The sequence below is a fragment of the Mercenaria mercenaria genome, chromosome 15, assembly GCF_021730395.1.
Source record: "Mercenaria mercenaria strain notata chromosome 15, MADL_Memer_1, whole genome shotgun sequence".
Classification (NCBI taxonomy): Eukaryota; Metazoa; Mollusca; class Bivalvia; order Venerida; family Veneridae; genus Mercenaria; species Mercenaria mercenaria.
The window spans coordinates 57,516,526-57,660,704 of NC_069375.1; the positions used below are offsets into that span (position 1 = coordinate 57,516,526).

The following is a 144,179-nucleotide window of genomic DNA, read 5'->3' on the forward strand; positions in this document are numbered from 1 at the left end:
GTAATGCGTTTTGTTTGTCTAGTAATGAACCGGTTGGTTGATCAACCGAGGAGGCCGTGGGTCCGGCACACACTGACGACCTCTTCATAAAACAACAGTACTGTACTAGAAGGTAATTACAATAAGGGTCAATCTTTCCTCACAATCTAGCTAACTAGTACAATTCAAATATTCATAAATTGTTCAAGATGGACCACTTTCATCGCCTTACACATAACATAGCGATGTTTTACCGCTTTTGAATTAAATAAAACAACGATATACAGAAAATATGTTTTAATTTCATATGTCATGTCACTATGAAAATACTGATGGTAAAATGTACAGAACTATCCCCAATTACCCACGAAAAGTTCATGCAAATAATGCGCACATCACGAAAATGGCATTATTCGTCAGATATCTAGATTATAAAATTTTATCGCATTTTCTCGGAATATTTTTCTCTGGTGCGCTTCTTCTAACTTCGACAGTAAACTTCCGTATCAAAGAGAGATTTTCTGTGTACGTTGCATCTGCCATCTCGAAAACTGGCCAGTCGGAACCAAAAATACACCTGTCCGGTCCAAATATCGTCAAAACGTGCTGCAATTAATAAATCTTCACACATTATAATGAACAGTAAATTATATGTTACCTAAACAAAATATACGGAAGCTCCGAGGTGACAAGTGTGCGATATTTTTTATCTCGTGGCCACCATGCAGAGAACTCCCACTCATTTCCATCGCACAAGATAAGTATCTCGTGGCCAAGAAGTGCTGAAAGGCCAACCAGCGATGTCACACAGCAGGTACCAACAAAGTGCTGTTAATGAATTCAATATGCTCTTAAAGTTGACAGTTTCTCTGGAAACTACATATTATTTCTACACATTGGCGGTCATCTTGGAAGTCATATTGGAAAACTTGATATGATTCAAAAGTGCTTGTAACACTTTTCATAATAAATATACATAAGCTTATTTGATAAAAAAAAAAAAGAATCTGAATAAACGGTGTGCAAGTTCTTTGCTCTTTTTCATTGATGCATTGTGGCACCTTAAAACCGTAAAAATGTTAAAGATCATTATATCGAACAAAACTTTCTATATGTACATAATATGATAAATATACATACGTCTATGAACGGCTGAAAGTCAATTTGTTTCCATGTTTCTGGCTGTTGTTCTGAAATCAATCCAGATCTGTGAAAATAAAAACATTCACATGTATTTTGTTTGGTAAAATGAAATATAGTTAAAAAGAAAGATGTGAAACCAATGATTGCTGTAGGATAGCTGTAGGATTGTCCATTATTTAAGTAAATTGACCTTTCATTATACTACGATACTAAGACACCCTACCTTTGTTTTTACTTAGGGGGCGTCCGGGTAAATTCGGACGATTTTTAACAGTTCGAGTTTGACAGGTTGCTGTGTAGGTAATTTTGATTCGCTGCTTAACAAACCCAAGCAGTAAGGAGAAAGAATATCTACAGATGCGATATCCAATCATATTTAGCTTTGTAATCTGAAAATATTGTCAAACAATCGATTTCATTGGCCCTGCCCTCAGTCGGCATAACTCGGACGAGGTAGGAAAATTCGGACACATTGTAGGAATAATTCGGACACTAAAATTGTTTTTAAAAAGTAAAATTCAAACATCTGAAAAATATAGATATTCATTATTATTGATATGCAGTCAAACCTGTCTATAAAGACCACCCTCGGGAGAATCTTTATTAGGAGGTGGCCTATATTCACAGGTTAAAATACTCTGTTAATGTTAAAAATGGGAAACAAAGTATGCAGTCTTTAGAGCCAGGTGGTCTCTGTTCAGAGGTGGTTTTTAACACAGGTTTGACTGTAACTGTTTTGGTCAAAAGTCGAAAACAACGTAGTACAGGGAGTCTGCACTGTCCCTTAAAATTGCATGTTCGAATTTTTCCTACTACAAGAAAACTAGTGTTTTAACTCGGACACTTGAACTTTTGCCTTATTTTAGACAATCCTTGATTTTTGGGGAAGCAACAGATATCATTGAGTTTTTAACATATTTATCTTCCATTCTGAATACATATTTAAAAGCAATAGTATGATATCATGCCTGATACATGAATTGAATCCTCTTCGAAAACTTCCGCCTTCAAAGATATCTTTTGTTGTTCGCAGAAAGTATGAGTACTACGTCATTACTTCAGTTGTTACTTTCTATCCGATATTAAAACGTTTTGTGACTTGATTGTATTTTAACAGAGACATATCAATTTCACAAAAGAGACATAAATTAGCCTTATCGGATGTGAGAACATATAATTATAGATTTGACTTCAAAACTGTACGAATTTTGCCGATGTCCGAATTTACCCGGACACCCCCTAGATATTACTTGAACATGTCCCTAATATTGGACACGAACGCGTACTAGAAGTACGCAGCCAAGAATCATAAAAGCAGACTCGTTTGTTGCGTCTGTTTTGTGAGGTACACTCCTCACACTCCCCAGCACCGACTTAAGCAGAATAATACTACAGTAAAAATGAATGTTCTCCATAAATCACAGTGGTTTAGAAAATACAGTAACACTGGACCCAAGAACGGGAATGGTTCTTTACTCTTAAAGACCGGTCCAGTGATAGTTAACGGAATCTTTGGAAAACTATGTCAAATACAGTACAACCGTGAAGTCAAATAAAATTCAAAGGAAGTGATCAGCAATAATACTAATGATACTTACTAGGGCACCATATAGACATAAATAACATTAATAAACGGCATTTTATAGACAATGATAGGTCTATCTGTTTTAAAGTTTTTAACTTTATGATAATCTTCTAGAGGCATGCACGTTCAGACCAAGCCCTTCATTGTTAAGCATACTGACTTTAAAACTATTGCCTCCTCCTCCCTCCTCTGCTGGTTCAAAAACTAGCAAAACAAGTTAGTGTCAAAATACTTTAGTGACAGCACAATTGCACCCGCCCGTACTTGAAGTAATTCAAGCCCAGAAGTTTTCCCTTAACAACATAGCAGAAGCCGTAAAATTTTGAATTTGAGTTCAGTGCAAGAAGTACCATCTGAATATAACAGAAAAAAAAGTCAAATAATGCACAACTTTGTACGAAACTAAAGCCGACTTCGTTTGCTCAAATTCAGATTATTTGAACACCACCCTTCGCTCGAACACATCATCTGGTCCCAGTAGAATGCCTGTATATTATATACTGTTCAATGACTCGAGCTGTAGATACCTCGATCAAATGTCAACAGTCCCGTTGAATTCGAGCGACTGAAGTTTGCATAGGAAACTAACATACATGCTCTCTTCTGCTATTATCGTAGACGCTTACATTTTACAAGAAACGTTTGGAGACTTTGCTATTTCCGCCATATCCTCTTTCCAGCCGTCCAGTTTCCCTGTCATGACTGGTGGTTTTGCTATATGGTTGATGATGAACTTCGTACTGAAAAGTTTTGCTTAAAAAATTATCAACTTCTTTCTTGCATTAAGTCAAACAAAAATGAACCTAACAATTACAAATACACAAACATCGAGTAATGCATTTTTAATTATGAAATCCAATTTCAATATGACCAGCAACGAAAAAACTACAAGGATTTAAGCAATATATACTGAAATAAAAAAATATTTAATTTCTTACTTTTGGTGCTTGGAGACAACGTCCGGAATATATTTCAAATGGTGAGGTCTGAAAAGAAAAAAAAAACAGTGATTTAATTTTGCTCAAATCAGTTACCGGGTAACTTCAAACAGATTTAAATTTCGGTCAACATTATACAATTATCGAATGGCTTCCCGATCAATAGTCAATGCTAATACCCGAGATCCGAACGAACAAGGGGCAAAAGTTTTCACTATTGACCGGCAAGCAACCCAGAAAGTGTTTTATTGTAAGACAACACAAAATAATTTTCACAATTTTATTTTTTAGATTTTCGCCTCGTTAGTCCAGTAAACATTGATTGACTATAGACCGGCCATACAGCACAAACTATGAACCGCTGTTTAATATATTTAGGAGTCTTGTAATAATTAGTTTTTGTAATGAAGGTCAACATAAGTATATATTGACTTAAACGTGACTGTTTATTGTATAGTATAATGCATATTCAGTCAAAGGCCTTCTATGACAAGTTTAACTATTTCAAAAAGTCAGTCAAAGGCCTTCTATGACAAGTTTAACTATTTCAAAAAGTCAGTCAAAGGCCATATATGACAAGTTTAACCTTTTGAAAAAAAAGTCCGTTTATTACTGTTAAACAAACAGAATGGTCATTACATGTTGTCCTTTTGTTTTGTTTGTAATCAAAAAGAAAATATGTTTCAATTTGAAAATATTTTCGAGACTTCCGTTTTTGCTTATTCTCTAAGAGGCAAATCAAGCGCGCTATTTTTTTCCACCATCCTAAATTAATGCCGGCGATTAGCTGCTTCCTAACTTTCTACAGGTTTCCAAGCTTGCCATTGGCGTCTCCGCACCATTTGAAAACTGCAGTCCTTTTCGTTTTAAAACACAATTTCTATTGTTATACCGAACACTCGTGCAGAGGCCGGGAAATGTAACCATGTATACACCATATAACATGCAGTGTCGTAGCTATGCCATCTCGGCGATGTTTATAAGGAAGCAAGATATTATTTTTGAAAGAGACATACCACGGACACCCGAATTTCTGCCTTGATGTCTTTCAGCTATTTACTATATCCCTAGGAAATGAAAGAAAACACACTTATGTTACCTGACAAGTACATCATATGATATGTCATGTTTGCCGAGGATATCTAGCCCCTGACTGACGTCATCGCGTGCTATCCAATCATCTTTTTCCATATCCAGAATATGTCTGACTCCTTTCAACAGTCCCTTAGGCTTCAATGTCTGTATCACCTCCTCTAACTGCCAATTTTTAAAATGAATGAAGATTAGATTTAAACAAAGTAAGCGTTACCTACTGCATCCTACATCTGTTTTATAAGTATATTTTATTACATGACTACCTGAGCCGTGTCATGGGAAAACCAACATAGTGGGTATGCGACCAGCAAGGATCCATGCTGTTCGCTAATAGTTTCTCCAATTCCAATAGGCTTTAAAAGCGAACAGCATGGATCCTGACCAGACTGCGCGGATGCGCAGGCTGGTCTGGATCCATGCTGGTCGCATACCCACTATGTTGGTTTTCCCATGGCGCGGCTCACCTATAAATACTAATAATTCTATGCTGTTATCGTATTGCTTTATGCATTATCACATTATCATAACGGGCCCCAAGCGCCATCATCGACAATGCTCCTAGCATTAGTGCGAGATTTACTTCCGTTGAAAGAAATGACGTCATGACGTTTCACAGAGGCAAAAACAGATAATAGTTCAGTTTAAGCTCGAAGCGTAACGTATATTCAAATGTACTAGCTAAAGAAGGTTGAAAGTATTGCCCGTAGATGTTAGTTACTGTAACCCATAAAAATGTTAATATAATATATTATAACAAAAAAAAAGCATTTTCTCCTCTGTGGCCGATAATACCTTCAGTAAGTCAAACGACTCGGTTTAGCAAAACACAGCTTGACCAAATTCACTTTTAGTTTTATTCCACTTAAGTTCATTATGGTTATCTAACTCTAAATGTTGAAGATTTAAAGTTAAAAGGAAAATTTGTTGTACAGTCAGAGGTATATGGATGTAAAGTAGAGGTGAATTCATTGTGATACATAGTTGTCACAAATCTTACTCAGCCAAACTAACAAAAAGTGCATCATTTATGTTATAAAAAAGACTTTATCCTACTGAACAAACTAAAGAATATGCAACAATTCGAAAAGTACAAAAAACCCGAGTTGAAATTATTGTAAAATATACTTATTATCTCCCATGTACGCATGCATGACATTTCCCTCGAACGCGTAACATACTATTTCTCGAAAGCGCAAAATATACCAAAACCTAGACATATGTGCAAGACACACTATTTTGTGTGTAGGCATAGCCATTGGAAATTACTAGTTTAAAGTGACGTCTAAAGAATAAACATTAATTAAGACATATGATGATATATTGTGCAATACATACGGTCACATATAAAATAACATAAACAATTCTATCTGAAATTAACTTTTTTTCTGGAAATGGAAATATTTTTTGTGTGAAAATAAATTTGTTTTATCACGTTACCTTTGGGCTTGTTATGTCGAGACCAGCTACGACACCTTTAATAATGCTGTGACGTGTTGCCATGTCCATAACCCATTCTTTTAAATGATACATAGAATTTACATGTAAACGGAAAGCAGAAGTATGGAACGCCAACACTGTCTTATAATTAATAATAATATAGAGATAAAATAGTGAATATCGATTTTTAGATATTAGTACTTTTTGTGCGGTACTATTTGTTTTATATATTTTCAAATATGGTTTAACATCAAAATAACTGCTAAAATATGTTCTATATCTATATATACATGTGTGCTTTAATTGTTCTGTTATGTGTAAGTATCATAAAACTTAAATACAACCAGACCTACCAGCCTCTTCCACGCTGCCGTTAAGACATTGCACGAAAATTGCGTGTTTTACCGGTGTCCCTTCCACAGCGTTCTCTAGCCCACAAGGATAGTAGTCCTTGTATATCTTCCTATCTGGCGTAGGCCACGGATAGGAAAACTTCTGCAGCGCCCATACATCTGCAAGATGGAAAAGGTTGAAAATAACATTTGAAAAGTACGATATACAGAAAAAAACATGATGAAATCTGAAATTTTTGTTAAAAGTGTATATATATCCAAATTTTCGCGAAAGTTTCCTTTTGCAATTCGTATGTTTGCGTAAAAGATAAGATTAATTTTAGTATAAACAGTATTTATTTCAGTATGGATTTGCAAATGAACAAACACATATAATCATAAATGTATTTCTAAGGATATGAAAACAAGCTTTTACAAGAAAGCTTATATACGTATATTCATCTGCTATGAGTCTTTTTTTCAGGCATGGTGTAAAATTATTCAAGGTATCTTCAAAATCCAGAGAGATGACCGAACGTTCGCAGAATAAAAATACTATCAATTTCTTTTTGTAGTGTACTTCTGTCTGATTAAAGTATGTTTAAATTGAAAAGTATGACTCTTAATTTATAGGTTCCTCCATGCACGGCGACAGATAGACAGAACGGGCTCTCACTGCAAAAGATCATTTATAACATTATGAAAAGAAGGAATCTTGGCAATATCACAAACATATAGCACGCATGCTTTCATTTCCCTGTATTATAGCATACTCAAATAAATCATTTTTAAGAACTTTTACCAATTCTTATCAGAACTCAGCAGGATGTGTTAATCTGTTCGGTCTTTTTTTTCTTTCTATATGTCTCTCTGTCTGTCCGTCTCTCTTTCTCTCAGTCTTTTCTTCTTGGAAGAAAAAAATGGCATCTTTAAGCGGACGCTAATGTATAGGTAGCAGGGTACACTTTCGAATTTTGGCCCCCGTCAATATTTGTTATAAAGAGAACATCGTGATTTTGGATGTCTGTAAATTAAGGTGAGAGATAATGATTATTAATTCTTTAGAAAATTTATACAGCCGATACATGTAAAATTCTGATGTCAGTTGGAAAACTAACTGCTGGTAGCTTTGTATGATCAATGAGACACCATTTCGCGGAAAAATTCAATTCACGGAAGGGTTCTGTGCTTGTTGATTGATACTCAGGAACATTTTCGTTATTTTCCGAAAAAACGAGCTGGATGGGCCCCCATTCCGTTTATGTCCTGACGTTCAGTAAGGACTATTAAATTAAGAAATGCAATAAAATTGGACAGTGTTCTTGCAGCGGGATCATTGTAGACTGTTCAAAAGGTGCAAAATTGATGATTTTGGCACGCTATTTTTCATGGATGATGTAAACCTTTCGCTTTGATAACTTTCTTTATTCTTGTATGAGAATCCCGATCTTGCCATTAATTAAACGCACAAAACATGCACGCAATTTATAAAATAGCCACCCAAATTTTGCTCATAGGGGAAGTGCAATATTGCGACGCGCTACATGTAAGACCGTCCGTGCCCAAAATTTTCGCATCTAAGTGTACCTTGCTACCTTAAGGAAAATCTGCCAAAATTAAATTTTGAAAGAACTCTTAAATTTGTGCGGTTTCAAATAGTTTAGAACCTCTTCTTCGATATTCTAAACTTACTGGGCACTTAAAACGCTACCTGACGGCACAGCAGCTCAAAAATGTTACGGTGAGGACACATAAAAGCATAAAAGTCAATATACACGCATACGATTTTTTTGGATTCTAGCTCCAGTAACAAGGTTCTGGTACAGTAAAAACATCATTTTTATCGTTATTAACCCACACAGCGCATATCTGGCCCACCAGCTATGCAGTTCGTCAATCAGGGGGAAAGTCGGACGGTGGGGACCCCATGAAATAAGAAAATAAGGGGTGGAGACATTTTATTTCGCAAAATGGTGCAGAATTGCCCTTATATCATTCCTAATGACAAAATACGTTAAATCATGTCAGAAAATGGTAAAAACGGATGTATTGTACGTTCTTTGTCTCGTAGCGACGATTTGTAAATTTGGCTAAATTTGTGCATTAGGGTGGGCAAGTTTAGAGTCTCTCATACAGACTTCTTTTCATGCTATTGAAAACATTTTTATTTGGTTGAATTGGCGAAAGACATATAAAAGTTCAGAACAAGTAAAACCCTCTGTTGTTCATTAACTGAAAAATCTTAAGGTAGAAGGGTACACTTTCGAATTTTGGCCCCCGTCAATATTTGTTATAAAGAGAACATCGTGATTTTGGATGTCTGTAAATTAAGGTGAGAGATAATGATTATTAATTCTTTAGAAAATTTATACAGCCGATACATGTAAAATTCTGATGTCAGTTGGAAAACTAACTGCTGGTAGCTTTGTATGATCAATGAGACACCATTTCGCGGAAAAATTCAATTCACGGAAGGGTTCTGTGCTTGTTGATTGATACTCAGGAACATTTTCGTTATTTTCCGAAAAAAACGAGCTGGATGGGCCCCCATTCCGTTTATGTCCTGACGTTCAGTAAGGACTATTAAATTAAGAAATGCAATAAAATTGGACAGTGTTCTTGCAGCGGGATCATTGTAGACTGTTCAAAAGGTGCAAAATTGATGATTTTGGCACGCTATTTTTCATGGATAAGTGTACCTTGCTACCTTAAAACCCTACTATGGCTAATATCTTTACGAATAGCACAGGCAGTTTCTCTCAATAGATACGACGGAATTTTAGTCTATATACATGTACAATTGAACTAAACTTGCAGATATCTAATCAGTTCATTGTATGCTATTGTAATGCATCATGACGCATACTAAATAGTATACGTCCACCATTTATTCATAAACTGTAATTAAAATATGCATTTTTGTTTGTTTCTTATTTCTCTAAAATCCGTTCTCTCATTACACGATGGATGTTTATCGAAAGCAAACTGTCCGCTCTAAATCCCAGCCTTATTTCTAAGACAGTGATTTATTTTACATAAAATTATCTGAAAGAAACTAGATCTAGAACGTGCAATTTTATCGAATGCGTACACATTTATTTATATATATTATTTTCAAATGTGAGTGTATGTCGGCAAAAAAAGATGATATATACACTTGCAAATGATAATATTCAGAGTGCAAATTGTATCAATTTCAAGCGTCTTTGCGATTCACAAGTTAACCTTCTTCATATCATTTTCCTATCTAAAACGAATCTTTTGAAGTAGGCTATATGAAAGGTATGGTGGCTGATTTCTGCCATTTCGCGTTTTCGCCTCGCGACCCCGCCGAGCGAAAACACGAAAATTAAGAAGTTAAAATGGCGGGGGCGCGGGGCGAAAACTCGCTATTTAGCGGGGTCGCGGAGCGAAAACACGATAATTAGCAGGGTTGCCGGACGAGAATTAGTAACTTGTATGTCGGGGACACGTGGCGAAAACACGATAATTAGCGCTGCTTAAACGCCGAGTTTTCGCACCGCGCCCCCGACATTCCAGTTCCTAAATCTCTCCTCTCGACCCCGCTGATTATCGTGTTTTCGCTTCGCGCCCCTGCTATATAGCGAGTTTTCGCCCCGCGACCCCGCCGAGCGAAAACACGAAAATTAAAAAGATAAAATGGCGGGGGCGCCAGGCGAAAACTCGCTATTTAGCGGGGGCGCGAAGCGAAAACACGATAATTAGCGGGGGCGTTTAAGCAGCGCTAATTATCGTGTTTTCGTCTCGCGCCCCCGACATACAAGTTACTAAATCTCGCCCCGCGACCCCGCTAAACAGCGTCTTTTAGCTCCGCACCCCCGCTAAATAGCGAGTTTTCGCCCCGCGCCCCCGCCATTTTAACTTGTTGATTCTCGTGTTTTCGCTCGGCGGGGTCGCGGGGCGAAAACGCGAAATGGCAGAAATCAGCCACCATAGAAAGGAGTATAAACCTTAAACGGCCTTGATGATAAAGAATACAGATGCATTTGAACATTAAATACAAACAAAGTGACGGTATATTTTTTTACTTCTTCTAAACTTATAACAAAACCAGTTGCTTGTTAAGCAGATATTCATCAATCTTGACCAGTGAATGACCTAGATATTACTGTTATAATTACATTAAACTTATCATCTGATGATATCCATTTATAATGCATTACATATATATAGTAAGGATCATTTGTTGAAATTGTTCTAATTGTTCAGTTACTAAGTAATCAAAACTTACTATATTTACTCGGTTGTTGTCAAGGTTTAGAAGTATGTTACGCACTCTGAACAAACATAACTTATAATATATGCAAATTCAACCTGAAATCATTAAATTCGCACTCTTCTGTTTGCTAAATGGATATGAATTTCATCTTAATGCGTGTGTAGTACTTTTATCGGTTACGGTCGTCTCGAAACAGTGCATGTATATTGTTTGTATATTGTGTGCGTGTGTGTATTTTAGCTTACTTATAGTTAACCAGACAATGTTAAATAAATATTGAGATGGACATTCAAAGCCATACATCACAAGTAGGACTGTAAAACTATAAAATAAAGACATACAAATATATAATTATTTAAAGACAATACAAACTGGGAAAACAACATAACAACGCATAAGAAAAAATAAATGTTGATATGGTGAAACACATGCTCAACAACATATAGTGACTATAACCGCAACCCTTAACCCATATATCGCTACCTTAGCGAAAAAACAAACAGAAAAAGTGCATTTTATGTCAATGCAGTTATCCACTTTTGCCCCTAGACGACGGATATAAAAGCATAGCCATAAACGCAAGCAGACACTCCGCTTTCAGAATGTCCACCGTTCTTTCAGATCACCCGTACATTAGATAAATTATATATCGCCTGACTGTTAATAATCAAGTTGGTGGATTTGGGATTCTTGTACTCCACTATATAACCGTGACTGATTGCGTGCAGGGTACCACGTGTAGTCTAGATGAGAGAGGGTGTTCAAACAGTGAAACACTAATCCTGCATTAATGTAACTTAAACATAACGACTTATGGTAGTAACAATCCTGTATCTATAATTAAGCTTCCAGAAAGATGACTTTATTCATTACCAAACTGCAGATGTTTGCCATGACCTTAACAACACAGGCACAAGTAGGCCTATCGTACCTGGGACGAAAAAAAATGACCAGATTGATATAAATCCTGTATTTATCTTAAATGTGTCCAAAAAGAAAAAATACACAGTGAAATATCAGCCCCCTTCAAAAGATACATTTTTGATTGAATATACTGCATTTATTAGGCCTAATATGTTTTGCAGGGGGGCTCATATTTCACTATGTATTTTTCTTTTTGGACACATTTAAGATGAAAACAGGGTTTTATATGAGTCTGGTTATATTTCGTCCCAGATCCGGTACTCGTGCCTGTGCATAACAAGTGACAAATAAAATAAATCAAACTTACGAAAATGTGTGTCGACAAATTCCATATTCGTTTGTTTACCACCGAACCGAATATATCACATGACCATCACGTGACCAAAGCAAGGGAGGCGGCATTGTAGATTAAATACAATATCATAGTGTCTTCGGTTTTATGATTATTAATCTGGCAATTTTGCAAATTAAAGAATATTTGTGTTTTCATACTTATATTATAGTCATTTATTCTAAGTTAATGATTTGTAGTGAGGGACCAGTTCTTATCAATCGGAAATGGAAACAAAATGGCGATCACTTGACAGAAACAACACTGGGTCAGAAACTTAGCCAAAAGAACTCGTAAAGATGAGTTCAGTGGCCCAGATGTTAAGGTATTTCGAACAAGGAAATGTTAAACTTATTCTTTCGATCAGGTTTTTGCTGATAAAATCATTTGATCAAATGTATCGGCATGTTATTTTAAAGCAAACAACAGACATGAAAACTCTATGACAACTCAGAGTAACTAACTGTAATTTCGGGTGAAAAAGTTTTCGGATATTTGTTTTAGTTTCAGTAGAATTTGAAATAATTGAGTGTGTACAATTCATCCTAATCAGGATAGTAGGCCGTGAAATAACATAAAGCATACTTTTTCCAAACCATTGTTTTTGTTTAGAAATTACAAAAGATTTAAGACACACCCTTTGATTGCTGACTCAACAGACAACACATGCGGGTTGAGTCAGTTCAATGAAATTGGTGTGAACTATTAGGCTTCAAATATTTTTTGTTTGAAATTGCCTTAAAATTATATTCCCCTCATATGTCTACTGATAAAATGCAGGTTTTATTGCTGCAGATAGTCCTTGTTTCTGCTGTTACAACTTACATAACTGAAATAGAATGTGTCACTTTATGTACCAGACACTTTATGTACCAGCACTTTATGTACCACTTTGGACACCTTATGTACCACATATATGATATATATTGGATGATCATTTTTGTTTTGATTTGATGAAAATGATATATTTTATGTTACTTGAAATGTTTTTTTTACTAAATTTAAATTTATGTTAATTGTCATAATTAATAAGGTAAAATTATATGCACATAGAAATGTTAACAACATTCTATGGACTTAAGCTAATTAAATCAAAGTTGTTTTCACAGGTAATTATCACATATTGACAGTGCTACACAATGAGAAACAATTACTATATAATATATTGGTGGTACACTAAGTGTCAAAGTGGTACATAAAGTGTCTGGTACATAAAGTGACTGGTACATAAGGTGTCGCACCCACTGAAATACTGTTGTTGTCGTTGTTAATCATCTTTGGTCCTGAAGTTCATTACGATAACTGACTCCAATGAATACGTGTACTGTTGTGCTCAACTCAATACTGTATTCGCTAGATACTTTTACCACACAATGAAGTAGATTGTATTGAAAGTTTAACTAAATAATACACCTCAAGATCACTTTTGATAGGTGAAATATTCAACAAAATGCATCCACAGACGTATGTTTCTGTTGTATGCACAAAAGAAAGGCTATGTGGTCATCAAGATATTGGGGTTTCTGCTTGAAGAGCTGATTTTACAAATATGACTGACATTTTATTAAAAAAACTTTAACTGTAAAATGAAGTCCTGACCATGTTGGATCTAAACACTAAATGTCAGAGCAAGCCCGAGGGAAAAGCTTGACAGCATCTGTATTTCTATAAAGAAAATTTCATATACTGCCTCTGTAGCTTAGTAGCAGAGTACCCGCTTAAAGTGTAGGAAGTCATTGGTACACTCTTTGTCCAAGTCATGCCGAAGATGCAAAAAAATGGTACTACTAGTAGCTTCCCAGCTTGGCATTCAGAATTAAGAGGGTAGTTCTTGGATTGGTCAGCCTGATGTCGGTATAACAGGGGTTCCATTTGACCCGGGACCCCGCGTCCAGACCCGGGAGATTTTCAAAAGACTCTCAAAGGACCCGGCATGATAATTGCCTGTGCATCACTTGGACCCGGAGACATTTTCCTTTGATAATCCTTCCTCTTATCAGTCATTTCCTACAGTAAAACTATGTCCACGATAAACACGTGTATTCAAAAACAAACACTCGCGGTCATGCCCTCCTGCGTTTGATCTTCTGCTAAATCCCGCCCTTTATCATGTGGACATGCCACGCTGATTTTTCTTTATCAGCAAGTTGGGGCAGGACTCTTGTATTTTGAAAAAGGACCCTTCAAAATTTGGACCCAAGGGTCCTGGGACTCTCGGGTTTTCAGGTCTAGTGGAACCCCTGTATAATGTGGCTGAGTGGAATTTCATGTCTTTGACATGATTTCCAGTAAGGCATGACTATGAAGTTTAGCATTGTACTCACTGCTACAAATAAACACTGAAAAATAGATAAAAAATAGATACAGTGTGTCCATGTGTGAATTAAGTGTGCAGGCTTTTTTCCCCGTTCTATATTAATGGCTGTTAATAGGCCCTTTCCCCTCAGAAAATTTCTTTTAAATCATGCAGTTTCCCCCCAAAATTGACTTTGTGTCAGGTTTTTTATTCCCCTTTGCCCAAATACCAAGCCATATTTTTCTCCAAAGCACAGGCCTGGGCCCCTTCCACTCCTCGTAAAAAAAAATCTGGTGTAACATTGGTCTGTTAAAACTGTGTCATATCATTTCTATTCTGAAACATCTTTTATATAAAGAAAAAGATCAACTGTAGCAGCACTCTTTGCCAGCATCTCTGTGGCACCAAATAATATATCAATGTGATATCAAATTTCTATGTTTTAAAGGAAATGTGTATGAATTTTCCATGTTAGAATTGAAATTCCACTGTACTTGCAAGTTCCAATTCACAACATATCATTATTCATTGTTTATTTATTTCAGACAAGCAGAGGCCCTCAAGGCAAGTGTATCTGGTATGTATAAAAGTTTGAGGTTCTTTTTTAATTCTGTAAAAATTGTTATCTATACGATATTGGTGTATTTATGAATATACAAGCTATAGACAATGAAATTTATTTTTCCATGAGGCTTTAAACTGCTCAATTGTTTTGTGTCACAAAAATATAATAATTTAGCATGTTACGGTTGTACATTGTAACAATTTTATAATTTTTAACTTTTAAACATTACAAATTATTTCTCTGTAAACAACTGAAAATATCAAGCATAAACCAGACCATGGAATGGTTACTGTGTAGTTATCACATAAGCTAAAATGCAAGGGGTACATACTACATGGACAATTGTAGATTATCATGTCAGATTTCTGTTTATTCCTTAAGTTGCCAGCAAAAAAAAAGACTTTCTTTCTCACAGAATTCTTGTATAAAATATTCTTTTTAATTTTAGTGGTATTTTCTTGTTGATAAGGTTTTAATATAATTCTGAAAAAGTCAAAGTTCTTTAAAATGCAACAGTTAAGAAACTTTCATTAGAGAGAAAACTCCCGCTAAAAATATCGTGTTAAACAATTGAGATCTATTTCATCAATGAAGATGATTTTGCTAAATGTAATTGTAATTAATCAGAGTAAAATGCAGTTACTATAATGCTGTTCATTTGTTTGTTCTTTTTAGCTCACCTGTCACATAGTGACAAGGTGAGCTTTTGTGATCACCCTTTGTCCGTCGTCTGTGCGTCCGTCCGTCCGTCAACAATTTCTTGTCTGCACGATAGTGGTTTCATTTATGATTTTATTTTAACCAAACTTGCACACAACTTGTATCACCATAAGATCTCAGTTCCTTTCTTGAACTGGCCAGATTCCGTAATGGGTTCCAGAGTTATGGCCCCTGAAAGGGCCAAAATTAGCTATTTTGACCTTGTCTGCAAAATAGCAGCTTTATTTTTGATTTTATTTTTACCAAACTTGCACACAACTTGTATCACCGTAAGATCTTGGTTCCTTTCTTGAACTGGCCAGATCCTGTTATGGGTTCCAGAGTTATGGCCCCTGAAAGGGCCAGAATTAGCTATTTTGACCTTGTCTGCACAATAGTAGCTTCATTTATAATTTTATTTTAACCAAACTTGCACACAACTTGTATCACCATAAGATCTTGGTTCCTTTCATGAACTGGCCAGATTCCAGTATGAGTTCCATTGTTATGGCCCCTGAAAGGGCTAGAATTAGCTATTTTGACCTTGTCTGCACAATAGCAGCTTCATTTATGATTTGAATTCAACCAAACTTGCACAAAACTTGTGTCACCATAAGATCTTGGTTCCTTTCTTGAACTGGCCAGATCCCATTATGGGTTCCAGAGTTATGGCCCCTGAAAGGGTCAAAATTAGCTATTTTGACATTGTTTGCATAATAGCAGCTTTATTTATGATTTGATTTTAACCAAACTTGCACACAACTTGTATCACCACAAGATCTTTGTTCCTTTCTTGAACTGGCCAGATTCCATCATGGATTCCAGAGTTATAGAGTTATAACCCCTTAAATGTCCAAAATTGGCTGTTTTTGGCTTTTGCAGCCATATAGAGACTTCATTTATGGTTTGATTTGATACAAACTTCCAAAATATCTTCAACAACAATAAATTTTGGGTTCCATGATGAACCTGTCAGATTCAATCGTAGTTCCAGAATTATTTTATATCTTATTGCCTCCCCTGGTTGTAATCAAAATGGATTTATATCAGTAAGTACTTATAGGACTTATTTGAAATTTCATTATTGTCATTAGTTGGACTGAGACAATCAGGGTAGATAACTATGGACTGATTTTATGTCAAATTACCTCCCTTTATTTCAAATTAAAATGAGTATATCTCCGTAACTAATGAAGATACTGATCTGAAATTTCATTTATGTCAACAGATGGACTTGGACAATCAGTGAAGATACATATTGACTGAATTGATGACAGATTACCTCCTTTGTTATTTATCTAAATGATACACCTTAGCAGCTTCTAATGAGATTGGTTTGAAACGATCATATCATTTTGAGCAATAGTACTCAGGTGAGCGACACAGGGCCATCATGGCCCTCTTGTTACAGATACTGGTAACCAGAGTTTTGTTATCTTACGGGTAAAATGTGTTTATATAATATTTATTTGTTTTCACAGATACCAGTAAAACCATATCCGAAACGTGGGTAATGAGACAAAAACTTGAAGATGTTTACAAGAAAATTCTCCTTACAGACCTGGAGTATGCTCTTGACAAGAAAGTGGAACAAGAACTGTAAGTTAACAAGGATATATGAGCCGTGCCATGGGAAAACCAACATAGTGGCTTTGCGACCAGCATGGATCCAGACCAGCCTGCGCATCTGCGCAGTCTGGTCAGGATCCATGCTGTTCGCTAACAGTTTCTCTAATTGCAATAGGCTTTGAAAGCGAACAGCATGGATCCTGACCAGACTGCGTGGATGCGCAGGCTGGTCTGGATCCATGCTGGTCGCAAAGCCACTATGTTGGTTTTCCCATTGCACGTCTCATATTAAGTATAAATATATGTACTGATATTTTTCATTGATTATAAAAAAAGGTTCTAACAACATGTTAACTATGTTTGATGGCTGCTTTCTGGATGCTTGGTCAGATACGGTGCCTTGGTAAGAGATTAAAGAGACTGCAGTTGAATTCCAGTTAGGTTTGGATTCAAACTTTAGATTGCAGATCAACATGCCACTTTTGTCCCACTTTGCCCGAGAAAATATGGAGTAGATATAAATTGGTGTCAGCTTAAAAGAGTTTTTCAATCTTCAAACTTTATTCTAGGATTATTCTAAGATTTTCATTATAGTTGATTTTTTTGTTGCTACTGAGGTAGAACAAGTGTCACTCCCATTGTGTTGTTCTTGGAAAAGGCATTTTATCATGATTGATGCAGGTGACCCAACTGTAAATTGGTACCACAGGGCTTTTCATCAGGAAATTGGGAAAAGGCCTTGGCCTTTCAAATTTAAAGTTCTATGCCTTTTTAGATTACCAGTGCTAGGGCAAATATTGTAAGCTTTCAGTACACAGGATATGGCTAATTTACATCTTAAACATTATTTCCTTTAAGGTATTGGACCCCTAATAGTAATGTTTAAAAAATGGCTTTTGCTTGGTATATTCTTAAAGTTGACCATGTTTCACACTGTGTTGCAAATTTTAAACAACTTTTACTGTACCGTTTTTTGTAGATTTTGTATAATTTATGGTATTTCCTCACGCTCAAGAAATTCCTATCTAAAACGTTTGCAGAGAATTCATTACAGCATTAATTTTGCTAAAAGAAACAACAACTTAGGTAAACCAGTAAAGATGTGTTCTTATACATCACAGTATTAATTTGCAGTATTGGTGCCGTGACCAGGACATAATCATTGATCATTGTATTTACTCTTGTAGATGGAACCATGCTTTCAAGAATCAGATAAACAACTTACAGTCTCAGGCTAAAGATAAACAGGTAAGGCTGAAAACACTCTGAATATAGGCATCAGCAACATTAAATAGCTGACAATTTAAGTGCATATGAGAACCTTAAATGAAAGGTCATAGAATGACAGATGATTTCTAACGTTTTAGGGGTCAGAAGGTTAAAGACAGAGAGGTTGAAAAAGGTTCTGATCAGTAACTGGAGTATGCTTGAATCTGCAGGAGCTAATTTTCATTAGGATGATACCCTGTTGTCATTACATTGTAGGTGACCCCTAAGATAATAAACATAAAGTCAAAGGGCATTATGTACATGAGACTGAAAATTACACATCAAAGTTAAAAGGCTATAATAGTGGGCATATATGTTGCACAGACAGCTGTTTTCAGTCCCCTACCGTTGGAACACTGAAGGGCACTATGAAGAATGTCCTCCGTCCATCTGTCCTTTCGCAAATCTGGATCCTGTAATTACTCAAAATTATTCAAGCTAGATTCATAAAACTTGGTATATGAGTAGAGGGCAGTATGTAGATAATGCACATACATGACTTACGCTTATGTCAAAAGTCAAGGTCACTTTTGAAGATAAAGTAAAAATTGTTCTTGTTCCATAACTTTTAAATGGATCGATGGATTATCTTAGTACTACACACAAATGTTTCCCATGATGAGACTTCAAGGTTCTCTAGTGTATTTTTAAACACTCGATTATTACTGTTTTATGGTTTTAAAATATTAATTACATGTATGTTTTCAGAATGTCAAGAGAGCAGAAATTCAGGCCACACTTAACTTATTTTTGGAGACAGCCAGTGGTTTTTATCTTCAGGTAAGATTTTAAGGGGATACAAAATTCATCTTTGAAAGGATCTGTACAGTCATTTTAAATGAGGTTTATGATAAAACTTGCATTGTTCATGAGACAAACATTTTAGAGTCAAAGCCCCCGTGGCCGAGTGGTTAAGGTCGCTGACTTCAAATCACTTGCCCCTCATCGATGTGGGTTCGAGCCTCACTCGGGGCGTTGAATTTTTCATGTGAGGAAGCCATCCAGCTGGCTTACGGAAGTTCGGTGGTTCTACCCAGGTGCCCGCTCATGATGAAATAATGCATGGAGGGGCACCTAGGGTCTTCCTCCACCATTAAAGCAGGAAAGCTGCCATATGACATATCATGTGTCGGTGCAACGTTAAATCCAACAACAACAAAATATATATATATATATTTGCATTGTTAATGCCTGGCAGGGTTATAAGTAACATTAAAACATGATACCAGTAGCTTCCTTGCTTGAGACTCTGCATTAAGATGATAGTTCTAGATCTGATCAGCCCAGTGTCAGTATAATGTGACTTGGTGGTATATCATGTCCCGTGTCCGTGACATGATATTCCAATGAGGCAGCACTATAAAGATGGGCATTGTCCTCACTGCTATATGTAGACACCATCTTTTATATGACTAAAAAATTGTTGAAGAAGACTGTTTACCCAAACACACTCCCAAGACAAAGTTGTTTCACTGTACATATGAAGCAAATTTTTCATTTTTAATTGTTCTTTGACATTCCATATTCATTTGAGAGTTAAAACTTCAGTCTGTTTTTGTCCTACAGTTGCTTATAAGATAAAAAGGTTGTCCCTTGTTCTTTTTCAGTATCATCAACTATTGTATAACTATACATTGTAAGTTTATAACATTTTGTTTACTTATTTTTCAGTTTCTTCAGCTTCTGTGTACCACGTTCAAACTGGATCTGCCCTTCAGGAGAAAATCAGCTTTCTATGGTGTCATGAAAGGTTTGATATTTACAGTAGTTTTCATCCATGTCATATGTCCCGAGATAGCTAGTTAACCTAGTGTGATAATTTGACCTAATTATCCAAAAATAGGTATAGCGATAATTCTCAATAGATTTTGATGATCAGAGTGAATTTGGTTTTATTTGTGTGTAATATTAGTTTGCTGGACATAATGTCATTTTAAATCTAAAGATATAAGAAAAAAATTTAAAAATCTGTCATAGAAAAAAGTTCTTTTTCAGAAATAGAGAATACAGCAAAGGAAGGCAGTTATGGGCACTTTCAGGATAATTATTGCAATCTTGAACAAAGGATGTATAACGAAAAGTTTGAGATTTATTACAAAACGAGTTATCACAAAAAAAGAGAAAATTATTGCTGTATGATATCAAGCTACCTTCAGGCAGAAATAAGCCACCATTACATCCAAATTTGTAGGCATATGTCCTATCAGTATACAGAAATACAAGACTTGCATAATGACCATTGTAGAATTTAAATAGGCTTTACAATTTGTGTTTAAAATCATACCTGTTTTTGAAGAAAAGTCTGCCTTAGCAACCACTTTTACCAGCATTCTGAGTCAATTGTCATAAGCCGCCTGTCGGTTTTGACTTTACATAGTTGAATAATTGATGATAAAACCCCATAATTTCTATATTTTCTTTACTGAATTATTCTCTTCCTAAAAGGGCCTGAGTATTAAAATAAATCATATGGATTTGATGATAATGCATCCAACACATACGCTCCATGCTTTATCAGCTAAAACTCTGTCTAAATATTTGCAATATTTTATCGTTATTTGATGAATATTATATTTATTTGTAGAGAGAACACCTATGAAGCTAAAAGTAACTCCACCGAAGAAGAGCTCCTGTTTATATGTCTGTCAGCACTGTTTGGTACATCTTGGGGATATAGGTATGTTTTCTGTTGTATAGTTTATCTTAGAGTAGTTATAGCTTTCTTTGTTTTATGACATCTTGAGGACTATGATAAGTCTATTCTGTAGAGTGGCAAAACTTTTAACATATATGGTTATATGACGTTCCATTTGCTCTTTGGAGTTACATAGTTGGTAATATAGTGTTGTAGGCTATGCATTGTTGTTGATTATATTTTTGGAGATTCTGCCACGTAATATAGGCCATTGTTTTATGTCAGTATTGTTTGCAAACAAAGAAAGCAACATTATTGGCAATCACAGCAACATTATTGGCAACGTTATGGACAAACACTGCAACTTAATTGATGAACATGGGCCATGCCAATTCTAAACACTTTGAATATTAAGAAGCAATATCAACATCTTTTTGCAATCAAATTGCAAAATAGAATTATATATGCAGTCTGACGTCAGTTATTTTTCTGTCAACCCTTAACACAAAGTTTTCTTTATCATACATATGTCTTTTGATTTTAATAGAAGAAAAATATTTATGTATTGCAGCGAGGTATCGACAACAGATTGATCAAGCTCAAACATATTACTGGCATGCTGCATATCTAGTACCATTTAATGGTAAGTTCAGAAAACATGTAAATTTATATTAATTTGAAAATAATGGTGTATCATTCATCTTTCCTTACATTGTTATCCTATATTTTATGTTTTATTTCATTTATAACTTGATATGGAGTTTTAGAGTGAGCCTTTTGAACATTGTTCAATATTATTGTAGAAGTGGATATTTGGCTATGTCAGAAAGTTTACAAATTGCAGATTCCATATGTTTTGAGAGTGGAAATATTTGCGAATCACAGTAAACTGAAGTGCCAAAGCTATATTTGTTTTATCTTTACTTGATTGCAATGGCATGCATTGGTGAATATGGAAATTTAAGCTGGCTGATATTTTTGACATTTTCTTGATTTCCTGAACATTTTGACATTTCTCTGTTGTGAAGTTTTCCACTTAACACTAATAACAGTACTTAAGGAGTAAAATAAATGTTAAGTAATTTTTTTTGTCACTCACTTATTTTATAATCATACATGCATCAGAGTTACAGAACAGCTGCATGCATGAAATAAAAGGATATTTTGAGCTGTTTATGAAATATACTCCAGTAATTTTTACTTGAAGTGATACAGTCTAGCTCTTTGATTAAAAGAAATTAGCCTTAGATGTTGTCACAAGCATACCCTCTTATTGATTAAGATCTGCTTATGAAATACAAAAGTGGAAACTTACTTACTTATGCATAAGGAAAAAATTCCACTTTTCATTAATTATTAATATGACAAATCTTCTTTGGTTATTTTTCAGGTCAACCATACAATCAGTTAGCGATTCTAGAGGCTGCCAAGGGGAACAAACTCTCAACCGTGTTTTACTATATCCGCAGTCTTGCTGTTAAAGTGCCATTTCCTGTTGCGGCTACCAATCTTGAAAAACTCTATGCAAAACTTACAAAAGAAACGTATGTTGTGTTTAGAAAGTCTTACTTATTTAAATGTTTAAAATTTCACCTGTCAGCTTTGTAATAGTAAAAAATATCCCATTGTTTTTCGCAGAACAGTTGATATTGTCAGCATGAGGTGAATATTGTACTCCATGGTGGAGACAAGGCTGACAGCATTTCTCCTAATTTTAACAGGATTACTGTCATGAAAAGCAATGTGATATTTTTTTGTTTTTTAAAAATGGAACAAATTTTTAAGGCACACATTTTGAGAAAGTGTTTTAGAATAGAAAATAAAATTGTTGAGAGTCTGCTAAAGGAATATATACATCCTTACTGAGCCACTCGGCATTAAACAAAATTGGCAGATCTTAAAGGACTCCCTGTATCCTCTTGGTGGTGAAAACTATTAGTTCTGTGAGAATGTTATATGTTTAAAATAGTACAGTGGGAAAGTGAATTCATGGGTTTTGTATTTGAAAGATAAAATATGAATTCATTTATACTGTCTTATTAATTTTTTGCATGTCTCTAGTGTGCGGTGTTAAAATGCAGGTGATATGATTTTGCAGGGATTTTAGAGCGCGACTTACCATGGCATAAACAGAATTTTAGAAAATCCATATACATCAAATTAAAATCCTGAAATGATATGATAAAATCAATGATAAGCATTTCATACATTTAGCAGAATGAAGGAGAGTAGTTTTGCCTTTATCACATTTTATGTATATTGCAGTCCAGATTTCAAAGGGAAGTTATCTGCCAGTGAGATGATTACAGGTTTTCTACAGTTCCATGCCTTAGTTCATCTTTGTACAGGTGGGTATCAGCTTTGTTTGTAGTTATACAGGTTTAAACAGCCAATATATGGCAAGTTTTCTTTGTTTATTTTAATTGAGAAAATGCTTCCTTTAGTAATTGTTATGGAAAGAAACTTCAGTGGTTTTGTGCCATGTAGAAGTTTCATTTATGTACAGTAAAACATGTTTAGTCAATGAAATATATACAAAACTCCCAAAAACATTGACACAATATTGGAAGTTGGTATAAAAATGAAGAAATTTAGCTGTATTTTGTAACATAGACATTGAAATAATGCTCGTTTTTAGCTCACCTGTCACAAAGTGACAAGGTGAGCTTTTGTGATTGCGCGGTGTCCGTCGTCCGTCCGTGCGTGCGTCCGTAAACTTTTGCTTGTGACCACTCTAGAGGTCACATTTTTTCATGGGATCTTTATGAAAGTTGGTCAGAATGTTCATCTTGATGATATCTAGGTCAAGTTCGAAACTGGGTCACGTGCCGTCAAAAACTAGGTCAGTAGGTCTAAAAATAGAAAAACCTTGTGACCTCTCTAGAGGCCATATATTTCACAAGATCTTCATGAAAATTGGTCAGAATGTTCACCTTGATGATATCTAGGTCTAGTTCGAAACTGGGTCACTTGCCATCAAAAACTAGGTCAGTAGGTCTAAAAATAGAAAAACCTTGTGACCTCTTTAGAGGCCATATATTTCACAAGATCTTCATGAAAATTGGTCAGAATGTTCACCTTGATGATATCTAGGTCAAGTTCGAAACTGGGTCACGTGCCATCAAAAACTAGGTCAGTAGGTCTAAAAATAGAAAAACCTTGTGACCTCTCTAGAGGCCATATATTTCACAAGATCTTCATGAAAATTGGTCAGAATGTTCACCTTGATGATATCTAGGTCAAGTTCGAAACTGGGTCACGTGTTGTCAAAAACTAGGTCAGTAGGTCAAATAATAGAAAAACCTTGTGACCTCTCTAGAGGCCATATTTTTCATGGGATCTGTATGAAAGTTGGTCTGAATGTTCATCTTGATGATATCTAGGTCAAGTTTGAAACTGGGTCACGTGCGGTCAAAAACTAGGACAGTAGGTCTAAAAATAGAAAAACCCTGTGACATCACTAGAGGCCATATATTTCATGAGATCTTCATGAAAATTGGTCAGAATGTTCATCTTGATGATATCTAGGTCAAGTTTGAAAGTGGGTCACGTGCCTACAAAAACTAGGTCAGTAGGTCAAATAATAGAAAAACCTTGTGACCTCTCTAGAGGCCATATTTTTCATGGGATCTGTATGAAAGTTGGTCTGAATGTTCATCTTGATGATATCTAGGTCAAGTTCAAAAGTGGGTCACGTGCCGTCAAAAACTAGGTCATTAGGTCAAATAATAGAAAAACCTTGTGACCTCTCTAAAGACCATATTTTTCATGGGATCTGTATGAAAACTGTTCTGAATGTTCATCTTGATGATATCTAGGTCAAGTTCGAAACAGGGTCATGTGCGGTCAAAAACTAGGTCAGTAGGTCTAAAAATAGAAAAACCTTGTGACCTCTCTAGAGGCTATACTTGTGAATGGATCTCCATAAAAATTGGTCAGAATGTTCACCTTGGTGATATCTAGGTCAAGTTTGAAACTGGGTCATGTGCCATCAAAAACTAGGTCAGTAGGTCAAATAATAAAAAAACCTTGTAACCTCTCTAGAGGCCATACTTTTCATGGGATCTGTATGAAAGTTGGTCTGAATGTTCATCTTGATGATATCTAGGTTAAATTTGAAACTAGCCCGCCCGCTTAGCTCAGTAGGTAAGAGCGTTGGTCTACGGATCGCGGGGTCGCGAGTTCGATCCTCGGGCGGGGCGCATGTTCTCCGTGACTATTTGATAAACGACATTGTGTCTGAAATCATTAGTCCTCCACCTCTGATAATTCATGTGGGGAAGTTGGCAGTTACTTGCAGAGAACAGGTTTGTACTGGTGCAGAATCCAGGAACACTGGTTAGGTTAACTGCTCGCCGTTACATGACTGAAATACTGTTAAAAAACGGCGTTAAACCCAAAACAAACAAAACAAACAAAATTTGAAACTGGGTCAGCTGCGATCAAAAACTAAGTCAGTAGGTCTAAAATTATTAAAATCTTTTGACCTCTCTAGAGGCCATATTTTTCAATGGCTCTTCATGAAATTGATCTGAATGTTCACCTTGATGATATCTAGGTCAGTTTCGAAACTGGGTCACGTGCTGTCAAAAACTAGGCCAGTAGGTATAAAAATAGAAAAACCTTGTGACCTCTCTAGAGGCCATATTTTTCATGAGATCTTCATGAAAATTAGTGAGAATATTCACCTTGATGATATCTAGGTAAAGTTCAAAAGAGGGTCACGTATCTTCGAAAATTAGGTCAATAGGTCAAATAATAGAAAAACCTTGTGACCTCTCTAGAGACCATATTTTTCAATGGATCTTCATGAAAACTGGTCAGAATTTTTATCGTGATAATATCTAGGTCAGGTTCAAAACTGGGTCACATGAGCTCAAAAACTAGGTCACTATGTCAAATAATAGAAAAAACGACGTCATACTCAAAACTGGGTCATGTGAGAAGAGGTGAGCGATTCAGGACCATCATGGTCCTCTTGTTTTTCTTCTGATATCTAAAATTAATTCCTGTTTGTTTTAAATATGTCCCTTTCATTTTTTGTTTACTGTATTTCAGATCTGATAAAAGCAGAAGAACTCTCTGAAAAATTGGCGGCAGGTCTTCCAGCACATGTGACCTCACAAAGTTTTCCGTGGCAAGTGCTGGTGCACATTGTGGCAATAAACATCTTTGCCATGAATCACGTGCATCACATGTCAGATGGTCATGAAGATTCGGGAATGACGAATGGGGACTCAGATCTTACTGATGACGAGGAAAAATGTTTCAATCTTGTGTTTACATTGACTGGTAAGAAGCCCAAGTCAAACCATTAAAGCTGAATCTAGTTTGAATTCAATACAAACATCTCCTGTTTTAATCAGAATAGAATTTCTTCAGTATGCCCAATAAAAGGGTTAAAAAAAATTTGAACAGCTCTTGAAACTGCAATAAGTTAAGTCCATACAATAATATCTTAAAGCTTTCTTGAATTAATTTTAAGCTCTCAATGTTGAAAATACTTAGTATGTCTTATGTGGTGTTTGAGTCGTGAGTAAGACTAGCTGCATCCAGGTTTAAATGGATATACATTCAGAAAAGTGGACAATATTAGTTACACTGCTTGTTTGTGACAGGATATGGGATATACGCTGTCGAGGAAATCCATATCTTACCAACTACCTTTTACATCCTCGCTGTAATTGACATAATTTTTAGCTTGACTATTGGAAGAATAGGGGAGCTATCCTACTCACCCCAGCGTCAGCATGAGCATGAGCGTCACACAAATGTTAAAGTTTGTGTAACACCCCAAATATTTTCAAGGTCCTTTGAGATATTGCTTTCATATTTTGCATACTTGTTTACCATCAAGACCCCAGTCTGTAAAAAAGAGGAGGCAACTCTATCAAGCATTTTGATTGAATTATGGCCCCTTTTCGACTTAGAATATGCTTATTGTAATGTTAGAGTTTGCGTACCACCCCAAATATTTTCAAAGTCCATTGAGATATTGCTTTGATATTTTGCATACTTGTTAACCATCATGACCCCAGTCTGTAAAAAGGAGGAGGCAACTCTGTCAAGCATTTTGACTGAATTATGGCCCCTTTTCGACTTAGAATATGCTTATTGTAATGTTAAAGTTTTACTCATAGCTTATATTATACTATCAAGCACTGAGAATAGTCGAGCGTGCTGTCAACTGACAGCTCTTGTTATAATAATAAAGCTACTTACAGTTACAGTGCAGACTGGAATCTTGCAATCTTCTCTGGTCATCATGCTTTGATTATAGTTGAATGAGTTGATTAACACCAGCCATAAAATGTAAAATGAACTATTTTGACTGAATCTCAAAACACAGAAGCTCATTTATACAGGTTATGAACTGGTTTTGAAAAACTTTTATGTTCCATCCTTTCGTTTTGAAAAATCATCAGATTACACGATGTCAGAAATGTCTTAAGACTTCGGCTTTCATCCCGTTTCCTGTTAATTCCTTTATCTTGCAGGTAGATTAAATAATTCAACAGCAAACTGCTGTCTTACAAATGTGTTAATTCCTTTGCTTTACAATTATTTAACTAAAACAACATTTCAACCTGGCAATCGCGGCCGTCCCATACAGAGTTACTGTCTTCTATTGCCACTAACTTCATGAACATAATTTAGATGGGAAAAAATAGAATGGCAAAAAAACACTAAATTTTTTATCTCAGAAACGATATCTATAGCTGGAGCTTATAATCTGACTTGATTCAATTACGCTAGCGATGCGGAAGCCATTTTGGTTTTAATCAAGTTCATATCTGAAATTTACTAGCAGGATATGGAATATATCCTGTCTCCACGTGACGTCTATTGACCAATAGAAATGCAAGAATCTTGTAGGAGGCAAGATAAAATGATATTTCCTTTAATTGACTGTCAGAGTAAAGTAGTATAAATAAAACATGGATTGTTTTCATTTAGAAAATACCTATATATCCCTATAAAATGACAAACAGGTTACCTCCAGATTCAGCAGCCAACACTTGATAAAAAAGATTAACAATTTTCTCAGCAGATTTTTTTCTGATGCTTACTTTGACAACATTGCAATTATTTGATTATAAACATTTCAGTGAATATGATGGACATCTTGCTACAGTACACACCAAAACAGGAGCACAAAGTCTGTGACTATTTCACTCTTCCAGCGGTCAAACTGCTCCTCGATTGGCTCAAACTGAACCCTCAAAACTTTGAACGACCTGTCCTCAGGAACTCTCCGTACGTATAACAATTTAATTTAATGATAAAGAATGAATTATATACCGTGATTTCAATTAATTTTGAAGGCTTTTGGCTCAAACAACTATTTGGTAGGGATTTAAATCTTTGTTGTTTGATGTAAACCCATGAACACGAGGCCCCCCATGCATGGTTATGATGCCATAGTTTTGGTTTACATGGTAAAGCAGTAACGCAAGATATTTGTTAGTATGTTTGTTTTCATCCATATTGATTATTATGCCCCCTTTCAAAGAAGGAGGGGTATATTGTTTTGCAGATGGTAGGTCAGTCTGTCGGTATGTAGACCAATCCTTTTCCAGATGATAACTCAAGAGCACTTGGGCATAGGGTCATGAAAGTTGATAGGGAGGTTGGTCATGACCAGCAGATGACCCCTATTGATTTCGAGATCAGTAGGTCAAGGTCTAGATGACCCGAATCAGTTAAACAATTTCCGGATGATAGCTCAAGAACACTTGGGTCTAGGATCACGAAACTTAATAGGGAAGTTGATCGTGGCCAGCAGATGTCCCCTACTAAATTTGAAGTAAATAGGTCAAAGGTCAAGATCACATTGACCCAGACCTTTTGTGTACAATGACCAGATAATTTCTGTTCCTTGTGCAATTACTAAAGTGGAACATTTCATGTTCTATGAGCTCTTGTTCAACTGGGGCTTTTTTACTCACCCCCACAAGTGGTGGGGGGGTTATAGGAAATGGTCAAATAAAATATATAAAATATGTTATACATAGATTTTATTGAGACCTGACAGAGAGTTCGAACGAATTGTGTACGAGTTATCCCAGTTCGAGCGAAAAGAGTTTGACTGTAGTCGGAAATTAAAAGATTTTCTTGTCAGAAACTGCTAGCCTGATTTAGAAATAATTTCAGACGAGTGTTTAAGTTGTTCTGATTTGTCAGAAACATGGCGGACAGTTTCAATATGATTGTTATATATAATGTTGGAACTTAAAAAAATGTTCTTGTCAAAAGCTGCTAGTTCCATTATAAATTTTTCAAACAGAAATGTTCCTTGGGTGGTCAACTACTAGGAATGTTTATAAAATTTTGATTTGTCAAAATAGTATGGCTGCCTGGAGCTAAGACTAAAAAATAATGTTGAGCTGCCTGCTGTTTCTAAAGCACTGGTCTGATTTTGAAATAATTTCCAAGAAACGTTCCTTTGGTAAACCTCTACTGAAGGGACTAGTTTATCTTGAAATGGCTCTTTTGAAGACTTTTAAAATCTCTGAATCTGCTGGCCAGTTTTCAGAATTATATAGCAGAAATGTTTCTTTAAGTGAAACTGGTGAGCGATATAGGGTCATTATTGCCCTCTTGTTTGTTAAGTGTATGCATTTGCCCACCTTCCCAAATTCTCCCCAAACATTTTAATTTTGTTTGTTTATTTTGTTGTAAATTTTGTTTTTACTTCATTGTTTTTCTCAGTATTGTTTATTACTCAGCCCCATCCACCAATCATTACACCCCCCAAAAATAGCCCCCACCCTCTTTTCAGAAGATGCTCTTATTAAACTTTTCATTGTTTGCAGCAGGCTTTATTAGTTGCTGACAACTCGTGTTATACATATTATTATCTCGGCAAACATTTTCAGAGGACACACATCATATAATGTTGACATCATTCTTGTCTACCAGTCTGTCCTTTATGAATTCTGGTCAGAGCGCTTGTCCCGATGAAATCTAAGTAACGTTAGAAACTGGGTTATCTTGGTTAAAAAGTTCAGGTGTCAATGGCATTCATGGCCATCGTGTTTGTCCAAAGTTTGGCTACAGTTCTTCTGATACACTACTGACTGGATTAGAAAGAAGCTTCATGGGATAAATCAGTACCATTATAATGTCAAGTGCTGAAATGAGCCGCGCCATGAGAAAACCAACATAGTGGGTTTGCGACCAGCATGGATCCAGACCAGCCTGCGCATCCACGCAGTCTGGTCAGGATCCATGCGGTTCACTTTCAAACCCTATTGGAATTAGAGAAACTGTTAGCGAACAGCATAGATCCTGACCAGACTGGGCAGATGTCCAGGCTGGTCTGGATCCATGCTGGTCGCAAAGCCACTATGTTCGTTTTCCCATGCTCAAGTAATAATTTGATTATTATTATCACCCCACTTTGATTATAAATAAGGGAAGTCAACAAATTATGTAAAATTGAATGAAGACACAAGAGCAGGTCCAGTTTTATAAATCTATTAAATCAAAAGTCCACTCATAACAACTACATACATACTTTTAATGAACTTCTACAGTTAATATATACTGGTTTCCCAGTAGTTTCTGGACCGAAATCGCTAGGTTTTGCCAGTAACTTTCAAACAAAACATAGTAGAAACATAAAATTTTCACAGAAGAAAGCTAGGTTCTTCATAAACACCATGCAGAATTCGTATTACAGTTGCGTTCGTTAACAAAAATATATACGAGGCCTCAAAAGGGTCAATAAAGTCCATTAATATCTCAGTTATTCCGAGTAGTTTTCCGGACCTTTCATTGTTACAGCTGTAACCTTTTTGTAAAATCAAACATTTCCGATTTCGTTATATATATTCAAAATTAAAACATAATTCTAAGGCGTGATGATGATTTGAAAAGTATAAATCAAGAATTTAACAAATACTAGATTTCTAATACGCTCATTACAGTTACGTCTAATTACGTTTGAATAACGTTTGCAACGTCACGCTAAAAATGACGGAACATATTGAGCAGACTGGTAATATTACAAAGAAAGAAATTAAGAACTTTTAATATTATAATTAACAACTTTAAAATATAACATGATCGGTCTCCAAATTGGTAGTCGAACGCCATTACCACCTGGGCATGGACACTGCTGCTTAACATTTGATTGATCTACGGTATCGTAGGTAAATACCTGTCTATTTTGGTTCCTATTTTTAATCGATAATTTAATGCCGTAGTAGTGTCGATTTTTCTAACTGTCTTTGTTTTATTTTATTACTATCTGAATGTTTTTACTGTATCGCCTGCAAATGGGGCATCAGTTGACTGATGTTGGCCTTAATGGGGGTCTCAATTTCAGCGCCTGCGCACTGTAACTGGAATTCCCCTGTAGTTGACACTCTCTTGTGTAAACAATTACAGCGAAGTAAGTTAAAACAACCGGGATATTCAAATAATGGATAAGTTGGTAATGCTAGGTTTTCGCTGCTATGTAAACGCAACAAAGGTCTAGATGATATGATATTGTTACCCAGATGCTTTATGACGGCATAAAGTCTATACAGCATGAAATGTAAAAGGTCCGGAAAACTACTTGGGTCCGGAAACTACTGGGAAACCAGTATACACCAATTCTGAAATTTCCTTCTTTTAAAAATGTATGTCAGTATTATCAAAAAATTCCACAACTGTTCCAAATCAAATGCACATAAATTTCAGTAATTTTTAACAAAACAAATTGAACATAAAACTCTAAAATTCTAATTTATTCTCCAATAAAAATAAAGTTCAAATCTCCTCAAATTGGCTCTAAATTTCCATTCTAAGAAGAAGTCTTTAATCCAAAAGTGTAAAACAGAAAAGAACAGAGAATGAAGCTCCAAAAAATGCTGCAATCTGATCGGTCAGTGGCATTTTCCAAATGCAAGAACTAGAAAGAATGTCATTAAAAATCAAATACATAAACTAGAGAAAACTACACCTAATCAGTATATTTCAAATTACAAGTAATGATTTAAAAGCGCATAAATTAAGTGTCAAAGAATTGAAACAAATAATAAGCCCCAAAAATCCAATATTGCCACCAAAATCACATGTTCTTATCTTAAGTCTTAAGTAATACAAGAGAACAAGGTCTAGATAATCTACAAAATTCAATATAACTAAAATATAACATCCTTGACATGACAATAAAGTTTCTTTCCTGAAGAATATCTCTAAATATTCAGAGCTCCAGATAAGTTTTTGGTGCATTTGAGTATTTACCCATCAATTTTTGTTTTAATTGGGTATTGGAATTTTGAATTCGGTAAAAATAGTATTATTGCCTAGCCTTTTCAGAAGTAATTGTGGGTATTGGGTTAACGTTTAATGTTTTCTGTTGACCAGTATCGGTCACAGTACTATATCATCGCCAACAGATAACTGTCTATTATATTGAACAACAAAATATCCTCTTGCTTGCTTGTGCTGCAACAATGTTTTGTTTTTTTTTCCTGTGACCACTTTTAGTACAGTAGTAGAATTGGCTTATCAGCATAATTATTGTTTACAAAGGTCCATATTACACTTATCAGACTGAATGGTTCTGTGATTTTTCCGATAAAAATTACAACTCTATAATCAGTCTGATGTCTATCGTTAAGTCTCGTACCATTTTATAATACAGAAAATGCGATACTCTAGCAATTTTTAATGAATTGGGTGTAAGGAGTTTAAACTGCGTTTCAGTATGCACACTGCATGAATTAAATTGGGTTTTCTGCAACTTTTATTGTGTGAATACGCAAATACGCAGCTTATCTGGAGGTCTGTTTTTAATAAATCATTTTCATTGGTCAGTCCTAGCCGCACAAGAAATTGACAAGTAAAAATGTAAACAATAGAACATTTTCCCAATATTTCTAAATATTTTTGATAACTCATTTTCATTGGTCAGCCCTAGCTAGGCAATTAAATGTAAACAATGGAACATCTTTCAAGATTACTTTAAAGCTACGTAGTGTCATGTCCTCAAACTTTACAAAAATGTTTAGACATGTATTTACAACATAGAATAAATCATAGAAAGAAGAAATATCATAGCAAAATATACAATATGTATTAAGCAGCATGTTTTGGAATTTACAGCATCTACGTATGGAGTTGGGAAAAGTATGCAAAATGACTTCATCAGTCAGAATATACTTGAAACATACACTAAAGTCCGTTATAAGGTGCTCTGTTTTCTACTGTCCTTTAAACAATGCAACACAGTGAATTCTTAAAATTATACTAAAGAAGTAAAATATTTCTTTGCCAAAAACCAGGTTTACCGAAATGTATTGGCAAATTTTGTAGATTTATTCAAACAGGAAGTTTAAACAAACAATATTTTCTAAGGCTGTTTAATAGTCTAAATGTTCACTCCAACATTTTTGTCAGTATTTTAAAAAAAATATGTTAACATGGGGGTGCAGACTTGGTTGCCATTAAATTGCTGATAATTTATATACCTTTAGCTAATTTTAAATTTGCATTATAAAAACTTTGAACAAACTGCAATGTGAATGAAAGATAAGATGGAAAATATTATTTCAATGAGTCTAAAGAAATATGGGAATCTGTGGCATTAATTTTGTATACTTGTATTGACTTGCTTGATGTAGAACTAATGTAAAGGATACTCTCCCTTTCATTGTAAGTGATAAGGTCTGGGTGATATATACCATGGCTTTCATTCAGAATTTCAAATCCGTATGTCAGGTCTGCTGATACATAGAAAATGTTATGAGAGGAATATCCGCAAACAAAGAGATTCCCCTTGTTATCCATCGTCATTTTTCTAGGATCTTTCAGGCATTCATTTTTGTAGTTGGCTATAACCTTCCCTTCAGTTGTGTAACCTGTTATTGTTTTTTTATTCTTTTCAGAAATATATATAATACTACCATAATGGCTAACAGCCATACCCTCTGCTTTAATACCGGTAACACTCTCTATAAAATAATTGTTCCATTCATTTTTAAAGTCATCAAATATTGTTAATGTATCTTCACGCAAAGCAAATAGTTTTCCTTGTCTGTACTGAATAAATTGGCAGTTTGTACCTATATCAATTAGTTTAACAAATTTCCCCTGGACTTTTTGTTGATTACTGGAAACTTCAAAAAAATTAACATTGTTTGGATGATAATAAAGTGCAATCATATCAGCATTTACTTTTGTGATTTCATTTGGTGTGGCCTTAATTTTTGTTGTATCTGACCAGTTGCTGCCTTTTGGATTGTACACATGCAATTTATCTATTCTGTCAAATATTAATAACCTGCTTCCAGATTGATAATATAGTAGCGCAGGATTGAAATGTAATTCTATACTTGGTAACTTTTGTACTATACTTGATAACTTTTGTACTGGAATCTTTATTTTTCCACTCAGGATAAGAAAACTGAATATTAAAAATGAGAAAGCAAGAACCAGTAGAGCTATACATATTTGAGTTTCACTAAGTTCTACTTCTCTGTGAGGTTTAGCTGTCTCTTTTTCCAAACTGTCAGGCTTTAACCCCCTCCTAGCAGACTTTGGAATCTTATGAACTTCTTCTTCTCTGTGACGTTCAACTGTCACATTTCCTAAACCATTAGGCTCTAACATCCTACTAGCTGGGTTGTATCTGTACTTGCTTATCTGTTGAAGACAAATCTCCAGGCCATCTAGCTTTTCCAGAATGTGTTTTCTTTCCTCTTTCACACTTTTCATTTTTAGAAATACCATGCATTTTTTGGAAGAGTTCTTGAGTCTATCAATTTCAGTCTTTAGATTTTTTATGTCTCTTTTCAGAAGATCTTTTGATTTTTCTTCCGTATCTAGTAAATTTTTATTTGAAGTATGAATCTCCTGTTCAGAGTTATTGAAAATGCTTTCAACTTCCTCTTTTTGTTTTCTTATTGTGTTTTTTGCATCTGCATGATATTGTTCAGTGTTTTGCCTGCCATTGTTGATGATTACTGCAATACCTGCCATTTTCTTTTCCAACAGATCAATAGAATTTTCTATGTCATTGCATTCCTTCTCTTTCTCATATTCAGAAGCTAGTTTTGGTAGATGATGTACTTCTTCACACTGTTTGTGGAAGGTGGTTTTGCAAGTAGAGCAGGCAGTATCTTCACAAGAAAGACAGTAGAATTTAATCAGTTCCTCTGGATGTTGTTTACATTCTTCAAGATAGACATCTGTTGGCATACTGTCTTTGTCCTGTTGTACATGATCTGGTAGAAATGTTTGATGATAATTTAAACATGTAGCACAGAAATATTTGACACAGTCCACACAAAACCCTTCTGCAGGCTGACTCCTGTTTCCATGTTTAAAACAATATTCACAAATCATTTCTTCAACTTCATCCGATTCTCTAGATATGTTAATCTGCGCCATTGCTGTAAATTTCAGTTAAACCATGACAGTGTAAGCCTTTCAAAAAGGTTTGCATGAATCGATCTGCTATTTATTATCTGATCATATTTCCAGAGCAGTGTCATATTACGTAAATAGTACAGTGATATTACTTGAAAAGTGTCAGCTGATATTTCTGGTTTAAACTGGTGTACTCTTAAAACGTTATGTTATAATATACTGTTACAATTTGAATAGCACCACTTCTTATTTAAACAGCATGTTTATATTTCATTGTTATGGTTCTCTTGCATCGTTGAACTCAAAAAAGTTGTCAATAATAGAGTTTAAGTTCATACAAAAGTATGCTCTGTATTGAAACGTTTTAAAGGTCCATTACTAAAACCCGAACGAGTATTATATGAAAACCAGAGTTTGTAGCTGAGACTTCCTATTTACTGAAAATATGGCTCACTGCATCAGATCTGACCAAATAGTCATGAATATGTTCAAGAATAACTAACAAATAAACAAAAAATGTTACCTATGTCAAACCGAAAGTATATTTTCCGACTGCTTACGAACCCGTCGAGCATCTTCGGATTTTTTCGGAAGAATCCTCCGAAACGAGGCTATAATTTATAAATAGATGCAAAATATATTAATATATGCCCAAACGATAACGTGATTTTTACAAACTTAGCACATGGAATTCAACAATTTTGTAACTCACAAAACCTTCATGAAAATCATTCTTATAATACAGGTAATAAACAGCTATACTACAAGTTTGCGGAAGGACAATTCAGGCCCTTCCCAAATAAAAGTGTTTTTACAACTTCGTCTGCAAACGTTTTCAGTTAATCTCTTTTCAGTATAGTTTAAAGAATACAAATGAATAACTGTCTTACACTGCCGAAACAAAATGTGATTGAAATTTACCTAAATACACTGATTTATGTACATATGACTACATTAATTTAATAAGATTTTAGACATTAAACACATTGTCTTGGCCTAATATATCACTGTCAATTTTAAACATAAATTTTGTACATTTCATATTTTTCGTGCAAGTTGTGTATAATTACCATCATGGAAATACAGTTATTTTGTCTCGCGTCTTTAAACGGATATTCGTTTGAAACAATTTTAAAATCACGTGATCCCGAAGAATTTCTGAGGGATTACGGAAAAACGATAAACATGAAAGTAGGACAAAATGACCCCCCATGTCAGTCTTAGAAAATACAGAAACAATCATTTGTTTCTCTGTTCTTGTGTTGATTTCAAGGGAATATTGCATGGCTATCATAATGTTTAGTACTATATTACAAAATGTGTAGGGTTTTTTTAAGATTTATGTCTATTCATTTGTCTTTATTTTGCACCTTTAATGAAGAAAAATCATAATTATCAAGCATGTTATCATTTGAGTTATCTGCCGGATTTACAACAGTATAACACAAGTTAATTTTCATTAAACCAGAAGATCATAGATCTAGGTGGTACATATACACCATAATCCCTTATCTTTTTGAACTGTTATCTGTCATTGTAACATCTGCATTTTAAATGCATTATAATTAATAAAATTGATCTGATATATCATGAAATACAAGTGTATGTCATTAATGTTTAACCCTGTCCTTTCATCAATGTAAATGCTCTTTATATTTATAAATGTGTGTTCTCATCTTTGTAAATATCTATACAAGTGACATTATTAGGCCCAATGGGCCCGGTGCTTTTGTTGATTTGTTTTAGCTCACCTGAGCCAAAGGCTCATGGTGAGCTATTGTGACCGCTCAATGTCCGTCATGCGTCCATCAACATTTTCTAAAAAAATCTTCTTCTTGAAAACCACTGGACAGAATTACACCAAACTTCACAGGAATGATCCTTGGGTGGCCCCCTTTCAAAATTATTCAAAGAATTGAATTCCATGCAGAACTCTGGTTGCCATGGCAACTGAAAGGAAAAACTTAAAAAATCTTCTTGTCCAAAATCACAGGGCCTAGGGCTTTGATATCTGGTGTGTAGCATCATCTAGTGGTCCTCTACCAAAATTATTCAAATTATCCCCCTAGGGTCAAATATGGCCCCGCCCCGGGGGTCACATGGTTTATATAGACTTATATAGGGAAAACTTTGAAAATCTTCTTTTACAGAACCACATGGCTTAGGGTCAAATATGGCCCCGCCCCGGGGGTCCCAAGTTTTACATAGACATATATGAAAAAAAACTTTAAAAATCTTCTTGTCTGAAACCACAACACTTAGACCTTTGATATTTGGTTTGTAGCATTGTCTTATGGTCCTCAACCAAAATTGTTCAAATTGTACCTGACTGGGGTGAAAAGAGGCTCTGCCCTGGGGGTCCGAAGGTTTATAAAGACTTATATAGGAAAAAACTTTAAAAATCTTCTTGTCTGAAACCATACGACCAATGTTTTTGATATTTGGTATGATGCATTGTCTAGTAGTCCTCTACCAAAATTGTTCAAATTATGCCCATGGGGTTAAAAGAGGCCCCGCCCTGGGGTCACTTAGTTACTATGTGAGTTATATAGGAAAAAATACTTAAAAAATCATTTGATCCTACTTCCAAGACTGCTTAATAATAATTACCTGATGACCCCAAATAATATGATGTCACTTGACTGTGACCTTGACCTACTGACCTACTTTCTTGTTTTTTAAGATTCAGCCTTGAAATTTTGATGACATATACAGTTTTGCACACCAATCGTAAAACTGAATACCATTGACCATGAATGTGACCTACTGACTTTCTTAATATTTTATCATCAGTTTGATCTTTAAAACATGTAGCTCATATTACTCAGGAGGGCGTTCCAGGGTCATCATGACCCTCTTGTTGTGTATATGCTTATATGTTTTGTTAATGCACATGTCACAGGGTTCGACACTAACGGTGTCCCGGGGGCCCGAGGATCCCAAATTTTGAGGAGGAACACCAACTTCTAAAAGCTGGGATTCCGGCTGGATACCTATTTTTTGGTCAATGATATCCAAAAAGTAAAAGATAAATACCTGTTTGAAAAATATTTTAACCCTTTCCCACATCGATACGTTTATCACCGTATCTATCGATTACCAAACAGAAACGTATTGACCCGTGTCTATCGGTTACCCGATAGAAACGTTTAATACCGATTAACGGCCATTTAAACAGAATCGTTTTATCCCGTGTCTGGCCGGTTCGCGGGACTTTCCTCGTTCTAAAAATAACAACCATTTAACATCTAAGTATTTTTAAATGTGTTAGGTCATGAAGGTCACGCGTGATACATGCAGATTTCCCCTGAACAACATGGCTTGGAATTTATGGCCTTACACAAAGAAGTATAAAATATATTTATTTTTATAGATCTAGCTCTTTGTCTTACAAAACGGGAAGTGTTAATCAAAACAGAAGGACAGCGGCTTCCAAATATTTTATGACACCCCAAGAGTTAATTACAGCGGAAGTCACCCGCGATGTACGGACGTTTGATCATCAAAATATTACTTAATATTATCTAAAAATATTTTAATTTTTAGTACAAGAATACTGTAGTTGGTTATGAGTCTCGATCTCAGCGATCTTTTTGCACTTTCAGAAATTTTACGATCCGTTATTTTTGTAGTGTTATTCAGTTTGATGGTTGTTTTTTTTTTTATATAAATACTTACCGATTCTGATTCGGAAGGTAAGTCTATTAACTATAAATCAAACTTTCAAACATCAAAATGAAATTGTATATGAATTTCAATGTGAAAGTAGATCTAATCCGAAACAGAATTTTATGCCTAAAAATATAATTCCCTTACTTTAACACTTTATATCTTCAAACCTCAAAGAGAAACTACAATAAATTCTGTATCATCGGAAATATAAATGCAAGTTAATATTAAGATTTTATACTTTAAAGTATATGAAGAGTAGTCAAGAATTTCTTTTTTTGATATTATAATTTTTAGTGGTTGTCACAATAGACTTGACAATCATTGAATGATTATATCTATAAGATACAAGTGTCTCCAAAGTCGAGACCTTGTCTTGACATTGGCAAACATGTAAATTGATATCAGTTTGGATACATTCTTCTGTAGGAGTTAAGGTGTCAGCCACTCAATACAGAGGTTGCGGGTTCGAATCCCACTGGGGTCACGACCGTAACTTCTCATAAGACACCTGTTGTGATTGTTTTTATATATCATATTATGAGGGATCCCAAAGCCTGAGGAGGACCCCCAGATTTAAAAAGTAGAGATTCCTTTGGGAACCTTGTTCAAATAAGTTAGTGTCTAACCCTGTGTCACTATGATAAAATATTTACCTTCTTATAAACTGATATATTATTTCATATTCTAAAACAACCAGCAAATAACCTACATACATGTAGAGCAAAATCCATCTCGGGTTATTCTGCAATAAACCGCTCGCGTGCAATGATGTCATCCAATCCAGGTGCGTAGCGCGGTCATAAAAAGTAGTTACCATTTTTCTAACACTGTTGATACTAGTATGTCATGTTAGAATCGAAGTAATAAGTTCCCAGGTGTGATTTATCATAGAATAACCCGAGTTTTTCATTCTTATGTGAAACAATATATCACTCAGGCCTACGGCCTTCGTGATATATTCTTACGCGTAAGAACTCAAAACTCGGGTTATTCTACGATAAACCATGTATGGGAACTTTTTATTTCTTAATTCATCAAGTTGGTGAACAAATTTATCTATATTTTATGTACAGATCATTGTCAGACTGATAGTGCCATGTTTTCCTTTATATTTAATATGAAAAAATGAACATGTTTATGTAAATCTTCACAACTGAAAACTCAATTGTCTTAGACAAATTCATGTTACGCTGCACTACAGTCATCACTACCCTACCCACTACATTCATATTTTGTACTATATGTTTGTAAATACAGTAATGCAAAGAAATAAAACCATGCTTTAAAATGATTTACAGACCCTTAGTAATCAGGCAATGATGAAATTAAACTAAACACAAAAATCTGTATGTTATATGATATCTAAATCAATGCTAAACTTAGGCTCTTTTGTTACATGCATTCTTGATTTTTAAAGCAGAGAGGACAATGTGGGGAGGGTAACTGATAATAAACAATTGAACTTTGAGAAACGTTTTTCAGATAAAACCACATATAAATTTGCTTCAGAATCTGTTAAAATAAAGTCAGTATTATCAAAAAATTCCACAACTGTTCCAAATACATTGCACATAAATTTCAGGAATTTTTAAGCAAATAAATTGAACATAAAACTCTAAAATTTGAATTTATTCTCCAACAAAAATAAAGTCCAAAGTTCCTAAAATTGGCTCTAGACTAAATTATCATAAATTTCTAATCTAAGAAGAAGTGTAAAATCCAAAAGTGCAAACTAGAAGAATTACTGATAAGCCCATATTTTTTGTAGAGAACAAAGCACAAAAAATGCTACAATCTGATTGGTCAGTGGCATTTGCAAAACTTTTCTCATCAGAGGCAAGAAATAGAAAGAATATCATCAAAAATCAAATACATAAACATAATACCTAATCAGTATATTCAAATTACAAAAAAAAAAAAAAATGATGAGGTAAAAGTACTTAAATTATGTGTCAAAAAATTGACACAAAAATTCTCCCAAATATATCCAATATGACTGGTATAAATCAGGTTTCAAGAGAACAAGGCTTCTAAAATCTGCAGAATTCAATATAACTAAAAAATAACATCTTTGACATGACAGTAAAATTTCTCTCCTGAAAAATATCTCTAAATATTTTTAATAAATCATTTTCATTGGTCAGCCCTAGCCATGCAAGAAATTGATGAGCAAAAATGTAAACAATAGTCTGAACATTTTCAGAATGTGAAAGAAACTGAATAGAAATGATAACTACCGAGCATAATTGTGCATAATTGTATTAGCTTATTTGTTGAATGATATATTTTTCCTATGGGTCTTTGAACATTCTCAAATGAAGCAGGCCCCTACTGTTTGATTTCCTTTCTAGGAAGGTTCATTATCAAGCCTAGTTTTGCATATTGCTTACATTTTAGGTTGAATGTTTTTTATGCCCCCGAAGGGAGGCATATTAGTTTTCAACTGTCCGGTCCATTCGTTAGTTTAAGTTTGTTCGTTAGTTCGTCACAGTGTTAACTTTTTGCATGAAGGCACTTTACTCGCGAACCACTGCTCCCAGGACCTTCAGACTTCACATGCTGATAGTACTTATTGAGTACACAACCCCATCTGACTTTGGGGTCACCAGGTCAAAGGTCAAGGTCACAGGGGCCAACGTTAAATCTTTGTATGAAGGCACTTTACTTGCGAACCACTGCACCCAGGACCTTCAAACTTCACCTGCTGATAGTACTTATTGAGTACACCAACCCTACTGACTTTGGGGTCACCAGGTCAAAGGTCAAGGGCACAGGGGCCAACGTTAACTTTTTGCATGAAGGCACTTTACTCGCAAACCACTTCACCCAGGACCTTCAAACTTCACATGCTGATAGTACTTATTGCGTACACCACCCCTACTGACTTTGGGGTCACCTGGTCAAAGGTCAAGGTGCTGCGGGGGCATTTGTCACCATTAGTGACAACTCTTGTTTTATGCTTTTTTGGTCTCTTAAATCTTGATTATTTAAATATTGTCCTAGCTGCAGTTCTCAAACTTATGAACAGATTTCAACAGAACTTCGTATATTGATTCAGTTCAGTTTCAATAATAGTTTCCTAGCTAGTCTGTCTTTTTGTTACAAAATCTTAGCCAGACTTATCATCTGAACTTTCTATCAAATGTTAGGTTTGTAAAACATAGAATAAAAAAATAAAGGCCTTATATTACTTTTAATGAGCTTGTCGGATGTTCACCAAACTTAATCAGAAGCAAGGTCAAAGTCCTCCACAGGAGTGTGACTTAGGCTCATTTGGGCCTCCTATAATTTGGCCTCTTGATTGGACTTTATAATTTTATCCTTTAAAGCATTTTAATGGAACATTATTAATATTATTCCAACAAGATATTTTCTTTATACACATTCACATAAATTATATGCAAGGATTTCTGATATGCCATTTGTCATATAAGTTTGCTTGCAATATTAAAAATACACTTCATAGAACACTAATTTTTGTCACAACCTTTCAATTATTGGCAGATTTTGTAGATACATTCAAAGAGGAAGTTTAAACAAACAATATTTTTAAAGACAGTTTAATAGTCTAAATGTTCACTCTGACATTTTTTGTCAGTATTTTAATCGATATTTCAACATGGGGTGCAGACTTGGTCTGCATTAAGTTGCTGACAATATGTATATAACTAGCCAATTTGCTTTATAAAAAAACCCCTAAACAAACAGCAATGTAAATGAAAGATTAGATAGAACATATTTCAATAACTTCTTAAGAAAGAAGGAAATCTGTGTTCATTAATTTTATATACTTGTATTGACTTGCGTAATGTAAAACTAATATATAGGATACTTTCTCTTTCATTGTAAGTGATAATTCCTGGGTGCTGTATACCATGGCTTTTATTCAGAATTTCATATCCGTATGTCAGATCTGCTGATATGTAGAAAATGTTATGGGAGGAAAAACCGCACACAAAGAGATTCCCCTTGTTATCCACTGTCATTCTTCTAGGATATTTTAGGCGTTCATTTGTGTAGTTGGCTATAACCTTTCCTTCGGTTGTGAAACTTGTTAATTTATTTTCATTCTTTTCAGAAATATATATAATTTTACCATCAGGGCTAACAGCCATGCCCTCTGCTTTAAAACGCCCCTGAATAACACTTCCTATGAAATAATTGTTACGTTCATTTTTATGGTCATCAAATATTGTTAATGTATTTTCATACATTACAAACAGTTTTCCTTGCTTGTACTGAATAAATTGGAAGTCTCCACCAAAATGAATTTGTTTAACAATTTCCCAATGGACTTTTGATTGATGGCTGGAAACTTTAATAAATCCAGCTTTCTTCGAACCCTTTAGAGCTATTACCAGTATATCATCATTTACCTTTGTAATTTGGGTTAGTGTTTGCTTCAGTTCTGTTTTATGTGTCAAGTTGTTGCCTTTCGGATTGTATACATGCATATAATTTTTTCTGTCAAATATTAATAACCTGCTTTCAGAGTGGTAACATATTAACATAGGGTTGGAATGTAATAGTATACTTGGTAACATTTCTACTGAAATCTTTGTATTTCCTGTCAGGATTGGAAAACTGAATATAAATGAGAAAGCAAGAAATAGTAGAACTGTACACCATTGAATCTTATTAACTTCTACTTCTCTTTGAGGTTCAGCTATCACTTTTCCTAAACTGTCAGGCTTTAACTTCCTACTAGCAAGTTTATATCTGTACTTGCGTATCTGTTCAAGACGAATCTCCAGGCCATCTAGCTTTTCCAGAATATGTTTTCTTTCCTCTTTCACTCTTTTCATTTTTAAAAATATCATGCATTTTTTTGAAGAGTTTTTGAGCCTATCAATTTCAGTCTTCAGATTTTTTATATCTTCTTTCAGAAGATCTTTTGATTTTTCTTCCATATCTAGTAGATTTTCATTTGAAGTATGAATCTTTCCTATCTCTTGTTCAGAGTTATTAAAAATACTTTCAGCTTCCTCTTTTTGTTTTCTTATTGTGTTTTTTGCATCTGCATAATATTGTCCATTATTTTGCTTGTTCTTGTTGATAATTACTTCAATACCTGCCATTTTCTTTTCAAGCATATCAATAGAATTTTCTGTGTCATTGCATTCCGTCTCTTTCTCAGAATCAGAAGCTAGTTTTGGTAGATGATGTACTTTTTCACAATGCATGTGGAAGGTGGTTTTGCAAGTAGAACAGGCAGTATCTTCACAAGAAAGACAGTAGAATTTAATCAGTTCTTGTGGATGTTGTTTACATTCTTCAAGATAGACATCTGTTGGCATACTATCTTTGTCCTGTTGTACATGATCTGGTAGAAATGTTTGATGATAATTTAAACATGTAGCACAGAAATATTTGACACAGTCCACACAAAACCCTTCTGCAGGCTGGCTCTTATTTCCACGTTTATAACAATATTCACAAAACATTTCTTCAGCTTCATCCGATTCTCTAGATATGTTAATCTGCGCCATTATAATGTTATGTTGTAAATGTTCAGTTTAACCTTGACCTGGAAAGGTCTTGCATGAATCTTATCTGCCCTTATCTTTAATAATTATGGTATTTAAGCAGTGTCACATAAACAGAACAGTGCAAATACTTGAAAAGTGTCAGCTGATACAAACTGATGTATTATTTCTTAATCATCAAGTTGTTGGACAAATTTATATACATTTCATGTAACAGATCATTGTCAGACTGATAGCCATGTTTTCCTATATGTAATAAGAAAAAAATGAACCTTTTCAACTGTAAGCTCAGTCGTCTTACACAAATTCATGTCACACTGCACTTCAGTAGTCACTACACTTTCCACCACATTTATAGATTGTACTTTATACTGTGAAATTATTTAATTTCATTGGCACGAATTTTCATGGTTTTGGCCAAAACGGCTGTTTCGTGGGGATGTAAATTTGTGGATTTTCAATTTTTGTGGAAAAAAAAATCATAATTTCCACAGGAATAGATCTATTAGTACTACTGTCCTTACATGTGAAACCTACATGTGTCAAACAGCACTACCATGGTTACCGAATTTGCAGTCTACGCTGCAATCGCCTCGGTAGCCAAGTGGTAGAATGTCTGCTTCCAGTGCGGGAGGTCATGGGTTCGGTCCCCGGCTGCGTCATACCATAGATGTTAAAGAATGGTACTAGCAGCTTCCTCGCTTGGCGCTCAGCATTAACGGGATAGTGCTAGGACTGGTCAGCCCGGTGTCAGTATAATGCTACGTGTCTGCGGCGTGATATTCCAGTGAGGCAGCACTATAAAATTGGGCATTGAGCTCACTGCTACAAATAGACACCGTCGTTTATATGACTGAAAAATTGTTGAAAAAGACATTAAACCGAACACACACACACAGTCTATGCCACGGGAGATTAGCGAGTGGTCATGTGCCAATTAACAACCGCATTATCTATAATTATACGACCCCTAATTTGCAAACTTTTTTTAAACTGTGAAATATTCAATTAGAAAATTTGGCGCCAGTTAAAAAGTGTCAAAACCGTAGCACCTAGTCAAATTAGCATTCATAATCGAAACAAATATAAAGTTGATCATTGATCATTTGATCGTGTTTTGAACAAGAACTAGCCTCCATTATAGATTTAAATAATGTTTTTATTCGGTGGTACTAGTATAACCATAGTTATCCATACATATTAAAGTACTATAAACTGGTCCGATCTTTTTATTTATTTTTTTTTGCAAAAATGAATGGCTTGTCTGCATCTAAAATTACAAGCTGTTGAACTTGTACATGTGTTATTTCCTGCTGAGAAACATGTAATGTGAATTAAATATTAATGCATTGGACGCAAATCTAGCAATTAATTTATAATATTTAATATTTCCAAAGTTGTAGTATTTTACTACATGTCAATAAAAATAAAGGCTATTATATAAACATTGCATAGCGGGGCCGAAACAATTCATATAACAGCCGTATTATAGAGCGGTTGGCATGTGACACTACGTCAAACTTCTATTTTTAGCTCTAGCTTTACTATTCGAAGAATGGTCTAGCTATTCTACTCACCTTGGCATTGGCTTTGGCGTTGGCGTTGGCGCCGGCGCCGGCGTCAACTGCACACTTTGGTTAAGTTTTTGCATGCATGTACATACAGCTATCATTTAAAGGCATATAGCTTTGAAACTTATTTTTTCTTTTTCTATGTCAATTACCAACCTCTTTGTGTCAAGTTCCGTAACTCTGACATGTATTTTGAGCAAATTATGCCCCCTTTTGGACTTAGAAAGTTCTGGTTAAAGAACATACAGCTATTACTAAAAGGCATAATTATAGATTTGAAACTTATTTTTTCTTTTTCTAGATCAATTATCAACCTCACTGGGTCAAGTCCCATAACTCTGACATGTATGTTGGACTTAGAAAATCCTGCTTAAAGTTTACATGCAAGTTACTATCTCCAAAGCTGCTGCAGATATTGAATGAAACTTCACATGTCTTTGGGGTCATAAAACTAGTTGATAGCATCAAGTCCCATAACTCTGACCTTCATTTTAGCCAAATTGTACCCGCTTTGAACTTAGAAAATTCTGGTTAAAGTTTTACATGCAAGTTACATGCAGATATTGAATTGAAACTTCACATGTGCCTTCGGGGTTATAAAACTAGTTGATGGCATCAAGTCCCATAACTCTGTTTTGCATTTTGGTCACATTATGTCCCCTTTTGAACTTAAAACTATTTTGATATTTAACATTTTGGGTAATATTTTCCTGCTTCTGGGACAATGTTTCGAATAGTCGAGCTTGGCTGTCTTATGGACAGCTCTTGTTAGTATCTACTTTTACTTTGACAAACATTTCATAAACAAACCACGGGTAAATTTCTTGATGAAACACTCGGTTTTGTTTCAACGCATACCCGTGTTTATCGTTGATGGAGCCTCCATAACTACACGAAAGCTGCAGGTTAGTACTGCCGCATGCATATTACTGCAGATCAGATCAAATGGCTGTGGTGTCTTTTTTGGCGACTTTGTGTACAATTAAAATTATCATGGGCACAATTTGTTCGTTGGGACTTAAATTCATGGTTGAGCTCAACCACAAAATCCACGAAAATTAATCCCCCATGAATAATAATGATTTCACAGTATTTGTAAAAACAGTAATGTAACCTGAGCCAACTGGATGCTCTCTCGGCAGCTTTTCCTACTGCATGAGCTGTGGCTTTCCTTACTTTCCTTTTGATGCCCAATGCACCAAGCATTCTCCATAGTGACTGAGCAGGACCTCTACCAGGAATACTTGTTTTCCATTTCGCTTTGGTGCAGGCATCTGCCAGGTCTTGCTACTTGACTGACTTGCGTCCATATGCTTCTTCTGTTCTGTCCTCCCAGGGAACAGTCAGTTCCACCAGTATCACCTTCTTTGGAGACTGTGACCACAGCACTATGTCTGGGCATTGGTTCGTTTGGATGATATCCGGAAACAGCATTTCTCAACTTCTGGCTTCATCTAGCAGACCAGATGTGCTAGTGGTTGTGGTCGTCTTCCCTCCTTCCTTAACAAATTGGATGAACTGGGGTCCTTTCTTGGGAGTCTGTTGTGGTTTCTTTCTCTTCCTTTCCAAGGTATCAGCCAGCTTGCACAGCACTTGCTCATGGTGCCAGTGGTAATGCTCCTGCATCAAGCCGATTTACAGGATGAGAGAAAAACCTTGTGTATGCAATAGAGGCTGTATTTTTCAGTTGATCTTCATGAATTTTTGTCAGAATGATTACTTTGATGAAATCTAGGCCGAGTTCGAAAATGGGTCATCTAGGGTCAAAAACTAGGTCACTAGGTCAAATCAAAGAAAAACCTTGTGTATGCGATAGAGGCTGTATTTTTCAACTGATCTTCATGAAATTTGGTCAGAATGATTGTCTTGATAAAATCTAGGACTATTTCGAAAATGGGTCATCTGGGGTCAAAAACTAGGTCACTTGGTCAAATCAAAGAAAAACCTTGTGTATGCGATAGAGGCTGTATTTTTCAATTGAGGTTCATGAATTTTGATCAGAATGATAACCTTGATGAAATCTAGGCCAAGTTCGAAAATGGGTCATCTGGGGTCAAAAACTAGGTCACTTGGTCAAATCAAAGAAAAACCTTGTGTATGCAATAGATGCTGTATTTTTCAGTTGGTCTTCATGAAATTTGGTCAGAATGATTGCCTTGATGAAATCTAGGCCTGTTACGAATATGGGTCATCTTGGGTCAAAAACTAGGACACAAGGTCAAATCAAAGAAAAACCTTGTGTATGCAATAGGGGCTGCGTTTTACACCGGATCTTCATGAAATTTGATCAGAATGTTTTTCTGGATGAAATCTAGGTTGAATTTGAATATGGGTCATCTAGGGTCAAAAACTAGGTCACCCGGTCAAATTAAAGAAAAACCTTGTGTACGCAATAGGGGCTGCATTTTACACTGGATATACATACAATTTAGTCAGAATGATTGCCTTAATGAAATCTAGGTCAAGTTAGAATATGGGTCATTTGTGGTTAAAAACTAGGTCACTAGGTCAAATAAAAAAAAAACCTTGTGTATGCGATAGAGACTGTATTTTTCAATTGATCTTCATGAAATATGGTCAGAATGATAGCCTTGATGAAATTAAGGTCAATTTTGAATACGGGTCATCTGGGATCAAAAACTAGGTCGCTAGGACAAATCGAAGAAAAAGGTTTTGTATGCGATAGAGGCTGTATTTTTCAATTGAGGTTCATGCAATTTAGTCAGAATGATTGCCTTGATCAAATCTAGGCCAAGTTTGAATGTAGGTTACCTTGGCTTAAAAACTAGGTCATTATGTTAAATTGAAGAAAATACTTGATTACACTTCAGGAGACTACATTTTTGGTCCAATCTTAGTTTCCAGAATATTTGTTTCCATGAAATCACTATGTCAAACATGTTAACACTGTTATGGTGTGTTTAGGTGAGCAACCTAGGGCCATTTTGGCCCTCTTGTTTGTATTACTTGCACTTTATTCATGTAACATTTTGTATCTTTTCCCCAAATAGTACAACAATAATCGAGAATGGGAAGGATATATGCATTATAGTACATCAATTTTGCTTCTTCGCTAAGATAAAAGATGATATTTTTCAGAAGTGCAATTTTTGCATTCAATTTTTTACATACTTTATCTATCTGAGCATGCCAATTAAGTGTATTATCTAGATAAATACCTAACATTTTTTGCACTGTAACATTTTCTAGCTCTGTGTCATTTACTTTTAATTTTAGAGCATTACATTTCTTTACTTTCATCGAAGAATCGATTATCATACATTTCGTTTTCTTTGGGTGTAAAGACATGTTGTTTAGAATACACCATTCATTGACGTAGTCGAGGTTTTGTTGGTAAAAGATTGCAGTTAGCCGAGCCACCTCTTGAGATACTTACTAACAGTTTGCTCTAGTGCCTTGATTAGGCTGATTTACTTCATAAACCATAAGTGGCCATACAAATCTTGGAAGCAGATCATACTGGAACATCCAGGCTTTGAATTTCCCAGGAAGCTCAGTCTTGCTTATCTTCTACAGACCATCTTGTACCTGCCCCTAAATCTCTCTTGGCTACCCTTGTCAGTGAGTGTAGAATCAAACCACTTGCCAATGCACTTGATAGGGTTGTTGACCAGGGATGAGATTTCTTACCCCTGTATTTCAAGTTTGAGTCTATCAGTGACTTTACCCTTCTTTATAACCAAGCATCTGGACTTCTTCGGCTTGGATGTCATATGGGCCCATGTCGCAGTCCCATCCAGAGCTCACAGAATCCACCTTGCTTGGACATGAGTCTCGGTGGTGACTGTTATGTCATCCATAAATCCCCTGTTTGAAGGTAGACGAATTCCAGAGCTTGTTATGGGACCCCTCGACTCCCTTTCTGCTGCCTTTATGGTCACATTCATGCCCATCACAAACAAGACAACAGACATTGTGCAGCCTGTGACTATGCCTTTCTCCAACCGGATCCATGAAGTTGTAAAGCTGTCACAGGAGAACCTCATCCATATGTTGCTGAGATAATTGCTGACTAGCTTGTGAACATGTTCCAGGATGTGATAGTGTGTCAGTGACGCATAAATGAGATGGTGGGGTATAGATCCATATGCATTGGTTAAGTCCAGCCATATTAAAGTCGAGTCTTTCTGGTTGATTCTTGCCTCCTGTAGCAGCTGGGTCAGTGCACTTGTGTATTCGACACACCCAGAAAAACCAGGTATGCCTCCCTTTTTGCATTGATGTGTCAGCATAGTTGTTGGCCAGCAGGTGTGTGGTCAGTCTCTTGGCTAGGACAGAAAAGAATATCTTCCAATCAGCACTCAGGAGTGAGATAGTTCGGAACTGTTTGATGTCTGTTGAGTCTTGCTCCTCCAGTGCAGAGTAACCTTTTGCTCTTTGCCAGCACTTGGGTACAATACCTTTCTTCCATACTAGTAGCAGTAAAAAATTATAACCTTCATATAAGCTTTGAACACTTCTTGTAGACCTTGTATGGTAAATTGCTTGGTCCTGGAGATGAGCGGCAAGTTCTTTCTTAACCACATCTGTGATTTCCTTCCATAATGGCTCTTTGATAATTAGAAGGACTGTTGGAGCTTCTGCAGGCTGGATTCTCTCACAATGGCCCAGCTCTTTAGCTGGGAAAGGATCCGAATTAGCATTTGTGAGGTACTCTTCAGCCGGTGTTGGACCATCAAGTTGTTTTCCGGATTTTTTGTGCCACCAAATGAATGATGGGGGCTTACAGATTTGGTCTTGTCCGTGCATCCGTCCCTGCATGCGTGCATCTGTCCGTCCAAAGTAGCTAGCTAAAAAAGTTACGCACCTCCTATTTGTTTTCTGGCTCTGGCCCCTTTTTAACTCACCTGAGCAATGCTTAGGTGATTTATTGTGATTGCTCGATATCCGGCGTCCATCTGTCTGTCATCTGTCAACATTTAGCTTGTGTATGCAAAAGAGGCTGTATTTTTCAATTCATCTTCATGAAATTTGGTCAGAATGATTGCCTTGATGGAATCTAGGTTGAGTTTGAATATGGGTTATCTGGGGTCAAAAACTAGGTCACTAGGTCAAATCAAAGAAAAACCTTGTGTATGCCATAGAGGCTGCATTTACCAATTGATCATTATGAAATTTGGTCAGAATAATTGCCTTGATAAAATTAGGTCAAGATCTTATATGAGTTATCTGGGGTCAAAAACTAGGTCACTAGGTCAAATCAAAGAAAAACCTTGTGAATGCAATAGCGACTGCATTTTTCAATTGATCTTCATGAAATTAGGTCAGAATAATTGCCTTGATGAAATCTTGATCAAGTTGGAATATGGGTCATCTGGGGTTAAAAAGAAGGTCACTAGGTCAAATCAAAGAAAACATTGTATATGCAATAAAGGCTGTATTTTCTGTCCGTCCGTTCGTTCGTTAGTTCCTTAGTTAGTTAGTTAGTTCGTTCATCACAACGTTAACTTTTTGCATGAAGGCACTTTACTCGCGAACCACTGCACCCAGGACCTTCAAACTTCACATGCTGATAGTACTTATTGGTACTTATTGAGTACACCACCCTTACTGACTTTGGGGTCACCAGGTCAAAGGTCAAGGTCACAGGGGCCAACGTTAACTTTTTGCATGAAGGCACTTTACTCGCGAACCACTTCACCCAGGACCTTCAAACTTTACATGCTGATAGTACTTATTGGTACTTATTGAGTACACCACCCTTACTGACTTTGGGGTCACCTGGTCAAAGGTCAAGGTCACAGGGGCCAACGTTAACTTTTTGCATGAAGGCACTTTACTCGCGAACCACTTCACCCAGGACCTTCAAACTTCACATGCTGATAGTACTTATTGAGTACACCACCCCTACTGACTTTGGGGTCACCAGGTCTAAGGTCAAGGTCACAGGGGCCAACGTTAACTTTTGCATGAAGGCACTTTACTCACGAACCACTGCACCCAGGACCTTCAAACTTCACGTGCTGATAGTACTTATTGAGTACATGACCCTACTGACTTTTGGGTCACCAGGTCAAAGGTCAAGGTCACAGGGGCCAACGTTTACTTTTTGCATGAAGGCACTTTACTCGCGAACCACTGCACCCAGGACCTTCGAACTTCACAGGCTGATAGTACTTATTGAGTACATGACCCCTATTGACTTCGGGCACCAGGTCAAAGGTCAAGGCGCTGCGGGGGGCATTTGTCACCATTAGTGACAGCTCTTGTTTTTTCCAAGAAATACCAGTTATCCTTTTGGAATATCAAAGTATCAAGCCTGAGTTCTACACGGTTATTGTATTTCTTTCAACTAACGGTAATAAACCCCAGTCTCTCGGGTAAACTGATCAACAAGGACCTAAATTGTGGTTCCTCGCAAGTGTCTTATTGCTCGGATTTTTGGGGGTAAAATGTTCAGGATGACCGGCACCCTAGGCACAATTATTTCAAGAAAAAGCCAGGATTCCTTATAAAACCACTTTCTGGTTTATTTCAAAGTTATTATTACGTCAAGTGCTGAAATAATAATTTGATTATTATTATTATCCAAGTTTGATTATAAATATTATAAAGAAAGTCGACACATTTTGACTATTTTATGTAAAATTAAATGAAGACACAAGAGTAAGTCCAGTTTTATAATAAGTCTGTTAAGATCTAAATTCCACTCATAAACACACATTCACAACTACTTGTAATAAACTTCTATACAGCAATTCGGAAATGTCCTTCTGTTGAAAATAAATGTCAGTATTATCAGAAAATTCCACAACTGTTCCAAATAAAATGCATATACATTTCAGTATTTTACAAATAAATTGAATATAAAACTCTAAAATTCTAATTTACTCTTCAATAGAAATAATGTCCAAAGATCCTAAAATTGGCTCTAAATTTCCATAAATTTCTAATCTAAGAAGAAGTGTTTAATCCAAAAGTGTAAACTAGAAGAAAAACTGATAAGCCCATATTTTACGAAGCACAAAAAATGCTGCAATCTGATTGGTCAGTAGCATTTGCAAAACTTTTCTCATCAAATGCAAGAAATAGAATGAATTTCATCAAAAACCAATTACACAAACATAAACTAGTAGAAAAACTACATCTTATCCATATATTTCAAATTATAAATACCAAATTGAATGTAAAAGTACTAAATTAGGTGTAAAAGAACTGACACACATATTCTCCCAAAAATATCGGATATGGCCACCAAAATCACATCTAAAGGTCATTTTTAAAGGATTACAAGAGAACATGGCTTCTGGATAATCTACAAAATTCAATATATTAAAATATAACATCTTTGACATGACAATAAAATTTCTATCCTGAGAAATATCTCTAAATATTTCTAATAAATCATTTTCATTGGTCAGCTCTAGCCACACAAAAATGTAAACAGTAGAACATCTTTTTACGCCCGAAGGGATGTATTATGTTATACCACGATGTCCGTCCATCCGTCCGTAAGCAATTTCGTGACCACTCTGTAACTCTTGAACCCTTTGAAGGATTTCAAAGAAACTTGACACAAATGTTCACCACACCAAGACGACATGCAGAGTGCATGTTTTGGATGTCTCACTTCAAGGTCAAGGTAACACTTAGGGGTCAAAAGTCACATCAGTTTGTTTCGTGTCTGCACTGTTACTCTTGAACTGCTTGAAAGATTTCACAGAAACTTGGCACAAATGTTCACCACATTGAGACGATGTGCAGAGTGCATGTTTCGGATGACTCGCTTCATGGTGAAGGTCACACTTAGGGGTCAAATGTCCTATATGACTTTGCTTTGTATATATTGCTCTGCATTGCAGTGTGCTTGTTTTTATTAGCTCACTGGAGCCAAAGGCTCATGGTGAGCTGTTGTGAACGCTCAATGTCCGTCGTGCGTCGTGTGTCATGCGTCCGTCAACATTTTCTAAATAAATCTTCTTCTTGAAAACCACTTGACAGAATTACATCAAACTTCACAAGAATGATCCTTGGATGGTCCCCTTTCAAAATTGTTCAAAAAATTGAATTCATGCAGAACTCTGGTTGCCATGGCAACCGAAAGGAAAAACTTTAAAAATCTTGTCCAAAACCGCAAGGCGTAGAGCCTTGATATTTAACATGTGACATCATCTAATGGTCCACTATGAAGGTTGTTCAAATTATGCCCCTGGGGTGAAAAGAGGCCCTGCCCCAGGGGTCCCATGTTTTACATAGACTTATATAGGAAAAAACTTTAAAAATCTTCTTGTCTAAAACCACAAGACCTAGGCCTTTGATATTTGTTATGTAGCATTACCTTGAGGTCCTCTACCAAAATTTTCAAATTATAACCCCTGGGTGAAAAGAGGCCCTGCCCCGTTGGGTCTCAAGTTTTACATAGACTTATGTAGGAAAAAAAATCATCTTGTCTGAATGTTCAAGGCCTAGGCCTTTGATATTTGGTATGTAGCATTGCCTAGTGGATGTCCAACAAGATTGAATTATTTCCCTGGGGTGAAAAGAGGCCCTGCCTTGGGGGTCACTTGTTTTATGAGTTATAGTGATTAGGAGTCACCTGACTGTGACCTTTACCTACTGACCTACTTTCTTGTTTTTTTAGATACAGCCTTGAAATTTGGATGACATTGTACAGTTTTGCACATCGATCGTAAAACTGAATTTCATTAACCATGAATATGACCTTCTGACTACTAATATTTTAGCATCAGTTTACCTTTTTAAACATGTGGCTCATATTACTCATGTGAGCGATTCAGAGTCATCATGACCATCTTGTTTGGCAGATCCCTATTTTGTTCACTTACAATATTTTTTTTAATTACTTCCCTTTTATGTTACTATAAATAGCTTATTTTGAAACTTTTTTGTTTTTGGCCATAGGGAAAAACCGAGACCATTTTTCTGTTGTACATGTATTCTGCCTCCAATTTTAGGTGTATTTTGACATACCTGTACCTGTTTTTGGACTTAGAATTTTTTTTTTGTGGACTTAGAATTTTTTTTATTTCTTCCCTTTGTTGTTCCTGTCCTTTGGGCTTCAACAATCAAGTTCTTTAAATTTTGCTGCCATCCTCTGATGTAACCCTTCGGGCGTATATTGCCCTGCTTGGCGGCGCTCTTGTTCAAGATTACTTTAAAGCTACATAGTGTCATGTCCTCAATATTTACAAAAATGTTAAGACATATATTTACAACATAAAATAAATTATTGAAAGTAGTAATATCTTGGTAAAATATTGAAAAATATGTATGTTTTTGAAGTTACAGCATTTATGTTTTGAGTTGGGAAATATATGCTATGTTTTTGCCTGTTATATAAACTTTGTCAATACCAATCCGATTAACTTGAAACGTACACGTACGGTAATAAGACGCTCTCTAAGCTTCTGTCCTTCAAGCAAGCAAAACAGTGAATTCATAAAAAATATACACAGAAAGCAACATATTTCTTTGCCAAAACCTAGGTTTACAACAAATTATTGGTCGATTTTGTAGATTTATTCAAACAGGAAGTTTAAACAAACAATAGTTAAAGACTGTTTAATAATGTTAATGTTCACTCCAACATTTTTTGTCAGTATTTTAAAAAGAAAAATCTCATCATGGGGTGCAGACTTGTCTGAATTAAATTGCTGATAATTTATATTATCTCTAGCTAATTTGCATTTCATGGAAAACATGGGAATCTGTGTTCATTAATTTTGTATACTTGTATTGACTTGGTTAATGAAAATCTGATGTGTAGGATACTCTCCCTTTCATTGTAAGTGATAAGGTCTGGGTGATATATTCCATGGCTTTCATTCAGAATTTCATATCCATATGTCAGGTCTGCTGTAGAAATGTTATGAGAGGAATATCTGCACACAAAGAGAGTCACAGCCACACAGAGCAAACAGTTTTCCTTGCTTGTACTGAATGAATTGGCAGTCTGTAACTGTATCCATTTGTTTAACAAATTTCACATAGACTTTTTAGTTGACAACTGAAAACCTTAAAAAAAAATAAACAAATTTTGGATGAAAATAAAGAGCAATTGTATCATCATTTACTTTTGTAATTTCAGTTGGTTTATCCTCAAATTTTGTTTAATATTTGTCAAGTTGCTGCCTTTTGGATCATACACACGTACTTGTATTTATTCTGTCAGATATTAATAACCAGTTTTCAGAGTGGAAACATATTAGTATAGGGTTGAATTGTAATTCTATACTTGATTACTTTTCTACTAAAATCTATGTATTTCTTGTCCGGATCAGAAAAATGAATATAAATGAGACAGCAAGAACCAGTAGAACTGCACACCATTGATTCTTATTAACTCCTACTTCTATGTGAGGTTCAACAATCACTTTTCCTAAACTGTCAGGCTTTAACCTCCTACTAGCAGGGTTATATCTGTACTTGCATATCTGTTCAAGACGAATCTCCAGGCGATCTAGCTTTTCCAAAATGTGTTTTCTTTGCTCTTCCACACTTTTCAATTTGCTCAATATCATGCATTTTCGGGAAGTGTTTTTGAGCCGGCCTATTTCAGTCTTCAGGTTTTTGATGTCTTTTTTTAGAAGATCTTTCGATTTTTCTTCCATAGTTAGTAGATTTTTATTTGAAGTATGAATTTTTCCTATCTCCTGTTCAGAGTTATTGAAAATACTTCCAACTTCCTCTTTTTGTTTCCTCAATGTGTTTTTTGCATCTGCATGATATTTTACATTATTTTGCTTGCTCTTGTTGATAATTACTTCAATACCTGCCATTTTCTTTTCCAGCAGATCAGTAGATTTTTCTATGTCACTGCATTCCTTCTCTGTCTCATATTCAGGAGCCAGTTTTGATAGATGATGTACTCTCATGCACCACTTGTGGAAGGTGGTTTTGCAAGTAGAACAGGCAGTATCTTTACAAGAAAGACAGTAGAATTTAGCCAGTTCTTGTGGATGTTGTTGACATTCCTCATAATAGACTGTTGGCATACTGTCTTTGTCCTGTTGTACATGATCTGGTAGAAATGTTTGATGATAATTCAAACATGTAACACAGAAATATTTGACACAGTCCACACAAAATGCCTCTGCTGGTTTGCTCCTATTTCCATGTTTATAACAACATTCACAAAACATTTCTTCAACTTCAGCTGACTCTCTAGATGTGTTAATTTACACCGTTGCTGTAAATTTTCAGTTGAAACTTGACTGTTTACGCCTTTGCATGGATCTTTATCTTCCTTTATCTGCGCCACACCATGAGAAAACAAACTTAGTGGCTTTGCAACCAGCATGGATCCAGACCAGCCTGCGCATCCATGCAGTCTGGTCAGGATCCATGCTGTTCGCTAACAGTTTCTCTAATTGCAATAGGCTTTGAAAGCGAACAGCATGGATCCTGACCAGACTGCGCGGATGCGCAGGCTGGTCTTGATTCATGCTGGTCGCAAACGCACTATGTTGTTTTTTTTCATGGCGCGGCTCATCTTAATCTTGTCTGCCTATATCTTATGGTATTAAAGCAGTGTCATATCATGATAACAGTACTGTGCAAATACTTGAAAAGTGTCAGCTGATATAAACTGACATATTATTTCCTGCTCATCAGTTCACCAGCTGATATAAATTGATGTATTATTTCCTGGTCATCAGTTAGGTGAACAATTTTTTTTACATTTCATGTACAGTTCATTATCAGACTGATAATCATATTCCTGTATGTAATATGAAAAAATGAACATGTTTATGTAAATGTTCTCAACTGAAAGCTCAGTTGGACTAAATCATGTCACACTACACTTCAGTCGGCGCTACCCTACCCACCACATTTATAGATTATAGATTGTACTATATATTTGTTAATGCAATAGTGTAACTATCTATCTGGAAATGCAGAAATGTAAAGAAATTAAAACGTCGTGCATTAAAATGATATAGTTTTTTGACACTTGTAATTGTAACGTCCCCCCGCCCAAACAACGTCTGTTGTTGTAAGGGGGTTATACCAGTTTCAGGTTGTCTGTCCATAGACACAGTCTTGTGCGCACCAACTCTCCTCATCCCCTTGACACAATTTACTGAAACTTCACGAAAGTGATCAGTAACAACAGTAGTTGTGCATGGTGTATGTTTAAGGTTCTGTCAGAAAATAAATTACAGAGTTAGGGAACTTCGTTTTTTGTTACTTTACTATATACATAGAGTCTGCAATTATGCAATCTAGTGCGCGCCTAATCTCCTGAACCATTGCACACAATTTAATGAACTAAATACAAGTAAGCAGAACCCCAGTGCTCGCGCTGCCAATCGACATTATCGCCAAATGGCGATTATTTTATTAAAGTGTTGATTAAAACGCAATTTTTGGCGATAGAAAATGGCGATTATTTTATAAAAATGCTACAAAAAAAATATTGCAAAAAATTGTCCTTAAACTGTTGGAACATACGTAGTTTTATCGACAAAAAAACGTGTGAAATCGGTAGCAGGAAGTGTATTTGCCCAGAGGCATAATTACCCCTTCTTAACGGTGACACATTTGTTTATCGCTACTTCACTAACTGATCCGCATGTATAGAAGTTTAAAGCAACTGCAATTATCATCACTTTATCCTTGATCATTTAATCGCCATTAATTACCAAAAAACAAATTTATTAAACATAATCCCTTCAGATGTGGAATTCCTATGTCCGACCCGAAATTTTTAGATGGCAGACATATAAATTAGTGCGTTTTTGCATTCCGTTTGTCCGCGGACAGTAGGGATTTACATTACATTAGCTTACACATTCTTTTTTGACCTTTAGAAAGTATCTTACCTTGACTGGCTCAGTAATTTCCTTAAATCCACTTAATTTTACTCCTATTTTTCAAAACCAAGACTTTAGAAACAAAATATTATCACTGACACTTTCTGTGACTTAAATAACGTAACTTAAATTTACCCAAATTTTTGACACCTGCCATCAGAAACTGAGTTTAACCTGTATGACAACTGTTTCTTTTAATGTGTGCCGACACCAGCAGATCAAAGAAGACACCAGCAGATCAAAGAAGACTGTATTCCATGTGATGTCATAGTGATGTCACTGCTATTGACATGTATTTAATTCAGAACCAGCATAAATACACACCTGTTATTTAAAGTGACTGTGACTTTGAGTGCATTATAGCACTGGGAGTTGATTTATTTTTTGCTGATATGGAATTAACTTTTTTAAATTGTATTTATATTCAAAGGGTTTTCTTGGTTTGGGCAATCATTGCAAGAGTGAAAAAAAAACACTTTAATTTGCAGTTTAATCACATTAGATCCACAAGGTTTACAAGGATAAGATAACAGAATCACTGACATTTTGAGTGAATTTGTTATTTACTCTAAATCAATAGACTTAAACAAAGACAGGAAATAATAAAAATAGTAACATTATATTAAGCATTTAGTTCCTTTTTCAACTTGCATGTCATGGTGTTAAAATATTTCCACATTTTCCCTAAAATCTTGTCACTTCTCCCTAACAAGAATTCACAATGGGTCATGTCACATACTAAAATGGTATTTTCAGTGACTTTTGAATACAAACAACTTAAGATATGCATAAATGTATGATTATTCAAAGCCTATGATAAACATGAAAAATGATAACTGAAGAATAAAGTGTGTTTAAAAGTTTCATGAAAACAAATAGTTATAAATACCCTGTTATATGTTTTTCATTGAAATGCGAAAGCGCATGCGAATTACGCGCGCCAAGTTTGTCTATTAATTTTTTCCCTGAAAAAAAAGTGGCTATTAATTTATAATGGCCAGGGCTAGCATTGGAACCCAGTACTTTGTAAAGATTTTATAGGTGAGGGATAGAAGCCTTTTTGGTCTCTTCTTGAGAACTTTCTCCATGCAGTTGATGTTAGTAACAGATACATAGACAAGTTGTTGTCCTCACTAGTTTTAACCCGTACCCTGCTAAATTTCTACAACAAACTTGACCATCATTCACTTTGGACTGTTAAAAGGGTACTTAACAAAAAGATACTGACTGAATGGCAAACAGTGTAGATCTTGATCAGACTGCACAGATACACAGGCTGATCAAGATCTACACAGGTCACAAAGCAGAATAAATGGTGTCCAGCATGATAAGGGTTAAGAATTTATTATATATAGAGATATGATTTTTTTTTCAGGTTGTGGGGTAACTTGTGTAAGGTGTTAAACAGTATTCAAGCATGGCAGATCAAAGATGGTGAACAAGACTTATCTAAATGTAAGCTTTACTTTCTTTGTTGAAGGGTCCTCAATGGCCAGTGGTTAAGGCTGCCGACTTCAAATCACTTCCCCTCATTTTTGTGGGTTTGAGCCTCACTCCAGGTTGTGAATTGTTCACGTGAGGATACCATCCAGCTGGCTTACGGAAGGTCTGTGGTTCTACCAAGGTGCCCGCTAGTAATGAAAAAATGCAGAGAGGGGCACTTGGGGTCTTCCTCCGACATCAAAATTGGAAAGTTACCATATATCCTATTATTGTGTTGATGCGACGTTAAACCTGACAAAATAGAATGAATTATTTGTTGAAAACACATAACTTAGGATTTTCCTGTATTTATACTGTTTTCAAGTACATATGAGTATGAAAATATGCATACATACATCTTCTAAAAGAAACATTTAAAGAAAAATTTCAAATTTTTGTCCAATTGACAAAAAAGCACTTTAAATAGAATAGTTTTTAAAAGTAAAATATTGATTTTGAAACATGTCCCATTTTACTATTTTTTTAAGGTGAATTGTAGAACAGAGAGCAGTTAGAAATTCTGTAATATTTAACAAGAATTTATTTTGAGTGATTCTGTTAAAATGTAGCATATATTTCTTCCAATTTTGTATTTCTTATCAGAATACTTCTTGGTTTAACAGCTAGAAGGCAATGGATAGTATTATTTTCTGTATTCTGTTAGATATCATCAGAGCCCACAGTCATCAAAGTTTTAAGTCTGAACTGTATAGGCATTAAAATGCTAAATTTCATTTTGCACTGTCATTGTTAAAGTAGCACAGCTAGTAATGAAACTTTGCATGAATATTCATTTTGTAGGTACAGACAGCTCTGCAGAATTTCACTAAAATACATTAGTTTTGCAATAAACAAAGTTAAGACAACTTGAATATTTGCCAGACATCAATCTAAGTCTAAATTTTATAGTTCTAACATTGACAAAATGGACCCTGGTTGATGAAACATGATGACCACGTTTTAATATATTGCTTGGAACTTAATTTGTTTTGGCCAAATTTGTTCCAAGACACTGTCTTGAATATAAATGTGATAAAATTCAATCTTTATTTGAGGTAAGAATTGATACATGTCATTCTAGTCCATATGCAGTTTACAGACTCTCCAGTCTAACAAAAATGTAATATGGACCTCAATTCTGTTAACTTTTTGACAGTTCATAGAGTTTATAAACTTTTACATTTTAGATGAAGATTTACCACTTCCAGAAGATGCGGAATTGCGATGTTTTCAGCCAATAGAAAAAGCTCAAAGGTAATATACATGTATTCTCTGTTTTTTGCTTTCCAAAAATAAACCAGTATTCATACCGGTATTTTGATATTATTTAGTTCCTTTATTAACTTAAAGAATGCTGAATACAACAAGCATTCAAAAACAGGTAGTGAGCTACAATATGGCTTGTCACTTGCATCAATAAAGATAAAAGTTTTGTAAACATTTACTTTGATGTCTGATGACAGGTTGCACCATAAGGTATTGTTTTAAGTATAAAAAATGTTGGAAAATTTGGTCATGTGGCTTTAAGTACCTTTCAAGATAGGTATTACTGTTACATACTTTTCTACGAAATAGTCACAAAAAACCTGTTGAAAGTGACAGTGATATCTGCCATGGACAGATGAATAATGTACATTAAAGCATCACAAAGCATAGTCATAATGGCCCGAGTAACCGGAACCTCAACGCCTTCTAATGTTGCTGTCATGTAGCAGTATTATTATGGGGGTTGAGCGGGTGCTGAATCATTTTCAGATAGATTCAAAGGTATTGATGGAATTGTAAATGAAAAAAAAAAAAATTGGTAAGTATAAGCTTTTGGAAAATACGAAAGATGAAAATATAAAGATAAATGAAGAGGAAAGATATAAAATAAAAAGGTCATTAAACGGCTGGTATGTGCCTTCTTTCAAAAAGTAAAAATGGCACAACCATGCCATATATTATTAACCTATGTCTGTGACCCTAAACTAACAGTGTACATTGATATAAGTCTATGTATACATAACATTTGGTTCGAATTTGTGACTGTTGCCCTGGAAAGTCATTCAATTCCTGTTCAGTTGTGGATGTAAGTGTGTTAAGCTAAAATCACACTGCCTGGATGGGCTTGCGGATGAGTACCTGATTCCCATCTCTGCATTGCTCTGGATATGTAAGAAAAAAAGATGGGTTTTGTGAATTATGTTATAAATCTAATGCGATCGTAAAAGAACCTAAATTAACCTTTTTAGAACCGGAATAAAACGTAATAGCTGGTATTTTTTACGACATTGATTGTCCTCCGGACTGTTACGATCTTTTTAGAACTGTTATGGATTTATAACAGATCCCATAAGGATAGATTATTGGTGGCAAAATTTTGAGCATGTTCAAAACTTTGCACCCTTGCCCACGGATGCCCCTTATTTCTGAACGGATACACTGGATGACTTACAGATGTGTTAGGAGTTCTACGGATGTGTTATGGATGCTATCCAGAACTCCTCCTCAAGCCCATCCAGGGCTGTGTGATTCTAGCTTTATGCAGAGTCTTAAAGTATAGACTTTTGATTATTTTCCTTCTGACGGAATGGACTGTTTTACATATCATGCATGGAAAAAGATTGTTCCTGGAAGTGTTTGATATGTATTGTAGCTGTACGTATGTTTGAAATATTTCTAATTTATGTAATAACAGTGGGTGCAGTTACAGTAAACTACCGGCAGAGGGCCTGGCATTGGATGTCGAGGTGCGTCTCCGATGTCATAGATTATTGGAACATGGACATTGGATAAAAGAAGAACAACCTAGGTAAATAAGGGTTATAATTATAAATGTTTTAGTATTTATAAAATGCATTGGCTGTTAAGTAAATTCAAAATCTATTAACTTTTTAAAAAAAAAAAAAAAATTTAATGCCTTGTAGCTTATCTTCTCTTCTGGGAAAATTATTAAATTTTTTGTTGGCATAATATTTCATGGTTTTGTCCATGATCTTGGGTCCATGATTTTTTGGATTCAACAGTTTAACCTTTACCCTGCTAGATGTCTAAAATGGACTGGTCCATCATTCAATTTGGGCAGTACAACTTACTGTTCAAAGGGATGTTCACTGAAAATTTACTAACTGAATAGTGCACAGTGCAGACCATGATCAGTCTGCACAGATGTGCAGGCTGATCTTTGTTTGCACTGGTCGCAAAGGCAGAATCACTTGCCGCCAGCAGGCTAAAAGTTCAGGATAAAGTTGATGGAGAATTTTTTTTATATTCCAATATATAAGATCAACACAATGATGAAATCCATAGAAATAAATCTCTCACCTAAAATATTAATTTCTCAGTATTTTGAAACAAATATGTACGAAATTTACTTGGCAAATGAAAATTGTAGAAGAATAGATCATGGTGACAGTCATGGATATTTATTTTCAGTGAAACCTATTCAGACTGATTCATCACACAATGTACCATATTTGTACCATACCTTTTATATTTTCAGTGTACAGTTGTCCGTCAAGCCGGGCACAACAGGCTGTATGCAGTTCAGTTCTCCTACCCCGCCCCCACAGAACAAGATTACCAAGACTGTTACCCTTTCAGTACCCAGCACCCACACAAATAATACAGCTTTGCTAACAACTACAGCTCCAAGCCCCGAGAGAAAATCTAACAGACAGAATGTTGCAATTCAGGTAGTCCAAAAACAGAAGTGAAATTGATTTAATAGTGTTTGTCTGATCTCTATGTTAAGGGTGTATTTTGAATTTATATAATTATCATCTTTATATTGTATTTAAGAATTACAGAAGCATGTTTAAATTCATTTAAACATGACAAAGTGGTAATATGCTATGAGGCTTTTTACCAGTTTGGCAAGTTAAATGAAATAAAGCACACTTCTTTTATTCACTATCTTGATACTAATATGTCTCACATGAAAAATAGTTGATCAAAATTTCTGGGTCTATTCATGTATGCAGGTTGACATTTGTGTGTACTCCATTTAGTGTATACCTTAATTCTGTAAATCTTCCTTTTCTGTATTATGTACAGAAAATATAATTTAGTGGTGATTAAGTGTAAATGCCATTGAAGCATGCAGCTTAACTCTCTTTATAATGAAGGAAAGTGCCTTACCGAATAATTACTGTGAAATCATTTAAATTCGCTGGCATGAAATTTCGCGCAAACGTGAAAAATGACTGTTTCACGCGGGCTTTAATTCGCGCATTCTCAATTTATAAATGAAAATATAAAATTCAAAAATAATATTAGCGTGGTCTTAAATTCGCGCATCGGTTCTAGCGCGAAATACGTGAAAATTCGTCATACGCGAATAAAAATGATTTCACAGTAACAATTAGGGAATTCCTCTCATAATTTATGAGGCCAGAATTTAGCTTGGTTAATAGAATATTTCAAATAACAAAATAGATAGGTCCAGATATTCTGTATTTCTTTATGTTTTTTTTTGTTTTTTTTTTTCATATTTCTGACAAATTTTATTTGCCAGGCCATAATGCAGAAGCAGGCGGAGAGTACGGGTAAAACTGTAAAAATAAAAGATGAGCCAGCTTCGCCCAAATACCTGCTGGGAGTACCGACATCAGAGCCATTGTTTTTCAAGACAGGCGGACAACGTCAACCAGGGCAGACGACAGGAAGTCAGAGCACACAGTCGTCACCATCACCATCTAAACCTGTTGGTGAGTGTTTCTGAGGATAATTTCAAATTATTTTCCAGTTATTAATCTGTTGCTTCCATGTACAAATGTTTAACATTACCAATGTTAGTTCACTTGTTCCTAATCTACAGAGCTCAGGGCCCCTCTTCGTTGCCATATGAAGAATCCAACCAGCCGGATTTTGTAAGACCACACAAGTCCATTAACCACCTTGTGACTGTGAAATTGTCCAATTTAACGGGCATAAAATTCGCAGTTTGTTATATTTTTGAGATATGAATGTTTGGATTCAATTTTGTGGGTTGATGCAACCATGAAATGAAAAAAAAATGTAGTCTTCTATGAATATTCATGATTTCACAGTTTTTCAGGAAGTTTGACACTACTTTTGTTCAACTTCTTTGGTGAAATGATTGTTTTGCAAGAAAATTTGATAGTGAAGTTTTCAGTTTCTTGCAGACGCTGCATTATTGTGAAGTTTTATTTACTGCCATTACATAACTGACCGCTGTTACAAAACTGACCACCACTGCATAAATGATTACCAGCTGACCACCTTTACAAAACTGACCACCAGCTGACTGGTCCATAACTGACCTCCATTACATAACTGAAAACTACCATGAAACCTGTATCATACAAAACAATCTGATCCTTAAAAAAATTGACTACAGTTGAAATATACACCCTGCAGTCCAGACAAGGCTGCTGAGAAAATCGGATCAGTTTTTAGTCTGAAATTTTAATGTAATAAATGTAGAGTTTTAAAGCATTTTTATTGCAGATTTTAATATAATGATGGGTTTTAAAGCATTTTTGTTGCAAATTTTAATATAATGAATTGGTTTTAAAGTTTTTTTTGTTGCAAAAAATGTACTGATGTTAAGATAACTCAATACCCTTTATAAATTCAGTGGTTTTGGTCTGTCCGTGTATTTGAGTTAGCAGTTCACTGTATGTTGTTAAGGACAAAAGTAAACGTAATAATTCAAGTGTGTGGAGGAGGAGTTTATAATATACAATGTACATGTATATAGATGTGCATATTTGTTAATTTACTGAATTGTAGTAAAAAAACTTTTAATTTTCACAGAAGTATTTTCTTTATTCCAACATATTCTGCGATGCCATTCTAATTAGCAAGATTCAGAATTGAATAAATTGAGTCATTTAGAGCTCCGTATGTGAAGAACACGTGCTTAGTTTAAATATAGATGACAATTTTAGTGCATATTTTCTGACCTGGCGAAGATATTTTTAGTATAGACTTTACCATTAAAAACAATAGGTAACTTGTGCATATCGGATTAATTCGTACGGAATGAAACCAAATCTAACGATGTAGCCGATTACCCTAAACTAAATGATAGAATGGTCCATTTATGACCTTTCTATAAATATCTCCGCCAGGTCAGAAAATATGCACTATACCACCCTTTATAATTGAAAACAAAAGCTATGAAATGGAATGCTGACTAGAGTTTATTTGTAATTTAAAGAAAATGCGTTGGTCAGAATTTTGGTGAAAAAAATGGTATAATAATTAATTTGTACTTTTAAAGAAAAACACAGGTCTGAAGTTTGGAGAGAAAAAGATACATGTATAAAAAACTATAGATTTATATAGATGCTATGCCATTTTTCAGTAGTTTTTTTTTTCAGTTATGTGACAGGGTCAGTTTCATATCCGGTGTTCCCTGATTACCTGCTACTGATCTTTTGACAGCAAGTTTACTGACTACATTCCCTTACTAATCAGTGACTGAGGACAAATGACATCCGATTCAATGTCTTCTGTCAAATTGGAAAATTGAACATTTTGCCTCTTTTTTGCTTCTGAAATTGCAACCCCTTGGATTTACAGCCTTCTGCTGTACCATATAAACTATTAAGATGGCAAAGTCAGTTTTTTACATTAATTTAGTGACTTCTCTACATTTTTAACCAGTAATATGACAGACATTTTCAAAATGTTCCAATATGTATGTGTTCATAAAGAGTAGAAAATCAGCCCCTACACCAAGTAGAGTGACGTAAAAAGGCTGAGGCATTTAGATTTGGAAAGAAGAAGCAGGAAAAATACTAAGTCAGAGGCTGTACTCAATCCCTTCAGGATTCTTAAGAAATGAAAAAAATATATCAAAAACATTAAATCTGGAGGTATACCAGTTTATAAGCCTTTAGAATAATGCAAGGTCGGCAGAAATTGAATTTACTCATATGACTATTAAGGTATGGAGTAAGTTGGTGTTAATGAATGTAAGGCTTCACCTCAGAGTCTATGAGTAACTAGCACAAAGTCACATGTTCTGTAATGTGAACAAAGAATTTTTGCCCCTTACATGGAGAATTGGTTGATTGTTTCGTTATCTGTTTGTGCTATACTCTGAGGTACTAATTGACTGATAATGACCCTTGTATTGTATTGATACCTCATCTGCTTTGCTCAGTAGAGGGAGTGAAGATCTACGGATCATAAGGGTGGTGAGTGCAACCCGGAAAGGGGCATATATGTTCTCTTTATTTGATGGAAGACATTGTGTCTAAAGTCATTCTGCCATCCATCTCTGACTTATTTGGAAAGGCTGTTACTTGGGGAGAATTTATAAGTACAAGAACACTAGTGAGGGTAACTGCCATCCCCTATATAACTGAAATACTTTTTTAAACAGCACTTCACCTAAACAGATGTATTTTTGTATCCTTCTGCAGCCAGTTAAATGTCCTGTCTGAAACAGATTTTAAGCAACTTTGCCAGAGATTTTTTGTAATATTGAAGTGATCACAAGATCTGTTATGGACAAAGTTTAATTAAACTTTAGTTGGTAATAATTTTTTGTAGATATATGTAAAGAAAAGAATTTTAAGGGAGCTATACTTGTGTTTTTTATGCCCCTGGCATCTACTGATGCGGGAGACATAATAGTGATTGTCCTGTCCGTTCGTCCGTCCGTCCATACAAGGTTAACCAAATAGGACCATTTCATCTAGCATCAATACCCCTTACTAGAATGACTTGATACTAATGCAGATGTAACCTGTGACCATTCCTCATCTTCAGACTTCACCTGACCTCAGTTTGACCTTGACCTTGAACTTGACCTCGTTTTGGACTTAGGTTGCTTTGTATCGACATGGATGCCACCGGGGGCATCAAGCATTTATTGAACGCAGCTCCTTGTTTAAATAAGAAACTTAAGATTTAGAGTTATTCATAGGGCATGTCCATGCCCAGCCATAGTTGACCTGTAATGATAATAGCAGTGACTTTTCCCAGTGGTTTGGGAATGGAGCCTGGGCCTTTACAGTTTGGAAAAATGTGTCGTAAACATCTAAATGAGAAATGTAAAAAAAGAAAGTGGTTATTTTTCATTAAAATGTTACATTTAAGAAAACACTGGTCATGAATGCATTAAATTAGAATATTGCCTTGTGTTTCATATGTTTAAGAGTCAGTAAGTACAGTTTTAACTTTGAAAGGAAAAAAAAATGAACTTTGGGAATTTTACCTTTGAAATTTGGAGAAAAAAAAACATACTATCTGCCACTGGGATTGGCCTAAAAGAAGAACACTGAATAGGTAATTTCTGTGTGATTGGGAATTCATACTGTTTCAACATTCTTCAGATGTAAGTGTTCCTCATATTAGCACATGGCTTTTGTTACTACTAGGGGAATGAGAATTATTGCATACAGTGAATGGAAATTTCCATTAACAGTATGGGGTCCACTAGTCCTTAGATTCATACAGAGCTGTGCATTTGCAAAAATACATTTTGAAATTTGCAATAAATGAATTTAAAACAATTGACCTGTGGTTACCAATACTCATTGAAAAAATGGGATCTGTTTTTTTTTACATGATAATAAACGTGCATATTTTGTTTTTAATTTATTAAATTAAGCACATCACTTACCACAATGCAGTCCATCAGAAATAGCCATTGATTTAGAAAGCAAACAAGAACATTATAATTGTCAAAACACATTCTTTTATACATGTAACTTCTGCATCAAATAAATATGAAATGAGGGAGTAAACAAATGTCTCTCACTTTTCACCCATACCATATTATGGTTTGACATATTATTAAACAGTTTGGAGTTATTCCTGAAAAATCTGAAGCAGTGTCATTGACTATGTGGGTTGGGAATGCAAGACCAAAATTTAAAGGGTTGTTGTTGAACCAGTGTTAGTTATAATAGACCATAAAATTAATATGCAATTTTTTTATGCATTATAACACATTCATGAACCGTGTTAAAGGCAAAGACAGTGGTATGTTACTCACATTCATCTGTTGTTAAAGTATTTCAACCGTCTGCAGGTTAAATCGTGATTGAATTTATTAGTTACAGCATAAACAATATAAACAAGCTAGTACCCTTTGAATTAATAGGAAGTCTTCATAATATATACCATTTAGAATTTTAAGATACAATTTGAAAAAAAAAATCAGGGGGTAAAATACCCTTAGAAAAGGAAAATATGGATAAAATGCCCTTTGACCTAAATTATGACCTGGAGTTCTTTTCATACATTTTCTCTCAGCATACCTTTACAGTACACCAGGCCTTTCAGTGCTTTGATTATGCCAAAATACAAAAATCACATGGTAGTCCATGTGACTTTAAAAGGGTAAGGAAAGCCTGAAAATAAGTTAATTTTATATGAAAGCCATCATTAAGCCTTTCATAACGCTGAAAGAATTTTTAAAATCGGACAACTATTGAAAAAGATAATTATGGCCGTTTGAAATTTAAGAAAATGGCTGATAATGGAGGCAGCCATTGTAGTGTGTTTATGACGTCATTTACACACTGCTGAATACTTTATTTAGCAAATAACCTTTTAAAATACTAATTTTCATATGTTTCTTGAGTATAAGGTGTAAAACATAATGCTTTCTTTCATTATAGCTGGAAAAGGTAGAGAAATTATTTTGCAGTAATAAGTAAATGCAGTTCAAATGTGTATATAAAAATTTAATAAATCTGCCATTTTGTTTTTTGTTGCCATGGAAACAAAATCACCACCAATTTGATCAAATATTTAAATGCTCATAACTTTCTCATTTTTACTCCGATTTTGAAAATTCTTTCATTTCTTTAAATAATTTAAGAAATCCCAGCTGACAAAATTAACATCAGAACAACGTTGCCTTTCCCTTTAAAAGTACTAAAACTATGAAACATTGTTACAACAGTAATTTGGATTTTTTTTCTACTTTGCTTTACAAATAAATGTACTTGTTAATTTTCTCAACTTGCTTTGCCATCAAATGCAGTCCAGAAAAAAAAATAACTGGAATTGAAAATTGCACTGAGATGGCCTCTGTACTTGAAATTAAGAAAATAAATGTTGCTTTTGTTTCTTTAAAATGCTGCTCTACTGTTTAAACTTGGCAAACAGTTATTATGAAAATTTGGAATTTTAAAGCTGAAGGCTAAATTTCAGAATCTAAATATTGAGTCTCAAGAAAGTTAATACATTCAACCCAAATTTTCTACTTATTTTTTACTGAACACTGAACCGCCATAGGAACAGCCTTGACCCAGTTTTTCAAACTGGGGTTGTAAGGGTAGATTCTGGTTTTTGAGAATTTCCAGATGCAGCGGTGACTGCTTGAGGTTTTACATTAAGACCTGTCACCACTGCTGGCAGGGTGTGGGAACTAGACAACCCCTTGTCATCCATATTGTAAATGCATTCAGGTCTATTCTTCAGGTTGTACCTGTCTAAGATTGAGCCAAATTCTGCATAGTACTTGTACGCACAGTCTATAACGGCTGCCTTTGCTCTCTGGCTTTCCAGGCCACATGGTTTTAGTACTTGAAGTTTTGGCCAATATGACTCAGTTCACATTTGCCATGATAACTTTTAGGTTGCATGGTATGACAGTTTCAACCCCAGTATTTTGACTAGAAATGAGAGGAATATGTATTATGAAATGTTGTTGTGATATAAAATTGTCTTCTCTGTATTCACTGGTCTCTTTAATCTGGTAACCACATCCACCCCCATCAAAAAGAAATAAATAAACAGTAAAAAAAGAACAACTTATCTAGCTTACTTTCTTGTTTTGATCTACTTCCATGGTAACAAGAACTCTTTAAGCTGATTAAAAAAGCAGTGCACGTTGTTTGTGTTGCAGGATTTCATTGGTTGAGTTATGGTTACATAAAGGAGGACCACCATGTTCTTCAGCAGGAACCATATACTTAGTCATACAGTCTTCCACGGCCTTAAGGTTAAAAATCAAATAATTTATTGTTAATGTAAGATATTGTATCATATTTTACAGGTCATACTGGTGGTGTGTTAGTCATAAAGAACCAGGACGAAAAAAAACAACAACAACAACAAAAGGTTATTGAAGGGCAATGATTCCTTGTAAACCGTTGTGTATGATTTTAATGAATTTAAATAATCTATCGGAAAAAATGTCTGGCCCATTAAAGTAATGCTTATGTGGTCATTCAGATTTTATTTTATACTTGTTTATTTTTCTTTCTTGTTTTGAAAATTTCACATAGCGACATTAAAATGGTTATAAAATTGCAATTTTATGACTGAAAATTCACGGTGAATAGTATAGAAAAAATTCAAGATTTTCGGTGATTTATTTTAATTGCTTTTACGTATTTAAATTTAACTATATACGTGTTGTCATGAAGATTTCTTTAGAATAATGTATACATAACTTGTAAAAATATCAATGCATTGCCTAGTCTGTAAAGAAATCAAGTGGGGCTCTGAATATGAATAACAGGCAGAGTTATTAAAAATATATATTCGCACTCACCTTGTCAAATACCTAACTTGAATTATTTTCTCTAAGAGTTTTTTCAAATACTATCTAACTATTTCTTACCTTGATATAAGTTTGAAATGTTATATTACAAATAAAGCAAGGTTTGAATATGAAACTTTTAACTGCTTGGTCAATATTTTGTTAGGTATGTCAATATTTCAATAACGCCAGCGAATGTAATATAACATATAGCCCGCTTTAGAAAAGTTACATCACCCTAGGTAAATCCCATTTTCCATATCACCTGAGCAAGCTTTGTTATACAGATGAATTTTGCAAACGAGCTATGAAAGGTAGGACTTGGTAAAATCATCTTTTCACTGACCAAAGCATTTAAAACTATCAAAATTGCCAATGGTATAACTTTTAATGATATTGATTGAAATGAACCTAATAACGGTATTTATTATGCTGGTCAAACCGGGCGATCTCCTTAATATTCGATGCAGCAAAATATTAACTACCTTTTTGTAACAACATTTTTTTTCCAAATCGGGTCACACCTTTAACCCTGTAACTAAATAGCCTGTAGAACAAGTAATGTATGATAAAAATGCAACAATATTTTGTAAAATCAAAGTAGTCAGATGGAAGAAAAACGTTGCAAACACGATTTCTTTTAGCCTTAAATGACAATATATATCAGGAAGATTACATTTGTTGACCTTATTTCGATTATGAACATTCGTAAATCTTGGTCTCATGGAATAAGACGAAATGGTAATAATAAACGTAAACCACATATAACTTTGTCTTTTGCAGACTTAAATTAAATACGTTCACATTCTGGTAACAACGCTATGCTATCTCTTCTCACAAACTACTTGATGAGGAAGCCGAGATTGTTTTTCATACTGACACATTATATTGCTGCTTAATTATCCTATTCAAAGTTATACTCATCATGTATTCCGGTCCCATTTTTAAGCAGAATTTGGTCAAAACAGGCCTTTTCTTTAGATTTCTTCTTCTCCTATTGATCGATATACCTAGAATATTTCATGATATACGTGTTAACGAATCTGCCCCATAAAATATTAACCACATATTAAAAATGGTATCTTTAATTATAATTATATTGTTTCGGGCCTGGATATACCATCAAATACGTCTACGGAGTGTCACTGTCAAAACCCTCCGGAAATTTTTATATTATTGAATATAAAAGAATTTGTACTTACTTTTTAAAGGCCCTTCAGATACCGACTTTGATGCCTGTCGTGGTGAGTCTATTGAAGCATTTTATGTCAAACTGAGCTGTCTGAAAAATGCAGATGCTAATAGTATTACAGCTTTGAAGTATGCTATTTTAAATATTATTGATACTCGTATTAAAGTTTAGAATTCTTCAAACTAGATTTACTTTTCGACATTTAAAACAGGGTATCCAGGAATACTGTACAAAATTCGTTTTGGTTCCAGCAGAAAAAGTAGCTAGTACAATTAATCGGGGCGCCTTCAGTTAAATTTAAATATTTCTAAGATGAATAAGTTAATACCTGGTCATACCCTGCGACCCCATCCAATGAGCATTGATACTGTTAAGTACTGGATTCCCAAAAAAATACATAGCTTTACAAGCTCGTTCCATTCCAGTTCTATTTTCCAGTACTCTTATTAATATTTCCAAACTTTAAATATAGTGTCTCATTGCTGTCAAAGAACATATGAGAAAGTACTGTGATAAAGTGTATGAAAATTCTGGGATAAAGTCTATTCTGGTAAGTTAAGAATATCAAAACTACAAAACTGCATCGTTTTGTATATATATTTTTTCCACTACCACATTGTCTTTTTAAAGACAAAGTAATTGCTCGAAAAAAAAATTAAAACAACATTTGCTCTAGAGATATGTTTATTTTTGGCATGTGATTATCACAGAGCTTTTTACAAGTCGTATTGTTAAGCGTTAAATAATTTTGATTTGTGACGTTTTTATAAGACCATTTCTGATAATTATCTTTATAAGACAACAGTTTTGTTTCTGATATTGGTTTTCCCATTGAAACAAACTGTGCGCGGCTTGTCGCAGACTTGTTTTCATGTCGCAGTAAAAAATATTTTATGTTCAGTTTATTGTCATACACATAGGCAGTTGTCAGCAATAGCTGTAACAGCACGCTATCTGGACTGTATATCTAACATTTATTATCCGTCTTTTGGTCAAGCGGTTGCTTATATATATATATATATATATATATATATATATATATATATATATATATATATATATATATATATATATCCTAGACAGCTTCAGTAAAATAAAGCTAACAACGATGATACTGTTGAACACACGTATTTAGATTTATATATCTCGAGTAATAATGTAGTTAAACGTACAAACATACATGATAAGAGAGATGACTTAATTATGATATTGTCGATTTCTCTCTCCTTCACAGTGATATACCCGGGGTACATATGTTACAACTAATAAGATTTTCCAGCGCATGTTAACTTGTTGAAGATCTCAATCTGCGTAAAACTGCTATAATCAGAGAGCTTCTTCAGCAGAGCTACCACTAGCATAAACTTCATAAATCGTTTGCTAAATTTTAACAACGTAATTCGGAAGTAGTGATTTAATTCAAAAGAAATCTTCTGCGACACGGTATTTCAGTCTGATGCTATGGAGATATAGTTTTCAAACTTTGCACAATTATCGGGCATATCCATTTCGATGCAATATCTATTAAACTTATCAAATTTCTATTGTAAGAAGCTATGATCGTATTGTTCTGAGGTACAATGCATGTTAAGTATTCAGCCGTCTTTCAGTTGGTAACCACACTTTATTTTAACCGTGCGATGACGGTCATGTTGGTGACTACATGTGAAATAGTTCCTAAATACCCCTCTTTGCACGGACGGGTTTGATACTTTTCCTCTGCTCAGCTGTTCGTAAAGGTGCTTCGTTTGGTGCGCCAGCTTCTGAAGTCACTGATTACGTATGTTTACAGTTCCATGGGTTTTTATTTCTATAGTTTACATGATCATATTTTGTGTTTTACAATGTGTTCCTATGGTTACTTTTCTTGTGTTAGAGAGATTAATTTCATTTATACTGTTCTATCATATAGGAACATGGTAGAGCTTAAAGTATGTTATTTGGCACCAATAAACTAGTTTCAATTCTCATGTGGTGTTTTCCCACTGACCTTAAATTTTAGTTTTTACATCTTTGTTATTACTGCGTTCGTTTGTGTTGCTGTGTACATGTACCCAGCCATTGCACGTGCATACAGTTACGCATACCCATATTTCCATGTGGAGTGCTGTGTAGGCGGCTATATATAAGTTCCTTTAATGTGGCTTTTTCTGTAGCCTTTTGTCCTTGTCTTTTGTCATTCTTTTTTTTTTGACTGTACGGACACGATTGATATCCGGGTGTTTTTCAAAGAGCCGCCACAATGGAGCACATGTCTGTACGGGAATTTGGAAATGAATACATTTGTTACAGCCCTGTAGTTTTTCAAACCATTCGTAACTTGATATTGTTTGAGATGTAGTTATTAAATTCTAATTGTCCGAAAGTTTTAACTGATTGTTTACCTCAGATTTTATAAAACCAGTCTACACGGTAACCATTTATTAATGTAGTGGTTTACTTGTTAGTAAGTCTGGTGTACGTTTTATTAGCTGGTTACACACAAACGTTACGGCCAGTTACGTGTCGACTTACCAATTGTGCAAAAACAGCAAAAGGCAAATTTTCTTTTATTTTTCGGCATGCCATCTCACTCTCTAATTTCTTTCCATTTAAGATTTGGTAAAGCTCGATTTGAAAACAATTCCAAGGCAAACGAGTCCCTGCCAATCTTATTGGACGAGGTGAAATGTAGTGGGCATGAATCAACGTTGTCTGAATGCAAGCACAATGATTGGGGAAAACATGATTGTGATCACAGCGAAGTTGCAGCAGTAACGTGTTTTGCTAACAGACGTACTAAACATGTTGATGTTCTAAGTAACTAAGACTGTGGTATGTTAAATTATTCTTTGGTCTTTTATCATTATGATATGTTTCATAGTTTTGTAAAGGAGGGGTCTCCGTCACCGAGTGAGTGAGGTCGCTTACAATGAATGAGTTGGTTGCACGTCAACAAAGTGAGTTCAAGCCGTATGGAAGGGTGCTGGTTTTACCCATATGCCTTTGGTGAAATAAATACTATGTCTTCCTCAACCAAAGCTGAGAAGTCGTCATATGGCATATGAATTTAAACTCAACAAAATACAGATTTTTAAACAAATATCATGGTTAATTCAATGGAATATTATTTGCCGCTGACAGTCCCAATGTGGTGCGATTCTTTTGTCCTTGTTGACTCACTGTTATACCTTCTCATTTTTGTGTATGCGTCAATTATTAACACATAAAATAAAACAGCATTTGCTTTTGGAAAAATGCATTATTAAAACGTGGCCATTCCTCCTTGTTTTGATTATATAACAGTGTGTATAAAATGTGCCATTACGCGGGCAAAGGCGATTTCGTTAAACACAAAATGTAAGCAGATACACATTTTAAGTCTTTTTCCTTAACTATACACTGTTCAAGATGTAATACTGAGGTGATATATTAAATTTGTTGTTGGATTTACTGTATTGCCATAGCATAATGATACAAATAAAAAACGAAAATTTTAGTCAGTTTGCATTAATCATATATAAGTTTACGAGTACTGTTAGTCTGTTACACTGATTTATCTGTCTAGCAATATAATATGTAGCATATACGCGTGCAAGAGTCTACCAGTACTGTCAGCGATTGTCACTACCATGTAAATTTCAGACAGACTTTTGCAAAAACTGTGCATGTACATTACTTTCCTGGATGCATACATCGAAGAAATTATTATAGCAGAGCTCCGACACTCCCAATTAGTATTTACTGATAAAGTATGTTTTATGCGATTAAAATCAAAACATAAATAAATTTCTGTATTCAAGTTGGCTGCTGATCAATGTGAAATACTTTACATACTATTAGAGGTCAGTGAAAGGGAGTGCAGTGATAAGGAACAATAACTCTAGGTGACCCCATTTTTTAATTCTCTTCCTTTTTTTTGAAAGCTTTTCCCACACATAATTTGAATACTTTGTAAGGTATTGACTTTAGACTTTACTTAGCGATAGAGGTCAGTTAGAGTGAGTGCAGTGACAAGAAACCGTAACTCCAGCTCGACCCATCATTCCCAATTTTTAACTGTCTCTCTTTTTTTTTAAACCTTGTACAGGGCATAATTTGAATACTCTGTAAGGTATGACTTCATTCTTTAGATATTCGTAGAGGTCAGTAAGAGGGAGTGAAGTGACAAGGAACCATAAATCTAGGTAGTTACAATTTCTAATTAGTTTCCTTTTTTTGAAAACATTGGCTGGGGCATTACTCGAATACTATGTAAGGTATTGACTTGATACTTGCATATTCATAGACATCAATGGGAGGGAATGCACATTGCTTATTAGCAAAACCTCTATGACTGAAAAACCCTTTATGCTATATAATTTCGGGGAGCATCCGTCGCTGTTACCGATCGCCTTGTTTAGATATTGTCCTAGTTAGAATTTGAAAGCTATGTCAATGGAATTGTTTTAAAGGAATATAAAAGTTGGGCAAGATATCTTATACGGTTCTGAGCCACACATTTGACCTATCTGAAACCACAGTGAAAGTGCTTTGAAGTAACAAGATATGAATATTATACGAACACAAGATTTGAATTAATACATTCAGAACGCAGTAGTGGGGACGAATTAACACAAGCTTTATAAGAATTAATCATTTATTACTTGTAATTTGTACCCCATTACAATCCCTTCCATTGCTATGAAGGTGACTCTCAAAAGCACGAGTATTTTAACGATAATCCAACTTTCAGTAGACAAACTTAACAAATAAATTCAAACTAAATTTGATAATTTGCCAATGCATCTTTGAGGGCTTTTGAATTTACAGGCAAAATTCCACAAAAAAGCTCCAAACGAAGAAAACGAGAAGAACGGGTATTTGGGGGAGTTGAGGCAGTCAAGGGAATGTATCCATGGCAAGTTGGAATTCAAAGACGGAAAGGAAAATTGATACACTGGTGTGGTGGAACACTTATAAATAGTCAATGGATACTGAGTGCTGCTCATTGTTATAAGTATATTCGTCCTTCTGTTACGAGTGTAGGATACTAGTTTATTGTGATAAAACATAAATATATGATGGTATTAAAACGCAAAAATGCTTAGTGATTGGCAGGTTAATATGCTTATGTCAAGTGTACAATTGTACATCTGTAAAACAACCTTAAACATGAACGTAGTACCTTAACTTTACAATGATAACTGAAAGGGTAATGGACAAGCTATAAATTATATTTTTAGAGACTTAACAAAAAGACAAGATGGCAGAAATAGAAAAGTGAACTATGAAGACTTTAGAGTACATATTGGTGACCACGACTTAAAGAAACCTGATGAATATGAGAAAATATTTCACATTGAATATTTGGTCAAACACTGGAACTATAGTGGTATGTTTATTTGTAACTAGTCTTTTGATTTTTTTCTATGAACATATTTTTTTTCTCATTTTAATATATTCTATCAATTTATCAATCGTTACTTTTAAGGTGCGTCAACATGTCCGTTTATAGGCTGTACAGTAGTAATAAATATGCTATATGTTCTATATGAAATTAGCAATCGTCTGAGAGCTGTAACACATAGCCTGGCCTATTTTATCAAATAGAAAAGTGAACTATAAAGACTTTAGAGTACTTATTGGTGACCACGACTTAAAGAAACCTGATGAATTTGAGAAAATATTTCACATTGAATAGTTGGTCAAACACTGGCAGTATAGTGGTATGTTTATTGGTAACTAGTCTTTTGATTTTTTTCTATGAACATATTTTTTTCATTTTAATATATTCTATCAATTTATCAATCGTTACTTTTAAGGTGCGTCAACATGTCCGTTTATAGGCTGTACAGTAGTAATAAATATGCTATATGTTCTATATGAAATTAGCAATCGTCTGAGAGCTATAACACACAGCCAGGCCTATTTTATCAAAGAATTAAGTACATATATAAGCCTTATATTTTTAAAAGAATGAGCCATAAAAACACAAAGAAAAGTAAGGGTCATATATCTTCTTAGAGAATTTCTTATCTGACAGGTAAACATTATGGAACATCTTCCAAACTGACAGCTTAAATGTGGGTATGAACTCATGAGTAAGAAGATGTGTTTACATTTCTGTAAATGCAAAAAACGTCCTTTAAAATACTACCAAAATGTCGTTAGGTCCACAATAAATAAAACCTGGAACTGGGTTACGCTACACATGCAAATGATACTGTTACTTTACATGAGAAGAATCGTTCAAGACTTTTTTTCCGCCAATATCCGACCAGCCCGGAAGTACTGCTTGATTACCTATTTAGTACTACTGTTTCTGTATAAAGTATGGACAGAATAAGAATATTTTTGAACTTGGTATTCAAATTTGAGAACCTGGAACTGGAACGAACTATGAATTCATTCTCGTATCAAACTGATATAATGATTTTTCTCACATTTTAATGGTATGCTTAGTTAAGACAGAGGGATTTTTTCTAACTTTGTCGATGTAGACCTGAGCACATTTTGTGTGCTTTTTATGCTCCTGAAGGTGAGCATATTAAAATCGTACTGTTCGTCCATCCGTGAGTGCGTCCGGAAAATTCTTGTCCGGGCTGTACTCTTCCATCTATTACTGAATTTTGTAATAACTTGCAATAAATGTGTAGCAGAATGAGTCGACGTGTCATGCGCAAGACTCAGACCCCTAGCTCCATGGTCAAGGTCACACTTCAATGTTAAATGTTAAGATGGCCTGTTTCTTGTCCGATCCATAACTCATTACTTACCATAAATGTTCCCTGTAACGAGATAGAGTGTCATGCACGAAACCAAAGGTCAAAGGTTAACATGGTCTGTTTCGTGTCCGGTCCATAACTCTGCCATTCATCAAGGGATTTTGAAATAACTTGGCATAAATGTTCATCATAATTAGATGACGTGTCATACACAAAATCCAGACCCCTAGCTCTAAGGTCAAGGTCACACTTCAAGGTTAAATGTTAACATGGTCTGTTTCTTGTCCGGTCCAAAACTCAATACTTAGCATAAACTATATTCACTGTATCTAGATGTGGTGTCATGCACAACACCCAGACCCTAGTTCCAAGGTCATGGTCACAATTAAAAGTCAAAGATGTGTCTTGTCTGGTCAATTAATCTGCCGTTGAAAGTAATTTGACACAAATGTTAACCATATGGAAAAGATGTGTCACGCTTATGACTCTGATCTCTTAGTTCAAGGTCACGAAATGATGTGTGATCTTTTGCGCATACAACTAGAGCATACTTTGGCATACATCAGGAGCATTTGTAACCAATAGTGACAGCTCTTGTTCTAATAAAGTTTACATACAAGGTTACGACAACACCTAAATTGCTAAAAATACAACAATCGACTTACCTTTTCTGATGATTTCCATTTTTACAACTGTAGGTAATAACGTATACATTCAGTACAATTTTAAAACGCACACATATAGTTATGTCTCATTTCCTAGGAACATTAACAAAATTTGCATGTTTGATATTAATTACCTCTTCTTATGCAACTTTTCATGAATATCGCCAGAATATTTCTAATTAAATTTGACGTCCAACCTAACTCTTAAATTAAATTAATCAAAACATGAACAATTAAATCGAGTTATACTTAAGTCTTAAGTAGAAGAGCACATTTCAAAACAATAACCCAGTTTGACAAAAATCCTAATTAGGACCAAGACATTTTAGAAAACATATCAATCTTCAGATTTTTAGAATAATGTCAGTTTACCTGGACTTGTTCCTATCACCAGTGAACTCATGTAACATGGAAATACTTAAATGTGTATAATTTCAAGTTTTTTTTTATTTAAATCGATGAAAATTAATATTTTCTGACTTTAAAAGATATCGTTTGCAAGAATCTCAGTGGTAACTATGCATTGCAAGCTTTCATAACCAATTTTACATTGTAGCCTCCCTTGATTATTTGGCAATTCGTGCATAGCTGGATTATTTCCCTTAGGCAATACCACAGGAATAACGTATTTCGGTTATCTGCTACCTGGTCAAAATCGATATTCGGTCAGATATTCGGTCGATGTTGGGAAGGTGTAAATAACCAATATTTTCAGTGGTTAAGAGTTGCAATAAATAGCAATGCAGTGTTTTAAAATACGGTGTTAACCCAAAACTATACCAGATTTAACACATATGAAAACAATTAAACAAGTCTGCCTTAATCATTCCACCAGTAATTTGCCATGCTATTATAATGAGAATACGACAAACAAATACTTGAACAGTCCGTGCACACAACCTGGAATACTAGTTACAATATACATGTCTTCTTATATCTTTAATCGAACTATTCCGCAAGACCATTACCAGGCGTGCATAAACAAAGTAGCGTGACAACCTAACTTTTGGTGCCACACATCCGCAAAGACACAGTTCTATCACATTTGTACTAATTTAAAAAATAAAGGACGTAAATTTAATAATTTTTAGCAAAGCCATGTTTTGACACTATACACTCCGGCGGTAATACGTCGTATGAAATAATTCATTCGGGCTACGCCATTCGTGTATAAATAGTTTTTAAACACTGTTGTGCAATAATTTATTTAAGAAATAATATATCCCAACCAGTGATTTATCACTGAATAAAATAACTAATTGGAGTTTAGATGCTAAAGTATTACTAGTATATCATGAGGGCACAGCCCGAGTGTTATGGATCTATATCTAATAATACGCATCTAAACGGCAAACAATGATTTTATTAAATGAGTAAATCATTGTTTGAGATATATTATTTCGGTTCTAACACGTTATCAATGATTATTAATTGATCTACGTCCTTGACGATCTCCATCAAATATGTGCCTGAATTTTGTTGATTTCTTTTCCAGCGCGCCGTGTAATGCTATGACGTAATAATTGTGACGTCAGAAAAATGAATTGTTGAAAAAAAACCAGACACATAACTTCATATCCCCATTGTTGCGTTTTCCATTACTGCTCATAAACAGACTCAATCAAACCGAGTCTGCAATTTTCACTGTTTGCCTTGTTCTCGGTGCTTCCGAGGGATCTACTTTCCAGATTTTATTCACATGCCGAAAAATATCCTATCAGGCGTAATGGTCTTTGGGCCAGTTTCTGTAAGTCCTCTAGTTTTTCGATTTCGTAACCCAGAAATTAGGCAAAGGTTCATCCACTTCAGCCATTAATACATTCATTCCGGGATTGTTTAAGACCGGATGTCGCTTTCTACCGTATGTTAAACAAACATTATACTCTTTAAGTAAATCTTGTATGAAAAATGCGGAATTTCCTCTCTTTGAAAGTATAATTGACCACACACGATTTTTTTCGTAGATTGTTTCAATACTGACTTTCAGATATTGGCGTTTTGCTTATGTAACCGTTCTAAATTATTTAAATGCTCTCTGTAACAATACATTCCAAATTTTGACAATTTCTACCAAAATCTAGTGGTTAAAATACCCCACCCACCCACGCTACATTTTCGCCATTTTTAATAACTCATAAAATTATCAAAATTACTATATTTTTTAACAAGACAACATCAAATAATTGTGTTAAGATTCACAATTTTATATATTTTCATGAGAAAATATAATATTTCGAAATCAGTTTAGGTTATAGACAACGTGCATACAAATGTAATACATATAAACCACATGCTGTTTCTCGATAAATCGAGCTTATTTGTGGTTCATTCAGAAAGGTTTAGGGTACCAATAGTTTCCTCCTATTTTAGATGTCAAAGTAAGCTTACCTATGTAATTTTGACTTTAAGTTGGTAAAGATATTTTGAAATGTAACATACGTAACAGTCGCCACTCAATTTCCACCTTTAAGATTTAGCAACATTGGAAACACTTCAACAATTGCATTTGTATGCTTTTAATTTGAATAAACCATGTTTACTGAACATGCACACATGACCGTTATAATTTTGTTGGACTTAACACTGTTTCTAATCTCAATTATAGGATGTCGACAAACTACAATAAAACACTGATGTCTCTTTCAGCATCACTGTAAAAATAGCATAGATTAGCACTTTGTATGGCTTCTGCTTCAAACATAGACGGCATATTGATAATTAACAGTACACTTGGGTACAGTGTGTGAGCAATCTTAATATTTTCGACTTTCATTCAAAAGAAATACAGAACTTGAGGGTATCTAAAAATAAATATACGTTACCTAGGTTTTAAAGTTCACCTATTCAATTTCATATTTCGTATATTATTTTTCCAGGCTAATGCATAAATCATGCTTTATTGGCATTGCAAAGCACCTACACAGTTAGTTTTTACACCATTACAAAGATGAAATGAAACATACGTTACTAAGATTACATAGAACATTAAGTAACATTAAAGCTAGGATAGCTTTTGGGTTTCGATGGACTGTGATAGTTTCAAGACAGAGGTTATTATATTTTCAATGCCTTGTTTTGATATTTATGGACGGTAAGATTGTATTCATTACCGAAGTTATCGGTTTATATGCATTCTGTGTTCAAAGTTGCTGATGTAAATAAACACGGCACATTTTTAACTATAATAGTATATCAAAAATATACAGTACAACACTGGTATTGAAACAAATGTCACTTTTGGTAAAACATGTTTCTTCAAATAGTTCTGTTTCTTTGACCATAGTGATTTTCAAATATCACTTATACTGTGGGACGGAATTACTGAACTACGCAATCATATTACATTTCCGTAACGAAAACATAGATGAGACTCCTTGTCCATATTGTGGTTGTGGTATCATTGTTGTCAATTCTGAGTTCTTACTAAAATTAAATATTCTACTTTTAAAACTATTAACAAAAACAAACAAACTAGATCATTCAAAAAATGATTTTATTCAACTGTTACATATAGATTACCTCGGTATGGAACTGTGTTTAAAACATTAAGTCTAATAACTACCTTTATCTAAATTCAGTAACGTATGTATCAAAACTACATAAGAGGACACATTATAACACCAATGTACACCATACGACAAAAATATACTCTAAAATTTGATGTGAGAGGTTGCGAGAAGTCACTTTTTGGTACCAGTATCAGAATAAGTGCATCATATATACATGCATAGATGCATATTATACATACTTACAGAGTCTGCACTATTTGTTTGAAACACGCCAGTGGTCCATTGATGTCTTTTTGACATATTTCTAAAATCCCTTTTTAGTTAAGTGCTTTATTTCGTTATTTCGTAGTAATATCATTAAGCTGCATCCTAAAATGGATTAAAACATACGTTACTTTGCATATTAATTACAACAATACCAATTAGTATTGCTCATATGACCAAACAACAAACAGATACGTTACACGACTTCTTGATTCCAGGACTTGCTCAATTTAAAGCTGTGAAGCTCTGTACTACCTGTTCATAATGTCAAGCAAATGCATGACTATAAATGTATTCATAATAATTTGGTATTATTTCAGAGGCATACGTATTGAAAGGTTTTTGTTGAGGGATATTGAAGGGATTGTGATATATCTGAACATTTCTATTTCAAACAAAACAGATAAAACGTTCAAGCACCACCAAAAGGTAAATCAATATGTATGTATCATAAATTGCTTTGATAGGTGCTCATTTCCGTTTGTGTAATCAGCGTTTTGTCCTTTAAAAAGAGGTCGTAAATACTTAGCTGAATTGTGACAGAAAACTGCAATTTGAATTTGAACATAAACTTTATAAATCCTTTCAAATGTTTTTAAAAACATAAATGTTTGTACATTTATCTTTTTTTTTCACTTGAATTTTAAAAGAAAATGACAATTTCATTATATGTTCGATTCTCCATTTCTCGTTATTTTACTAGGATACACTATATATGTAACATCTATCAGGCAGCCATTCTGATACAAATTAATATTACGTTGTAGCTACATTCAAAATCCATTGAATGAAAATTGAGAGTAACATGTTTAGTTTTAAAAGAAATAAAAGCAGCATTTAAATTATATCATTATAATGTCTTTTACGGTATGCATTTTGAAAATGGCGCCATCGTAATTAAAACAAGAGAAATAGCCCATATTGGTAACGTAGTTTCAATTGAAATTATTTTAACAAAAACAAATGACTTCTGTTACAGCAATGATTACTTAGATCTTATCCATATGCATGTTTGCAAACTTATTTCTAGCGGCCAGTTTGAAAATGACAGGACAGTATCTTTATTAGATTTATCTGAATAAGATATCTTCAATCCGTTGAAAACTTATTTGATTTGTTATATTATACTAAATATTTGAACAGTATTAGCTCATCAATATTTGTACGTGTAACCGATTTCAGGTTGTCATTTTGTGAGCGGTAAAATTCTTTGTAACATGTTTAAAACAATATCAGTTGATTTCTGTAATAGATTTGGCTTTTGAAGAGCTATACCTCTTTCATATGCAAATGTTTGCTCGAATTTAAGGCAGTTATTTGGAAATTTGGGAAATGGTGGCCATCTTAATTTGAATAGTCTGTGTAACTAAATAACCTATTTTGTTGGTAGTTTAACAAACTTTAATTTTGGGAGTTATAACTACTACGTACATAATGACTACTTAAAAGATCCAAGCCAGCATAGAAGAGAATTAAAATCATCAAAATATGAGAACTTTGGAGGTATTAGCTCATATGTATAATAATTCCAGTTTAATTTGAAATAGCTTTCATCTTGAATAAAAACTTATATTGCTGAATCTGCTTCCATTTTGATGTTCCACAAAGGGAACTTCCTTGAAAATGTTGCGATCGTATCAGCTTTTGCAATACTTTTATCATTTCTACTCCATTAGCAAAGATTAGGTCTGTCAGTATGCAAATCGCCCAGAAATGAAACACGAACCATAGCCTAGGCTAACTGGCATTACAGTGCAAAGGTATCGGATTTTTTTTTTTGTTAATTATTCATTCATTTTGTTTTCTTTATTGTTAACATGAGGGTTCTGATCCATTTTAAAGGATTAAAAGTTCTTAAGTTTTCCAACGCAGGTATACATGTGTATTTTATTTTTATTTGGTGGGTGGGGTACATCAACCACTACTTTTAACATTTTATTCGGTATATACTATATAACGTAGCATTATTTGACAACCAAAGTAAATTATTGATTATTTCAGGCATTGAAAGATAAGATTTATTATAAGAAATGTCACATAAATTTCTTTTTCACCATCCAAATCAGCGTTATCCCTATGCAATGCTAAATTGTATTCATTAGACACCAACGTTTTTAAAATCGTCATTAAATTTTACTGACATGTTGCTCAGACCGACATCCACCCTTAAAAGTTTCCTGAATGATAGTATAACATCATGGTATAGCTCAACCTTTGCCTAATTTCTGGGTTACGACTTTCATTTTTTTTGGCCTTGGCCCACGGACCATAACGACTCTATGTTTAATTCTCTCTGGGAAACATTTGGTAAACTTTTAAGACCATTATGCATATTTTAAAGGTCCGTAACTCTGGTTTGACTGAGTGAAATCCCTAACAAAATCTCAAGTGGACAATTTGTTGATTACAATCCTTTGAAATATGATAGCTCTATTAAAGAGTTGTGTGAGAAAGGGCGGGCGCACAAATAAAAAAAATAACAATATGTGTACCCATCCTTTTTCTAAGATCTAGATTACTTATTTGGATTCATTTTTACGGGAACAAAAATATCCCCACACGACCGATTTCCGACCACAACGTATTTTCGACCGCCTAAGACTTTGTATGATAAAAATCTTTACAAGCCAAATTTATCATGTTTATCAGTTGCGATTGTAACAAAAAATCACGATGGCAGTAATAGAAAAGTGAACTATGAAGACTTTAGAGAACATCCAGCGCGGTGTGTAACGCTATGACGTAATAATTTCAAAATTACAGATCAGGCCAGGATCCAGTAAGAAACTTGAAACTTAAACGGTATGCTATTACATTATTTATGTTCATAGAAAGTGTGGAGCAATAAACCAAGGAGTTAGACCTGCATTTTAGCAAAACTTGACAGAAACATTGTTACACGGTCGGAAACTGGTTGTGCCGAGATAATTAATCTCTAGAGCAAACACATATTTCTTTGTTTGCTTATCTCCGATATATTATATTTTTGAATACTAACTAGATATATATGCATTTCCTCTCACGAACAAACACTGCTTTTATGCTATTTGGTTGCGTTCTATGCTTCCAATGGATCTTTTTACAGATTTGAGTCAAAGTTATATAAAATCATTTTACAAGCGAACATCTAGCATAAAATTGAATAGTAACAACTACTTCTTTTTGTTTACATTCCTGCTTCTTACCTGTAAAATGGCATCCCTGTTTTCCATGCATAGATTGAAGACAACTAAATCATTTCACACGCTGTTGACTTTGAATACTACAAAGAGTCCATCACCATCCGCACGAGTATAGGCGCCGGTTTGGCATCAAGACTGCACATGCGCGGCTGTCGTCTTGGATTTATGACGTCATGCGGCGGCCATATTGGATTTTACAAAAAAGTTACTCATTTACATATAAAAATAAACTCGGTAGAAGTAATTTAAAAAAAATATTTATTACATTTCTAATTAAGTTACAGGAATATCAAATAAAATTATATTTGAATTATATTCAATAACCAATACTAATCATATAGATTTATCCATAAACTAAATGAATAGATACATCTTATAATAAAACGAACTATATTGATAAACAAAGCACAAATCAATAATACTTTAAAACGAAATATTTATCGCATTAAAAACAGTTAAGCCTTACCTGATATAAAAACGAAAGAAGCAAAAGTTACCGAAAATAAAATATTACATTTTGCTGACAATGTTTCCTCCTTAGCGTCCAGTCACAAAATGACTCCAATCATCAATGGATTATCCCTAAATGCGCATGCTCGGACCTATTTTTACAATTACTTCGTAAGCTATATTTAGATAAGGTTAAGAGTACATCAAACGTGATCATGGCCACAATGTCTAGCGTGTGTCTATTTAAGAGCGGATGATAAAAAGTAAACATGTCAAAGTTATTACATTTATAGTAGTCACAATGTGTGGCGTGTACGTATTTAAGAGCGGATGCGTTAAAATAGCCTATTGAAATGTCAAAGTTAAACTCTTAATAGTCGCCCTAGTGTCTGGCGTTTTTTTTTGTTTAAGTTATCCACAATTCGTCCCTTTTAAAGAAAAATTTCAATTGACCCCTTTAAAGTTTCATGTGCTAAAGGGTCTGGCATCATTTTAACGTCAATATTTTTAGCTCACCTGTCACGAAGTGACAAGGTGAGCTATTGTGACCGCTTGATGTCCGTCGTGTGTCGTGCGTCGTGCTAAAAAAAGCTTTTTCTTGAAAACCACTGGGCAGATTTACATTAAACTTCACAGGAATGATACTTGGGTGGCCCCCTTTCAAAATATTTCAAAAAATTGAATTCCATGCAGAACTCTGGATGCCATGGCAACCGAAAGAAAAAACTTCTTGTCCGAAACCACAGGGCCTAGGGCTTTGATATCTAGTATGTACCTTCATCTAGTAATCATTTACCAAAATTGTTCAAACTATCCACCTAGGGTCAAATATGGCCCCGCCCCGGGGGTCACATGGTTTATATAGACGTATATAGGGAAAACTTTGAAAATCTTCTTGTACATAATCACATGGCCTAGGGCTTTGATATTTGGTATGTAGCTTTGTCTAGTGGTCCTCTACCAAGATTTTCCAGATTACCCCCCTAGGGTCAAATATGGCCCCGCCCCGGGGTTCCCAATGTTTACATAGACTTATATATTAACATAGCCTTGAAAATTTGATGACATACACAGTTTTGCACACAAATGGTAAAACTGAATTTCACTGACCATGAATGTGACCTACTGACTTAATTTCTTAATATTTTATCATCAGTTTGACATTTGAAACATATAGCTCATATTACTCAGGTGAGCGATCCAGGGTAATCATGACCCTCTTGTTTTGCTTGAGATCAGCTTAACATAGTGCTCAAAAGGAGCTGACTAATGTTGACAGAAGTATTTTTAACAGCAACAATGGTAAATGATTGAAATTTGGTCAATTTTGTGACCTGTAGACGAAACTTATAGAAACGAGTATTTTACGATATAAAACTTTCATAGTCCTTTAAGATGCTTTCTAAAGTACAGATGTCTAGATAGCTTGTTATGACCATTCTAGGAAATCGTCAAAATTTTCAATGAACAGAAATACAGTAAACATTGAACAATCACTTTTGCTCATTTCGTGCCACACTTTCATAAATTCAAGATGGCCGCCGAACATGCTATTTTTTCTGTCAAACCGGCACATACTACAATCCGCAACTATTCTACTTCATATTTTACCAGAAAAAGAAAATTCAAATTAAGTATCAGACCGGCAACTGCCCAAAAGTTTAGAAATGGATCATTAATGCCTGTGTTTAGCACGCATATTTCTTAAATTATAAAGTTAAGAGAACTATGCATGTAAAACAACCTTTTCATGAAGTGTGATGATAATAGAGAATACCTTGATATTATAACAAACAAACAAACAAACAAAAAACAAACAAACAAGCAAAAAACAACAACAACAAACAAACAAAAAACAAACAAACAAACAAACAAGAAAACAACAACAAAAAAACTCAGCTTTTAAAATCTTAACAAACTAAATCAAAATAAAATACTAAGTGGAAAATGAATACTTTATTTTGCTATTCAAATAAAGTTATATAAAGTTGATAATTTCCGTAAAAACTTTTACAGAGGGTAGATGTTCGCTTTTACAATGCTGCAACAGTTTTATCAGTTTTGCATTTTAAAACACAAACTCCAACACAGCGCTACTTCCCCTTATCGGTACAGCTCGTATAAATTGGGCTAAATTTGAGTCGATTTATATTATTTTAATCATTTTGTACAAGGTTTTCATTTCATTAGTTGAATATATATATAAAACGAGCAAAAACCTAGAAAATAATGCAGTAAGTAAATTACTTCTTTTTCTGGTGTTTTGAGGCGCACCTACTAAAATGTAAGCAATGAAATTATTTGACGGTATTGTGAGTACAGTAAGAGAATTTGACGAATGGCATACTGCATCACATAGATACATTAAAATACTTTCATTATGTTCTTAAATGTTGTGACATAAATGTCAATTTGCTTAGATTATGGCAATAATTTGATTAACCAGGCGTTGCCAAGCGTGTCGCCATTTTAAGATTACATGGTTGTACCATCGTCACGTGATTCGCTTGGAGGCAGGGATGATTGACAGTATTCAGCCTGCGCACAGGTTGTTTAAAACATTGATTGCGAATACTTTAAATCGACAGAATTAGAAAACAATTTATCACAAATACTAGAATACAAAAAAGGACTTAATCATTATTAGAAAGTAATTATTTCCTTATTAAAAGTTATTATTAAAGATTAAATTAAACATCCTAGTACATTTGTAAATTTTCATTTTAGACACAGACAGAACACATCCCATCCATGACGTAGCTTTACTCAAAATCAACTCAAGTGTAGTTTTTAATGGTTACGTGCAGCCAGCATGCCTACCGGGAGAAAATGATCCACTTAATTATGGAATGAAATGTGAGGTCTCTGGCTGGGGAGAGCGTAACGAAAGTGGTAAATATATTGTTAATTAGAAAAGAAAACTGATATATTCTTTAGATACAGATATACAGATACTTGTTTGCTTCAGTGTAAGATGTTATCTTTCACTAAGTGAAGCAAAGATGTAGTACTGGAATATATTTGACATTTTTCACATTGAAGTTTCCAGATGTATTCCACTAAAATAATTTTAGTATCTTTTTACAGATTTTATAAACTATCTCAACAGCAATCTTAGGTGCGCCTTTGGTATCATGTACTCCATTCAGCATATGTGCAATGAAATTCCGCTTTAGTCGTTGCTATGGGCCGTAAGAGGTGTTGCACATTTCATTACATCTCATGAACAGACTCAGTCAAACCGAATCTGTTATTATTCTTCTTAGTTGCATTCTTTGCTTCCAAAGGATTACTCCAGATTTTATTAACTACCACATCAACAATCTTTAAGTGCCGTGTGGCAGCTAAACAAAGTCTCCCTGAACTTGGATTCAGTATTGTTATAGTTTCTGTTTTACGGGATCATGGAGTCCATTCAACATATATGCAATGAAGGTCCGCTTAAGTCGGTGCTAGGGGGCGTGAGAGGCGTTGCACATTTCATTACCTCTCCTGAACAGACTTAATCAAACCGAGTCTGCTATTATTTTTCTTGATTGCATTCTTTGCTTAATAAGGATCTTTTTACAGATTTTGTTCACTAGAACACTTTGTGTGACATCCTGAGCATTTCCGTTAAATACGAGGGAAACTAACACATGCATAAATGCTGTAATAGCACAGTCATAAAATAGAACATAAAAATGACTGAATTTGATAATCATGTAAAACCCCATGCAGTTATTCCTAATACTGTTCTGTCTAGCAAATTCGGTTTTTAGAATTGACTTAATTTATTAGAAGACACACATTGGTATTCGTATGAACAGTGATCGATCAGTTTTACAGGGCTTGAATTCAAAAATATGAGCAAACTATAAACTTTCTAATGACCATGCGTAGCATCAATAGAAACAGACCACTGGGCTTAGTCACCTGTTCATTTGTCGGTTATGTCCCCTTGATAACACTAGCGGTTAAATAAACGTTTTACTGTAACGATTATTTTCCACCAATAAAAGTTCACGAGTTTATTAACTAACACAATGGGGACTACTTTAAAAGAAACTTAGGAATTTCAAGTAACTTGATATTTAACATTTCTAAAGATAGTAACATTTAGTGAAATTTAATCATAATTCCGGCAAGTAAAGTTATATATCACAGTTGCAGTAAAATGCGCGCGAAACTTATTTGTTCACATTCTTTCCAAACTTATTATTTTCTGGCGTGAAAAAAAAATATAAAAAAAAATCACAAAATAATTCAGATTCACAACACATAGAAAAGAAAATTGGATTTTATAAGTTGACATCTGGCACTCGACCAACACACACACTCACACACAGCATGCTGACTAGGACAAAATGAACAAACAAAGAACAAAAGACACCGCCTAAAAATGGCAAGCGGCAAAACCACCACTGACGAGTTTAAACCGATTTTTGATGCACCTAACCTCACTCTTACCCCCGCCATGTTCAAAAGTCACAGAACAGTGCAAATAAAAGTTATCCATGGTTAATCTTGCAAACACTGATATTGACTTTTCCATCCATCCAAAGCGTTTGACTTATGTGCCATTAAGCGATTTTGATAGTGGCCCTACTTTCAGCAAAATGTTGTGTCCTTATTTTTGAATGTCATGTTCAAGTCTCGTTTATAATTTTGCTTAAATTGTACCGTCTTTCAAGAGGTATTGCTCTGTATTAGAATTTCACCGATACTGTGCCAACTATACTTTGCAGATACCAAACTAGTCGATTTAAGATCAAGTTGAAAATGCCTTATTACGTTCCATATTAGATTTTGTTCAAAGTATTTAAATTGATATTTACAGGAGGCATTTCGGATAAACTGATGGCGGCTGAAGTTCCGATAGTAGATAAAAAGAAGTGTAAAGAGTTTTTAGAGCGCTATCCAATTGATTCACAAGGAATGTTCTGCGCCGGTGAAATCAATATTGATGCCTGCCAAGGGGATTCAGGTGGACCTCTTGTCTGTGATATGAATGACAAAAACACCGTTATTGGCATAACATCCTGGGGTGACGGCTGTGGCAAACCTAATGCTCCCGGTGTATACACAAATGTTGCTGCATATGTAAGCTGGATAAAAGAACAGATATCACTCCATGAATCAGCAGGCAAGTCAAATAATTCAATGTAAGTAGTGTAAGACATCGATAAGAATTCTTATTTCCTTTAAAAATACAGCATTTGTAACTGGTGGCCATCTAAAATTTACGTAGCACGGACTTTAGTCATTTAGGCAGTTATAATGGAGTTTATTTTAAATGCGCTGACCTCCAGATTTTGGCTAAAAATAATATTTCTTTTAAATTTTAGTTTAATTACATAGGAAAGATCAGAACATGAGTATTTGTTTCTTATCCTCTTAAAAATGTCAAATCGAAAAAAAGGATAGAAACTCGGACCGCCGCGGCAATAAGATCGTCCCTATTTGTATTTAGCGGTCGTTAAATATAACGCTTTATAATTAAGAGAGTATACCTGCGGTATCACGTTGCAAACGCTTTTCAGTTAAATAGTAAAACAACTTGTGTATTTCAATAACGTATAATTTGCCGGTAATTAAGTTTCAAAGCCTTCTTATAAAATACAGCGAAGATTTTTATCTGATTCAAAATGGTCGTCGTACGATCTTGATGTTAGTGCCTTTAAAACCATTTCTGTTCTTTCGATTAATATATGTGAAGTAAAGGGAACGGAAAGGGATAGCAAATTTCAATAATGCCTTAAATATGTACCAGTAAATACGAATGAGCTCCAAACATCTCATCCTTATTTTAATTTCAGGACAATGGTACAAGTTCTATTTATTTTTAGCTAACACGGGTATCTTTTCTAGATTTATGGCGGCATGATGTACATTACATGGTCATTACAATGATACACATCGGTAACAAGAAACTGAAAACTTGGAAACTTGTCAGTGATTATCACATTTCAGAATGAAATTTCAGGCCAATGTTTTAACTGATTTAAAAAAGAAAGTTTGAAATATTCATACCAACCACGGGAATCATCGATCTCTCTCACTCTTACCACGGTTACGTCCCGCTACTGTTCTTTAGCCACTGCCACGTAGGTTTACACAAATACAGCCGTGCCCATGGACAAGAACATGTTGCCATGAATGTTTTTCGTCATAATTAAACTAAATAGTGTATTTGGCATTAGAATTGCTCTATTTTCAAATCTACCAAAATGTTTGCTTGAAACCATCAGAAAGATAAAAGTTAATTAAAGGAAGAAAGAAGAAAATTAATATAATTCGGCCATTTTGCAGCCGAATAAATTGTGTGTATGCAGTTGTTATAAAAAAGTAGTCGCAACTTGACCGCGATGGTTGACCTTAGGCTGATTCATATCGATTATTTCGTAGTAGGAATAAGGGGTGCTTAGGGTAGCCGTGTATATTTATATGGAATTAGTTTGTATACAGTGCAGTATCAAAGTATGTATACTTACATTTGATCAGTAAATACTGTGTTTATTTGATTCGGACTAAAAATGTTATTATTATACAGTTTGTACATATATGGTTAAACTAATGTCTTTGAATAAAAAGATATGAAAGATAGATAAAATATAAAAACAAAAACAAACAACAACAACAAAAAAAAAAAAAAAAAAAAAAAAAGAGAGAGGGCCATGAAGGCCCTGTATCGCTCACCTGACCTATTGACCTAAAGATCACCAAGATTAACATTCTGACCAAGTTTCATTAAGATATGGTCATAAATGTGGCCTCTACAGTGTTAACGAGTTTTTCCTTTGTCTGACCTAGTGACCTAGTTTTTGAACCCACATGACCCAGAATCGAACTTGACCTAAAGATCATCAAGATTAAAATTCTGAATAAGTTTCATGAACATATAGTCATAAATGTGGCCACTATGGTGTTAACAAGCTTGATTTTGATTTGACCTAGTGACCTAGTATTTGACTCACATGACCAAGATTCAAACTGACTTAAATATCACCAAGATTAACATTCTGACAAAGTTTCATGACGATACAGTCATGAATGTGGCCTTTAGAGTGTTAATAAGCTTTTCCTTAGGTTTGACCTGATGACCTAGTTTTTGACCCCAGATGACCCAATATCGAGCTCATTCAAGATTTTATTGAAAGTAACATTTTGACCAAGGTTATTTAAGATTGGACCACAATTGTGACCTCTAGAATGTTAACAATCTTTTCCTTTGATTTGACCTGGTGACCTAGATTTTGACCCCATATGACCCAATATCAAACTCGTCCAAGATTTTATTGAGGGTAACATTCTGACTAAGTTTCAATAAGATCGGGCCACAATTGTGACCTCTACACGGAGGGGGAACCAACATACGTATTCCCAAATGGGCTTCGCTTAAAATCATATGTTGTGCTTCCTGTAGTACATATGTGGTAAACATTTCACAGAAAAAAACAGGTGAGATCTTTATTTGTGAGTTGATTTTATGAAAATGACATTGTTTTGCCAAAAAAAACCGTGATGCAGAGCAACCGAGTATACATTACCGAGCACGTAAGTGCATTTACCTTACCTGTATTTGTAGAAATGACGGAGAAAAACATATCCTCCGAGAAGCGGTATGACTGAAAATTAGCAACATTTTTATCAACAAATGGAAAATATGTTGTAATTGCCCTGCGCCTGTTTAAATTTTGTCCTTCAAACCTTCCGTATGCTAAACCCCCACCCAGATGAAAAACCATATGGCGATCACATTGCTAGAAAAATATTTATTGGCGAAAAACCGAATGGGATACATATGTTGTGCATGGGCTACATATGTGGTGCATTAGATTTTCTTTAAAACTCTGCAGATCTTGAGCTTAATCGGTACCCGGATAAAGAAACGAATTGGAAATACGTATCAAGAGTATGTCATATCATTCCAAATATTACATACATGTGTATTAAAGAATTAACCTGGTTAATAGGGACAATTAAAAAAGAACATAGCTTTACTTAAATTTGATGTTGTAGAATATTCAAGTAAGGAGTCAACGCGTCTCTCCTAAATCTGATGGCGTTTATATGTTGCTTATGTTTGTTGACCTGTGAATGTCGGAAATATATGTGTGTAGTTTGGTATATAGTTTATAGTGGACGCAACTTGACCCCGATGGTGACCTATGTATTATAATACATAATGAGGCACAACCTATTATTGAAAAGGAGTGTACGTAAAACACTTTATATCTTTGCATAATACACTGTATACAAACCAATTCCATATAAATATACACAGCTACCCTAAGCACTCCTTATTTCTACAATGAAATAACTGATATGAATAATCAGCCTAAGGTCAACCATCGCGGTCAAGATGCGACTACTATATCAGTTGCCGATATGGTCTGCGAAATTATATGTTCTTGAACCAAGTGTTCTTTTCATGTTTGTTTTACCCGTTCGTGTGCGCCTCTCTATATATCTTCGGCGGTATTTTGCATCATTAGCTGTGGAAATTGTCTGTGCATGAATCATGCGTGAACTGAGATATTGGGTCAAATACCTGTGTCTCGGGCAACGGTCTCAAAAATAAAATGTAATGGATACTTTAGGGTCATAGTGTTTCAGGAGGTAGACTAAATCAAAGATAAAGTGAGACAATTAACAAGAGGGTCATGACGACCCTGGATCGCTCACCTGAGTAATATGAGCTTCATGTTTCAAATGTCAAACTGATGATTTGTAGAAATTTTTTGGAAGATTTTCCGATGTACAATCAAGTAACCCCTGGGGCGGGGCCAATTTTACCACAGGGGTCATGATTTGAACAAAGTTTGTAGAAGTCTACTAGGCAATGTTACATATCAAATATCTAAGATGTAGGCCTTCTGGTTTATTTTTAGCAAGTTTGTGAAGATTTCCCTATGTACAATCAAGTAACCCCTGGGGCGGGGCCAATTTTACCACAGGGGTCATGATTTGAACAAAGTTTGTAGAAGTCCACTAGGCAATGCTACATGTCAAATATCTAAGCTCTAGGGCTTCTGGTTTTTGAGAAGAAGATTTTTTATGATTTTCCTATGTAAAATAATATGACCCCTCAGGCGGGGTCAGTTTTGACCCCGAGGTGATAATTTGAACAAATTTGGTAGAGATTTACTAGGCAATGCTTTACACCAAATATCTAAGCTCTAGGGCTTCTGGTTTTTGAGAAGAAGATTTTTAAAGTTTTCTCTTTCAGTTGCCATGGCAACCAGAGTTCTGCATGGAATTCAATTCTTTGAACCATTTTTGAAGAATTTCACCCAAGGAACATTTCTGTGAAGTTTGGATGAAATTGGCCTAGCGGTTTATGAGGAGATGTAGTTTAAACTAAAAGTTTACGGACGGACAACGGACGACGGACGATGGACGCCGGACGGTGAGTGATCACAATACCTCACCCTGAGCCTTTTGCTCAGGTGAGCTAAAAAGAAAAGGTAGGATAGTTATTGTTCTATGACAATTCACTTGTTATCAATGTCTTCTACCATTCTGTAAAGTTTCAACCAAATGCCTAAAAACTAGGTATGACATGGTTATGGTTCTTTGACATTGCGTTCCCTGTCAATGGCCTCTATCATTTTATGAAGTTTCAGTTCAATATATTTAATTCTTTCCAAAATAATGCTCCGGACAAGTATTATTTTGTATAACAAAAGGAGGTAATTCAAAAACTAGGAAAGATAGAGTCATTGTTCTTTGACACTACACTTTTAAATTATCTTAATTGCTTCTATGACTACCTGAAGTTTCAATCAAATGCCATTTATGCTCAGGACAAAATGTGTGACGGACAGAAGGACGGACAAAGCCGTAACTATATATGTATGCTCGCCCTTTTCGGGAGCATAAGAATACTTATGCTTGCAGATCCTTGTTATCTATTTTGAAATTTCAATGGCCTCGCCAAAACATCGCAAACCCGTAACAAAAAAAAAAAAAAAAAAAAAAAAAAAAGGAAAAAGAGAAAATTTTAATAAATATGGTAATGTTCACATAATCTAGAAATATGCAATTCAACATTAACAAGGCACTCTCTTGTACCATAGATCATAAATACTTATGGAGATACTGTATGTAACAAAAATATAGTCCGTTAATTTGAAATGCTAGTAAATGATTTCTTTTATTGATGTTATGCCTTGAATAGACTGATTTTGATAAGGGACTAATATCTCATCAAAACATATTCTTAAACCTTAAAAATGTCGTTCCGATGTGTCAAGCAATATTGACATTAGCCTGATGCAGAGGAAAATGTGAGTGTAAGAAACGAATTGGAGCCAACAAAGCATCAAACCTTCATTTTAGCTCAAGATCTGCGGAGTAAAAAAAATAATGCACCACATATGTAGCCCTTGCACAACATATGTATCCCATTCGGTTTTTCGCCAGTAAATATTTTTCTAGCAATGTGATCGTCAGATAGGTTTTCTTCTGGATGGGGTTTAGCATACGCCATATTGCGGAATGTTTCAAGGACAAAATTTAAGCAGGCACAGGGCAATTACAACATGTTTCCATCTGTTGATAAAAATGTTGCTAATTTTCAGTCATACCGCTTCTCGGAGAATAAGTTTTTCTCCGTCATTTCAACAAGTACAGATAAGGTAAACGCACTAGCACGTAATGTATACCCGGTTGCACTGCATCGCGAAATTTTGGCAAAACAATTTCATTTTCACAAAATTCACTCACAAATAAAGATCTCACCTGTTTATCTGTGAAATGTTTACCACATATGTACTACAGGAAGCACAACATATGATTTTAAGCGGAGCCCATTTGGGAATACATATGCTGGTTCCCCCTCCGTGCTCTAGAGTGTTAACGAGAGGCCAATATTTTTACGCACTAGTATTTCAAATGAAGTAAAAAATTACGCCTTGAAGGAGTTCTTTATACTTGCAAGCATGTTTAACGCACTGTAGTCAAAGAAAGAACGTACGTGTGGTGTTGTTACAGGATCAAAATGCCCTGTGCTGAGGAGTCCAAACAATGGTGAAGTTAAAGTAGAAGGAGACAAGGCACACTTTAGATGTGACGAAGGGTTTATTTTAGAAGGTTCGCATACAGTGACATGTCAACAGGGTGGTAGGTGGGACGGTATAATACCTGTTTGTAAAAGTAAGTTCTCAACTACTAAACCATTAATGTTCCAAATGCTTGTGAAGCAGTTTCTAACTTAATTTACAATGTAACTGTAACCGAAACTGTTCCAAATATATTTATGATATTTTACTGTGCATTCGTTAATAAAGTTGTTTTTCAAAATTTAAGTCTCTCTCAAGCAGACAAACAGAACAACCTTATTCGCGATAAACTAAAACAAAATAAATACATAAATAAATAAATGAAAAACAACAGTGCAAAAAACAAGAAAAGATCATCTCGTACGTCTCAAAATTATTGCTGTCGTTCAATATATAATGGAAAACATTTATGATATACAATGACTAAAATATATACAGTCAAACTCGCTTTATACGAACTCTTCGGGACCTGGGAAATATGCTCGTATCAAACGAAATTCGTATTAACGAATGTATGACTCCCGGATAATTTGCCCGAGCAAGTTGGGCAGTATCACCGGTATCGCCGGTGAATAGCTTCCGATAAATAAAAATACAGTAGTGAATAGATGTTCATTAGTAGTTTTACTTTCTTGAAGTAAAATGGTGTGATCTACATTTTGAGGGGTCACACTGCCGATTCGGTTCACTGGTCACGCCAGGGTGACGGTATCAATCTGGAGAAAATTTAAGATTACAGAGCTAATGTTACTATACGCTGCATTTCATATGGAAATCGCATTACAAGCATGTTTTAATGTCCGGCTGCTGTGGCTTTTCTCTTTGCACCTCTCTACCATTGAAGGTATGTCTTTGAAGTGAATGGTGTGATCTACATTTTGAGGGGTCACACTGCCGATTCGGTTCACTGGTCACGCCAGGGTGACGGTATCAATCTGGAGAAAATTTAAGATTTACAGAGCTAATGTTACTATACGCTGCATTTCATATGGAAATCGCATTACAAGCATGTCCGAACCAATGAACCGAATCGTCGCTGATACCCCTCAAATTGTAGATCCGACTATTAACTTCACTGATATATCTTCAATAATAGACAGACACAAGCATATAAGTCATAGCAGCCGGATATTAAAAGAGGTTTGTAATGCGAAGTGTTCGCGGTTTCCTACTACATGTATTTGCTTTGTAAAATTTTATCAAATTTTAAGCAAATTGACATCGTCACCCTGTCCTAACCAATGAACCGAATCGACACTGAAACCCCTCAAATTGTAGATCGGAGTATTGTTTTCGCAGATATATCTTCAATTATAGTGTGACACAAACATAGAAGTCACAACAGTCCGATATTAAAATAGGCTTGTAATGCGATTTACACACGGTCTGCCGCTGTTTGCTTAGTAAATATCAAATTTTACGCAAATTGATATCGTCACCATGTCCGAACCAATGAACCGAATCGGCGCTGAAACCCCTCAAATTGTAGATCAGTCTATTAACTTCACGGATATATCTTCAATAATAGACAGACACATACAGATAAGTCACTGCCGCCGGATATTAAAACAGGCTTGTAATGCGATTCGTAAGCGTTTTCCTACTACATGTATTTGCTTTGTAAAATTTCATCAAATTTTAAGCAAATTGACATCGTCACTCTGCCCTAACCAATGAACCGAATCGGCGCTGAAACCCCTCAATTGTAGATCAGAGTATTATTGTTGCAGATATATCTTCAATTATAGTGTGACACAAACATAGAAGTCACAACAGCCCGATATTAAAACAGGCTTGTGATGCGATTTGCACACGGTCTGCCACTATTTGCTTAGTAAATATCAAATTTTACGCAAATTGATATCGTCACCATGTCCGAACCAATGAACCGAATCGGCGCTAAAACCCCTCAAATTGTAGATCAGACTATTAACTTCATGGATATATCTTCAATAATAGACACAATTGTACCGTCAGGTTATTTTATCCGTTATGAGAGCAAAGGACAGTCGATTTGAAAATTCCACAAATCTGCGCTGATACCAGTACGAACAAAAAATAAGGAAAATATATAATTCTGAGAAACTGAGCGGATGTATTGCATATACTTTGCACTTCATTATGTGACATTCTTAGCCTGTCGATTCTGTTGTTTCTATGATAAAAACAAGTAATATTTTTCAGGACACTAAATTCTGAGGCAAAAAATATGTCCTAAAATGCACATCATGCGCGACCTGTACCGTATTATGTGCAAATGACTGCCGTAAACATATGCATATTTTAAAGCCTGTGACCAAACAAAAATAATAGTGAAAAGAAAAGTGTCTCATAACCGTTTACATTTTACCGCAAATCTGAGCTGAATCTAGATATAGATGCATGGATGACCGTTTCCGTTTCGTCTGACTTCCGTTACCTCAGGTAAGATTGTAGACCCGGCCTTCTATATGGAGCTAGGAAAACCAATTCAGGCACATATTTATTTTACCAAATAATTACTCGTACGGAGGAATCGTTAGTTCTATAAAAGTCATAAATAACCAGTTGAATATAAATGCCTCTAAAGTACATCTATCTATTTTATCTAATAAACGTACCCGGGCCAAATACGTAACTGACCACAGCTATTAAGTTTATAATACAAGGGAAGTTACACCGTCTAAGAGATGTCTGTATCACATCAATACCATGATCCGCCACGCGAATGTTAATCTAAAAATAGCCAGACTTTCCGTAAGAAATTTATAGCACAATATAAATCTTGGTATTGAATGTATAGTCAATTAACAAATATAACATGTTAAACGTCCCTTGCTAAAAAGGAGAGACATAAAATGTTGGAAGTGGGACATAGAAGTTTGTGTCGAAGGGAAAATATACAGCAAAGATACTAGATAATATACATTAAATAATAAAAGAAAGGCCGGTTACAAGTATAAAAAATGTAAATGTAGCTTTTAAACGCGTTTGATCATTTTTTCTGTAACACGTTAGTGTATCCAGTGTAAATGATTATAATTCCGTTTTCTGAGAAAAGCTCTTCTAACAGGCCGTATTGAGTAAAACATATACTGTGAAATCATTTTAATTCGCGTAGGACGAAGTTTCGCGTATTTCGCGCCAGGACCGATGCGCGAATTTAAGACCGCGCTATTATTATTTTTTATTATATTTTTCATTGCTATAATTGAAAATGCGCGAATTAAAGCCCGTGCGAAACAGTCCTTTCTCACGTTTGCGCGAAATTTCATGCCAGCGAATTTAAATGATTTCACAGTAAATAGGTTCAAGGTATCAGTACACCAATGTACTAAATGACTTTTCAGAGCACACTCAGCTTAGTTTTGTAAGGACTAGACTAGCCCAAACCCACTCCTTCCGTCTGTTTTGTTGGACGTAGAAGAAAATCATCAGTTCTCATACTTGCGTAGTTATCGGATCACAAAAAATGGGACAGCGCTGCAACCAACTGAAGAGGAGTGAATAGCTAACAATGCATTTTGCTTTGAAATTTTTGGTCGCTGTCCGGCGTCTGTCGTCCGTCAACATTTGCCTTGAGAACACCCTAGAGGCCACTTTTGGGACCCAATCTTTATGAAACTCATCAGAATGTTTGTCTTAATGATCTTTAGATCAAGTTTGAAAGTGGGTCATGTGTGGTCTAAAACTAAGTCAGTAAGCCAGATGGATGGAAAAGTTTGTGAACACATTCTTTATGAAACTTGGTCAGAATGTTTCTCTTGATAATGTCTAGGTAAAATTTGAATCTAGGTCATGTGGGCTTAAAACCTAGGTCACACGGTCAAATCACAGGAGAAGCTTGTGAACATTCTAGAGGTCGCAGTTGCACATCATTCTTTATGAAACTTCGTCAGGCTGCTTGTCTTGATAATGTATAGGTCAACACTTAAACTTGTAACATGAATCGTGCTTGAACAAGCTTTGAGACATTGTCATGAGGTCACTCATTTGTTCTCGCAGTACTGTACTTTTAATATTGTACTGCTTTCAATGGAACTTAATACAGTATTTTCCACCTGGAGTCCGATATTATTTTAATATTAGACTGTGTATTTGATATTGGACTGCACGAGGAAAACGATTTATATACAGAATCAATTTCTTCGTGTAGGCCAATATTTATCAATACAAGTAGAGTTATTCCATATAGAAATATTGTAATCAAATGAAGCAGTCCAATATAATAACAAAGTACCGATAATAAAAAGGAAATATAATATCAAAAGTAAGTTTTATGTATAGATCTAGATGCATAATATATATGGACAAAATCGCAAAATTTTAAAAATAGCATTATACATATTTTGCATGCGTCAACGTAGTCTTACTCCCTAAACGACGACTTCCTAGAGCAACAATGAAGTTTAAACGAAATGCCATTAATACTTTTCAAGTAATGCTCCGGACAAGCCTTATTTTGTATAATGAAGGGAGATAATTCAAAAGCTAGGTAAGGTAGAGTTATGGTTCTTTGACACTGCTCTTTGTCTCAATGGTCTCTATGCGAAATTTTAATAAAATGCCGTTAATACTTTTCAAGTTATACTACGGACGGACGGGCGTACGTCCGGACGGAAGGACGGACAAAGTGTCCACTATATGCTCGCCCTTCGGGAAGCATAAAACAATAGTAATAATAATTTATGATTAACGAAAGTTAAGTGAAGCATTGCATTCTCGTTTACATAGCTCATTTTTTGTTATGTTACAATCCCCATTTTCCGAATTTATCCGTACATATGTACATAGAAAAAACTAAACAAATGCTTACACGTTTCTGAATGTTCATGTAAACCCCTGAAAATGATATGAATCGCACCGTGAGAAAACCAACACAGTGCGTTTGCGACCAGCATGAATCAAGACCGGCCTGCGCAGCCACATAGTCTCGTCAGGATCCATACTGTTCGATAACAGTTTGTCTAATTGCAGTAGTCCTTGAAAGCGAACAGCATGGATCCTCACCTGACTTCGCAGACCAATATGGTGGTTTTCTCATGGTGCAGCTTATATTTTTGTTGTGGGTATGTTTATTTGCAGTTTATGTTTATTTGAGTATTACATCCATATTGAGATGAAAACTGTAAAAAAACAGCATGTTCCATTCAAAATACAAACGTTTATAGCACCCTACGTAGAACAAATTGCCTTCATTTCTTGTGTTCGGAGCCAGTGTGAAGCATTTGCTCACATTTATTCAGTCTATGAGACTGCCTATTGGAAAACAAAAACAACTGCAATTAAGGGACACATGTAGGGTAAATTCGGGTATCTGAGCCACCCGGGCAACTGAGCCAGTTACCGATTATACCCGAATTTTTCCGATAACGGTTGTGCCCCCTATGTTATAAGTTGCCATTTACTTTCTGAGAATAAAACAATGTTTTGCGGGCGGGAAAATTAAAATTTTGAATTATCATCTCTAAAAGCGGGAATAAATAAATGAACGTAGTCTGGTAAATACCACGTGAATTTCTCATACTAGAATTGTGGAATATAACTGCTGAACAAATCTGTGATTTAGCGTGTTATGTTCAGATAAAATCAAATGTTAAAGTTTTGCAAGAAATGTACTTTCATGAACCCGACAAATAGCTTTTAATTTTGTACTTGTATATTCTATTTCATCTTATGCTATTTTTTATGAAATACTGAGATTTTAGTGAATATAAATCTAATAATTTCAAGGTGAATGATGTCAATTATATTTTTCAGTATTCCAGTTGGGACTACGTTAAACATACATAGTGATAATAACTTAAATATGAGTAGCTTTGAGTGCATAAATAAAATTCATATTGAAAGCAAGTTTTTCTTTAAGTTAGTTTTCAGATTCCGCCTCGCCACTATGCGTTATGTATTAACCAGTTAAAAGGAACGAAAATAATATAGGTTTAGTATGATTTGGACTTACCAGTAGCTGTATCCGATAATATATTAAAAATGTCTGTTCTGTAGTCTTCTTGCACTAAATTTGAAGATTTTCGGGCTAATTCATGTACAACCCAACAAAAACTGTCATTGAACTAATAAATCACAACAGTATATTGCCAGGTGTGTAAACAAACAACCCATTTTCTCATTTAGTGCACATGCAGCAGTCATTTTCTCCAGCTGTCCGATTCCAACAGTCCAACTACGCTTTCAGTGAAACATTATCCTAATCCGCCATACCCTTGTTTCCTTATACACACTTAAATAAAAAGAACATTATCACTTTACCCTTGCCATGAACTAAAATAAATCCAGTGTTCTGTTTCTAAAATGTCACAAAATTTCTTTCCTCCCGCCGCCACTCATGAGAATACTACTGCTATTCCGTACATGTGTAAACACAATTAATAGCAGGCTAACGAAAGACCAATATTACATTCTTTGTCTTACTATTTAAATGTGGCCGGTATTTTTTAACGTACTCAAATTTTGGAGCAGTTTTAAATTTCCGCCAAATGATATTTTCCAATACAAAATATGCAAAAGTTAGCTCAATATTGATTTCTATTATTATACGTCCTCTGAAAATTGGCGACGAACAAACCGATTATAAATGATCACCAAGTATATATCTGTACCTTATCAAGTACATTTTTGTGCAACCCTTAACATGTTGGACACGACTGATTCAGCCTTTGCAACCAGTGCAGGTCACGATCAGCCTGCACATCCATGCAGTCTGATCAAGATCTGCAATGTTCGTTATTCAGTCAGTATTTTTTGGTTATCATCCCATTTAACAGTCAGTGGCACTGTCCCAACTGAAAGACGGTCAAGTTCATTGTAGAAATTCAGCAGGGTAAGGGTAAACAGGTTTTGGTATACCAAATGCTATATAACCAATAATCGGGCTTTTATCAAACAGTTAGCCCGTTTGAACGTAATGACTTTGTTAACAACCTTTTATCGCTAGATCCTTTTTAGTTAGTAGTGTTCGCGGCAATGGAAAAAAAATCATGTCAACAAATGAAGTCATTTAAATTTGCTCGAGTCCATACATAAAATATTCATTGTTTTCGTAAGGAATAGAAGTATCGGCCTCTAGATTTTACAGGCATCAAGCAGATCGTGTAAACTATCTGCGGCTGTAGGAATTATGTAACAATAACCTAGAACGGAGTTAGTATACTTACACTCTCTTTCGCAGAAAGTCGGTCAAGATTTAAGAGAGAAGTTTATAACTAAGAAGCCGGTTGAAACTTACCACACTGGTTCAAATTTTTTTTCTACAATGTAGAATTTGATTAAACCACGATTTTCAAAATTTCAGAATACAAATAAAAAAGACAGGGTCGTCTGCTCGATTTGTTTTGCAAGACTAGTTTGACATTTTAACCCCATCTAAGTATTTTTAACACCATCCAAGTTTTATAATGGGAGTCTATGGGAAAATCAAAAATTTGATAACATTTTAGCGAATAGATTTTTTTTTCGAAAATGTGAATTCTAATGAAAGTTTTCACAGTTGTAAATAAACGGTCGGCCTACAGTATGATGGAATAAAATGTATAGGTCAAACTGCTTGTTTTTGAGTTATCTACCCACTATTAAAGAGAAAGAAATTTCATTCTAATTCTAATAGATATTTCTGAATTATCTAATGTCTCCAATGTTAATTTCGTAGTTTAACTTTAGAAAACTTTGTAACAAATTAGCTCACCTGTTGCCATAAATTCATAAACTGATTTTCATTTCCGTACGTTGAGTCCAGGCTTTATTCTTCGTTATCTTGATAAATGACGTTACGCCAATGTTTCCGGTCTATCAAACGTGCAGAAGTACTTTGACATATTAAAGTAATGAATCCGCAATAACTACAATCGACAATTTCTGGGCAATAATCTTCCGTATATGATTTCAGGATTCTTTGGTCATAATTATAGACAATTAATTAGTTTTCATAACAACCTGAGAATGCCGATATCCCGTACGGAGAATACGTGAATGGACGGAAATTACCGATTTTCATTACGAGCCCATTACCTTAAGTAAACATAAATATAAGTAGGTTGAGTGATATATTAACAATGTGTTTTGCACAATCAGTAGTAAAGTTCAGAGAGAATACATGTATGATAGTCAAACAACTTATGATACATTCTAAAATCTAGATAATAAGTTTAATTTCTTCAGTTCCATTTTTATGATCTTTAGATTCCAATCTGCATGATAAATGATTATTAAGTAAGTATTAATTATTAGAATCGATAATCAATTTAGGTTTATTTCTTCTTTATCATTTAGTTGAAGTACAAATGAATGAATGAAAAGGAACGATAATATATAATATATGCCTGGTTAGAGGGAGGTACATATACTGGTTTTATGGATGGTACACCTACATGACATACACAGTTATTTTTCTTTATTTTATATTCATATATCTATATTTCATGATTCTAAGGCAAACAATTTTAATTATGCGAATTTTAATTAAAGGCAGAGACAAGTAAGAAGGGAAGTGAAATAAAGACTCCTTACTTAAATTATTGTTAATTGCTTTGGCATCTTTTTCGCAATAGAAGTTCTAAACTAGAACAATTGAACCCGAAAGCCTCAGTCTGTCACAGGTAATGTTTCGCAGATTTGAAGGACATTAAACTGCCAAAGGTAGTGTCATCTCCAAACTTGCCTAGATCTAACTGTAACAGCCTAATTTAGTATACAAAATATAGTCCATGTAAGATTAACTATGGCCCTTATAGTCCTGAGTTCCTACTCAGGAACCCTACACTACTTGAAATTCTTCTTATCAAGAAAAGTCCATAGATGGAATAATGTCCAACCCCAGACTTGCATGCTGAGTGACTGGCTACCAAAGCCTTGAGTTATAGATTCTTTTCATGCTACTTGTGGAGACATATGTTTCACTTCGAACATTCGGTGTTGTAATCAATTGTAACAAAGAAGTTTTATCTGGACAAAACTTCATCGAAAGAATCCTTGCCCAGTACCCTCAAACACTACTGAGTGATGTTTGCAAACTTCTTTGATTCACTTTTACCTAAACCAAGGAACATAGGTTACACTTATTATATATTTGTACATGCAATAGATACGCTACGTAACAGCTGATCATTGACGTCAGGAACAAACATAATTGAGCTGCGCCATGAGAAAAACAACATAGTAGCTTTGCGACCAGTATGGATCCAGACCAGCCTGCGCATCTGCGCAGTCTGGTCAGGGTCCGTGCTCTTCTTTCAAAGCCTACTGCAAGTAGAGAAACCATTAGCGAACAGCATGTGTCCTGACCAGACTGCGCGGATGCGCATGCTGGTCGCAAAGCCACTATGTAGGTTTTCTCATGGCGCGGCTCATAACTTGTGTTTTTGAAGTACCCTGTACTTGTTTACTGTTTGGATGAAAATTGAAGTAATTTGGTTATTAACCCTTAGCCTGCTGGCGGCAGATGATTCTGTGCAGACCAAGATCAGCCTGCACATCCGTGCAGTCTGATCATGGTCTGCACTGGTCGCTATTCAGTCAGTAAATTTTCAGTGAAAACCCCTTTGAATAATAAGTGGTACTGTCCAAATTGAAAGATGGACCAGTCCATTATAGAAATATAGCAGGGTAAGGGTCAAAATGATAATTGTGATATGCAAACTTATGACGAACGATTGCAATGACAGTGTTAGGATTAATGTGCTTCGTTGCTGTTGTTTTTTTAAAATAAAAGAAATGATTGAGATCTTGCAGGTACTTCTGATGTCGGTGCGAATAACGCTTTTTTTATAATGAAATTGACCATCTTTCAATTTGGACAGTACCGTTAACAGTTAAAGGGGGTGCTTACCAAAAAAGATACTGGCTGAATAGCAAACAGACTGAGTGCAGATCATAATCAGACTACATGGATGTGCAGGCTGATCATGATCTACACTGGTCGCAAAGGCAGAATCAATCGTGTCCAGCATGATAAGGGTTAATACTTGGAAATAAACACAATCATTATCTTTTCTAATTTCATAATTGTTGTGACAATTCATTTCAACATTATTTTCATCATTACTATTTCCATTAACGCCATCAATATCAATCGCCAACGAGATTTCAAGTTTCACTGGTACCGTTATACGCTCCTCGCCCCCCCCCCCCCCCCCACCCCCCGCCTTACTGAGCTACTGACCTCAATGTCAAAAACGGGTCATCTGAGTTTCGTGATCCTACGTCCAAGCGTACTAAACATATCATCCAGACAGGGTATAAATGTTTCGGGCCACTGTGACCTTCCTCAAAATCAATAGGGGTCTACTGCTGGTCATGGTCAACCTCCTTTTGAAGTTTCTTGATCCTGGGCCTAAGCATTTTCTATTTGTTGTCCATACTTTCTTAACTGTTACCTTGACTATTGGCCTCAAAATAAATAGGGGTCATTTGCTGGTCATGCTCAACCTCCCTATATAGTTTAATCCTAGGCCCAAGCTTTCTCGAGTTATGTCCGGAAACCGTTTAACTTTTCGTGTCATTGTGACTTTGACCTTTGACCTCAATATCAATAGGGTTCATCTGCTGGTCATGACCAACCTCCGTATCAACATTCATGGTCCTAGGCCCAAGCGTTCTCAAGTTATCGTCTGGAAACCGTTTACCTGTTCCGTGTCATTGTGACTTTGACCTTTGACCTCACTATCAATAGGGTTCACCTGCTGGTCAAGACCAACTTCGCTATCAACATTCATGATCCTAGGCCCAAGCTTTCTTGTGTTATCATCCGGAAACCGTTTAACTGTTCCGGGTCACTGTGATCTTGACCTTTGATCTACTGACCTCAAAATCAATAGGGGTCATCTGCTGCTCATGATCAAACTTCCTGTTAAGTTTCATGATAATAGGCCCAAGCATTCTTAAATTATTGTCTAAAAACTGTTTAACTGTTATGGGACACTTTAATCTTGACATTGGACATACTGACCTTAAAATCAATAAGGATCGACTGATGCTCATGATTAACTTCCCTAATAAGTTTCGTGATCCTAGGCCTCAGCGTTCTCAAGTTATCGTCCTGAACCGTTTTAATATTCCGGGTCACTGTAACCTTGACTTACTTGATCTACTGACCTCAAAATCAGTAGGGGTCATCTGTTTGTCATGTCCAACCTCCCTATACGTTATTCTAAAAACGTCCTTGTCACCATTATTATCATTATCATCAATAGCAACACAAAAATGAAATCAAGCTCATAAAATATCTGCATAAGTTTTTTTTTTTTCGGTTTAACGCCGTTTTTCAACAGTATTTCTGTTATGTAATGGCGGACAGTAAACCTAACCGGTGTTCCTGGATTTTGTACCAGTACAAACCTGTTCTCCGCAAGTAACTGCCAATTTCCCCACATGAATCAGTGGTGGAAGAAAAATGATGTCAGACACAATGTCTTTTATCAAAATCGTCACGGAAAATATACGCCCCGCCCAGGGATCGGACCCGCGACCCCGAGTTCCGTTGATCTGCGCTCTCCCTACTGGGCTAAGCAGTAAGTACTTGCTATCATTGTCTTTACATTATCATCAGCTCATCAGTGCTATACTCTTTTAACGTAATCAGCATCAGTGCCATGGTCAGGATCATCATCAACATTGACGACAACAGTTTCATTACCAGCATTCTTTATATCAAGGACCAAATTGTAAAATATAGCATCTTCATCAAAGACCACATAGAGGATGAACTATCTGCCATCAACATCATGATTATCGTCATCATTGCCATCATTGGTGGCAGTAGTAGTAGCAGCAGCAGCAACAACAGCAACAGCAACAACATCATCATCAGCAGCAGCAGCAGCAGTAGAAGCAGCAACAGCAGCAGTAGCAGCAATAATGGAAGCATTACCTCCTGGTTATTCTCTGCATGTCTTTATATATGACTTTTCTCATGTAATTTTCTTATTTGGTTTTATATCAATGACATCATTTTATAATTTGCATTTGTCTTTCATTTTGTTTATATGAAACTTAGCTACTGCATGGTATGAATCTATTTTTTTCTATGGTGGCTGATTTCTGCAATTTTAAACTGGCGTTTTGGCACTCTTCAAACGCAAAATCACGCTAGAACGAAACTGCAGAAAACATCCCGCTATTTTTTCCCTTCTTTTTTTACGTACGTTTCTGTACTCGACGGATACCATTGAATAATAGCACATGAGGTGGTACAGTAACTGTGTTGCCTAATCACTTGAAATAACAGCTCATTTAAAGTGGACTTTCAACAGGGAGCAATACAGCCAGACATTCAACAGGGAGCAATACAGCCAGACATTCAACAGGGAGCAATCTATAAATAAAGGATCTCTCTTTAGGAAATATGGGTATATGTAGAAAATAAACTTAATATCAGACTGGGTCCCATCCCTATGTTTGTTCTTACTTAAATATATCAGTTTTCTTCATTAAGAGGGAAGTAACTCCTGAAGGTTGTTTTCTACATTGCCAGGCTATCAGACTTGTAGCTAGTCTAATTTCGCATCTGCTTAAATTTCGTGAGTCTGTCAACATGCGACGAAATACCCTACATGCAAAATTTATACGATATATCGTTCTAATTGGATCGTTAAATTTCGCAACAACATGTGTCTCTTGACCTAAAGAGAAGCGATAATTATGGGGTGTTAATAGCGAAATTTGATGCAGTCCGAAAAGGACGCACGGCAAAAAAAAATGAACTGTATGATATAAATGTGTTTGGTTTTCATTTTTAGAGCGATTATGCTCCTACTACTTTAATATACCTAAAGTTTTGTATTATTCATGATATAAAATTACTTTAGGTTAATTGCAGCAAACGATCTGTTAGCAGGGAGGAAGTTGTTCTCCACTGCTGTCAAAATGGTCATATATATACGGAATACTGTTAGGACCATGTAGTATGTCGTCCGTTGGGCTTTGAGGTCGACACAACATCGTGACATGACATTGCGACACGACACACGACAATGCGACACGACATCGTGACAATGGACACGACACATGTCAATAATTAGGAACAGTAACCTTGACTTACCTGATCTACTGACCTCAAAATCAGTAGGGGTCATCTGTTTGTCATGTCCAACCACCCTATCAGCGTTAATGATCCTAGGCCCAAGCATTCTCGACTTATCATCCGGAAGCCGTTGAACTGTTCCGGGTCATTGTGACCTTGACTTTTGACCTACTGACCTCATAATCAGTAGGGGTCATCTGTTGGTCATGTCCAACCTCCCTATCAGTTTTTCATGATCTTAAGCCCAGTCGTTCTTAAGTTATCGTCCGGAAACCGATCTCAATCACTCATATCACCGTGGAACATAACCTTAACAAGAACAATTAACAACGTTATTCTAAAAACGTCCTTGTCATCATTATTATCATTATCATCAATAGCAACACAAAAATGAAATCAAGCTCATAAAATATCTGCATAAGTTTGTTTTTTTTCGGTTTAACGCCGTTTTTCAACAGTATTTCTGTTATGTAATGGCGGACAGTAAACCTAACCGGTGTTCCTGGATTTAGTACCAGTACAAACCTGTTCTCCGCAAGTAACTGCCAATTTCCCCACATGACACAGTGGTGGAAGACAAATGATGTCGGACACAATGTCTTTCAAAATCGTCACGGAGAATATACGCCCCGCCCAGGGATCGGACCCGCGACCCCGACTTCTGTTGATCTGCGCTCTCCCTACTGCGCTAAGCAGTAAGTACTTGTTATCATTGTCTTTACATTATCATCAGCTCATCATTGCTATACTCTTTTAACGTAATCAGCATCAGTGCCATCGTCAGGATCATCATCAACATTGACGACAACAGTTCCATTACCAACATTCTTTATATCAAGGACCAAATTGTAAAATTTAGCATCTTCATCAAAGACCACATAGAGGATGAACTATCTGCCATCAACATCATGATTATCGTCATCATTTCCATCATTGGTGTCAGAGTAGTAGCAGCAGCAACAACAACAGCAACAGCAACAACATCATCATCAGCAGCAGCAGTAGCAGTAGAAGCAGCAACAGCAGCAGTAGCAGCAATAATGGAAGCATTACCTCCTGGTTATTCTCTGCATGTCTTTATATATGACTTTTCTCATGTAATTTTCTTATGTGGTTTTATATCAATGACATCATTTTATAATTTGCATTTATCTTTCATTTTGTTTATATGAAACTTAGTTACTGCATGGTATGAATCTATTTTTTATATGGTGGCTGATTTCTGCAATTTTAAACTGGCGTTTTGGCATTCTTCAAATGCGAAATCACGCTAGAACGAAACGGCAGAAAACAGCCCGCTATTTTTTCCCTCCTTTTTATACGTACGTTTCTGTACTCGACGGATACCATTGAGTAATAGCACATGAGGTGGTACAGTAACTTTGTTGCCTAATCACTTGAAATAACAGCTCATTTAAAGTGGACTTTCAGTGCCAAAATTTGTATGTTTTAGGCACAGGGGTCTGGCAGTAGACTGGGTTTAATGACGTATGTTTGAGTCTTAGATTCATAACTATAAAAAAAGACCGTACTAATATAACTACTCCAGCATTCTAACTGATTTTGTGTCTTCAGTAAACCTGTTGCAAAAGGTGAAACAAAAGTTGAAATTGTTCGTGATGTCGTTATCCCTCTCCCGAAAACAAGCTGATACGTTTTGCTGGCTCGTCTCGACGAGCCAGTATTACGATAGGATTTTACTATTAAATCTACCTAAAAGGCAGAACATCTCCTAAACCTGGCTCTCAGCTTTTTACTTTCATTACAAATGCAAGCCGGCAACCAAGAAAACAAAATAGCGTTTCCTTTACGAGAAGATCCCAATCGAAAGCAGGCTTACAAAAAGTGACCAATCGAAAGCTGGTTTACGAAAAAGTCATGTAATCCACATAGGCCGCAACCATCTTATATTAATGAACACAAAGAAGCTCAATGACACGCAAAGTATTGTGATATGCCAAAAAGGCTAACTGGCCAGTACAAAAGTTATTGTGATACCAACTTTACATTTTGTTAAATAAAGTTTGAAAAATATCCATGCCTTAATTTGCTTCTTTCTTCCTTTATATAAGTAATGTTTAACCATACTTATTTTACATTGATTGTCAAACAAGTTCTTACAACTTATATCAATCATGCTTGATGACCGCTTCCATACTCCCGCCTATTTAGGGATTGGAGAAGTGAAAGAATCTCGCATATCAAAGGATTTGCACTCACGACGTTTTGATCCTGAATACTTTCTCATATGAAAAGAGCAAACATTCAGTAATCAAGACAAGCATGTTCGGTTAAAACTATAAACCTGTAGATGTGCAAAGCATAATTTCTCATCGCCATAGCTGTAACTTATATTACGCTATATGATATCCATCGCCATGAATGTACAAGAGAGAGGAAGTTGGTTTTCTTTTTAATGCTAAGCAAAAAGCAAGGGAATTTCTGGTAAAATGCTCACGTTCAGGCATTGAACACATAACCTGTGTACCCATAATAAACGTTCTACCACTGACCTATCCAGACATCACAGACCCTATAATTTTTACTGGCATATCACTGTGCTTTATAACTGCCCTGTTAGAACAAGAGCTAAGCGAGCCACTTTCTAGCTTTTTTAAAAGCTAAACTTGTATCATGCGCAATAGAGCTTCTGTAGTGTTATAAATATCGGCGATATTGGTTCATTTTATCAGCTAGCGTATAGAATTAACTTCAGATTATACCTGACGCAGTTGTCTACCTTTCTTTCATTAAACAGGTAAATAATACATGTATAATAACTTGATCGGTATTTTATTTATTTTTCAAATAAAGAACAAAATAATTCAAAGTGAGTAAGATAGCACTATATGCCGTGATTCTATGACTTATATTTTATGTTCTGAAATGATGGTTTACCTCTTAATATGTAAACATAAGATAGGTATATGTAGACATATTATTGATATAGATCCCACAATAATTTTTCGTTTGTAGTGTTTGAAGAGAACGATTATTTTCATTTTGCTCTAACTCTGTATTTTTTTTTTCAACAGGATCCAATGGCGTTACCAAATGGCCCGATGGAGATTGTGTTCTCATTTGATACGACAGGAAGTATGTACAGTTTTCTGAACGAAGTTCGTGGGCGTGTCTCTGACATGATACAGCGTCTTCAGGCAGATATCCATCCCAGGTATAAGAATTGCTATATTCGCACATGGTGACTATATTGACAAAGACACATACTACGTCACAAAATACCTTGATTTCACTGATGACGTAACAAAAGCGGTAGAGTTCGTGACTAACGTTGAAGACACCTGGGGAGGTAATGATGGAGGCAAATGCTATGAACTTGTTCTGCAAGAGGATAGAACAAAGTTGTCATGGTCGCCAGGTTCACAGAAAGCTCTCGTTATGATTGGAGATGACATAGCACATAAACCTAACTTTCGTCGAAATAAATTAAAACTTGACTGGAGAAAGGAAGCCGATAGCCTCGCTTCTATCGGCGTTCGTATTTACTCTGTTCACTGCGGCACATACAGCAAAGCCGACGTTTTCTACGGTCAGCTAGCACGTAAAACAGACGGACAGCATCTCAAGTTGCAAGATTTCAAAAACATTTTCGACTTTTTGATGACCGTATGCTATAGAGTAAAGGGAGACGATCTCTTTCAAAACTACGAGAAGGAATTGCGAGCCAGAGGTGAAGCAATTCACAAAGATCTGGATAAACTATTCGGCGACTTACGTTGCAAAACACTGGCTGTTTCTACTACTCCTTCAAGTGTCGGCGCTTCAAAACCCAGTCCTAAATCAACAGTCAAACGTAACAAAACTGTCAAGGCAACTACTTTTACCAAAAAACCACATTTAACCAGTAGACCAGATCGGGTAAAGGCAACAGTTCCGAAATACAAACTGTTTGAAGAAAAATACTTACCGAAATTACGTCTATAAAATGTCCCTGAATGTAATTTTATGCTTAGAGAAATACCTTGGTCGGCATGGAAACTTGTGATATCACCATCGGTAAAGAGGTTTAATGTAGCTACACATGCTCGCAAAGGAAAAGGTTGTGGATTTAAGGCAAAATGTATTTTTGATGGCAGAACACATGTTCCTGCTTTATATGAAGTTTCAGTTCAAACAAAATACCGTGCAAGAAGGCACGTTGTCTATAACAAACTAGGTAGTCGAGGATTTGCAAGCAGAGCAAACTGGGAAAGGTGTCTGCTAGGACGGTCAGGCATTCAAAAACAGATTGATGCTGTTGTGAAAAAAGACTGCAGTGTTTTTATTCGAGAGGTTGTATTAAAAAAGCCAAAGATAAACATTATGGTCAACAAAGGCCTGAACCGGTATGACTATGCTTGGAAGGGAGAAAGATCTGAGCGAGCTGGTCACAGAGTAGTTATAAAAGACTCAATCGACATCTCAAATGAGATGGAAATGTAAATTCAAAAAGACAAGGTTGAACCTTGACAAGGTTAGTTATTAAAAATATACATTAGCCAATAAATCTCAAAGTTCATTTGCTAGTATAGATATTTACTATTTGCATGTATTTACTATCCAAGTTTGATGTTTGTGAATAGCAATGTATTGGTTTGTCATTGTCTAACATTTCTCCAATCATGGAGAAAGGAAGTCGATAGCCTCGCTTCTATCGGGGTTCGTATTTACTCTGTTCAGTGTGGCACATACAGCAAAGCCGGTGTTTTCTTTGGCGAGTTAGCACGTAAAACAGACGGACAACACCTCAAGTTGCAAAGTTTCAAAAACATTTTCGACTTTTTGATGACCGTATGCTATAGAGAAAAGGGAGAAGATCTCTTTCAAAACTACGAGAAGGAAGTTCGAGCCAGAGGTGAAGCAATTCACAAAGAGCTATTCGGTGACTTACGTGGCAAAACACCAACTGTCACTACTACTCCTTCAACTGTTGGAGCTTCAAAGCTGAGTCCAAAACCAACGACCAAACGCATCAAAACTGTCGAGGCAGCTCCTTTAACCACAAAAACACATTTAACCAGGAGACCAGTTCGGGTAAAGGCAACAGTTCCGAAACACAAAATACTTGAAGAAAACTATTTACCGAAATTACGTCGAGAAAATGTCCTTGAATGTAACTTTATGCTAAGAGAAATGCCTTTGTCGACATGGAAACTTGTGATATCACCATCAGAAGAGAAGTTCAATGTCGCTGTGCATGCTCGTAAAGGAAATGGCTGTGGATTTAAGGCAAAGTGTATTTTTGATGGCAGAACACATGTTCCCGCTTTATACGAAATTGCAGTTCAAAAGAAATACCGTACGAGAAGGCATGTTGTGTATAATAAACTATGTCGCTGAGGATTTGCAAGCAGAACAACTGGGTATTTCAGAAGTGTCTCCTCGGACGCCGGGACATTCAAAAACAGATTAATGCTGTTGTGAAAAAAGACTGCAGTGTTTTTATTCGACGAGTTGTATTAAAAAACCCAAAGATAAACACTATGCTCCACAAAAGCTTGAACAGGTATGACTATTCTTGGAAGGAAGTGCAATCCGAGCGGGCGGGTCACAGGAAGGTCACAAAGAACTCGATTGACATCTCAGATGAGATGGAAATGTAAATTCAAACATGTATAATGACAAGTTTCGTTATTCATTATATACTATAGTCAATAAATCTCCGTTCATTTGCGTGTATACATATTTTACTATTTGTATTTACTTGCCAAGTTTGATATATATATATATATGTGTGTAAACATCACTGTATTGGTTTGTCATTGTAAAAATTGTTACAAAAAGATGTTAATCTTTCTGTTCTATATTGTTAGCCTTGCGAGTAAATATGAATCAAATGAAGTAAAACAGTGAAAACAGATTTTAGTATAAGAAACAAAAACACTATGCCTATCACTATGACAGTTCCTTGTCCGTTATACTTTCTTACTGTACGTATGAGAAATTAAAAAAATGCGAATCCAAGACTTAAGCCAGGTTCGGGTAATGTAAGATAGTTAAAGTTAATTTACATTTTTGTCATTGTTTCGAGAAAAAGGACACATTATTAACTCGTAAATATGCAAAGGAGTAAACGCTTCAAAAATATCCCAGAGAAACAAATGTACAAAAAACGACATATGTAATGGCGTTTACTGTTAGCTTTCAAATACCAAAACCTTGTTTTGACCTAGCACAAATGGACTCTTGGATAAACTTTATTATGATGTATATTTGAATCCATTTTTGACAGGAAAAAGAAACCCTTTAAAGATAAAAAATGTATAATATTACCCTCCGTCACGCAAGTAGACCAGCCAAACAAAATGTGACAGACTATTTAATTAAATCTTTCCACGAGTGTTTTCCTAATGAAATTAGTGATTTTCACTCGCAATCCCTAACAGAATGACATCAACCCATGCACCAGAAATCTCAACACCGAGTAACACTTCATCATGAGAATATCATCATGTCCAATAATTTTAATTTACCAATAAGTAATACAATGTACATTAAAACATGCTTTTGTCGGCTTTGGAGTGGGCGCAAGCAAGTGTCTCTCAATATCAGGAATCAGAACTTTCAGGACTAGTATGTTTCCAAAGGATCTTCTTAAAGAGTTTACTTACTATCACAACAGTTTCAATATCTATTAATAGAATTCTGTTTAAGCCGGTGCTTTGGTGCGTGAAAGGTGCTACATTTCCTATAACCTCTCATGAACAGGATCAATCAAACCGAGTCTGCTATAATTGTCATTTGCTAGGTTGCATTCTATATACTTTTTCCCAAAGGATCTTGCTACTTTTTATAGATTTTCTTTAAGAGAAATTATTTAAATAGCTCTCTCTCTCTCTCTGTGTTTTAATGTCAAAGGATTATCAGTTTAATGCTTACTTCTGATTTAGTCACTTAGTTAATTAATACTGTTCATATTAGGTTCAAATGATACTACCCCAGCACCCATCAATCTCTCACATTCCACAATATAATCTACCACTACCTACTTCAAGTGTCAAAAATAAATTCATTTTGCTAATATTTTACTAGAAGCTTAATCAAAATAAAGTTATATTTCAGTTAGAAGAAGTTATTGCTAAACTTAGACCTAGAGGTTTTAAGACAGGTGTATGGCATCTTTTCAGCTGGGAGAAAGAGTCGGACTGGTTTTGGTGTTGGACTTGATATTCTAGGCAAACATAACATTCCGTTTGATTTGCAGGCCAGGTGTCTTTTACTATTTTGAAACAATAGTGTTAGTTAGCAACTGAAGAGCTAATTCCTGTGTTTTTCATAAAAAGAATCTAGACATTGTCCTTAAAATTAATATCTGGCAGTCTTTTTTTACCAAGAGGGAAAGAGGGGGGGGGGGGGGGGGGGGAATAGCACGGTATTTTGGCAAAGGGAAATAAAAACAACTAATGTAAAGTCAATTGTTGGGGGAAAACTACATGGTTTAAAAGAAATTTTCTGAGATGAAGGGACATTTAGAAGGGAAACAACCACCCTGCCTGGGTATAATGCACGATGATAATACCAGTGGTAGAGTATGCAGTGTTTTCGTGTTTTAGATCGTGCAAGGACTTGGGGAAAATATAAGTGATCTTATTATAGACTTCTCATTCGTTACCAAAGCTACTTTCAACGTTAACTCAGTATCTACAGTCGTTTATGTACTATTTCACAAAAAGAAGGCCATTATCAAAACATCTAATCAATGCGAAACTTATACATACTCAGATTAGATAAGTTATCACTGTTTGACTTCATGTAATTCATTGTTAAGATAAATTATAATCTATACGCTTTTTAAAACGTGGTGTGGTACAATTTCCTTTATCCTTTCAGCCCATAACATTTGAAATCGTCAAGGAAATGACCAAAATGGGGACGAGTTGACTAGGGGACGAGTTGAACTCTGCGGCATGGGATTCAGTTTCATGACGTTTTACAAGCTATTTTCACAGGAGCCTTGCAACGTATTATACTGCACTTGCACACCCCTGATGATAATATTATCTATTCCATTCGGAAACCCGTGGAATTATTCATCCATCAATCAAAATCAAAAACGTTTTAATTAGCTGTTAAATGGCCTTCACCCCAGTTATAAACAGTATGAAAAAATGAAATCAATACCGGCCTAGGGCCGGAAAAATACTATTGCAATTTACCAGAACTACAGACAAGTGTGTCTGTACAACATGTAGATCTGCTATAATGACATTTCACCATGAAAATAATAAACCATTCATTGACATTCCGAACTGTGGACTGTGTGATATTTTTAGACACCACTGGTCAATTCATTCATGTAGGCATTTGTTTCACTTCTTTTTAAATTTTTAAAATATTTTCGACTCCACACCCTATAAACGACTGTACTCACCCTCTTCCTGCTGCGACCGATCAAAACAATAAGCTGATCGCTGAAAGTGGGAAAAAAGCTATTTTAAAGTGATTTATGTGCTTTGTTGGTGTGCATATCTGTACACTACTGGAGGCTGAGCATGATTTGTTTCTTTACATAATAAGTTAGTCTGATTACAGGTAAAATAAGAAAAAAAAAACTCGATTGATCACTGATTTTGTCCAGAAATTGCACATTGTCGGCAACAAAAGTACGTATTTTCTTGCTTGGAAAATGATTTACATATAAATCCCACTGTTTGGTGGATAAAGAAACAATAGTAGTTTAGTAAAATTAAATGAAATCATTGCTAAAACCTCCCGTTGTCTATTACCGTCAATGAAAGAGGATTCGGTGTGATGTCCTGACAGACTATGCATGTTTACTTGCAGTTCTGTACAATGTTTGTGACTTTCGTACAAAAGACTATATACCTGACTTATTTATTAAATATAAACTTTTCCCTTGCTCCTGTAGTACTTCTTCATAATTGTAACCAGCAAACAAAGTTTGAAGGAAGGAGGGGATTTATAGGAGTCACCATGCGGTCCGTCTGTCTGGTCTGTTTGAATGTTTTCTCATAAATTTGGTCCTGCAATTACTTGAATACTAACCACCCACCGCTCTCAAACTTCACACACACACATGGGCAATATGTAGTTAATGCCCGTTCTTTTCTTTGTTTTTTTTCTCTTTAATATCAATGTCACACTTAAGAAGTCAAAGGTAAAAAACGGGTTCATTTTTCGTGTTTGTGCCATAACTTCTCTATGCATTAAGGGATTCTGAAATATTTTGGCACAAATGATCACCACAATGAGACGATATGTCACGCACATGAAACAGTTCCCTAGCTTCAAAATCAAGGTCACACTTAGTAATCAAATGGCCATAACGTCTTTATGCATCAAGGGATTCTAAAAATAACTTGTTACAAGTATTTACAATCATCAGTCGATATGCATGCATGCTTATTTCAAGAAACAGCATGGATTGCAAATCAATTTGACATGTTATTCACCAGTTTCGTGACTTAGTCGAGTGAATTTTTTATGCAATGAGTGTGATCAGTTAATATTGTGTCAGCATTTTGTAAACATTCCTTGTCTGTTTCATCTGTTATATCACCACATACACATATTTATGTTCTGTCGCGAAGTGCGAGAGAAATTTGTAATATTTACCCTACTAACCTAAAACCTAACTTAGCTTACATTTTTTGATAAGCTTATAATTAGCTTTTTCGACAGTATTACTCATAGATTGGCTATTCAGCTTTGCCTCTCTCCAAATTTGGGAGTTGCTTTTTGATTTGCACACGGCACTAGTTTTTTCTAGAGAAGAGATCAGATATATTCGGTATTTAGGCCAGACAACATCTAAAATTTTACAGAGATTTTAATATAGAAAATTCAAAGATATTTGTTACAAAAGAGGAATAAACTGTAGAAAACTAACATTGTTGTTCAAAAATTAATTTAACTGTTTCTAGTGTAGCGAAAAGGAAAAAATAGTCACGGGTCGCTACATTAATTGGTCCCGCGAACCGGATGAGGATTAAAGGACACCAGCAGGATTATGAGAAATTTCGATCTGGACATTTGTTTAAAGCATTAATTGCAATTTGGAGTAAAGATTCGATCTGCAGACAAACGATTGACTAAATTTTTAACAAATGTGTTGAAGATGGAATAAAAGAAAGAAAAACGGAGTAAACTGTAAAAAGGAAAACAAAATTGGGCTTGTGAACGAAAAATGCTGGAGTAAAGGGTTATGTGCTGCTGTTTGATAGGAAAGTAAAACGAAAAAGAGTCAGCAAAAATTGAAAGAAAAACTGTTAGATTTATGCAAAGGTTCAAATTTATCAGACAAGCAGTGTTAGGCGTTGCCCAGACAGGTTAAAGTAAAGAGTCGTGTGCAAAATTCATGAATGGAATTCCAGTGATATCTTGTTAGCTGAAACACGAGTGTGCCAGTCCAAAAATAATTAGGTGTTGAAATCGGAGACAATATAATCTACAGAGCAGTGATAAAAGGTCGTTAAAGCATAATTGCTGATGAAAGTTTCCATTGGAAATAAACAGGCTAAATTCTGTAACAATTATGTGATAAATGCCAGAACCTAAAGGTTGGTGGAAAGGGTCGTCTCAAAAGCAAAGAAGAAAAACGGAAAATAAACATATTTAAAATATAAAGAAAGTTTGAAATGTTAAAAAAATGATGATTTGGTTGAATGAATTGTAACTGTGACTAAACAAATATGGAAAAGCAAAAAGACGGCCAGGAGGCTATTAGTGCGATGTCGTCAAATTCGAATTTACGATATCTGAAAAGCGTGAGGACAAGGTTTCGTAATACGTTGAAGGAAGAGGTTGAGAAAGCTGCATCATTGTTAACGTCGGAGTGTGAGGAATACGAGTTAGATGAAAAAATAAGCAGTGCTTCGTCATGTATGGAAAAGATTAGCTTATACCGAGAAAAGGTAGAAAATCAGAGCGAAAAACTAGTCACATCGATGGGGGAAAGTGAAGAAATTGAGGTGATTGTGGATGATGACTGTAGTTTGTGTTTCCGTGCAATGGACATTTATCTAGAACTAAAGAATTTCTTGAGCAAACTTTATAAGTTAAAGGACAAATTAGAAGAAAAACCACATGAAGAGTCGGACACTCATCTGTTAATTCAACTACAGCAAAATATGCAACAATTAATGTCTTCACAAATGAAGCAACAAGAATTTACAAACAGAAAAGAAGCTGAAAAACTGTCATCAGTTAAGCTACCGAAAATAGATATGATATCTTTCGCCGGTGATAAAACTAAGTGGACTGAATTTTGGGACTGTTTCCAGAGCGCGGTACACAACAATAAAATGATATCAAACATTGAAAAATTTACCTATCTGAAGAGCAAATTATTCGGTGAAGCAGGAAGGGCGATTGCTGGATTAGCCCTGTCGAGCGAAAACTATAACGTAGCAATAGACATTTTGAAGAAAAGATTTGGCAATTCACAAGAAATAATTGATCTACATTACAAGCGACTGATAAACATTCCGTCGGCTACAAACAAAGTTAGCAGTTTGAGATATTTGATAGACAATGTCGATAAACATTTTAGAAGTCTGGAAAGTCTCGATCAAAACGTCAACCAAGACATTATTGTGTCGATCATAAAGTCGAAAATACCTGAAGATGTGTTACTGCAACTTGAAATCATGAAAGATGTCGACGAAAAGTGGACAGTTAGAACTATAAGCAAACGGTTAAATGACTATATTGTAGCGCGTGAAAGGGCAGTAAAGGACACGAACAGTACCGACATTAGACAACGACGCTCAGCTACGATGTCATATGAAAAGAAAGAGCGAAGCTTTGGACTGGGAATGAGAAATCGTACGTCTGAATCTACACCAAAACATACGACAGAGGCGTTTGTAGCGGGAGAAAATAGAGCAATTACGCAAACATTTACGAAAGCGTGTAGATACTGCAACGGCGAGCACTGGAGCGATGAATGTAAAAGGTATAAAACAATTGATGAAAGGAAAAAACGGTTGAAAGGATGCTGTTATAAATGTTTGAAAGATAATCATAGAGCTAAGGACTGTAAAAGCACAAGAGTTTGTACGTACTGCAAGAAAGTGAACGTACATCACAGAAGTTTATGTGACAAAAGATTTCAAATTAATCAAAATCATGAAAGCGCAAATTTGTCCAATGAAGTGGAAAATGTTGAAAATACGGAAAGCGAAAATAAAACATTAGAAAACGAAGAAACAGGACTTCTATCTTACAATGAAAATGTATTAATGCAAACAGCATTTACAGAAATAAAAAAATCAAGAAATGGGCAAAGTGAACATGTAAGACTTATGCTTGACTGTGGAAGTCACCGAACATATGTTTCACAAAGTTTAGCAGATCGTTTGAACCTGGAGGTAAATGGAGAGCAAAGCATTCATCTTATAACATTTGGTAGCAGAAATAAAAAGGTTATACAAACAAAATCAACGAAGATCGATATTAAACTTCAAAACGGAGAGTACATGACACTGACTGCAAATATTGTACCCAACATCACTGGAACTATCAGTAGAAAGGCGGTTAGATTGAAATCACAGTCTAAGTTTGACAGTCTTACAAAGGATCTTATATTAGCGGACAAAATCCCCACCCAAAATGAAACTGAAACACTTGATTTGCTTATTGGTAATGACTATTACCTGGACATTGTGCAGACTGAAAAAATCGAAGTTCAGCAAGGACTGTACCTATTAGCGACAAAATTTGGCTGGATGCTTTCAGGGAGAACAGAAGTTACTGATGAATACGATTCTAGTGACATGAACATGTTGATTCTAAACTATGGAAATAACGTAACGAAAACAAATGTATTCACAAACGCGGACAGTGTAGTTCCAACAAAACCAGATATCGAAGACTTTTGGAATGTTGAATCTATTGGAATAACTACTGAAAGGGAAAACACAGATGATCAAATTGTTATGCAACATTTCAAGGATACACTTAAGCGCGAGGACGGGCGATATCAGGTTTCATGGCCATGGAAACGAGATATTGATGAATTGCCGGAAAATCGTGGATTGGCATTAGAAAGACTGAAATCATTAGTTACTCGAATCGAAAGATAACCTGAACTGAAACAGCAATACGACGATGTAATTCAAGACCAGCTTGCAAAGGGCGTTATTGAAAAAGTTGACAAATGTGCAGAGTACGGATATAAACATTATATCCCACACCATGTAGTTATCACACCAACGAAAAGTACAACCAACCAAATGAATGCTTATACAGAGGCCCTGTCAAGCTACATGACCTCTGTGGAATTTTAATGCGGTTTAGATTACACAAAATTGGTATAGTTGCCGATATAGAGAAGGCATTTCTGCAAGTGGGATTGCAACCTTTAGAAAGAGACGTTACCAGATTTCTATGGCTCAAGGACATCAATACATCAATCGTAAATGAAGACAATATACAAGAATTTCGCTTCGCAAGGGTGCCGTTTGGCGTAATTTCGAGTCCATTTCTACTGGGTGCCACTATCGAATGCCATCTGGATTCATATGAAAGTGAGATTTCAGAAAAACTGAAAAATGATATATACGTGGACAATGTTATTACTGGAACCGAAACCAAGACTGAAGCCATTAAGTTTTACGAAACATCAAAATCGATCTTTAAAGATGCATCAATGAACTTACGTGAATGGACTACAAACAGTAAATCCGTGAATACTTCCATACCTACTGAAGATAGGTCAGGGTGTGAAAAGACAAAGGTGCTAGGACACTATTGGAATGTTAAAGATGACACATTTTCTATCAAAGCGCCGATTTTGTTACCTGAAACGTCACAGATTACAAAACGAACAGTGCTAAAACAGATAGCTTCAGTGTATGACCCTCTAGGTCTTTTCTGTCCGATTTTGCTTCGGGGGAAGATACTTCTAGAATCATTGTGGAGTAAACATTGTGACTGGGATGATGAACTTGAAAATAGTGACATTCTGTCATGGAAATCGATCAAAGAAGATTTTGTTAATATTCCAAATTCTCAAATTCCAAGATATGTTGGATTACAAGTTGTCGATGAAAATACAAAAGTACAAAACAGATTGGTTTGCTTCTGCGATGCTTCAAAATATGCATATGCGTGTTGCATTTATCTTATTCAGGGAGATAAAAATGTAACAAAAGGGAACCTTGTATTCGCAAAGTCAAGATTAGCTCCTATAAAACAAAATATGACGATTCCAAGATTAGAATTACTGGCGATGGTCATTGGAGTTCGTTGCACTGAATTTGTGAGAAAAGAGCTGAAATTAGAAATAGAAGAAACTTACTTGTTTACGGACTCGCAATGTGCATTGAAATGGACAGAAACAGAAAAGGCGTTACCCGTATTTATCAAAAACAGAGTTAAAGAAATAAAAAGTCACGGTGACATTTCGTTTAGATACGTATCTACAAAGGAAAATCCAGCAGACGTAGCAAGTAGAGGAGTTACAATGGATCAGCTACAAAACAATCAACTATGGTGGCATGGTCCTAGTTGGTTATCGAAACCGAAATCGAATGGAAATTGACGAAAAATTTGTGATAGCGGAATCAAAATTTGAAAATACTGAGCAAGATGTAGAAACGAAGAAAAATGAACCATTGTTAAAATCTGAAGATGCGCCTGCTTTAGGTTCAGACAATAATTCTCTTTGCGGAATTAAAAGTGAAAAGTACTCATCTGCAATCAAGCTGTTCAGAGTTACAGCCCTTGTCTTACGTTTTATCAAAAGGATAAAGAAACAGAAATGTGAAACTGAATCGATTTCAAGTGATGAATTGTTACATGCCGAAAATTTGTGGATATTGCATTTACAGAGAGAGTGCTATCAAGATGTGTACGAGTCGATAACAAACGGTAAAAAATGTACCATAAAGCAACAGCTTGGAGTATTCATAGATAAAAATGGTCTGCTTAGATGCAGAGGCAGGCTTGAAAACGCAAATATTAGCGATGCAGCCAGATATCCTATCCTTTTACCAAAGAAAGATCATATTACACGTTTAATTATTGAACGCGCTCATAAACAGCAACTTCATAGTGGATTATCTCAAACGTTGAGTGCTGTGCGATATAAATTCTGGATTCCCAGTGGGCGTGCTAATGTGCGCAGTGTGTTACGATAATGCATACTGTGTCGGAAAATCGAGGGCGGTGCGTACAAGATGCCGCCAATGCCCCCGTTTCCAAAGGGACGTGTTACGGAGGCGGTCGCGTTTGAAAGGACAGGTCTTGATTATCTGGGACCCCTCTACATAAAGACCTCTGGGGAATATAGAAAGGTATGGGTCTGCCTATTCACTTGTTTAGTAACTCGTGCAGTACATTTGGAGACAGTACACGATATGTCAACAGAAGAGTTCCTATTAGCGTTACGTCGATTCATTGCGCAACGGGGGTCACCAATGGAAATAAACAGTGACAACGCAAAACAGTTCAAGTTAGCCAGTGACACAATACATTTAATCTGGCAAAACACTATCAAAAGCGATGACGTGCAAACGTATGTATCAAATCATGGAATAAAGTAGAATTTTATTGTCGAGCGAGCCCCCTGGTATGGAGGTTACTGGGAAAGACTTGTGGGACTTGTTAAACGATCATTACGCAAATCTCTGGGACGTAGATCATTGACTGATATTCAGTTACAGACTGTTATCAAAGAAATAGAAAGTGTCATCAATTCTAGACCACTTTTATATGTGGATGATGATATAAATTCTAACATTACGTTAACCAGGACATTTTCTGACACTGAACCCACGTACGGGCATACCTGAAGCGGATTACGATGATAATGATCCAGATTACGAACCATACGAAAGTTCAACGAAAAAATTGTTAAAATTGTGGAATAAGGGACAAAAACTTTTGAATAATTTTTGGGAAATTTGGAAAAAAGAATACCTCATAAGCCTTCGTGAAAGGACTCAGTCGGAATTAAAATCACACAGAGTGCAGTCAAGTTTTAAACCTAGTGTTGGCGACGTAGTTCTGATTAAAGACGATTTGCCACGGGGATTATGGAAAATGGGAAAGGTGATTAAACTAATAATGTCGAATGATGGACAATACCGATCAGCCAAAGTAAATTTGTCAAATGGTAGAACAATTGGTAGAACACTAAACCATTTATATCCAGTCGAGGTATCCGATGACCATAATTCAGTGGAACAAACAAAATTATCAAAGCCAGTACTAAAAACACCAAAACAGACAGAACAAACGCGTCCCAAACGAAAAACAGCGATTATGTCAAGAAAAAGAATACAGGAATTAATTGCTAATAAACTGATTAGTTAATAATAAAGTTAGTGAATGTTGACTGGGATTATATTAGATGCTTGAAGAAAAGACTGACATTTGCAAAATTCTTATTCTACAATAAACTGAAACCGTATAATACTGTACTTATAATATGCTTACTTGCTTTCATTTAATCACAATTTACGTTGACAGCTCATTTTGTAGGAAATGTTCAAAAACAGAGACATGCGAGAACAATCTGAATTCATTACAGTGACAGGAGGATAATTAAGAATGATAAGCTCGTGTTTATCTAATGGTTTAGTGATAAACTTACATTCGGAGAACTGAAACGCATTTGTTTATGATAAGAAACAACAAACTGACTTCTGTTCAATGAAATGTATAAAAAGGAAGATTAATTCAACGTAAATTGGAATTTAGTATTCTTATATCTTGCCATTAATATTATATGCTTTTACTTAAGCAATTATTTCTTTCATTGCATTTATATTCTTATAGTTTATAATTATTCATTAAGCAAATAACTAAAACATGTTTTCTAGTAGATATTGTTAAGTGCTGTGTGACACCATTTTCAGCATTTTTGTTTAATTTGAGATTTGATATTATCTTCATTTAAGTTTATGTTAAATGTAATATGTACATGTTATGTTACATGTATCTTTCTGTTCTGGCCGGAGTGTCGCGAAGTGCGAGAGAAATTTGTAATATTTACCCTACTAACCTAAAACCTAACTTAGCTTACATTTTTTGATAAGCTTATAATTAGCTTTTTCGACAGTATTACTCATAGATTGGCTATTCAGCTTTGCCTCTCTCCAAATTTGGGAGTTGCTTTTTGATTTGCACACGGCACTAGTTTTTTCTAGAGAAGAGATCAGATATATTCGGTATTTAGGCCAGACAACATCTAAAATTTTACAGAGATTTTAATATAGAAAATTCAAAGATATTTGTTACAAAAGAGGAATAAACTGTAGAAAACTAACATTGTTGTTCAAAAATTAATTTAACTGTTTCTAGTGTAGCGAAAAGGAAAAAATAGTCACGGGTCGCTACATGTTCAACTTTAATATTGTAAAACATAAATTCACACATCGTGTAAAGCAAAAAATATTACTTTGAAGACGATTTCTTACCTTCGCCCAGTCAGTTGTTTGTTTTGACCGGTCGCAACAGGAACAGGGGGAGCACAGTCGTTTATAGGGGATGAACTCGAAAAGAGTGTTTTTTTTTTTTTTCAATAGTTACATGTACCAAAATCTTAGCTTTTATCAATACTACCTGAGATCGGACGATTTAGAAAATAATATTTGTAATACCTAGGTCCATTTTTGTGCGTTACTCTCTAGAAAATGTTTAATGTATATTACTTATATTTGTGATATTATCTATGCTTCTTGTAAATAAATGTGTGCATTAACATGCTTTTTAATATTTCTTACTAGTATTTTAAATATCATTGCTCGCAGGCTTATGACAGCTTAAGTACTGCTAAATATGGGTAGTACATGTACTAACATGACCGTCTTAACAGTTATTTAAATCAACTTTGTAAAAGCTGTCAACATTTACAGTGTAATGATAAAGCTATCATGTAAGTTAAATATAGTAACAACAGCTGCTTAATATTTATATATATGTATATGACGTATTTTTAGCTCTTCGCGCATGCTTTGTGGACAGGAATAAACAAGCTGATACGTTTTAACATGTATCGAACATGCGCAATAGAGCTTCTGTAGTGTTATAAATATTGGCGATATTGGTTCATTTTATCAGCTAGCGTATAGAATTAACTTCAGATTATACCTGACGCAGTTGTCTACCTTTCTTTCATTAAACAGGTAAATAATACATGTATAATAAATTGATCGGTATTTTATTTATTTTTCAAATAAAGAACAAAATAATTCAAAGTGAGTAAGATAGCACTAACTGCCATGATTCTGTGACTTATATTTTATGTTCTGAAATGATGGTTTACCTCTTAATACGTAAACATAAGTTAGATATATGTAGTTATATAATTAATATAGATCACACAGTAATTTTTCGTTTGTAGTGTTTGAAGAGAACAATTATTTTCGTTTTACTTTAACTCTGTATTTTTTATTTCAACAGTATCCAATGGCGCTACCAAATGGCCCGATGGAGATTGTGTTCTCATTTGATACGACAGGAAGTATGTACAATTTTCTGAACGAAGTTCGTGGGCGTGTCTCTGACATGATACAGCGTCTTCAGGCAGATATCCCAGGTATAAGAATTGCTATATTCGCACATGGTGACTATATTGACAAAGACACATATTACGTCACAAAATACCTTGATTTCACTGACGACGTAACAAAAGCGGTAGAGTTCGTGACTAACGTTGAAGACACCTGGGGAGGTAATGATGGAGGCGAATGCTATGAACTTGTTCTGCATGAGGTAAGAACAAAATTGTCATGGTCGCCAGGTTCACAGAGAGCTCTCGTTATGATTGGAGATGACATAGCACATGAACCTAACTTTCGTCGAAATAAATTGAAACTTGACTGGAGAAAGGAAGCCGATAGCCTCGCTTCTATCGGCGTTCGTATTTACTCTGTTCACTGCGGCACATACAGCAAAGCCGACGTTTTCTACGGTCAGCTAGCACGTAAAACAGACGGACAGCATCTCAAGTTGCAAGATTTCAAAAACATTTTCGACTTTTTGATGACCGTATGCTATAGAGAAAAGGGAGAAGATCTCTTTCAAAACTACGAGAAGGAAGTTCGAGCCAGAGGTGAAGCAATTCACAAAGATCTGGATAAACTGTTCGGCGACTTACGTGGCAAAACACCGGCTGCCTCTACTACTTCAACTGTTGGAGCTTCAAAGCCCAGTCCAAAACCAACGACCAAACGCATCAAAACAGTAAAGGCAGCTCCTTTGACCAAGAAGCCATCTTTAACCAAGAGACCAATCCGAGTAAAGGCTACAGTTCCCAAACACAAAATGTTTGGAGAAAAATACTTACCGAAATTACGTCGAGAAAATGTCCCTGAATGTAACTTTATGCTTAGAGAAATGCCTTGGTCGGCATGGAAACTTGTGATATCACCATCGGAAAAGAAGTTGAATGTAGCTACACATGCTCGCAAAGGAAAAGGTTGTGGATTTAAGGCAAAGGATATATTTGATGGCAGAACAAAAGTTCCTGCTTTGTATGAAGTTGCAGTTCAAACGAAATACCGTACAAGAAGACACGTTGTCTATAACAAACTATGTCGTCTGGGATTTGCGCGCAGAACAAACTGGGAAAAGTGTCTCCTCGGACGCTCAGATATTCAAAAACAACTTGATGCTGTTGTGAGAAAAGGCTGCAGTGTTTTCATTCGACGAGTGGTATTAAAAAAGCCAAAGATAAACACTATGCTCCACAAAAGCTTGAACAGGTATGACTATTCTTGGAAGGGAGTGCGATCCGAGCGGGTGGGTCACAGGAAGGTTACAAAGAACTCGATTGACATCTCAGATGAGATGGAAATGTAAATTCAAAAAGACATTATTAGACAAGTTTAGTTATTCAGTATACACACTAGTCAACAAATCTCCGTTCATTTGCTTGTATAAATATTTACTATTTGTATACATTTACTTGCCAAGTTTGATATATTTGTGAACAGTAATGCATTGGTTTGTCATTGTAAAAATTGTTGATAAAGATGTTGATCTTTCTGTTCTATATTGTTTGCCTTGCGAATAGATATGAATCAAATGAAGTAAAACAGTGATATAAGAAACAAAAATACGCATGCGAAACTGTTTGCCTATCACTATGGGCAGTTTCTTGTCAAAGGTGGAATATACCGTTACCGTTATACTTTCTGACTGTATGTATGAGAAAGCAAAAAATTGCAAAACCAAGTTTTAAGCCACAACATAGCCCTGTACGGGTAACGTAAGATAGTTAAAGTTAGTTTAAAGTTCTGTCTTTATTTCGCAAATATGAACATAAGACAGAGAAAAAAGGACAAATTATTAGCTCGTAAATATGCAAAGGAGGAGTAAACGCTTCAAAAAGTGCCCCAAAGAAATAAATGTATAAAAAGAAACGAAATATGTAAGGGCATTCACTGTAAGCATCTTTGTTTTGACCTAGCACAAATTGATTCTTGGATAAACTTTAATTATGATAGCATATCTGAATCAATTTTTGACAAGAAAAAGAAACCCTTTTAAAATAAGAAGTATATAAGACGACACTTCGCACGCATGTAGAGCAGCCAAGTAAAATTTATTTAATGAAAATGTCTATGCACATTTCCTAATGAAATTAGTGATACACTCGCAACCCCTAACAAAATGACATAAACCTATGCACCAGAAAGCTCATGAGAATTTCGTCATTTCTAAATAATTTTTCGTTTTCCAACCAGTAATATATTAAGAAAACATACTTTTGTCGGCTCTGGATTTGCCGGACATATATCTAGGAATCTAAATTTTCAGGACAGTATTTAGGGATCAAAATATCACCAAAAATAAAAAAGGTATTCTAAACCAAATAACTTTTTTAGCTTAGGCCTAAAAAAATTCCTTGTTTTCGGTAACATACTCAAAAAAATTAGGGTAGGTAGGTCGGATTTTTTATATTAAGGGAGACTTTTCGGAAATTATTTTTGTGTCAAAAATGAATACAAATAAGAGAGCATCAGTTAGTTGATTTCTAACATCACTGGCCATGCTTAAAGCATAAAACGTGCAGTTTTCATCTTTTTGTTTAAAATTGAAAAAAATTCTCCAAGGCCATAAAAATGTTAGGGTCAGGCCAGAAATTTAGGGTATGTCGGGATACCGGTAACAAATATTTTTTACGCCTTACTTCCAATGATCATCTCTTTTAAATAAATATATTGAAGTACAATTATAGCTTAATTTGTCATCTTTATTTACTGTATTTTTCACTCCTTGGGAAAAATAAGTAAATAGATAATTGAATGAATAAATAATAAACAAATAAAGCATCCTCTAGACAACGTTGACACAACCGAAGTTTTATCAGTGATTTATAAAATAAATATTTGGATTTATTCGGCAGTATTCATACTCGGTGTGATTATAGCGTAGATCGAGTCAGTTGGAGTAAACATGGAAATTGTTGACACGCATTTTCGTAAGTTCCTTATTATGTGTGTCTTAATAATTCCATTCAGTTTAAATAGATAGGTAGTTGTTATCAAAATGAACACAAAATTTATTTGTGCACATTCTGCATTAAATATTTATATATACCTGAAAACTGTAAAATGTGTGTAACACATGTATAGGTTTATGTACATGTGTATAAAGTGTGTGTTTAGGTAGCAGGGTACACTTAGATGCGAACATTTTGGGCACGGACGGTCTTACATGTAGCGAGCCGCAATATTGCACTTCCCTTATGAGCAGAATCAGGGTGGCCATTTTATAAATTGTGTGCATGTTTTGTGTTTTTAATTAATGGCAAGATCAGGATTCTCATACAAAAATAAAGAAAGTTATCAAAACGAAATATTTACACCATCCATGAAAAATAGCATGCCAAAACCATCAATTTTGCACTGTTTGAACAGCCTGCAATGATCCCGCTGCAAGAACAATGCCCAGTTTTATTGCATTTCTCAATTTAATTGTCCTTACTGAACGTCAGGATATAAACGGAATGGGGGCCCATCCAGCTCGTTTTTTCACAAAATAGCGAAAATGTTCCTGAGTATCAATCAACAAGCACAGAACCCTTCCGTGATTTGAATTTTTCCGCGAAAAGGTGTCTCATTGATCATACAAAGCTACCAGCAATTAGTTTTCCAACTGACATCAGAATTTTACATGTATCGGCTGTATAAATTTTCTAAAGAATTAATAATCATTATCTCTCACCTTAATTTACAGACATCCAAAATCACGAAGTTCTATTTGTAACAAATATTGAGGGGGCTAAAATTCGAAGTGTACCCTGCTACCTTAACATTATTGCCAACCGTCCAATAGTTGTGAAAAAAAAACAACAATAAAAATAATATAAAAGCAAGCCGGAGCATTTCGTGTTTTTGACATTTCTAAAGCTATCATTCAAGTACTACTGTATTTTATCTTTTGTCAAAGTGGGTCAATGTTAATATCACTATACCCAACACTATACACGGAACATTGATTACATACGCATTTGCGTGAGAACTCGACAGACCTTCTATGTTACCAATGTTTTAAATCTTACCATGCTGACACGATTGCTTCTGCCTTTGCGACCAGTGTAGACCAAGATCAGCCTGCACATCCGTGCAGTCTGATCATGGTCTGCACTGTTCGCTGTTCAGTCAGTAAATTTTCAGTAAACACCCCTTCAAATGATAAATGGTGCTGACCCAAATAGAAGATGGACCAGCCTATTATTGAAATTTAGCATGGTAAGGGTTAAATCGCTGATTTATGTAGCGACTAAGCTGAGAACCAGAGGGAGTGAAATAGCAACAGTAATTTAAAATTGATATACCAACAAATAAAACTTCCTAACATTGTTTTCAGACGTTTGGGAACTTGAGAAATTTTCCTACCCGTGGCCTACCCCAGACATGAAGAATATATACAAGAACTTCTACGTGACTGATCTTGAGAATGCGATCGAAGGGACCCCAGTGAAGCATGCAATATTCGTGCAATGTCTAAACGCCAGCGTCGAGGAGGTCGGTGAGTGCAACAGATACCTATATTGCTTTTACTAGCGGAAGTAGGCATCTCGAATACGAGTATATTAATAGCTAACTCAGTGCTACAAAATAACTTCACGGCCGTTGAACGTGCCCAACGTTTATATATACAACAATTTTCAAATAGTTTCCATTATATAGCATTACACACTTTGTTACACAGTTAAGATGTAAGTTTGATAAAAGCACAATAAGTGAAATATCCAAGCCAAAGTGATGTTCAAGACAACAGTAAACTATTTCTGCTTTATTTTGAATCATGTTTCAGATTGGATAATAGATATGGCAAGAACTCACAGTATTATCAAAGGTATTGTAGCCGGTCTGGATATCATCAGTCCTAAGGTAACGACAGCGAAAACGTCTTTTAAAACAACCTCCAATTTTACCTCCACATAATCATTTCAGCATCCTGACATTTTTCAATCTTTTTATCCAAACACGTCCTCCACTGCAGAATTTCGCTGTACACATACAGATAAAAACAAAACCGCTAATAAGAATTTTAAAACTTTAGACTTTAGATGCATAGTATGTTTCCAAAGAATCTTCTTAAAGATTTTACTTACTATCACAACAGTGTTCTTATATTCCATTCAATATCTATGTAACATAATTCTGTTTTAGCCGGTGCTAGGGCGCGTGAGAGGTGCTACATTTTACCTATTACCTCTCATGAACAGGCTCAATCAATACGAGTCTGCTATTACTTTGTTTGGTTGCATTATTTTTCCAAAGGATCATGTTATTTCTTATAGATTTTATTTAATAGAATTTATTTAAATAACTTTCTCTGTTTTAATACCACAGGATTCTCAGTTTAACGTTTACTTCTGATTTAGTCACTAAGTTAATTAATACTGATCACATTAGGTTCAAATGGTACGACTCCAGCACCACCCTACCAGTGCATCTCACCTCTTTATACCCCAGTATATTCTGCAAAAATGTACATTCTTAAGTGTCAAAGTTAAATTCATTTTTGTTACTTCTTTCCTAAAAGTTCTATCAAACTTTGCTTATATTTCAGTTAGAAGAAGTTATTGCTAAACTTAAGCCCAGTGGTTTATTGAAGGGTGTAAGGCATCTTTTCAGCTGGGAAAAAGAGGAAGACTGGTTTACACGAGAAGATGTTGGTGTTGGACTTGATATTTTAGGCAAACATAACATCCCGTTTGATTTGCAGGCCAGGTTCTTTTGCTATTTTGAAATAATAGTTTTAGTTAGCTATTGATGAGCTAAATCCTGTGTTTTTCATCAAAAGGAACTAGAATTTGTCCTTTAAAATTAAAATCTGGCAGGGGTTATTTTACCAAGAGGTAAAGGAGACCTGTGATTTGGAAGGGGGTGGGGAATAGCACGGTATTTGGGCAAAGGAGAATAAATAAAACTGATGTAAAGTCATTTTTTGGGGAAAACTGCATGGTTTAAAAGAATTTTTTAGGGGACGGGGCCTATTAAAGGCCCCTATTTAGAAGGAAAACACCCTGCCTGGGTGTAATACAAGATCTTGTAAAGACTTGGGAAAAGTATGTGATCTTCTTATAGATTGTTAGTATCATTCTTTACCAAAGCTACGTTTCAACGTTAACTCAATATCTACAGTCGTTTATTTATCTTCTTACAAAAAGACCATTATCAAAACGTCTACTCAGTGCGAAACTTACTCAGATCAGATAAGTTATCACTGCTTGACTTCATATAATTCATTGTTAAGATAAATTTAATCTATACGCTTTTAAAACGGTATGTAGTACAATTTCTTCTATACTTTCAGCCCGCAACATTTGAGGTACATTCGTGATACTGTCCCGAAGCACCCTAAGTAAGTGCTTAGTATTGACTTTATTTACACATTATTAAATCCTTCCCCCGTTCTTAACTTGAATAAATAGACCGGAAAGCTAATCCCTGTGAACAAGTTCCATCTTCTTTTAAAAGACATAACATCTACATGCAGTAGTATCTGAAAGTTGAATGAAAACACATTTGACTACTTTGTTTTGATATTGCGCTGCTAGTGTCGGCAAAACCAAGATATGCATTTCAAAAGAGGTGTTTACCCTTACCCTGCTTTACTAAAATAAACTTGGCAGTCCTTCAATTTTGACAGTACCGTTAACTGTTAAAAGGGATGCTTACTAAAAAGATACTGACTGAATGGTGAACAGTGCAGACCATGATTAGACTGCACGAATGTGCAGGTTGATCTTGGTCTGCACTGGTCGCAAAGGCAGAACCACTTGCCACCAGCAGGCTAAGGGTTAATATTTATGTGTGTTTCAGAACAAACTTTATAGTTGATCATATTGCGGTTCCTCCCATCAATACTGGCGATATGGAAACGTGGAGGCAGGATATGGCGGATGTTGCAAAGTTACCAAATGTTTATTGTAAAGTGTAGGTATTTTTACACCTTTCATACGTGTAGACATCTTACATGGTGCAGATGTTAAAAGTAAATGTAAAACACTAAGAATGATGACAGGTGTATTTAAAACTGTTTGAACAGAATTGTTACATAGATTAAGCGTCTGTAAACACATACTCCTTACTATACGCACAACGATTTAAACATGTTTATTACCGAAATAATACAGATATACCGATTTTAACAAATATTTTACCCAATAATCTTAGTAAAAAAGAATTAATGTTTCACCTCTTAAACTTCGCAATAATATTTCTATTTCTGGCCGTCAGAATGCTCTTCTGATATTTTTGATCTTTTAGGTCTGGTATAATATCTGGACAGACACCTTCTACGTGGAAAACCATTGACTTTCAGCCAATCATAGACGTAAGCCGTTTGTGTTAATTTAATAATATTTGTGCAGGAGGGTTGGTGGTTCTCTATTGACTCTCCTATTCACATACATGCAATTCGTTGTTAAAAATCACTTGTGTAAGATGACTTAAATGCCAGTTAATGCAACTAAACTGTACGTACAATAGATTTAAATTGCAATATAGTGCCGTGAAAAGAGTTGGAGGCGGACTTGGCAGCAATCGCGAATTTTCTGCGGTTTCTGAATCGAATCTGTTTACATGTCTTTGAAATGGGATTTTGATTAAAATATTCTAGGTCTTGCACTTATTTAAACGTTCTTGTCTCTTGTTACAGCATGTGCTATCCATATTTGGGCCGGAGAGATGTATTTATGGTTCAGACTGGCCGGTGTTCGGAATGGCTGAAGCCTCCTATAAAGAATACCTTGCTTTAATGCAAAATCTTGTTTCCAAGTTGAACGAAGCTGACCAGAGAAAATTCTTCAGAGAAAACGCAATCAAATTCTACAATCTGGATATATAAACAGTAGCTTATAATGACGCCAATGCCTTACCATGACATTCATTGTAGTTAAAGGACTTTACTGAGTTAAGTAGGTATGACTGTATAAAAATATATGGAGTTTTTAATGCTCTATTGTGTTTTGCTCTATTGTGTTTTGCGTGCGTGTATGTGTGCGTCTGTCTTTACTTTCATAAGCGACTGCTCAAGTACTATGTATGTGATTTAAATTAGATGCTTAAAACACTCGTACTGGGGAGTCATATAAAAAAATGTTATGATATTTTACTATAATGTATGGGCGGGTACATTTGATTCCGTCGTCTTACAATCTGACATTGTACCAGTGCGTCTGTCCTCGTTCACCCGGATCTAGTAAAGTACCTGAGCACAAAGCCCGCGGTTGTTGAGCGTTTAGGCTCGCAGGGTCATTTCGTCGCCCGTTAGTTGTCCTCAACTGGGTAGTAGCCCGGCTTATAAGTCATTCGATCTTGCACTTTTTCGTAGGGACTAGCCATGAACATAAAATGATTGAAGGTTATGTCAAATAGAAAACTGACTTTTCGCACATTCTCGTGTCAGGGGAAGACAACTCATATAAAGGATATGTTCAGCAAATTTCTTTTTAAATCCTCATATTTCGCTCAAATTTTAATCAAACTTTAAGATTTTTGGGATTTAAGTGTTCTATGTTAATATCTTTCTATTTATAGTAACAAATTTAGGTTTATTCTCATGTTTATTCGACTTTCGTTATTTTGATAAAATTGGAAGCAAGAAGATGTTCAGTTAGAATAAATATTTTAACATTTATATCAACATATTAAAAACTGGCTACATGTTTTGTTGCTTTCTATGGTGTAACATGCGAGCTTAATTTCCGTGTATTACCTAAAGCAAAATATTAGATCAATGCAAAATCCATGACAAAGAATTATTGACTTTGATCATTAGCTAATGTAAGGGAGACAATCCAATGTGAAGGGAATTGCTTTAACACAGTCAATAACTGAGGGAAAGAATTCTTGCAAATTCTCGTTAAAAGCTGACCATGTCTAATTAAAATGCGACGTCTGTGAGCAATTATACATCCAAACTTTCTGATATTTACAGCCCCGTTTTGGAAAGCCAGTTAGCTTCGGTAGAACTATTTATTTCATTTCATCAAATGCAATCGTTTTATAGTACTACATTGTAAGTTGTGTAAAAATGCTTATGTTCATCTTACATTCTCTTTCATTAAAAATAGACTGTGGTTCACATTTGGGTATGAAACATATGGGCGTGTTTAGTTTATAGTGGCCGGTAGCCTTCACACGCGCTTTAAATAACAAGAGGACCATGATGGTCCTGAATCGCTCACCTCTTCCCACATGACCCAGTTTTGAGTATGACATCGTTTTTTCTATTATTTGACATAGTGACCTAGTTTTTGAGCTCATGTGACCCAGTTTTGAACTTGACCTAGATATTATCAAGATAAAAATTCTGACCAATTTTCATGAAGATCCATTGAAAAATATGGTCTCTAGAGAGCTCACAAGGTTTTTCTATTATTTGACCTATTGACCTAGTTTTCGAAGGTACGTGTCCCTGTTTTGAACTTTACCTAGATATCATCAAGGTGAACATTCTCACTAATTTTCATGAAGATCTCATGAAAAATATGGCCTCTAGAGAGGTCACAAGGTTTTTCTATTTTTATACCTACTGGCCTAGTTTTTGACCGCACGTGACTCAGTTTTGAAACTAACCTAGATATCATCAAGGTGAACATTCAGATCAATTTTCATAAAGATCCATTGAAAAATATGGCTTCTAGAGAGGTCAAAAGCTTTTAATAATTTTAGACCTACTGACCTAGTTTTTGACCGCAGTTGACCCAGTTTCAAACTTAAACTAGATATCATCAAGGTGAACATTCTCACTAATTTTCATGAAGATCTCATGAAAAATATGGCCTCTAGAGAGGTCACAAGGTTTTCCTATTTTTATACCTACCGGCCTAGTTTTTGACCGCACGTGACTCAGTTTTGAAACTAACCTAGATATCATCAAGGTGAACATTCAGATCAATTTTCATAAAGATCCATTGAAAAATATGGCTTCTAGAGAGGTCAAAAGCTTTTAATAATTTTAGACCTACTGACCTAGTTTTTGACCGCAGTTGACCCAGTTTCAAACTTAAACTAGATATCATCAAGATGAACATTCAGACCAACTTTCATACAGATCCCATGAAAAGTATGGCCTCTAGAGAGGTCACAAGTTTTTCTATTATTTGACCTACTGACCTAGTTTTTTATGGCACGTGACCCAGTTTCAAACTTGACCTAGATATCATCAAGGTGAACATTCTGACCAATTTCTATGGAGATCCATTCACAAGTATGGCCTCTAGAGAGGTCACAAGGTTTTTCTATTTTTAGACCTACTGACCTAGTTTTTGACTGCACATGATCCTGTTTCGAACTTGACCTAGATATCATCAAGATGAACATTCAGACCAATTTTCATACAGATCCCATGAAAAATATGGCCTTTAGAGAGGTCACAAGGTTTTTCTATTATTTGACATACTGACCTAGTTTTTGAAGGCACGTGACTCACTTTTGAAATTGGTCTAGGTATCATCAAGATGAACATTCAGACCAACTTTCATACAGATCCCATGAAAAATATGGCCTCTAGAGAGGTCACAAGGTTTTTCTATTATTTGACCTACTGACCTAGTTTTTGAAGGCACGTGACCCAGTTTCGAACTTGACCTAGATATCATCAAGGTGAACATTCTGACCAATTTTCATGAAGATCTCATGCAAATATATGGCCTCTAGAGAGGTCACAAGGTTTTTCTATTTTTAGACCTACTGACCTAGTTTTTGACCGCACGTGACCCAGTTTCAAATCTGACCTAGATATCATCAAGATGAACATTCAGACCAATTTTCATACAGATCCCTTGAAAAAAATGGCCTTTAGAGAGGTCACAAGGTTTTTCAATTATTTGACCTACTGACCTAGTTTTTGATGGCACATGACCCAGTTTCAACCTTAAACTAGATATTATCAAGGTGAATGTTCTGACCAATTTTCATGAAGATCTTATGAAATATATGGCCTCTAGAGAGGTCACTAGGTTTTTCTATTTTTAGACCTACTGACCTAGTTTTTGATGGCACGTGACCCAGTTTCAAACTTGACCTAGATATCATCAAGCTGAACATTCTGACCAATTTTCATGAAGATCTCATGAAATATATGGCCTCTAGAGAGGTCACAAGGTTTTTCTATTTTTAGACCTACTGACCTAGTTTTTGAGGGCACGTGACCCAGTTTCGAACTTGACCTAGATATCATCAAGATGAACATTCTGACCAACTTTCATAAAGATCCCATGAAAAATGTGACCTCTAGAGTGGTCACAAGCAAAAGTTTACGGACGAACGGACGCACGCACGCATGGACGGACAGCGACGGACACCGCGCGATCACAAAAGCTCACCTTGTCACTTTGTGACAGGTGAGCTAAAAACATGTATTTCATACCAAACCACAACTGTGATGTACATCTTACAACTATACTTGAAATATTCAGTCTAATTTTACATAGTTTGGGAGTTGTACATTTTGGGAACACTACAGCAACTGTATTAATGTGCTATCACAATGCAGTTTTCCCATTGGTCACATCCGGTATCATACACATTTACCATACGCAACTGTTCCGCCTTTACCATGTTTACGTGAAGTCGTAACAGTGATACAAAGGTTTATCGTTTATAATGCAGAAGCAATTTTAACATACTTATGATGTAGCCTGTCCGAATAGTAATGTACTTTGTTAACTTTGAAACATATGTAAAAGAACATTAATAAATATTTAGTCTGCAGTCTTACGACAGACTAGCACAGTATATCATCTCAATGGGGAATTCAGTTTAATATAAATATGTTAAAATCGCCACACCATAAGAAACACATTAAAGCAGTCAGACATTTTGTTCTCATTGATTTATATAACAGAATAATGTATCTCTGACAGGTAAAAACACCCCAAAAAATGAAATTTAATAAGGAAATCGTTTCAAACATACGCAAATGTTCAGTTTTATTCATCAGTTAAAAAGTATATATTAGGGCAAGTACCCGGCTCCCCCCCCCCCCCGCACCCACCCACACACACACAACACACCTCCTTTTAGGATATTTCAAGTTGCATTAGTTCGTGTCAAAACATTATCTCACATGCCACTTTTAAAAATGGGGTTCTAAACAAATGTTTTAAATGACTACAATAAACAACAAGAGGGCCATGATGGCCCTATATCGCTCACCTGTTATCACTGCACTTGAGACAAGAAGGTCCTCGAAAAAAATATCTAAATCCAAAGGACAGGAACAACAAAGGGAAGAAATTTAACCAAAAAGAAGAAAAAAATTCTTACAAGGTATAGATATGTCAAAAAACACCTAAAAATTGGAGGTACCATCCATGTTGTACCACAGAAAAGTGGTCTCGGTTTTTCCCTACGGCCAATAATAAAGAAGTTACTAAAAATAAGCTATTTATAGTAAGGTAAAAGGGAAGTAATTAAAAAAAAATATATTGTGAACAAAAGAAGGATCTGCCAAATAAATATGTTGGCATAAATGAAATTTCAGATCAGTATCTTCATTAGTTACGGAGATATACCCATTTTAATTTGAAATAAAGGGAGGTAATTTGACATAAAATCAGTCCATAGTTATCTACCCTGATTGTCTCAGTCCAACTAATAACAATAATGAAATTTCAATTAATTCCTGTAAGTACTTACTGATATAAATCCATTTTGATTACAATCAGGGGAGGTAATCAGATAATAAAATAACTCTGGAACCTACAACTGGATCTGATTTGTCATGGAATCCAAGATTTATTGTTGTTGAAGATATTTTGAAAGTTTGTATCAAATAAAACCATAAATGAAGTCTCTATATGGCTGCAAAAGCCAAAATAGCCGATTTTGGACCTTTAAGGGGCCATAACTCTTGAACCCAAGATGGAATCTGGCCAGTTCAAGAAAGGAACCAAGATCTTGTGGTGATACAAGTTGTGTGCAAGTTTGGTTAAAATCAAATCATAAATGAAGCTGCTATTGTACAGACAAGGTTGAAATAGCTAATTTTGGCCCTTTCAGGGGCCATAACTCTAGACCCCATTATGGGATCTGGCCGGTTCAAGAAATGAACCAAGATCTTATGGTGACACAAGTTTTGTGCAAGTTTGATTAAATTCAAATCATAAATGAAGCTGCTATTGTGCAGACAAGGTCAAAATAGCTAATTCTGGCCCTTTCAGGGGCCATAACTCTGGAACCCATAATGGAATCTAGCCAGTTCAAGAAAGGAACCAAGATCTTATGGTGATACAAGTTGTGTGCAAGTTTGGTTAAAATAAAATCATAAATGAAGCTGCTATTGTGCAGACAAGGTCAAAATAGCTAATTCTGGCCCTTTCAGGGGCCATAACTCTGAAACCCATAATGGGATCTGGCTAGTTCAAGAAAGGAATCAAGATCTTATGGTGACACAAGTTTTGTGCAAGTTTGGTTAAAATCAAATCATAAATGAAGCTGCTATTGTGCAGACAAGGTCAAAATAGCTATTTTGGGCCCTTTCAGGGGCCATAACTCTGGAACCCATAACGGGATCTGGCCAGTTCAAGAAAGGAACCGAGATCTTATGGTGATACAAGTTGTGTGCAAGTTTGGTTAAAATAAAATCAATAATGAAACCACTATCGTGCAGACAAGAAATTGTTGACGCACGCACGGACACACGGACGGACGGACGACGGACGAAGGGTGATCACAAAAGCTCACCTTGTCACTATGTGACAGGTGAGCTAATAAAATATGAGCTAGATACTTAAATAAATATATTAAGTTCTTTATTGAGCCGCTTCTAAATGGGTTGAGGCATTGCTTCGAATAAAAGTACAAGATACTGCATGTTTCCATTACCTGTAATTTTGACATTTTACTAACAATACAC

At 35.3% G+C, this 144,179-nt stretch overlaps 6 protein-coding genes across 7 annotated transcripts; 5 read left to right on the plus strand and 1 right to left on the minus strand.

The window, feature by feature from the left end:
- Positions 1-285: 285 nt before the first annotated feature.
- Positions 286-12,060, minus strand: LOC128549096 (uncharacterized protein y4mH-like). The gene is made up of 8 exons (XM_053525329.1): positions 11,981-12,060; positions 6,531-6,689; positions 6,178-6,254; positions 4,745-4,902; positions 3,646-3,693; positions 3,334-3,447; positions 1,120-1,186; positions 286-585 (listed from the first exon to the last, which is right to left on the minus strand). The coding sequence occupies exons 1-8, from the start codon at positions 12,003-12,005 to the stop codon at positions 409-411; spliced, it is 825 nt and encodes a 274-aa protein (XP_053381304.1). The 5' UTR covers positions 12,006-12,060; the 3' UTR covers positions 286-408.
- Positions 12,061-12,214: 154 nt separating this feature from the next.
- On the plus strand, positions 12,215-75,875 carry LOC128548791 (nonsense-mediated mRNA decay factor SMG7-like). The gene is made up of 20 exons (XM_053524265.1): positions 12,215-12,329; positions 14,846-14,877; positions 17,046-17,163; positions 18,321-18,381; positions 19,111-19,182; positions 20,074-20,152; positions 20,987-21,079; positions 21,609-21,680; positions 22,428-22,581; positions 23,303-23,385; positions 26,096-26,329; positions 28,147-28,294; positions 60,306-60,385; positions 61,600-61,666; positions 63,093-63,206; positions 63,897-64,089; positions 64,911-65,103; positions 71,388-71,452; positions 73,541-73,618; positions 75,540-75,875. Exons 1-20 carry the CDS (start codon positions 12,304-12,306, stop codon positions 75,873-75,875), a joined length of 2,298 nt encoding a protein of 765 aa, XP_053380240.1. The 5' UTR covers positions 12,215-12,303.
- LOC128549097 (trypsin-1-like) lies at positions 74,288-99,114 on the plus strand. Its single transcript, XM_053525331.1, has 6 exons — positions 74,288-75,882; positions 77,860-78,046; positions 78,273-78,421; positions 90,552-90,716; positions 92,644-92,949; positions 98,802-99,114. Exons 2-6 carry the CDS (start codon positions 77,937-77,939, stop codon positions 99,023-99,025), a joined length of 954 nt encoding a protein of 317 aa, XP_053381306.1. The 5' UTR covers positions 74,288-75,882; positions 77,860-77,936; the 3' UTR covers positions 99,026-99,114.
- A 23,416-nt stretch (positions 99,115-122,530) lies between these two features.
- On the plus strand, positions 122,531-124,924 carry LOC128548792 (uncharacterized). The gene has a single exon (XM_053524266.1). The coding sequence runs from the start codon at positions 122,531-122,533 to the stop codon at positions 124,922-124,924; it is 2,394 nt and encodes a 797-aa protein (XP_053380241.1).
- A 4,894-nt stretch (positions 124,925-129,818) lies between these two features.
- On the plus strand, positions 129,819-132,302 carry LOC123555668 (uncharacterized). Its single transcript, XM_045346263.2, has 2 exons — positions 129,819-129,973; positions 130,251-132,302. Exon 2 carries the CDS (start codon positions 130,257-130,259, stop codon positions 131,649-131,651), a length of 1,395 nt encoding a protein of 464 aa, XP_045202198.2. The 5' UTR covers positions 129,819-129,973; positions 130,251-130,256; the 3' UTR covers positions 131,652-132,302.
- An 866-nt stretch (positions 132,303-133,168) lies between these two features.
- LOC123555680 (uncharacterized protein y4mH-like) lies at positions 133,169-138,273 on the plus strand. Of its 2 annotated transcripts, none has more exons than XM_045346274.2 (8): positions 133,169-133,275; positions 134,667-134,828; positions 135,117-135,193; positions 135,879-136,039; positions 136,626-136,673; positions 137,135-137,248; positions 137,582-137,648; positions 137,973-138,273. In XM_045346274.2, exons 1-8 carry the CDS (start codon positions 133,251-133,253, stop codon positions 138,159-138,161), a joined length of 843 nt encoding a protein of 280 aa, XP_045202209.2. In that variant the 5' UTR covers positions 133,169-133,250; the 3' UTR covers positions 138,162-138,273. The 2 variants fall into 2 exon arrangements, with proteins under 2 accessions (XP_045202209.2, XP_045202216.2); XM_045346281.2 differs by lacking the exon at positions 133,169-133,275 and adding an exon at positions 134,114-134,217.
- The last annotated feature ends 5,906 nt before the right edge of the window (positions 138,274-144,179 follow it).

Excerpts from the sequence above, each read along its gene's own strand:
- LOC128549097 (XM_053525331.1), top strand. The coding sequence starts at position 77,937 with ATGTATCCATGGCAAGTTGGAATTCAAAGACGGAAAGGAAAATTGATA. Across the intron at positions 78,047-78,272 it reads AGTGCTGCTCATTGTTATAA|AGACTTAACAAAAAGACAAG; the intron begins GTATATTCGTCC and ends TTATATTTTTAG. Across the intron at positions 92,950-98,801 it reads ATCACTCCATGAATCAGCAG|GATCAAAATGCCCTGTGCTG; the intron begins GCAAGTCAAATA and ends GTGTTGTTACAG.
- LOC123555680 (XM_045346274.2), top strand. The coding sequence starts at position 133,251 with ATGGAAATTGTTGACACGCATTTTC. Across the intron at positions 136,674-137,134 it reads ACTGTCCCGAAGCACCCTAA|AACAAACTTTATAGTTGATC; the intron begins GTAAGTGCTTAG and ends TGTGTGTTTCAG. Across the intron at positions 137,249-137,581 it reads CCAAATGTTTATTGTAAAGT|GTCTGGTATAATATCTGGAC; the intron begins GTAGGTATTTTT and ends TTGATCTTTTAG.
- LOC123555668 (XM_045346263.2), top strand. The coding sequence starts at position 130,257 with ATGGCGCTACCAAATGGCCCGATGGAGATTGTGTTCTCATTTGATACG.
- LOC128549096 (XM_053525329.1), bottom strand. The coding sequence starts at position 12,005 with ATGGAATTTGTCGACACACATTTTC. Across the intron at positions 6,690-11,980 it reads ATTTGTCGACACACATTTTC|ATGTATGGGCGCTGCAGAAG; the intron begins GTAAGTTTGATT and ends TCCATCTTGCAG. Across the intron at positions 4,903-6,177 it reads TCGACATAACAAGCCCAAAG|TTAGAGGAGGTGATACAGAC; the intron begins GTAACGTGATAA and ends AAAAATTGGCAG.
- LOC128548791 (XM_053524265.1), top strand. The coding sequence starts at position 12,304 with ATGAGTTCAGTGGCCCAGATGTTAAG. Across the intron at positions 22,582-23,302 it reads GCAAAACTTACAAAAGAAAC|TCCAGATTTCAAAGGGAAGT; the intron begins GTATGTTGTGTT and ends TGTATATTGCAG. Across the intron at positions 65,104-71,387 it reads ATCACCATCTAAACCTGTTG|GTCATACTGGTGGTGTGTTA; the intron begins GTGAGTGTTTCT and ends CATATTTTACAG.
- LOC128548792 (XM_053524266.1), top strand. The coding sequence starts at position 122,531 with ATGGAAAAGCAAAAAGACGGCCAGGAGGCTATTAGTGCGATGTCGTCA.